The sequence below is a fragment of the Jaculus jaculus genome, chromosome 4, assembly GCF_020740685.1.
Source record: "Jaculus jaculus isolate mJacJac1 chromosome 4, mJacJac1.mat.Y.cur, whole genome shotgun sequence".
Taxonomy (NCBI): Eukaryota; Metazoa; Chordata; class Mammalia; order Rodentia; family Dipodidae; genus Jaculus; species Jaculus jaculus.
The window spans coordinates 52,091,827-52,236,005 of NC_059105.1; the positions used below are offsets into that span (position 1 = coordinate 52,091,827).

Below are 144,179 nucleotides of genomic sequence, written 5' to 3' on the forward strand. Positions count from 1 at the left end.
AAGAGTGCAGTACCCCAGGAACACAACATACTTCAGTATATGGCTTTTCTTCCCCTGTAACTGTCAAGGCATTTGCACACCACAATGTCTTCCATAATTATAGGAAGAACATTCCTATTCCTCTGTTCTCATCTCAAACCAGTAGGTTTGAGGGAACATTAGAGCATGTTATTGTTTTGTAAATGTCATGAAATATGGATTTTCAATATTATTTATCCATTTTTCTAGTTCTTAGATGAAAAATTTGATACCAACATTAAGTGAAGATGGTGCTATTTGAGCTTCAAGAGTTACAATTATTACTGAACTCCATACTTTACTACATTATATAAAAATGACAAAGCCATTTCAAAGTACCAATTTTTTCCATGATCATATTCAGTGATTTATTAAACAATATTTTGGAGATAAAACTTTAAAAATAATTAAGGTAAAAGGCTTATCATACAGTACATTATTTTACAATATCATGGTATAACCTCATTTTCCTAAAGGCTACTTTGACATAGATATTATAACGTAAATTTTCAGATTATAAACAGTGCTGTAATTATTTCAAATATTTAAAAGTATGCATGATAATTTTAATTTTATAAATTCTTAAGAAAACTTTTTTCTTTACCTTATACTTACATAGTATAAAATAATATTCTGTCTACACACATTGGGTTTATGACTCATGCACATATAATTCTGTAATGAACAAAATTAAAAGAAAAAAAATCTACAAGATAAAGCTTCTCCACCTAAATGTGCAAAATTGATTGTGGAGTAGCAACTCATCAGAGCTCCACATTAATGAGTAGATGATAAAATTAATTTTGATGCTCGTAATTGCACATTCAGTTAAAAACATATGCTTGATAAACTATTTCATGGATGTTTTATAAATTTGAATCAAACATATTCAGAGAGAGAGAGAGAGAGAGAGAGAGAGAGAGAGAGAGAGAGACCACTAACTCCTGTGATTCTTTTATATTTAGATTTCCTTCACATCACAGGCAGCTCTGCTTGGCAAGTTCTAACAGAACTCAGTCAAGGTGAAAGCCAGCCAGCTTTTGCTGGTAACAATGCATTCATACAGCAAATGATCACTGTCTGTTCAGGCTGCTTCTTGCTCTTGTCTCAGAATAAGAAAGGAGTGCTGCTTCTTTCCTGGGGTAAGCTATTTGAGAAAGAAAGTAACCTAACACTAACTGCAGGCGGGGTCAGAGTGATGTAACAGGAAGCTCTGATGTTTCCCTCCTGCTGCTGATCACTTACAATCTGACAACACTTCCAATCTACTCAGAACAAGCCCTCTCTCTCCAGCAGTGTTACCTCCTGCCTTGGACCATCAGGCTTGCTGACTGGAACTCACTCACCCTGCCTGCAGGATCATTCTGCAAGGCTTTCTTTTGCCCACCTCGCCTGGAGAGGAATCTCTTCTGGGCTATCTCAGAAAAGCAAATTCCATCCTGAAACTATTTTACCAAGAACTTTCTCAGGAGCTGTGCGGGGTAAGTGTATTACTCAAAATCAATATTCTGAGTACTTTTCTCATGTAGTTTGGCAGAGCTTCTAACAATAATTTAGTAAGTGGTGTTGAAATAATGTTGAAAAATTCTCATTTATTCCACATGTTAAACTACAGCATATTAATCTGAAGTGCATATAAAACCTGTTAGTACTGTGTAATATTATTTATAGTAGTATTCTAAAAAAATAAATTTACCAAGTATTAACTAAGATTAAAAGGCAAATTTCCAAACAAATACCTTCATGAGGGAACAATGCTGTTTAAAAGTAGCTCCAGTGTTAGCTAAGCTTCAGACTTGACAGCTGGAAAACATATTTTGAAAAGACCCCAGGCAGGGTCTCTAAGCGTTCCGCATAGTCCGTATTATCAAGGGATAAAAGAGCTACAACTTATGGGGTCTCAGAGTCTCACTCTGTGGATGAATATAATGCAGGATTAAAAGAAAAAGTCTTCGATTTGGATTTACTCTAATTGCCTTTGACACGTCTTTCACTTCTATTTATACACACATATCTAAGTTTTGAACTGATGGAATTCTCATTGTTCATGCTTGCTATATGTGTTTAAATATCTTTTTTTGCTAATTCCAAACCATTTCCGTTCATGAATCATGGGTGAGTTTCAAAGAAAGGAAGGAAAAGAAAAAATAAAAGGAAACACTGTTAACAAAAGGTAGAGATTTCTGCATTACTTCTTAATTTTTAGACCTGTAAGCAAAAAGGATGTGTACTTCAACCTGACTAGTATCCTTTTGTAAGTTTTTGAAAATATCCGTAGATACAGAAATATAGTGGCATAACCAGCAAGTAAATCAAGTCATTAAACAAAGAAAGTAAATTATGTATTAAAAGAGAGAATTTACAAGACAATGTTGAGATGGAACATCTGCTAGTGCTCTTTCCAACAGTAAAGACTGTTCTTTAGAATTTGAGGAAAGAGAGTCTGTTTGTTAAGTTGTTTGTATACAGCTATCACTTACTTGTTGCAAAAGAGTGTAAGATGTCAGCTTTGGGTTCAAATTTTGTTGATTCGCACAATTACTAAATACTATTGTTTTTTTTTTTTCTTACCTCAATTAAATCATGCATTACAAGAAGCCTTTCCATGAAAGCATCCTGCACTTAGTCACCCTCAGCCTAGCAATTAACACCTATCCTAAGGACCTGCTGGGTGACCATTGGCTCTATTTTCCCACATATTTCATAGTGGAATTGGAAATGTAAATTAATTTTGTGATTTTTCAAAAAAGTATTGTAGCTTATTTCTCTTTTAATATGTTTTAATTCTACTATTGAGTTCCCTGCCATGTGTAGAAATAAAAAGGTGTTTTTAGAATATATCATTAGAATTGTTACTAAATAATTAGAATCAACACATTAAATAACCCATTATCACCTTAGTAACAAAAATTGAAATGATATTATTCTGCCAAATTATTATTTTCTTTAAAAATGAATTACACTAAAACAGTGCATTATAATGAGTAACTTCCAAAATGTTCAGATTTTTATTTTATTGTTAAACCCTAGCACATAATAATATTTTGAAAATTTTAGTTATTTACATCTGCATTAGTAGCTTGGTTAACTAACAAATATAACAGCTGAAAAAATACTGATAAATGAATATTGACTGTCATTGAACAGGCATAAAATGAGTAAATAACTTGAAGTTTTAAGATAACAAATAATTTTAATGTTCATATTCATGATAAAGTTGGATATTTAAAATGTTTATCAGAGAACAAATGCATATTTTTCCACAAAGTCTACTTATCTTTATAGGTAACATTTTGCTTTAGCATTTTAATATAAATACATAGTCTTAGACCATTGCTAAACATGTTCAAAATCAAAGAATTAAGAAATGGCATGAATAATACAAGCAGAAATATGTTTAAGCTAAAATTTGGTTTTAAAGGAGGTATACACTTTGTTATTATGAAATCTTTTTTTCTAATATGCTTTAGCACACTCTGAAGCACTGTTCTATAAGTTAAAGATGCAAGTTTTTTTTAGAATATATAAAACATTTAATTCATCTTGAAAGAAATTGAAAAAAACGACAAGCAAAGCACATTGTAACTAGGTCTACACATTTCAAAGTGATTTTAAATGAATGTCTCTGGGTACACTGTGGTGATAACTAATACTATACAAACTTTAAATAAAATCAATAGGCTATCATATTTATGACAAAATGTATTATAACTTGTAAATATTATACATGCATAAAAGAAATAAATTCAAGTAAAATTTTTACTACTCCTACAAAAATAATATTTTAAATGGTTAATATTTATATGGAAAATTATTGGATAAACTCAAAACTTAGAAGTTAAATTATTACGATGATGATATATTTCAAATTTAGAATATCTTTACAACCAATATGATAATTATTTGCTGCCAATTTTATGTATGGGTTTTCACATTTTGATAGGATTATCTTAGAACTTTGTCAAAAAATTAAGTTATTTTTTAAAGGATCAAAATAGTCAGTAAATAATATGCATTTTGTGCTTTACATATGATTGAGCTTTTAAATACGAATTGTTTTTAGAGATATCATGACTGTGACATCAACTTTTTGAAATATAAATTTATTCAAATAACATGATTTCAAGCCTTTGATTTATCTTTATTAAAAATTTAGGCCAGGTGTGGTGGCACATGCCTTTAATCTCATCACTCAGGAGTCAGAAGTAGGAGGATTGCCATGAGTTCGAAGCCACCCTGAGACTACACGGTGAATCTCAGGTCAGCATGGGCTGCAGCAAGAAAAACAAAAAAGAAGCAAAAAAAAAAAAAAAAAATAGGAAGCTTTTAAAACATTAGTACAAATTGTACCTTGTGGTGGTGTGAATGGAAAATACTCAGGGATTCAAGTGTATAGTGCACCTAATTTCTTGACTGACACAGGATGTTAGTGTATACCTTCAAGATTGTAAAAGAGTATGTGATTATTAAAAATCAAATATTTCCTTTTTCTTTTTTATTATTGACAACTTCCATATTATAGACAAATGCCTGATTTTGAAATTCTTATAAAATGATATATAATTTCTCAAGAATATCATCTTTTTCCACAAAGGACCATGACATACTATTAAATAATGTCAAGAAATGTCTTCATTTAATATGAAAAAAAATACTTTGATATAGGATCACTATTTGTAAAATTATTAGAGAAGATGTGCTTATTAACCAGATATTGCCATCCTTTCTCCAATTTTTCATCGAAATTTTTCCTTTCCAAATTATTCTTTTAGTAGCAATTATGAAGAAATTTGAAGAGTTTTCATACCTTAATTGGATTTATCTATCTTTAAACTGGTATATAATTTTGAAGATATATGGTCTTAAAATAAATTGAGGAAAAATAGGTAGAATTAATTTTTATAATTTATACAAATTTTATTAAAATAGTAAAATTTGTATAAAATACAATGTCTTAACTGTCCTGATTATATAAAGACATATCAACCATGTTTATTTTAGATAAATATTTTGAAGTGCATTGAGATTCTAATTCAAACATAAAAGTTCTCAACAAATCAAGGTGATTACTTTTCATGTCCAATTACATGTCATAAACCATAATATTAAGCATTTGAGTCACGTTCAAGTGACATAATGTCAGTAGCAATTCAATTAATTCACTTTCAAAATAACTAAGCAGTTTTTGAAAAAAAGAAACGTATTCAATTTTCAAGGACACATGAAGCATTTTCCTGCCTATTACTTAAAGTATGAATTGTCAACTAAGTTAGGGTCTATATTCTCTAGATTGTGCACATTATTGTCACATGGTAATTTATAAAAACTGCTTAGCACATGCTTTTTTATTTTCTCCAATTGTCTTATTTACTTAACAGTATTGTGAAAAATAAAAGTAATATAGCCATATATAGTTGAACAGTGAACATAATGTATTGAGTTTTAATATGAAATAAGTTCGCTTTATCCTTTTGTGGTTTTAAAAAAGTTATTACATATTATTGCCCTTTTTTCAAAGAAAAGGTAAAAAATCGTCACCAGTGTAAACTAAGATATAGATAAATAATAAACAATTCCTTATTATATTGAAGTTTATTATAACTGTATTTAATAAAGATTATGGTTTGGAACCCAATTTTCAGAAAAAATCTTACTATCCTTAACAATGTACAATTTTAAAAAAAATTGTTATTTATTTATTTGAGAGCAACAGACAAACACACAGAGAGAAAGAGGCAGATAGAGAGAGAGAAAATGCCAGGGCCTCCAGCCACTGTAAATGAACTCCAGATGCATGTGCCACTTTGTGCATCTGACTTACGTGGGTCCCGGGGAATTGAGCCTTGAACTGATATCCCTAGGCTTCACAGGCAAGCACTTAACTGCTAAGCCGTCTCTCCAGACCAAACAATGTACAGTTTTTAACTAAGGGGAAAAAAAATATGACATAGACTTATGTAAAAACCTATAGTTTCTACCCTATTGAGATTTCACCTAAACTGTCTTCAGCTGTGTTTTTTACATCAGTAATCTTGGAGGCTTCATCTGGACTGTAAAGTCAATATCATTATAACCTGTGCCCGGTTGCTGTACGAGAGAATTTCTCTTGCACCTTTGTTGCATGGAACAATAGGTGTGTTATCAATAAAAATGAATATCTAAAAAACCAAAACAGGAATAGTTATATTGTATCCAAGTCCATAATTATGTGTAAGTGAGTATTAATTTGAAGCCATATTTTTGACTTAGCCAGAGACCAATTGTTACATACATTTTATACATAAAACTATACTTAAGCTACATTGCAGGATAATTTGAAGGGAATATTGAGTGTGTTTTAGTTTCACAGAAGTATTACTTAAATTTTCATAGGAAATTAAGATTAAGACAATGGGAAAAGAATGTTATCAATGCAAATCTGTAATTATTTTGTAATTTTATATCTATTTTTATTACTCAATGGATACTTGATATTAATGTATCTTTTTATGTTTTTGTCTTTTGTAAAAATGTTCCAGAATGTTATGTTAGCTATGGAAAAGCATACAAGGTTTTAGAAATTAAAATAGATGTGACTTTCACATATGTAGCTGAATTGCTTTGGACTGTTCTCATTGCCATGTAAGTCTCAAATCCACCACTTCTTAGCTCTTCTTCCTCATCTATCAATACAAATCATAACTGCTCTGCTAGATAATGTTTAGTGCAGATCATTTTAAAAATACTTTTTTTTGTTCATTTTTTATTTATTTATTTGAGAGCGACAGACACAGAGAGAAAGACAGATAGAGGGAGAGAGAGAGAATGGGCGCGCCAGGGCTTCCAGCCTCTGCAAACGAACTCCAGACGCGTGCGCCCCCTTGTGCATCTGGCTAACGTGGGACCTGGGGAACCGAGCCTCGAACCGGGGTCCTTAGGCTTCACAGGCAAGCGCTTAACCACTAAGCCATCTCTCCAGCCCTAGTGCAGATCATTTGACACGATATGTGGAACATGTTCAACAAAGCATTCGGCAATGAGTAGGTGTTCAGTAAATTCCAGAGATTATTTTATCTTCCGTAAATAGGAATGAAGTGATAATTTTATCTATGTAAAAGTTTATTCCCAACAGGAAACCTTGAAACAACTAGAAAACAGTTTACTCAGAAGTAAAATGTGAGCAAATATGGTATGCAACTACAGTTTTTAAATGATCAATTTGCTACAATCATATAGTATGATAGAGGGGAAAAAAAAAAAAACACCTTAATCCCAACTACTATAGAACTTGAGTATTTCACCAAGTGTGGTGGCTCATGTGTGTAATCACATAATTTGTGAGACTGTAGTAGAATGATCATTCTACTTTTGAGGCCAACTTAGATTAAAGTGAGTCCAGAGTAAATCCTGTTTCAACCCCATCTCCTTACCTCCACCAAGAAAGAACTTGAGCACTTTCAAAATGGTTCATATTATTATTTTTATTAATTAGTTTTTTTTTGTTGTTGTTGTTATATGATGCAGGGTCTCACTTAGCCCAGGCTAATCTGCAACTCAACCAGCAGCCTAGGCTACCATGGAAAACACAATGGTTGTCCTATGTTAGCCTCCTGAGCGCTGAGATCATATTAAAATTTTTAACAGCTATATTAAGCAAAAGTTTTGACCTATGTCTACTTACTGTTCATTGTTAAATATTTTCTCACTGTCTTGTATAGTATCTAGAATGGGACCCCTCTTTTATTGTTAACATGGTACAACATCAAGTAGAGGTAATGATTCACCACTCTTAGAGTATGCTTTTATTTTTATATGTATTTTATATAATTATTTGAGAGAGAGAAAGTGGAGACAGAGAGAGAATCAGGGCCTTTAGCTGCTACAAACAAACTCCAGATGCATGTGTCACCTTGTGCATCTAGTTTATGTGGGTCCTAGGAAATCAAACCTGGGTCCTTTGGCTTTGTAGCAAATGGCCTTAACTGCTAAGCCATCTCTCTAGCCTAACACAATATAACAAAATTAATGTATGCCAATCATTTGAACTTTGGATAATATAGTAATGTGCAGAAACTCAAAATAAAAAGAGCATTAAGAATGATCTGATAAACTCAGTTTTTAGTTACAAGTTATGAAAGTTATTCTTGGCTCCTTTCTTTTTCTGTCAAGTTGTCTTTATAAAATGCACTTCTACTAATACGCAATACAAGATACATGCTGTCTCGCATATTACATTTTACTCATAGAAAGAGTACCTTGCAATAGGATGGTGGGACACATTGACACTTTGAAGATAAGTTTTTGAAAATATTTATATTGGGCTGGAGAGATGGCTTAGTGGTTAAGAGATTGTCTGTGAAGCCTAAGGACCCCAATTCAAGGCTCAATTCTCCAGGACCCATGTTAGCCAGATGCACAAGGGGGCATATGCATCTGGAATTCGTTTGCAGTGCCTGGAGGCCCTGGTGTGCCCATTCTCTTTCTCACTCTCTCTCTCTGTCTGTCACTTTCAAATAAATAAATAAACATTAAAAAAATAAAATAGTTTTATTGACAACTTCCATAATTATAGACAATAAACCATGGCAATTCCCTCCCTCCAACTCTCCCCTTTGCAATTCACTCTCCATCATATACCCTCCCACACTAAAACAGTCTCTCTTTTACTTTGATGCCATCATCTTTTCCTCCTATTATGATGGTCTTATTTAGGTAGTGTCAGATACTGTGAGGTCAGGGATATCCAGGTTATTTCATGTCTGGAGAAACACATTGTAAGCAGTTCTACCCTTCCTTTGGATCTTAAATTCTTTCCACCACCTCTTACACAATGTATCCTGAGCCTTGAAAGTTGTGATAGAAATGTCTCAGTGCTGACAACTCCTCTGTCACTTCTTAGCACTGAGGTGCCTTCTAAATCATCCCAACGTCATCACCATCTGAAAACAGAAGTTTCTCTAACCAAATAATATATGGGTATTAACATTAACAGAAGTGCTTACAGGGAAGTATTGTGAGCATAGTATATACTTTTGTCCAGGTACCAGCACATGTTACACCCCTGTCTTAGGTTTTTAGTATCAGGCATGTATTCCCTCCCATGGAGCGGGCCTCCAGTCCAAATTACACAGCAGTTGTTTTTCCCCATAACAGACATGCCACTGTGGCACCTGTTGGCTCATTTGGCCTGACTGGCCAAATTTAAGGCTTGCAGTGTCTACTGTTGTTTATCTCAACTGGTGATTTCTCTCTCTCCCATTGAACTACATGCAATGTGGCTTTTCCCAGCTTTCTGTCCGTGGGTCTACATGGAGGTTTTCAACTCAGCTCCAGCAGGATTTCTCAGTGACCTTGCAGCCCAAGTATGTGGCATCTTCAGTAGTAGTGTATTACTGTGTATTCCTGGTAGGAATCCAAGAGTGTTGGCAATCGACTGTAATGTTTTGGGGAGTATCAGAGATCTCCCTGGCCAAGAACTCACTGAAGATATGCCATTCCTGGCAATGAAAAATTTCTAGTAACAATCTATAGCTTATGGATGTGCCATTGTCCAAAAAAGTAGGTTTCCATATTATTTATTTATGCCCTCTTAGATTTTGATTATTCCTCTCCAACCTTTCATTTCCTCAATTTCTTCACCTGACCTCACTTAACTGCTTGGCTTTTAGTCTTAATGAATTATGACCTACATTGAGAATATAATGAAAATTTTAAACTCTTTCCAGAAACAACAAATCTACTTCATAACGACATATTTGGTTGAATTTTTCGCAATCACCTTCTGGTGGATCTGTCAAAGTAGAATGCATTCTTATATCTCATTCCTATGGCCCCTCTCACACTTGCTTTTTTTTTAAAACTTAATCTGGCATCTGCTATCATGGTATTACATTGTGTTGGAGGAGAAAAGCATTCTTTCTGTTCACATCACAGTTTTATCCTGAAGGGAATATTTATTCTTTAAGTCATTAGAACAGGCAGGTATTTCAGTTAAAAAACACTTGAATTAAACTGCATGGCGGGCTGGAGAGATGGCTTAGCGGTTAAGCACTTGCCTGTGAAGCCTAAGGACCCTGGTTCGAGGCTCGGTTCCCCAGGTCCCACGTTAGCCAGATGCACAAGGGGGCACACGCATCTGGAGTTCGTTTGCAGAGGCTGGAAGCCCTGGCGCGCCCATTCTCTCTCTCTTCCTCTATCTGTCTTTCTCTCTGTGTCTGTCGCTCTCAAATAAATAAATAAAAAATTAAAAAAAAAACTGCATGGCATTTACAATGATATTAAGTATACGGAAATCATCTCTGCCAAATGCAGAAGGTTAAGGCTGTATCTGAAGCGATAGAGAATATATTTTTCCCCTTTTTATTGAAAGCTTCCATATTTACAGAAAATAAACCATAATAATTTCCTCCCTTGCCCCAGTTTCCTCTTCACAGATCTTTACTCCATCATGTCTCCTCTCGTTCTCCATTAGTCTCTATTTTGATGTCCTCATCTTTTCTTCCTATTATGAGGCTCTTGTGATGATAGTGCTAAGCATTGCAAGGACATGGATATCATCTTAAGGCAGGTAAAATTGCAAGTGAAATAAAATTCATAAGATTATACTTTTATTCACAGTTATTTATTTGTTGCTAATTTATTGACAATAAAAAGTTGCCCAAGCATATAAATAGATAAGGAAATATCTGATATATTAAGTTTTCATACTTTATATAACAACCTACTAAGCCACTGGCCCCTGATTGTATGACTAGATGAAATATAGTGGCAGGTAACAAAATGTTCATACTTCCATCTGTGTCTGCCAGGTAAAGGATAGTTTGCCCAGAACAAGGACACGTCTTTAACAGCCAGTTAAAGGCTTACACATGGGAGGGATTGTTAAGCTGAGAACCATGTTAACAAACACTTTGTTAATTATGTCTATTTGGATGGTCAGGCTGGATGGAATCTTGTTCATTAAACATGGACATACATTAACCTTATGACTTCATATGCTCTCCTGACCATTTTTAAACTTCAAGCCTGGAATATAGAATAATAAGACAACTTGGAAAAATATGGTTAAAAAATTATTTGTTTTAATTAATTAAAAATTTAAACAAATGTGAACAAAATAATTGTTCAGATTTCACCAATATTAGATAATTTTAGATCTTATTATTTGGTCAAATCTCACCTGGAACCCTTCCTACTCTCAAACTGTGAGGACAGATATGTTTCCAGGCTTTATTTATAAGAAAGTTCCTGATTTATTAGATCCAATTTATTTAAAAAATTTCAATTTCTGATCATGAGATCATTATTTCCATATTTAATGAATCAGATTTTATCCAACTGTACTTAAGTAAAAATAAATACAAAAAATTAACAACTTATATTTGAGTTTTGGCATTCTTTTAAAGTATTTATTAAGAGCTAGAGAGATGTTTAGTGGTTAATGCACTTGCCTGCAAAACCTGAGGACTCAGGTTAGATTCTCCAGTACCCACATAAAGCCAGATGCACAAGGTGGTACATGCATCTGGAATTCATTTACATTGGATAGAGGCCCTGACTATTGAAAACTCTGTGTTCAAATGTTTCATGTAATTTCTGAAGCTATGGGATTATTTTTTGTAATCTCATTTAATGGTCCCCTAATTCTGAAATAGAAGATAGCTACCTAGTTCTCAAAATGTATATCCTCAAAGGTTATACAGTTATGCTGTAGTCTTCAGATTGCATGAGTCAACTGTTAGAGCTGTGCACTTGGACAATAAGCTGCTGCTAATGACCACACAGTTTCAGACTCCAAGGATTTTCCCTATCCTGATCAACATTTTTCTTCCAGAAGTAATTACACAATGATATGACATTAGAGAGGAAAATGTCTTTAAATACAACAAATGATTTTATGAAGAAAACTAATTTTCCTTATTTGTAGGACCCCAAATTCTGAACTACAAATACCAGTGTTCCTTCTTGTTTTTGTAGAGTCCTTCAGGTAAATGTCCTTATTGCTAGTGTTTCTTTGAATATAAACAAATTTAAAGGGAAGTGTGTGTGTTCTCTAACTTGTCTTTAAGTTTGTTTAAATTAGCATGAAATGTTCTCCCAGAGACCAATGTGTCTAAACCTTTTGCCTCCTTGAAGTCTCACTTGTTCTCACCATTTTAGTGAGTCCTGCCTAAGCCACTACTTAAATATTCTCATGCCACCATGAACCTTTTATGCTTTTCAGCTTTTGTGGTTTGTCCTGGATTTTTGCTATAATGATAATCAATTTCTGATAAACTATTAAACCTCATTAACATAATACCTACATTATTTTTTAAAATACTTTTGTTCATTTTTATTTATTTATTTGAGAGTGATAGAGAGACAGGGAGAGAAAGAGACCGATAGAGAGAGAATGGGCACACCAGGGATTCCAGCAACTGCAAATGAACTCCAGACGCATGCACCACATTGTGCATCTGGCTAACGTGGGTCCTGGGGAATCAAGCCTCGAACTGGGGTCCATAGGCTTCACAGGCAAGCGCTTAACTGCTAAGCCATCTCTCCAGCCCAGTTCCTACATTATTATTTGTCTCTTTCATTGACATGTAGGAGTCTCCTGTATAAGTATGTCTTCCTTAATTTTCACTAAATGTTCTAAGAACTTATGTCAGTGTTCTTATTCCATAGATGTTTAAAGTTTCATAGTAAATAACAAACAAATGCACAAATGGCTATATATTATACCTGGATGTGATCTTTGATAGTATATATGTCCACAGGAGCTATAATTCTGAATTGCTGCTTGATTCCAAAGACAAAATCTTCAGAAATGAATTACCTTTTATTATCTATAGGTTAACTTTATATTCATCCTACCCCACACTGTCTTGGAAGGGATAGTAAGTTAGTAAAGATCTTCTCTGTGATGAACTTAGCATTCAGGTTCAACTGGATTCCATGGAATGACCTTTCAGATGAGAATAAATGAGAATGTAGCCCAATACTTTTACACAAAATGTTGAAGCCTTTCTACAAATGGGAAAACAATGGCTAAACTTGGCAGAATTTCTTGTTGAAACTGGCAAACTTGGCAAACATTGGCTCTCAATAAAAGCCTTACCCATTACTTATTGCCTTTAGACAATAGCAACAGGAGGTGATACAAGGGAAACACTTAGCAAGAGAACAGTAAGTAAACCAAACATTTTTTTTAAAAAGCAGATGCAGCAAAAAATAAAGTTGTTTAATAACAAAAATTATACTTCTACTTAATAAGCACTGATTTGCATTGTTTTAATTTGTAATCTATCAATCTTTGAAATGTTGATTACTAGATATTTAATGATAATTTCTAAAATCATGCCAAGTCCCAATAGCCTGTCAGTCTTGGGTAGTTTTGGGGAATTTTCTAAACCTAAAATCAAAGGATTATTTAACAATAAAAAAGAACAACAATATCTAAGTTGAATGAATTTGATTAGGTGGTGTAAAAAGCCCTTAAAATGAAATTCCCACATGAAAATTAAAGCCTTTCAAGTACTTTGCACTTAAAATTTGAGTGCAGTGATGATAGATTTCTATTTACAGAGCTTCACCCTTTCTATAGCTAGTGCCAATCCCTGCAATGAAAACTGAGTATTCACAGGATTCTTGTTCAGGAAAAGCGCCAAAATATCCATTACCTCATTGAGTTTCAGCAGAGGCAACAAATACTTTGATACTCTCTCTTATAGAGCACTAATTTTAAGTTGGAGAAAATCTCTTAGAATTAAGTAACATTAAATTACATGTCAAATTGTTGTAAGATATAAATCAGATATTGTAACTTGCTCTCCATTGCATAGGGATTTTATGATATAGCATGTAATACATGGCAAAGTAGATGGTATGGCAAAAACATATGGTAGAGCATGCCTTAGCTTTCATATAGTCTCAGTCATCTCTATTCCATTAACCAAATATTCCAGGAGACCGGTAAACAAGCATCTGAGACATAATTACTATGCCTACAGTAAAAGAAAAGAATTTTGTACTTCATGATCTTACCTACATGTGCCTTATAAATGTTCTAAGACACATTTTTTTTAAGTTTAATTTATTAGTTTTCTTTTCAGTAAATACAGACAGTTTGGTACCATTATTTAGGCTCATCTGTGATCTACCCCCTCCCATTAGACCCTCCTTGTTAATGAAAATGGGTCGTGCATTGTGGAGTTAGCCCCCAGTTATTGGTATGATAAATGCTAAGACACATTTTTATTGACTCTTTTTGCTAACTAGCTAGTCAAATATTTCTGAAAAAGTATTTTATGAACCTCATTTCAGACAAATGTTTTTGATCATTTGAACATATATACTTTCTAATTTTATCTCCTTTTAGGTAACTTCAGAGGCCACATCACATTAGAGCTCTAGTGACAAAGTCTTTAATGTATGGCAGGGTGAAGAGTCAGGAGACTCATACAAAAGCCCTTGAAGTTAGTAATTAAAAGAACAAGATTGGCACCAACAAGGGAAACATAGAGGAGACCAAATAACTCTCATTTAAATTAGCTTAATAACTATTGGCTAAGTTAAAAGGTTGATATTAAAGAAATAAAGCCCAGAATGCAATTTGAAAGTGAAAGAAAATAGGAAAAGAAAGGGAGGGGTTGAACAGAATAAATAAACTTCCCACAAAGAAAGTTAACAAAAGAAGAGTCTATGCATAAAGAAAATCTAGTTCAGAAAAATACTTCTTTTGCCACAATAATTATTAGGTAAAGATGCAGTGACAAGCACACATAATATTTATGGTGATGAGATGCTTCAGACACATGGTATGGACAATGGGCCCTTTCAAGGATCCCAATTTAGTTGATATTTAATGTCATTTTTAGCTACTTGGTCTAAAATTGTGACTAAAAATCAAACTTTGACCTTTTTGTAGAGACCATAAAGTTAAAAACAGAAAGATAGTACTTTAATTATGAGAAGTAATAAGCACCTGGGATTACCATGTATTTGTTCTAAGGATTGAATCCATTTGGTCAAGATAATGTTTCTACTTTTAAGTGAAAGCATCAGTGGATTCAAGCCTATTGACAGTTTGAAGCCTCTTAGGAGTGTTTCTGAATAGCAAAGCCATAAATTGGACTATATTAGCCCATAATGACCTATTTAAAGGTTGTTTGATAAAACTCCTTTACAAACCTACCAGTCAGAGTTGAGCTGGGCAAGGTGGCGCACACCTTTGATCTCAGCACTCAAGAGGCAGAGGTAAGAGCATTCCTATGAGTTTGAGGCCACCCTGAGACTACATAGTAAATTTCAGGTCAGCCTGAGCTAGAGTGAGACCCTATCTCAAAAAAGAGAAAAAAATGGGCTGGAGAGATGGCTTAGCGGTTAAGCACTTGCCTGTGAAGCCTAAGGATCCCGGTTCGAGGCTCAGTCCCCAGGTCCCATGTTAGCCAGATGCACAAGGGGGCGCATGCGTCTGGAGTTCGTTTACAGAGGCTGGAAGCCCTGGCGCACCCATTCTCTCTCTCTCCCTCTATCTGTCTTTCTCTCTGTGTCTGCCGCTCTCAAATAAGTAAATAAAAAATTTAAAATATATGCAGAGGTGATGTGTACATGATCATTGTCTCCTCATAGCACCCTGGATATTGTAAGAAAAAGATATAATATATAAAATAGTGAGTTCAAGCCACAGTAACATAGTAGTAATGTGAATAAAGCATGCTTAATTCAAATGATTATCTTTAAAATACAATCACTAAACACTAAGTCTTCATTCACACTGACTGGCTTAAAATAACAAAACATATCCAATATATTTCATTGTTTTAAAATTCTTGACTAATAATGATTAGTCCTGTGATTTTGAGGCACATTTCTCCAACAGAATCATTTTCATATAAAGATCTTAGAAAATTCCTAGTAATATAAAACACAACTTTATAAAACTTTTTTCACATTTATTGAACCAAAAAGCAAACACACAGACACATTATAAACACATATGCATTGATTTAAGTGTACATCATCATTAGGGTTCTAAAATTCCACTCATTGGCTTCCTAGAACTCTCCAAAATAATAATAATAATAATAATAATAATAATAATAATTAATAATAATATAATACAGATGTTTACGAAAAAATCCAGGTAGTTAAAAAAGCAATAAAATTTGCACATGTAAATATATTTAGAAGTTAATGAATTTTCTTTGAAGAATATTAAGGTCTAAATACACAATTATTCAAATTACAAGGACTGTGAAATATTAGATTAGTTCTAATTCTAATATTCTTACAAAAAGAAGTAACTTTCAAGTTAGGTCAATAGTGTGTGAGGTACCTCTATAGCCCACCAAATTCCCTCACTCTATTGGAATTTCATGATTGAATTCATAGGTTGAAAATTCATGATAGGAACATGCTGAGCATAATGTTCTATAAAGCTTATTCAACAACTTATAAAATTTCATATGCAGTTTGGTTTGTATAACAAGGTTTTTCCTTCCTGATTAACGTTAGAAACGATTGCTCTAAGCATGTGCTAGCCGATCTTGGCTTTACTGTCACTTTCTCTATGTATGTACTTCTAAGCAATGTATTATTTTGTTTTGCTGATTCGAAGTTCCCTTTTTGAAAGTGAAATAATGATGAACATATTCTTTGATCACTTACTTCTTATATGGAGAATTATACTTTTAAAGTACATCACTGTTAATGTATCCAGGTGGGGACTCTTTACACAATTTCAATCTTCCATTGTATTAATATTTCAGAATGCATTTATCCTTTCTTCTACTGAGGGACATTTGAGTTACTTTCATTTGCCTGTTACAAAAATGGAAGGCATAAACATTTCTCTACACATATCCTAATACACCTGTGTGAATTTCTTTAGAGAATATGTTTATGAGAGAGATTTCTAAGCAAGCCATGAGTGGCACCTTTACCAATTCATATGCTTACTCACATAAAGTTTTGTTTGCTTCATATTCTTTTCAAAACTGTGTACTGTTGTCAAACTTCCTCATTTTTGCCAGACTGGTGGGTGTAACACAGTATCTCATCATGGTTTTAATTTGCATTTCTCTGATAATGAATCATGGTGAATTTGCATGCATCAAAATTTTCATTTGAGCCAGGCATGGTGGTATACGCCTATAATCCCAGCACTTAGGAGGCAGAGGTAGGAGGATTACAGTGAGTTCGAGGCCACCCTGAGACTCCATAGTGAACTTCAGGTCAGCCTGGGCTAGAGTGAGATACTACCTTGAAAAAACAAAAAACAAAACAAAACAAAAATTTCATTTGAAACATTTGCTTCTTATTGGGTAATTGTGACTTGATACTGGAAAATTATTTCAAAGTTATTTTTGTTCATGACCATTGAAAAGAACTATCATTTTTGGATTAGATGATCCAATGAAAGGACAGAATATGCTATTGTTTTAAAACCTAGATATTTATTAATAGCATTTTTCATTGTAAACAAGAACATGCATGGACAATATATAAAATCATAATCTTTATGTTTCTCTATATTCAAAAACCTCATCAAAATTTGTTAAACTTTCCTTGTAGAGTACAAAAGGATTTTTTTCTGAGGTAGGGTCTCACTCTAGCTCAATCTGACCTGGATTTCACTATGTAGTCTCATGATGACCTTGACCTCATGGCGATCCACCTACCTCTGCCTTCTGAGTGCTGGGATTAAAGACATTCATCACCATACATGGGAAATAATTACATTCAAATGTGTGTATGTGTGTACCGTAAATATACAAAATAATGTACTGAGTTCATAGATCACCTAAACACAATTGTGCTTCTCTTCTGAATAGAATAAATAATTCCTACACATCAAAACATTGTAGTAGAGATTGGAATTTGTATCTATCATATAAGTTATAGTCAGGGAAACATACAATTGCTTTCTTAAGCATAAACTGAATTTATCCAGTATATTTTGCCAAGGTTCTGATTTTCTATTAATGAGTACGTTTAGGTAGGGCTCTCATTCTCTTTAGCTTACTTATTTTGTTTCACTGTACATTACATGCAGGTCTATCTTTTAAGCATATATAGTGTATTTCTTTTCCATATTCTTGAGATTCATTTTCTTTTTATTCCCCAACAAAATTATATATGGTGCCAGTTAAATAAAATTAGCATTTCCAAGTTCCATCTATATATCTTTATTTCTCTATTGTTTTATATTACTATTTTGTATCTTCTTATTAGATATTAATCTGTTGTGAAATTATGCCATGCTATATAGCCTGATATTTATCATTAAAAGGTGACAATACAGGTTGACACATACACTGTAATATTGCTAACATATGCAGTACATTTACTAACTCAAATAGACTATTTAGTAAATTAGGTGATAGCCCCAAGTGAATAGTTTCATGTTTTAATACCAAAAGGGATAGAAAAATTTTTGCTTAGAATTTTTAGGATGAAAAAGGAAATTTCTGAGAGCATGCCAAAAAAAGCACTAGTGTTTCCCAGTCATTTCTATTTCTAGTGGCATTTTTATAGCAAGTTTGGAAAATTCTGAAAATAAACTTCAACTTTGGACCTGCCGAAATCCATAAGCATGCCAATAATGCCTGATGCTGACGCATTTTTCTTTTCTGAAATATCTGTTAGAAGAAAGAATTTCTAGATCGATAAAGTTTCCATCTATATGTAAATACAAATCCTTAATACAACCAGATCATGGTCATAGTTACCATGTATTTTAAAGTTTTAAATGATGTATAATATATAAGAAAATATGAGAAGGTTTAAGCTTTTTCAGAGTAATTTTATAGGACAGTTAAAATGGATTGTTTCACAGAATGTTTTACTATAGAAATTGCACTAAATAATAATTTTTAAAACATGTGCCTGCCATATAAACTTTTCTACTGACTTTATTGAAACTCTTGACCATGGCTAAGATTATTAGGCAAGCAGCAAGTCAATGGTCCATGAAAGGAAAGTTAATGACAACTTTGCAGATGACAACACAAGTTAGAAATAAACATCACAAAACACAAGTTAACCATTTTGAAGTTGCATAAATATCAATTCTCTGTAAATTAATGCAAAGGATAGTATATTATAGTTTTATTTTATGTTCAGTATTACTTGGGCCTGGAAAGATGTGTATGCAAATCACATCAACATGTATTATCTTTGTTTAACTGTGGGTTAATTTATTCATAACACTCAAGAACAAGGAAAAAGAAAGCTCATTTATAACACTGTCCTTGGGTTCTCTCTTTGACTAGGAATTTGATCACCCTTTATCCTGCTTCCCTCCACTCTGACCATATTAAGCTATTACCCATAGATTGAACCAGGCAATTCATTCCTGCCCAAGAGTCATGGACCAAGCTATCAGGTCTCAGCACAACATGTCCCCAAAGGCAATTATTTCAGTGCCGAATTCCTCAGAGAGTTTTTGCATAATCATCACACCATTCTTCCTATACATCTTTTGCCTTTTTATTTTCCTTTGAGCACTTTACATTGTAGCTATTTTCTTGTTCATTATTATCTTCTTATATCAAGTTCCAGGTGGTCAGGAACTGCTGTTCTCTCAGTTTACAGACCCAAACCATGCTTACCCTGACTCCACCTCTTTCTAGTACTAAGAACTTGAGCAGCAGGACAAATCTGCCTCCCTGTGTTTGCCACTTACAACCCCATTTTAAAGACATAAGATAACAAAAACTAAGTCCTTACTTCCAGAAGAGCTTGAAGGTAACCTTAATGTGACCGATGTATATGTCTGTCTCCCATTTCAAATGTGCCATCCATAATCATGGTTTTAAAACAAAGACACTAATACATAACTTTAAGCTTAATCCTCTAAAATGCCACTGTAAACTGATGGTGTTACCACAGTCACATGATTTTCTTTTGTCACCAGGGCCCTGCCATGACACACCTACCATTTGTACTGCTACCTGTCAAAAATTTGGATGGAGCAACTTTCAGGTACTGCATACATTACAAAAATAATATTTTTATTTCCAATAAAGCCAAGGAAGTTAAGAAAGCATTGATAGTGAAAAATATGTTAAGGATAGTGCATAGTTAACTTCTAAGAAAACATAAACAATGAAAAGTAATCTAACAAAATACTGATGAGACATGGAATTTTAGATACCTGTAAAACTTTCAGAATCATTTTTGGCACCTTGGGGGGGGGGGATGAAATTAACCTGTGGTTTTCTTCCTTTAGCCAATTGGCTAGCAGTATAAAATTAGTTTGAAGATGTTCTGTAAGATAAGTAATTTAATAAAATCAACAAATATCATGTATATTATATAACAAATATAGTGAGAGGGAGAAATTGTGTTTAATGCTATAATAAGGCTAGTTTTTTTTTTCAGTTTCTGCTAATGATGTATCTCTGTGGAGTTCTTTGTTTTCTGATTCACATAGTGACTATTATACTTCTGTATAGAGGTATAAAGCTTTTTCATTATTAGAATATTAGAAGAGAACTTATTGACAAAAAAGAGGCTGGAAGAATGGTCAATGAGTTATTTCAATATTTTAAGGTACTTTAGTTGGCTGTGAAAATGGTCAATGGTTAAAGTTGCTTGCTTACAAAGCCTGCTGGCCTGTGTTAAGATCCTCCACACCCATGTTAGGCTGGATTCCAAAGCTCATGGTTATGAAAGCAAGAAATCCTACCTCAGGAGGTGGAGCATGGACATCTCAAAGTTAGCCTCTGACCTCTGCATGCATGCTGTGGTATGGATAACCTTCCATATACATGCACACATGCCAAACTAAATTTTGTTAATAAAGTACTCTAGATGATTGTAGCATCCCTGGCAGAGCTTGAATGTCAGTCCTACCAAGAAGAAACAGGCTTCAGGGACATTGGTACTTGCAAAAAGTTGACATGATAAGCAGATGTATCTTTTTATTTATGTTGACATTATAGTTACATAGAAAATAAAATATTAACTATACAGTTGTGATCACACCTGAGAGTCCCCTTTCCAAGGGTGATTAAGGTATATTTCCTATGTTAACACTTTTAGGTTGAAAAGCACTTAATTCAACACTATATCACCCTAATAAGGAATAATATTAATAGAAACAACAATACTAAATTGTCATCATTTATTCAAAGCTGTGTGACATAATTCATTCTGTGTACTTTAACTTGTGATTTTTAAATTCCCAAGATATACTGCGAGACCCAAAAATAGAGCCTATGTCATTGTTCTTTGTCCCACAGCCTGTCTTTGGGAACTCATCATTGTCGTTCTGTCCTTTCCTGTGTCAGCTTCCTCAATATGCTACATTTCACATGACTCACTGTTCCTTAGAGCAAGGTTGAAATGCTCAAAGGGCCTACATATATCTGGCAGCTGCCCTTTTCTTCCTGAACTGTTTTATGTGATGTAGTGCCAAATCAATTCTTTTAAAGCTCCAGTTTTGCTTCATGAAGATACATAGGCAAATGCACTTAGCAAGAAAAAACAAAATCAATTAAAAGAGCTGTTTGGCCTCCCAATATGTGTATGAATTATATTGTCATGCAAAATTTGACAAGATTACATCATATTTTATAATATCTTTCTTAAGTATGAAATATTCCATATATGTGATGGCTTCGAATGGGAAAGTGTGGGGGTGGGGAGGGAGGGAATTACCATGGGATATATTTTATAATCATAGAAAATGTTAATAAAAATTAAAAAAAAATAAAGAGGTAAATAAGAAGTGAGATAAAAGGAAAGATTCAAATTTAAAGAGTTTTCTCTTTATTACCTACATCTCCCAAAAGTTGCTGATGGGTAAGTCATGAGTAAAACTTTGTATGAGAAGTTAACTGCTGACTTTGTAACTTTCTTTGCCATGATAAGTTTTAGTATATGAGGAATGTCTCTCATTAGGTTGCATTTTGACCAGAGCAAATCAACGATATATTGTCTTTAAGACCACGAATATAGCTTTCCACAATGCCAGGGATCTGTCAGTTGTGTCATGTCAAAAGCATCAAGAACAACAGGAGTTGGGCCCTGTGAGTGGCAATGTCATGATCAGCCACTGAGGACCGGACAACAGAGCCCCGTGTTTCCTTTTGGACAAACTTTTGCCACATCAGTGGGTTGTGATATGGTTGCAATAGCTGTAAATCAGAGATTGACCTAAGTGTACAAACATAAATGGAAGTTTACTCTAGATAAACTCTAAGGTTGTCCCTAATTCTTGCCTCTTATGGTCACTTTGGCTCATGATTTTATCTCTGTTATTTAACAGACATTTCATATTGAGTCCTTTGCCTTTTGCTTATTTATGTTCACATTTTCCCCCTAGCCAAATTAAAAAGGCACCTATGAAGAATTCTTAAAGCATTTTCAATGTTTAAAAGTATTTTTTTTTCTGATCACACTAAAGACTACAATGCATTTCATTTAAGACATTACATGTGTGATGAAAGTCTGTAGCATGGTTTTTGGCCTTGCTCTGTAGTACATACTTGAGCCAAGTATAGTAAAGTCAACATATAAACAACCTCATTTTATCCATAAAAAACCTTGGTTGATCATGGTACCTACCTTATGTTTTTGTAATGTGGTCATAACTCTGGACAAAGTCATTATTTGCTTAATGTTTCAAAATTTAAAATCAATGACTGATGGCATGTTACTGGCATGTATGGACTAGGGGAATACTCGAAATGAAAACAAAGGTGTAGGTAGTTAATGCTGTGACTATTGCTTAGAATTTGGCAATCTTCCCAAAGTGATAAGTAATGTTATCAACAACATCATTATCTTCATTATTGCTAAGAAAAATTGTAGTTACAATGTGACCTAGGGGGATTTTTAGTGTTCATTTAAAGCTGTTTGGACTGGAAAATTAAAGGAAAGCTTTCATCTATATACAGATACTTACACAAAAACATTTAAGCAGATTAAATATTTTCATGAGAAATTCAAAAAGGCTTCCTCTAACAACAATCCAATGGGAAACATAGTAACACAGCATCATAGAATTTTAATAGACAACCAGTTCACCTAGTGTGTTGTCTTGACATGTTATCTGTTTATGTATTGTGACTCTTTCTCTCTCTCAAATGACTTTTAGCATAATTAATAATATTATCAGTTATAGGGCTATGGTCTATGCCTGTCATGACAGATCATGGGAGGCTGAGGCAAGATGATTATAAATTACAGACCTGCTTGGTCAATAGCAAGATCTTGTCTATGAAATGAAAAATAATAAAAATTAGATATGGAAAAATATTTCAGTAGGATTCATTCTATGAGTGAAGAGTGCATATAGGAATAGGAACATGATTTTTAGGAGAGAATGAAAGAACTACTTCCAACTATTAGTAAGAACACATTCATTTATCTTTAATGACTATGTTAGGAACTAAGCTGTCCATGTATTTATATCTCATTGGGTACATTTAAAAAAAATGATATAACAGTTTCAGCTTAAAATGTCAGCATTGAAAATGTTCTAAAAATGCCAGGCTACCATTGAGCTGTCAACTGTAAGGAGTGAACTACTTTCCAAATTACTTTACAAAAAAAAGTATCAATAGACATGATTGAAGAATCCAGCTTTAGATGAATACATCATTTGTCTTTGCATTTTCTCCCACATAAGAAATACAATTTAAAAAGTTAATCAAGAAATACAATTTAAGTACTATGGTGAAAAAAGGATGGGTTAAAATATTGTGTATTTCATTGTATAGCATGCTTGCAGTCAGACCAGCCAGTCTCATCTTCAAATTTGATTTTCTAACAAAAGGAAACATTACACCTGGATAATGCAATGAGTATTGCACATATCAAAGGCAAATATGCCATTGTATTTCAGTAAGTGAATAAGTCTGGTTTTGCAAGTGATGGACCTTACTTTTGATGTGAAGTGTCACAAATTGTAACGAAAATCCATTGATACTGGGGCTTTATGATTCTGTGAGTCATAATCATATCAGTGATATGACATTAGTGCATAGCTTATTTTCATTTTATTTTTGATAGAGAATAATATAATGCTTTTGCAGATATATAAGAACTTACCAATATTTACATGAAATGTAAAAGTCGTGTATAATATTTTGCCAAGATGGATTGAGAGACAATATACATAAAGAATTGTAAACCAGAGATTATTCAAGAAGAGGTTTTATTGTTCCTAATTCAATTCTAGCAGTGTGGTGCTTATGTGCTACCCCAGAATTCAAGAGGGTGAGACATAAGGGTAGGGAGGTCAAGGCCAGCCTGGGATACAAAGCAAAATTCTTTCTTTAAAACAAAGAAGAATCTGAATATTTAAGCCAGATTCAGCTGAAGTACATTAATATAATTTAGTTATTTGAAAGTTATTGTCATGTATCAAAAATTTAGTGTAACAATAAGGAGGACTCATCAACTTCTTTTAGAGTCCCATGCACATGATATGATGTGGGTTGTAATTTTTGTGTTCTCTCCTAGAACTCCATTGCTTTAGTATCACTTCTCAGCATCGAGAATCTAGAAATCTGTCTTTACTTTTCTCTTTTGTTTTTCTGTTTCTTTATTGAAATTTTTCATTCACAGACACACTGTAATGTTATCACTTCCATTACATTCTTTTGTAGTTTCCAGCCTCTCCCATTCCACTAAATCCCTTCTGTCCAACTAGTCACTCTTCTATTTTTGATACAAATTAGGAGTAAGACAGGTTTTATTCTGCTAAGTAATTCAGTAGGAATTATCCTACAGATTTGTGGATGCCACCTTGCCTGCACTGGCAGAGTTAGAACTCAAATCTGATAAAGTCACATCCAAGATGGCTGTAAGTAATATCAGTATTAGCTTCCCATTTCTTTGTCAACGTTATTCCAGCACCAGTGGCTTGGTCCTTCCTGAGTGCCTCCTCAGCCTGCCCACTGGTCATGTTCCTTCCTATACACCTGTGTGGATGATGATGTTCTTTCAGATTGGATGTTTGATTCATATGTGGAACTGATCCATTCCCTATGTGAGGGAGGTTTTCCTGATTTCCAGGTTGGAAAGCGAATTTCTTTTGGCCTGGCAGCTTTCTAGCTTTGCTTTCCCTCTCATCTTAACTTTCCTAATTTACCCTTCTCTGAAACTTGAAAGATGCTGTCGTGGGAGTTCTAATCCTACTCAGAGCTCTTTAAAGTAATGTTGAAGTTTGGATGGGTTCAATATCGTGCAAGTCTTGCAGAGGTAATGACAGCTGCTATGGTGTCACTAATGAATAGTTGGGTCATGTCTGGAGGACAGAGTCCCGAAGTACTCCTTCCTACTCTCTGCTGCCTACCTTCTCCACCTCCCCTCTGCATCTTTACTCAGCCTTGGAGGGGATGATGTAAATGTGTCATTTAGTACTGACCACTTAATTGCCACTTATTCTCAGCCTTTGGGTGAGTTTTGGGTCTTCTGAGCATACATCACCTTTTCAAAAAGATTCTTCTCTAGTCGACTGTGAGAACAGCACTACTCTATGGGCATAAACATAATGTAAACTATTAAGGAGAAATTGGATGAACATATCATGATTTATTCAAATTTCAGTAATAGACCTCCTCACTCACAGGCTCTATGGCCTGAAAAGTCTTTTTAACTTTCCGTGTTTTTCAGTTTTTTCAACTTAAAAGTGAGGGTGCAAATATCAAAAAAAACTAAAGCAAAACTTTATTTTCCAAAAATCAAAACAGTAACATAGTACAGCCAAAATTAGCATGAATTTATTTTCCATTATCTCATGTTGTCTACTCAATGCAAAGCCCACTCCATGAGTGTGAACCCTTATGTAGGAATGAAAATTGGTCAACATCATCAAGAGTCTGTGGACAAGATGCTGGTCGGCTCTTTCCTGTGAACTGTATCCCAGCTATACCTTTCAATTCCCTAATCTTTTCACATGCCAGAAACCATATATAAGTACATATTTACTAAAAGTATTAATTTTCCATTGAAATCACAGTAATAACACTTCAACTATAGACATGATTGACTGCCCCTCCTATATCTTACTTCCTTGTTTCTATATTTGCTCCTTTGGTAATAGAATTTTGAATACTGGCTCAATATATTCCTTCAAGTGCTTTTCTCTTATTACAAAGTTTGGACCAGGATGGATGCTTCATCCAAACATCCTTCCATTTGTCTACATTCTATGATCTTTCCATGAGCATAAGCATCAGAATCTTTTAAAAACTTTGGATATTACTGAAAAAGGAAATGGGAAGTTGTTTTTTTCTGCTGTGCCTTGTGTTATGTAGGACTTCACCTGTGTGATGATGTGGACATAAAGTCTCGAAGGGAGACATGACAGCTCTCCTTTACTGGCCACTTGAAATGATTAGTAATGTCTAGGAAGCTGGAGATAAATTATATGTTTTTCATGAATGAAATTTGGACAGGAATTCTGTTGACATATGGAAACATAGGAGATAAAGTTAAAAGCTATAAGGCTCAGGGAGTTCTGTGGAAGAGTGGGTGAAAATATTGTCAGAGCCACAGGTGGGAATGCCATACCCAAAGGCATTGCCTCTTCCCAAGAACTGACTGCTGTTCCTACAATGTATAACCCACAACCTCCTGGAGAATAACAACAATCTCACTGATGAGGGCACCAGTGGAACGGGGGCAGGGAGTAGGGAGAAGATGATGCTAACACATGATGTAGCCATGAAAAATATGTTCTTAATTAAAAAAAAGAAAAGCTATTTTGAGGCAATTCTGTACAAAACACAGCAGGAATTGTACACCTTGACAGTGGATGGTTTTGAGATCATTGGAAAATATACAAATATACTGGTCAGAGTAATCTTTTCAATTGCTTCTTAGGACAGAATGTCAAAAAATAGGGCATTAGAGAAAAAAAAGTATTACATAGTGATCTTGTGAATGGGACTAGCTGGAATCCTTTGTAAATATCAGGACACATAGAAATTTCAAGTTGCTAGAGTCCTATGTTCTAAGATGCACATAACAGGAGTTTGCAGGCTGTTGATAACATGGTATGATAATCAAATATCACACAAGAATGAATACTAAGAATTAAGTCATAAGAATAATTATGGAAGAGTATATTTAGATATAATAAAATGAAAATTTTATATAATAATTCATCTTTTACATAAAAGAATCTTTCCTTATCTGTTAAATGCATGAAATGCTAACAGATTTTATTACTTCTAAGCAAATGTGTATACATGGTTTTAATATTCTTATTCTGAAGACTCCTGTAGAAATGATATTATATGTTTTATTTTATTAATTTTGAAGAGGTTCCTATTAGTGACTTTGTGGTTGAATAACTAGTATGGCAAACAGAGGTTATGACTATAGTGAGCTTGTTCCTACTTCCAGGAGGATTCAGATGCAATTCAGAACTTATGGTAATGAGTCATAGCCTTTTCTCAAATACTTATTCTTTTATTTAGATGTGTATTTATTTATTTACTTGGCAAAGAGAGAGAGAATGGGTTTCCAGGGCCTCCAGCCACTGCAAACGATCTCCAGGTGCATGTGCCACCTTGTGCATCTGACTTATGTGAATATTTGGGACTTGAACCTGGGCCTTAGGGTTTTCAGGCAAATGCCATAACCACTAAGACATCTCTCCAGCTCTCCAACCCTGAGTCATAGCCTTTTAAGTTGTTACAATGGATAGTTTGACTATGCATTTTTACTATTCCTTCAGGCAAGTATCTAAACCATTTAGAGGAACATAACTTTATAAAAAATTGTATAAGGAAAGCCTTTTTAACTCATTTTATTTATATTCTACATGAAATAAGCATTTCCTTAATTTATATAAATTGTTCCTTTGCAAACCAAAATCTTAATAAATGAATAAACTACTCATTAATAAACAGGTAATTTTTAGTTTTTCATAGTATTTTTTTTACTTTTTTATATTTTCATCATATATATTACATTTTTTATCATATGTACCCAAAATTAGCCTGCTTTAGCCCACTTGATACCACTATATTCATTCTTGTTGTTACCAGTGGTTGTGCCACAGAAGAAAACTATTCCTCCTCTCTAGTAACCCTTAGTGATCACTAGCTCAATACAATAACAAGGAGAGTGGACTTGCAGTCCTTTCCCTTTTTCATAACAATGTTGACTGGTCCTGTCATGGTCAGTTTTAATGCAGGTATACACATAGGAAACTGGAGTCCAAAACCAATGTGCTGGAAGCTGTGGCTTTTTCTTCTTGCTTTATGGTTTTCTCTCATGTGTCTTGCTGTTGCCACTTTCTTGCTCCAGCCTCATGAGGCCTTTCTTCTGCATTTACCCATCTTTGATTTCTCTTCTTCTTAGAAGACTTTGTTGATAACAGACCCATGTTTAAGACTTAATTTACCTTATTTTCTTATATAAAGACTGTATATGTCTTATATAAAGACTGTATATGGGAGATTTAAGCATAATTGTGGTTAATTTAATATATCAAAAATGTATCTGAAGACATTTTAAAGAAAGGAATTTTCTGATATAAGAAAAGCTGAATAAAGATAAACAAATCATCTTTGAATTTGAATCTTAATACTGAAGAATTATACAACTATAATTAAACTTAACATAGGTTGGTGTTGCAATTACCTTCTAGATCCTTGAATAAAACACCTGACCCAAAGTAGCTGATGGGAGGAAATTTTTGTTGTTGTTGGTGGTTTTCTATTTTGGCTTTCAGTATCAAGGGGAAGCTTCATGATGGAATGGAGAAAATGGTAGAGAAGAGGCTGGAATCACCTCCTTGTCAACATCAGCAGGAGAGAGAGTAGACTAACAGTGGCATAGTGGAAGCTAATAAACCTGAAGGTCCACCCCCAGCAACACACCTCCTCCAACAAGGCTTCACCTCCCTAATTACCACTAGCTGGGAACCAAGAATTAAAAATGCATTACTTTATGAGGGGCATGTAATTCAAACCAACACAGGTGGCATATTACCTGATCAATAAGGCAGAATGACATTAGTGTATGTAGTAGAGACATACAAGGAAACTAAATTTAGTACTGTTTTGTAAATCCAGAAATAAAAAGATGAGGGGCAGAGTTTATATGATTCTTAATCCCTCCTATTAGAGCTTTCTAGGAAATTATATGCTCAATTGAACTTTTTTTTTTTTTTTTGGCTTCAACTACTTTTCTTAATAATGTTTTGGAAATGATGCAGAGAAAAACAAACTTAAAAAAAAAAATGACTAGGATTCCAGATTTTGCCATGGATGCTTAACAATTGCTAATGAACGGAAGGCCTGGGGGAGGGGAAGTCACAAGAGAGGACTCTTCAAGGGGAATCTGAGAACATGGTGAGTCAAACCCACTTTTTCAACAGTTGACTTATCCAAATTAGCTGACTCATAATTTGGCTGCAAGAAACATGTTTGATTACAGGACAGATTGTCCACAAATAGGGTTGACTTGGTTGATTGGTGATATGCTTAATATACAGAGTTTCAGTGACTTCATTTAATCCTAATTTGTTGATCAGGTGAGTCCCACACTCCTAAACTCAAGAGATTGTCCAACCTCAGCCTCTCAAGTAGCCGAGATTCACACCACAGTAGCAAATATTTTAAACGGTGGAAATTATGGTAATATTGATGAAGCAAACAATTAACATTGTAGAACTCTCAAACAATCTGTAAAATAAATTCTTTTCATTTTCAAACCATTATATTAACAAGTATATCCTCTTTTTCTATAGCAGTTCTATATTTCAAATCTTTAATTTTATTATGCATCCTAGATTTAAAGACATTGGCATTAAAGTAAACATATTTCCATAAGATAAAGATAATTGAAGAGCAAATACATACATTTAATTAACTTCTTTGTTTGTACTCTGTACTTGTAGATGCTAAGGTGGATTTAATTATTATTTATCCTATTTCACCATAAATATATGAATATCCTTATGTCCCAACTGAATCCATTATTTTGAGTATGTTGCTTTGAATATATCTTGGGACATCATTTTTTTCTTCAACTATATATTAAATAATTTCCAAGAAAATGACTGTGGGCATATTTTTTAGGTTCATTCAAGTTTAGAAAATAAATCAATTATGTTTCCTTGCATGAAAAATTTATCATTGCTCCAAAAAGATAACAGTATCTCAAATATTTGTAAGAAAATATATTTATCAAATATGTTTTGATTAAAAATCTCTTTTAAAGCTGGGAATAGAGGCACATACCTATAATACTAGCACACAGATGTCAGAGTCAGGAGGATCTTGAATTTTAGGCAACTCTATCAAGATCCTATCTTACATAAACAAACAAGCAGATAGATGCAAATAATAGAGTTTGATAAAACAAATTTGTGCTGAGGGTAGAAAACACATATTTAAGGTTACTAAAAGCAAATATGGTGCATGTATTTCTTTAGGTAATTCAAAAATATCTTTCTCAGTGAATTCAAATCCATAGACTGAAGGACAATATCATGACATGATTATTTCATGTAGAATAATTTAATAGAGGTGACCACAGCAATTTACTTATGTGCATAAGACACAGCCTTTTGCAGCTTATGCAGTATTACACTGATGAAAAGCAGGAGAGAAAAGTGAGCTATGTCATAAAATGTTGTCTGGGAGAATTCTGGTTTACTTATAATGAAATGAGAATATACAAGGATCTTCCCCAGTAGTTAATCAGTTACCATCTTATGGATAGTACACTTTAAGATGACCTAGTAAAACAGAATCAAAATTTTAGACCATCCTTCATAAGCAACGTGTCTCTTTTTTTGAAATACCTGGCCTTTGTAGACATATTCCTAGTTGTCCTTTACATTTTAATGCTTCTTTTTTATTGCCTCTCTTTCTTGTATGTCATAGTATCTGGTGTTAATGAGATTGTTTAAGTTAAAGAAATGGATACACACATTTAATTTGATTTATTACTAGAAGAAGAGGTTGAGTTTCTAGCATGGAGTCAGGCCTGGTAGACAAGACTGTAATTCTAGCTGCTCAAGTGGAAACTGAGGAAAGAGTATGACATTTTTAAAGCCTTTTTGGTCAACAAAGCAAGACTGTGTCAAAATAAAAGATAAAAAAATAAGAAAACTTCTCTAATTCTACTATTCAACTATTTTGATTTGACATATGTGTTATTTCTCTTCCTGTTCCTGGATGAATTTGTTCAATATAATGCCCTCATGCTCATCCATATTATAGCAAATGAAATGACATTCTTCTTTTTATAAATGGGGAATGCTATTCCATTGTGTGTGTATATATATATGCAGACACATGTATATTTTACTTTTTTGTAATCCATTTATCAGTTGATGGATACTTAGTTTGACTTTTAACTTTGTTACAAGTAATACTGTAGTTAGAACAGGGATGCAAATGCCTATTCAACATTCTGATCTTTTAAAAAATATATGTTCTCAAGATATAGCTGGATTATATACTAGTTTTAATTTCACTTTTCAAAAAAATATTGTTTTCTTAATAGCTGTGTTAATTTACGTTTACCAACAGTTTATTTTACACTACATTCTTACCAACACTTGTTCTGATTCATTATTTTCTTATCACAGCCATTCTAACAAGTATGAAGTGATATTATGTGTCAGGGAAATGTGAGTTTATGTTGTGTGGAATTATCTCCAAGCCAATATTCCATATTCTGACCTCTAATTTTGACCCACAGAATGCACTAAAACCAACTTTTAGATTAATCAGAGACTATTACAAAATCACTATCTTCTACTCCTATCCAGTCAATCAATCATTCAAGACAAATAACTTTCATTTCATCTTTTCTGGGAAATTAGATTCCTAAATGGATTGGAACACAAGTCTTAAAGGAATATGTTGCCAGGTACATATACTGTATACTTTTTCATGTATGTACTTATATTTGAGGCATTATTAATTCTACAGTGATTCAACAGAAACAAAAATTGTTTTCTCAATCTCTTTTGGAGTTGACTGCTAAGAATTATGTTCTCTTATTGTGCAAATAAATTTCAAATGAGTCCATTTTGACATAGCTACTGCCTGTATGTAGATATAAGCAGATTTCAAATTATGACCACATGTTTACAATGTTATTATTTAAAGGTATTATTATGCTAAAGAATAAAATATGGTTAAGTAGCTGCCCTCTCATTCTTCAAAGCCGAGAAGTGTAGCCATGTTGGATAATTTCTTTGCTGAAAGCTTATAATAATCTTTTTATCACAGGCTAAGATGCTGTAGTTCCTTCTTGTGTGTGATTACAGCCGTCCTACATGGAAAATTCCAGAAATAAATCATTCATATTTTGAAACTGTGCAATGCTATGAGCACCATGATGAAATCTTTCATGGTCCTGCTCCATCTAGTGAGGATGTGAATCACCGCTTTGTTAAGTATGTGACTCTCACAGCACCCTGCCCACCAGGGACCTCAGTCAGGTGGGAGTTGTCTTGGTTATTAGACCAGCTGCCATAGTGTTGGCCTGCTTGTTCTCAACTTACCTTTATTCTACTTGTAAGAACCTCAAAGCACAAGAGTAGTGATTCTGTGAGTTTTGTTACAGTATTTTGTTACAATTGTCCTATCTTCTGTATTGTTATGTTATTATTGACCCTATAATATGCTTTATTCATAAACTGAAATTTAACATATCTATGCAGATGAATGAAAAAGCATCATAAATTTGTATCTTGTTAGTATATTTGTAGTTTCAGGCAGCATCAAAATGCATTCCAGGAAGATCATAATTGCATATTTACTGTGATTATTTTTCCTTTTGCCCTAGGTTATAAATTCTCATAAGACAAAGTACACTTTTCACTTACAATAACTACAGTAATACTACTTGAGAGAAAATATCCAATACAAATAGTTATTGTTATATGAAAAATTACTTACCAAATAACAATTATTTTGAGATGTCCCAGGATTTAAAAACTCAAAGGCTATTTATATCATGTAATTATCCCATTTTACTTTACAATAAACTTTAGGGTCCGGAGGCTTGAGTCCAGTGCTTTCATGTGTATCTCCTAAATTTCCGCACACACACACACACACACACACACACACACACACACACACATACATTGTCAAATTATATCACAGTTTGTCTTCAGCTTGAAGCTTGAATAATTCAAATAAATGTATTAATTAATTTACATATAGCAATACCCTTCATGAAGAACCACATAATTTACTTCACATATATTTAATCTCATGGATACAGGGACAAAAGAATATCAGTGAGATGATGAATCTGCAAAGATTACCCAGGTCAGACACTGGTGCCCACTTTGTCTCCAATTCTACCCTGAAGCTTCTCCATTTTTTCCAAATTCCAGAAGGAGTTTAAATTTCCAGAAACAAATTAGGTCTTCTTTCCCAAGTAATGGAAGTTGGAATTACAGGAGTGTTTGTGGAGATGAGGAAAGATGTCTGACACTGATTGAAACTCAGTTCTGAATCTGGATCTATTCAGAGAAATTCTCATACCTTTCATTAAGTGAATCTCTATAACTTTAATGTAACTCAGTTAATTTTTCATTATGCTCTGAACTAATGCCTGGCAGAAGTATCTTGACAAAGGATATATTCTGGCTTTGAGTCATGAAGATTCATGGCTTGGAAGTCAGAAGCAGAAGAAACTGTACTTTAGCACAGTAAGGAGAAAGAACAGGACATGTGAAGAGGCTATAAAACTTCAAGACCTAACCTACAGTTACCCACTTCCTTCTAGCAGTACTGCACTGTCTAAAGGCTCCAAAACCTTCCCAAAGAACAGAGCCAGCAGGGGCCCAAGTATTTAGGCACATGAGCCATGAAGGATACTTTACATTCAAATCACACCATCCCAGTTCACAAACTCCTGCTTCCATCTTTGTCTCCCACTGCCTCTCTATAGAAACTGATGATTCTTTCTCTCCACTCAAGACACTGTTACTTAGTCCTCCTGCGCTTATCCTTCCATCTGCTCTCTGCCTTTGTCTCACATAGCACTCATGGTATTTCATTGTCCTAAATCTGTACTCTCTGTACTAAATTTTGTCACTGATTTCACATCCTGGCTTGTATTAAGGCATCATTTTCATTTCATCATCCACAATTAAATGATTACTTAGATAATTAAAATTTTGAAAGAGATTTCTAATGGTTCCCTTCATTCTTTTAGCATGATATTCTATTGTGGTTTGATTTTGTATGTTGCTGTCTTTGAACAAAATACCCTTCTCTTCCTAAACAATGATAGCCATGGTTGAGGCAGTTTAAATTCAGGTTTTTACAGCAAAACAAAATATAATTAGAATATATAGTCATAAATGAGAATCAATTTAATAGCATTTACAGTGATTTATTTTTCCTTTTTTTATTATTTTTCCTTTCCCTTTCATTTTTTCCCTCTTCTTGTGGTAGTACTAAGGATAAAAACCTGTGTGTATTCTCTACCAATTGAGCTACACTTCTTTATATTTGTGTTATACTTATTTATAGAAATTACACAATTCTAAACTACTGCAATTTTTAAAATTTGTCTCAGTTGCTATAATATTCCTGAATTATCCTTTTTCTTTATGTACTTCAGTGCATTGCTCTCAGTAGTTCCATGGGTGTCTAATTTAAGAAGTGTAAAGGATACTAGTTCAGCTGTTCTAGGGGCCTCTGATATAAGAAGTATAAAAGACACTGAAAGTTATTCTAGGCATAGCTGATTAAGAAGTGTAAAGGATACCATTTCACATATTAAAAAATAACTTGACAAGATTCTGAAATGCCAAAGAGATTATGTTCATTAAACTTTCATCCATAATGGAAATTGATTACTATTTCATGCTATTATTTCTTTTATCATACCTAGTAATAAAAAAATATGTTATTCATTCAGACTTTCACCTAAAAGTTTGTAAGGTGCTGTATCAGAAAATCAAATGTTGCTATTAAACCCTATCACACACACAAAAATACCGAACAACAAACCTTGTAACCCTTGGGACTATATCTACACTGCTTCCGCTAACAATGAGAAGACCCAGACTATGGATTCCTGCAGCACTGAGGTCCGTAGCCTGTGGCATGCTAACCTCTAACCATATCCTCCACTCTTGACCAGTATGATCCTTTCCTTGTGAGCTGTAGGACTGAAGTGCTTTCCCAAGTCAGGAAAGTTTAATCTTAGTTAAAATCAGATTTTTCCTAGGGCAGAAGATCAACTGGCTTCATTAAATATTTTTTTTCTTCCAGTGACTACAAGCCTTTAAAACTTCTGTGCTTTAAATAAATTTGTCACCAACTTCCCTTTGTATTTTGTTTGTTTGTTTGTTTTCAGTAAGTATGGCAAAACAAAACAAAACAAAACAAAACAGGACTGAGCAGTCTTATCACCTGCTCACCATCACCATGTCTAGAGCTGAGCAGCATAGATAACCTGTAGGCTTCTTTCACAGCTTTAAATCAGGGCAGGTAGTCATACCTGTTTCTAAATTAGTTTTAGTGTGCTATTTTTCCAGTCTTTGGAGACTCCTATTATCTTTTATCTTTTATATAGACTAAACTCTATCAGTAGATTCCCATTGATATTTTAAAATATAGATCCCAGTCTTATCTAAAAATAAAAACCCTCTACTCCACAGGTTCTTCAACACCCACCACTAAACCTTTCTTCTTTTAAAAAGCCAAACTTCTCAAAAGAATTCTTCAGCATGACAGTTTCTTCTCTCACACCCACCTCAGCTGCATCTGAAATTTGTAGCTCAGCCCAAAATGAAATCCTTTCCCTTCATGAGAAACAGATGTTTGCAGGTGTTATAGACAAAGGCCAGTGTCCTGTGCATGTTATCTAAGGCCTAGCTTAATGCACTCTCTAGGTCTCTACCTTCTTCCACAGCCCAGTCTCACACAACTTCTCTATCCTCTGCTCCCAAGTCCCTTCTGATAGGAGCCATTTGCATTTGTGTTTCTCACACTTCCCCCTCCCTTAGTCCATGAGGATTCCACCAACAGCAAATGTCAAATAAAATATCACTTCCTCTGGGAAATCATTCCTTGACCCACCATATCCATATTAGGTCATCTCCTTCCTTCATAGGACTTGTCTTTATTTGTAACTAATTTTATATGCATCTTCAACTTCTTCCTCCCCATATACTTTTATAAAACTTTCATTTAATCTCCTTCCATTATTATCTTACCCACGTGTAGACCAGTGTCAGGAACATACTGTGACTCAAGCATTTGTTGGCTGTGGGAGTAAATTACACTTTTGTAGAATATAGAACACTATGCAATAATTTGTGATTCATGCTGTGGAATTGCTGCTCTAGATGTTTACGTGATCAGTGCACACAACATGTGAGCTGCCTTAAAGTCAACTGTTTATCACCAAGCTTCTTTTGTTTAAAGTTATTTAGGATTCCTAGATTTTGAGAAAGAAAATATCAGAAAACATCTATTTTCTCCTAGATACTTAGATCACAGAACATCTCCTTTATTGGCCCAGAGAGAAATCCTTACACTTTATTTACTAGGGTTATTCCCTGAGTCAAAACAAGAGAGCTTGAATGCTGAGCCAAAGGAGGGAGAAAAAAGTACTTGATGTTATAAGCACTTTCCCAGGGAGACCAGGGCAATTATCCATCATTATTTGGTAAACAGAGTCAATTAAGGCATTCACATGTAAAACATCCCTCTACAAAACACTGCCTGGGACTGTGACAACTTGGACAGAAAAGGAAGAAGGGAAGAAGGACTATTGGCCTCCAAGCAAGAGCAGTTGTGAACATTTTGTGTATTCTGAATTAATTAATTTATGCTCCTGTAAAAATATGACTGCAAATTGTTTTTAGAAAAAATAAGTTTTACATTTCTTCAAAACATGTATTAATTACAATGGAGATCATAGAGAGGAGAGAATGGAATATAAATGATAGGAGAAAAAGAAAACCATAATCTTATTTTTCTTGGTATAGCTAGTGTGGTGGTTTGATTCAGGTATCCCCCATAAACTTAGGTGTTCTGAATACTAGGTTCCCAGCTGATGGATATTTGGGAATTAATGCCTCCTGGAGGGAGTGTATTGTTGGGGGTGGGCTTATGGGCTTTATAGCCAGTTTCCCCATGCCAGTGTTTGGCACACCCTCCTGTTGCTGTGTTCCATCTTACATTGGCCAGGGGGTGATGTCCACCCTCTGCTCATGCCATCTTTTCCCCCTGCCATCGTGAAGCTTCCCCTCAAGCCTGTAAGCCAAAATAAACCTCTTTTTCCCAGAAGCTACTCTTGGTTGGGTGATTTCTACCAGCAATGCGGACCGGACTGCAACAGCTAGTTTTTAACTTATACCAGGTATATAATCATCTCTCTCTCTCTCTCTCTCTCTGTCTCTCTCTCTCTCTCTCTCTTTATTTTATTTAATTATTTTTTTTACCTATACAGCAATTGAATTGGTTATTTTGCTAATTATATTGCTAGTCACTTTTCTGAGCTGTGAGAATTTGCACATGAATTACAATAGAAACCACAACTTCTCTGGAGTATCCCAACAGAAACAGCTGCAGAAGGGAGATGTTTACTTGGTTTTGTCTACACATAGCAGAGGAGTCCATCCGAGGTTATAGTGTGTTCACTTGCTTGTTTATGTCATATGTATTTGAGGTTCTGTATCATGCTATCATTTTTAGAAGGTAGGGGATGGAGCAGTGTGTGTGTGTGTGTGTTTCATGTTTTCAGACATGGGCTCATATTGTAGCACAGATGAACTAGAATTGAAAACAATCTGTAACAGGGTCCAGAAAACTTGCACCCCAAGCCCTTGGTTCACTTCTAGTTTTTAATCAAAGAATTTAATAACAAAGAAGATTTAAAGGATAATCATTAAAATATTATATTTGTTGAGTGAAATACAGAGCCAAGGAAAGGCACCCACGTGGCAAGAGATCCCACATGGAGGACCTGGAAAAAAAGCATGTAAAGAAGAGAAAAGAGAGTTCAGGGATCTCCTGACATGTGGGGAGGGGATAAAGAACCCTTGCAGAGTAAGGGGTAGGAGGCCCTCCAGGCTGGTCCTGGGCTCTGGGCTGAGGAAAAATCTCACCCACAGCTGGAAGTTCCCAAGTGATTAGAGAGAGCCTGCCCTCCCCTTGCAAAGGTATTTATAACCTTATAGGGGTGGGCTTTCAGCTTAGGTGAACCAGAGGGCCAGCTGGTTGGCTAGAGCTAGGGTCTGTGTTGGAAGAGGTTAGCAGTGGTATAGTTCCAGGGGCTGAACTTAACCAACCGCAATGTTTACATCCTATGAAAGACCTCCCTCCCAGGAGGGGTCCTGACTGTGGAAAAACAGTTCTATAGAACTAGGCAAGAGAGATAAGAAATTAGATCATCTTTGATTTCTAGTAAGTGCAAACTTTTCTGCCTTTTTTACTGTCAGGGTTCCACTCACCCTAACTGTACTTCCCTTCCCCCTCAAGTCCTCCTACCTCAGCTTCCTAGAATGCTGGGTTTATGAGCAGGAGCCACCATGTCTAAGTCATCTTTACTTTTTAAAAGAAAAGCATATTGAAATAATTAATTTGGAGCTTGAAGTGTTGCTTAGTATGGGAGTGCTTGGCTAGTATGTACAAAATCCTGAGCATAATTCCCAGCACCACCAAAAGTAATAATTCTACAAATGTCATATTGAACATCTTGGGTGTTATTTCTAGATTGTCTACTTCTTAATAATGGATTAAGCAGTGTTTAAAGCATCTTATCTCTTCTCTTAAGAGCATTGGTATACTCAATTATTAAGGAATTGGGAAGCAAAAAAAAGAAAGACAAAACTCACTCTAGATTCAAAACAAAGTCCAAATATCTGTTTTTTTAAAATATATAAACATAAAAACAGCATTATGTTTTACAATATAATTTTTGTTTCATGTATGCTCTGAAAATTGAGGGAGAAAATTCTTGTTCTTTTAATTTTAAGCCACATATTTAATATTTTCATATTAGTATATGTCCTGCATAACAACAATAATATATTTTCCCTTGGAACAATAGAATTGAAGGAAAAAAAGACAGTAAGAATCTGGTGAAATATGTAGATACACTCTTTTTTTATCAATTAATCAAAAAAAACCTGAAAGGCAAATTATTTTGCACACATTAAATACTGCTCACTGGTAACGGAAAACAAGACAACACAGAAAGGTGGATATTAGAGACGTTACTGACCCATGTTCAGGAAGCCTCTGGGTTATACTTGTCTGCTTGTTCCACTTTCTGTCTGCGCTGGAACCTGCAGGTTTGTTTAAACTGAGAACCTAGGTTTATACATATGCAACCTAATGCTTTTTGGATTTTTTTTTCTGGGGTGGAGAACACTTCAATATCAAAGCTTTATGTATTTTTATTTCATTGCCTCTCAGTCATTGCTTTATGCCCAAAGGCTTTGATTTTTTTTAAATTTTAATTACATATCTGAAAAATTTAAACATATGACCAATAATATTATGCAGAAATAATTTTCATTTTTATAAAAACTTCAATATTAGCACATATTCTAGGAGTAATAGGCACAAATATATAACCAAAATCTTGAAAATACACTATTGATGCATTAAAAGAAATATGTCATTCAAAAGTGTTCAGAAACTCCCCTCAATTGACAGATATTATTATTGTCTACTAATTTTATGTTCTTCAAAGGATGAGAATACACAAGTTAAGGATTTTCTTTACTTACCATATAAAAAGACAAAAAATAGTTATGATTGTTTTCACTTATTTGTTAGTGGATACTTATTTTTTATACATTTAAAAACTTAGGGAGAGGACTGGGTATATGGCTTAGCAGTTAAGGCCCTTGCCTATAAAGACAAGGACTCAAGTTCAATTCCCTAGGACCCACTTAAGCCAGATGCACAAGGTGGAACGTGCATCTAGAATTCCTTTCTAGTGGCTAGAGTCCCTGGTGAGCCCATTCTCTCTATCTCTCTCTCTTTGCTTCTCTCTCTCCTCTCTTTCTTTCAAATAAATGAATAACAATATTTTTTTTAAAGTTAGGGAGAATTAAAACATGTTAAACAATAACCTGAGGACCCAGTAACTGCAAAATCCCTTAGAAGACAGTAAACAAGACAAATCAAACCAAGATCCAGACCCATTCTCACTTTTTATCATGATAGGTGGATGGAGGGGACATATGGGGGATGCATTCAGCTTGTCTGTAGTTCAAGCCCACTGTGGTGAAAGCAAAAGGAGGAAGCTGTCCACTGAGGTTTTGTGGTGACAAGAGAGCCAAACCTATGTCCTGAAGACAGTTCCTAATCCTTTGCAGTAATAGCACTATTGTTTTATTTTATTTTCACTTTGAAATTTTGTTTTATATATCTATCTGTCTAAACAATTTTTCAGGTAGTATGTTAACTTACATATTTACTGATACCCATCCTATCAATCATCTGGCAGAGAATAAATAGGGAAAGACCGTTTTGTCTTCCAGTCTCTATCTGCCCATTTCATGGTCTTGTCTTCCTCTCTGTTTATCTTTGTGTCTCTCTCATAAAACCAAAGCAATGTATATTACCAAGCATCAAAAGCATAGTTCAACATTAATTAAGTAGCAAAAGTTTGAAAAGAGAAAAAAAGAGGTTAGATTCTTAGGACTTCTTTCAATTAAAAAAAAAAGAAAATTGTTCCTTATATCTCCCTTATATCTTCTGGTACCTTATATCATCCTGGTACCTACAATCTTGCCAAATCAAAATTATCCCAATATTATTTCTTTCTTTTTTGAGGTTGTGTCTGACTCTAGCCGAAACTGACCTGGAACTCTGTAGCCCTAGTCTGGCCTCATATTCAGTGATCCTCCTACTTCTGCCTCCCAAGTGCTGGAATTAAAGGCATGTGCCACCATGCCTGAATCCAACATATTTTTTGACAAAACTTTTTTTTTTGTAGAAAAAAATTGAAATATTTAATGACCATTCTATTGTATTCATGTCTTCTTACAAAAAATTTTCATAAGCTAGGAAGAGTTATTCCAAAATAAACATGGTGTGGTTAAAAAAAATCAGTTACTCTTTAACTTAGACTGTCATTTTAAGATAACAAATTGATATATTTTCAATATTTTTTCCCATCACATCAGGTTTTTGTATGTTTCCCTGCAGAAGGTGGAGGGGAAGTCTAGGGCTGAGTTGTGATGAGATAGTCCACCAATAAGGTGGTAAATGCCTGTTGCTTTGGAAACTTATTATTGGTTCAATCTCATAATAGCATATTTATTACGACATCTAAAATGATAAAACCATATGCACACATATATGTCACACAACCACATACATATAGTGTATACACAAAGTTCTTAAATAGCTCCAGTAGAAAGATGAACATTAGAGCAGAAATTCTAAATTATTCCACAGTTTTTGATTGGCAGACATTCTTCTCTCGAGCTTAAGTGTTTCAGGCTTTTCTTGCTCCTCAGACATTTCCTTATTGCATGAATTTACATCAATATATCCCTAAGCTAAGCTCCTGTGATTGTGAGCCATGTGTCTGGCATTTGAGTCTCACATGGTTTCCTCTTCATCCAGAAATAGATTAAGGAAATTAAAAACACAAGTTTAAATATATATATAGGGGCTGAAACCACAGAGGAATTGGGGAGATGAGCAAGAACGCAGCTTCCTTGGTGAGTTTTAAAATCAGCTCCATGGTGAAGGAGACAGACACAACACCTACCAAAGCAGAGATCCATAGGCTTCTAATAGCCCATCACTGAAGTAAAGTTAAAATATACCCACATGGCTCAGGGAATTTTACAGAAGAGGTGACAGAAGAAGATTGTTAGAGCCACAGGTTGGGACATTATGCCCAGAGGCACTGCCTCCCATCAATAACTAACTGTTGCTTCCACAATGCATAAGCCACAACCCCACTGGGAAAACCTGCAACTCACTGAGGAGAGCTCCCAGCAGAATGGGGACAGGGATGGGGGAAAAGGATGGTACCAACACATGATATATCCATAGTTAGTATGTCTAATTAAAAAATAAATAAAACTTTACATGCAGAAGTCTCCTTCCAGTCTGTGAGGAATCAGCAAAGAGTTCACCTCTTTAACAGTATTGTTCTGAGGATAGGAAGTCCTAGAGAGAATTGGCCACTGGGGTTTACTACTGCTCTCACAAGAGAGTGCTAATGCTCATTTTAAAGGGCGCCAACAGAGCAACGATCAGATGTGTTACATATACGCAGCAAACTTGTTTTGATTCTGTATGTAATACTCATCTTAACTCCTTCTTGAGTATGTTAAATCCAAATATCTTCAGTGGCCCACAAAGTCAGACTGTACATAAAGCAGGAAAATTTATAATTTCTAAATGAGCATACATAGTTTTACTTAAAATTGCAAGGTTTGTAAGTGGGCCATTTCAATCAAGAGGAAACATTCTCCATTCTGCTTCCAGGAGAGACCATCACTGACTGAGAGCATCATCAGCCAGATATTATATAACAAAGTATGTTACAGGGAGCAATGGCACCTCTGCTTTGGCCTTGTGATTAATTTACTGTTCCCATCTCACACTACAGAATCCCAGGTAAAAATCACAGGTTGAATCACTGCCTACATTCCCAGTTAGCAAACACCACTGCTGGCATCCAAATTAAGGGGCCAGCTGCATGAAGACCATGTTCTGCGCAGGTTCTCATTTTCTATTTTTTCCTATTTTTGTTTTCAATACACATGATGTAATATTATTTTGTGTGAACTATTATCTAATGTCCAAACTGACATGCTGTTCCAGAAAGCCCTTCAGAGTTTTATAGCCACAGCCTTCACCACAGTATCGGACAGATGGTGTTTGTCTTTTGCTTACTTTCATCTATTTCTGTTTTTTTTTTTTTTTTTTTTTTGGACATTGGCATTGTTTGTGCATCTCAGGAGGATTTCTGTCAAAGAAACTACTTACATTTATATTACTCACATAATATAAATGACATTGTGGTTAGAGAAGAAATGTACCCTGCTGTTGAATGCGATTATTTTGAAACAACCAAAACAGAACTCAGGATGTCATGGTTATTGTTATTTGCTTTGCAACAACAATAAATTTTAAATGAAATAAAGTTAAAACAAGACAGACTAAGAAATCTTACCACCTTTATTTCTCTAAGAATTCATTTTCTATCTATCTATCATCTATCTATCTATCTATCTATCTATCTATCTATCTATCTATCTATCTATCTATCTATCTATGTATCTATCTATCTATCTATCATCTATCTACCTATCAATCATTTGTCTATCTATCACCTACCTATCTATTTATATATCATCTGTCTGTGTATCTATCTATCATTCTTTCTCTATTTTCTTATCAGATAGAGTCTGCTTCCTCTTTCGTTGACACCTTCTTGGCTTAAGCAGTCATCCCACTCAGCCTCAAGAGTGCTGAAACTACAGGTGCAGCATATTTCTGTTTTTTTTAAAGATGTTTTAACATTTATGAGAGTTTTGTTTCTTGTTCTTATTTTCCCACTTAGTTGTGAAGAACATTCTATATGTGTGTCCAGATTTTTCTTTAGTTGCCCAGACTTAATAGATGACTTTGGAGAAGGTATTGTTTATTCTGTTTCTTGGGATAATTTGTCATCTTGATGACAATGTCCTGTCTGAAGAGAAGTGAGAGTGCGGGCTGTGAGCTTGGGAAAGGGGCTAAACTGTTCCTAAAGCCTATTAAAGCCTATCAAGTGTGACAGAGCATTTTTTTTTTTTCTTTAACACATCCTGGTCCAGTTAAAGCTGAGAGTTAGAAAAAGTGCTTGGCACAACAATTTAGCAGGAAAGAAAGCTATTTTAAAAATCTTTTGGGAACATGTTTGTGCAACAGGAAAAAACACACAATTGGGTTGATAATAGCCCTCCATGAAGGTTAGGCCGGCTGCAATGGGTTTACCGTCTTCACAAGGAACGTGTTGTTCTGAGCCAGTTTCACTTAAGCTCAGCTTACTTCAGCAAGGAGCGCTTTCCTGTGAAGCATCTTTGCATGGGCAAAATCTATTTTAAATTATAATCCAGACAGAGTAACAGTAGTAAATAATTAAAAATATGCAGTGTTTGGGATGTGTAAAATCTCAGCAGTTCTGAGCATGTCATGGGACTATTTCTAGCAAACGCTTGAAGTCCTACATCCAAATTTCCACTTTTTAATCCCTCAGAAAATCTCAAGCTCCTTCAGGCCTCCAGTCAGCTTCTCTTCCCATCACACAGCTTCACAATGCCCAAGCCCTTAGTAACTCTGCCTTTCCAGTTCCCAGTGGGTAGAAGTTCTTCTCTATCCTCTGTCAATGCTCGTCCTCACTGATTTCAAGTTCTTTCAACACAAATGCTTTGAAATATGCTCTAAATTAATTCACATGCACATTTATTATGGCTTCCCATCATAAAATCAGGTGCCAGCCTAACTGGGTACTTTCTTGGTAAAGACTCTTCCTGGTTATATTTTCTTCCTTCCTCCCTTCCTCCCTTCCTTCCTTTCTCCCTCCCTCCCTCCCTCCCTCCCTCCCTCCCTCCCTTCCTTCCTTCCTTCCTTCCTTCCTCTTTCTTTCTATTTATTTATTTATTTATTTATTTATTTATTTATTTATTTATTTATTTATTTATTTATTTTGTGTTCCCTAGCCCAGGCTGACGTGGAATTCACAATGTAGACTCAAGGTGGCCTCAAACTCACAGTGATCCTCCTACTTCGGCTTCCCAAGTGCTGGGATTAAAGGCTGGCTATGTTTTCATATGACCTGTCCTTAATGTTACACTCAGGTACAAACACATGCCCACGCACACCAGATAATCTCTTGATTATTCTTATCTTTCACAAATCTCTTTAAGTGGGCTGTATCTCATGACTCCATTTCAGCTGATTACCTCTAAGGGTCCCACTTCCATGTACCCTCACTTAGAGGATTAGTATTTGATTTAGAATCTAGGATTGGGAGAGGTGCGAACATTCTTTCCATAGCGCTCTCCTCCCATGATTGTCCTGAGCTCCAGCCCTTGTGATAATTTGCTTTCCTCACTGACTTAGAATTATCTGTGGGAGATTTCCAATTTGCCTCTCTTTAGCGGTTCTTGCCTTAATATTGAATCAAACCTTTTAAACTTTAAAGAAAACCCTGTTATACTGCCTGAGTGCCTAATGCTCTTACAAGTGCGACTTACTCTTTGCTGGGTAGCAAATATTTTTGTCAAGTTGTACAGATGTCAGACGTCATGGTTTCTGGGTCTGGGACTGACCACACCTACACAAGCTTGAACAGTGCTCAGACCACCCATTCTGGCTTCCTCCATCTTTCTGGGAAGATTCTCTCTCTCTCTCTCTCTCTCTCTCTCTCTCTCTCTCTCTCACACACACACACACACACACACACACACACACACACACTTAACACACACACAACATATATTTCCCTTGAGTAAATTCCATCATTTTAATTGATCAATTAAACAATAAATTATTTATTGACTATATATATAACATTTTATATTCATACACATATATCTATTCCCATAGCAACTTTAACTATATCAGTACAGAAAGTATAATGGTTCTAGACCCTCATTTTTAATACAGCTTTGAAACATATTAGGTTCTAAATAAATGTTTAATGTATGACTAAATGCATGAATATATATTAAAGGTACTAAGACTGGATTTGGTTGAATAGGTGTAAGATGAGTCACTATAGAAGAACAAGTTTAAATACTACCAGCATTTCATTGCCTCTTTATAAAGTACAAAAGTTAATGCTCAGTCAAGTGGACATTTACCTGAAACACACACTCATTTTCTCTCTATTCCTTCCTTCTTTCCTTCCTTCCTCCTTACATTTCCTCTCTCCCTGCCTCCTATTCCTAAGGTCTTTCTTCCTTTCTTACCCCTTTGCTACATCTCTCCTTCCATCAATATCTTTTTTCTACCACTGTTTTATTTTATTTCATTTTGTAATAACTCCATGGAAATGAAATAATTGAGATGTAACATTTATGGATTAAATTAATTTTAGATAATGGAGGAAAGCTTAATATTTAGCTATTATTTCTTTTACCTTTTCTAATCTTGTTCATAAGAAAGTATGTATAAGTAGGATCAATTATCTAGTTTGGAGGTGGATAAATGGCTCAGTGGCTAAGGTGCTCACCTGTGAAGCCAAAGGACACAGGTTTGATTCCCTAGGGTCTACATAAACTAGATGCACAAGGTGGCACATGCATGCGTTCTTTGAAGTGGCTGAAGGCTCTGGCACACCCATTCTCTCTCCATCTGTTTCTGTCTCTATCTCTCTCTGTCTCTTTCTCTCTCAAAAAAAATAAAATACAAAATTAAAAAAAATCTAGTTTTGTATAAATTATTAACTTTTAACTCCAATAAGACAGTTGAATTTATAAACTTGAAATGTATAAAACATTAAATCACGGGAGGAGAATAATTTAAATTCTATAGATACTATCTAAATACACAGAAAATTTATTATATACATACTCAGATCTTTTCCCTCAATTCAATGAAATGATTTATTTTTGTACATTAGCATTCAGTTGTGAAAGAAAATTTTAGTTATTTTGTGCTTGTATCAAATGTTAGTGTTGAAAAATAATTTTAAGGAGAATGCATTTTTTCTTTAAAAATCAAAATGGTTCTATTCATGTTAAATATAGAGAATTTTGTTTTTGCACATGAAATTATGCATAAAATTAATGGAAAAAGCACAGTTTATCTGGATCCATGATGACATACTGTACATAAGATAGAAAAGTTTGGCCAATGAGTTCTGATTTACAATATGACTATGATCAGTTGCTGAGAGAGAGAGAGGAAGGACAAGGAGGAGGAAAATTATAAGAACTATATGTTCTGATCAGTCTGTCTTCTTTTAAATACGCATGTCTTTTTAACATCCACTTTTTAAAAAGGCTATTAAGATATAAATCACATAGCACATAGCTCACTCCTTAATAGTTTCCTGTTTGATAGTTTTAGTAGACTCAAAAATTGAGCAACTAACATCACAATCTGCTTTGCAACACTTCATTGCTCAAAGCATCCTTAACTCCATTTACAATCCTTGCCCATGGCACCTACTCCAGACCTAGAAAACCACTAATATAGTCTCCATCTTTTAAGACTTGCCTTCTCTCAACATTTCACACATCAATATATAGCCATGAAATGTGTTTTTTTAAAAATTTTTTTGTATTTATTTATTTATTTATTTATTTATTTATTTATTTATTTATTTATATGAGAGAGATCCAGAGTGAAAGAGGGAGAGAGAGAGAGAGAGAGAGAGAGAGAGAGAGAGAGAGAGAGAGAGAGAGAAAGAGAGAGAGAGAGAGGGAGAGAGAGGGAGAGAATGGGCACGCCAGGGTTTCCAGCCACTGCAAATGAACTCCAGATGAATGCACCCCCTTGTGCATCTGGCTAATGTGGGTCCTGAGGAATCGAGCCTCCAACCGGGGTCCTTAGGCTTCACAGGAAAGCGCTTAACCGCTAAGCCATCTCTCCAGTCCATGTGTGTTTTTTTTTTTTAAATTTTTTTTGTTCATTTTTATTTATTTGAGAGTGACAGAGAGAGAAAGAGGCAGATAGAGAGAGAGAGAAAATGGGTGCACCAGGGCTTCCAGCCACTGCAAACAAACTCCAGATGCGTGCACCCCCTTGTGCATCTGGCTAACGTGGGTCCTGGGGAATCGAGTCTCGAATTGGGGTCCTTAGGCTTCACAGGTAAGCGCTTAACCGCTAAGCCATCTCTCCAGGCCTGTTTTTTTGTTTGTTTGTTTGTTTTTGTTATCGGGTTTCATACACCATAATGTGTACTTGTATAAGAATTGATATCCAAGCTGGAAAGATGACTTGGTGGTTAAGGTACTTGCTTTCAAAGGCTTAGGACAGGTTCGATTCCCCACTACCCACGTAAGCCAGATGCACAAGGTGGCACATGCATCTGGAATTGATTTGCAGTAGCTAGAGGCCCTGGTACACCCATTCTCTCTCTCTCAAATAAATAAATAAAATATTTTTTAAAAAGAGTTGATATTCCTATTATATTAGTATCAGTATTTCAGTTTTGTTATTTGACCTCGGTTTCAAGACTTGCAATTTTGAATAAAATTATGTATGCTTGTTTAGCAATGCAGATTCTCTAAGCTTTCCATAAAGGAAGACATTGTGGGCCACTGAAGGTACTGGGTTTTAATATACTCAAAAGGGAGTGAAAATGGGTATTCCATATAAAATAAAACAAGTTTGCTAGGTATATGAAGCACAGTTGATATCTGCTGTGTTGGAGCCCTATCAAATGTGTATTAGCCCTCTCCCTCTCCTGTGAATGCAATAATAAACACCAGTGGCCCAGTCTCTCTAGGGCTTATTCTTGTCCTGAGACTAAAATTATTAATGAGGTGAACTCTTTGATGCTTTCTTACCGACTGGAAGGAGACATCTATATGTATGTTTTTAAATGTGTTATAATTTGCTTAATCCATTCGCAGAGGAAAGGGTGTGAGGCTGAAGGTGTCAGGTACATGGTCTGCTAGTAACAGGAGCTTACTTGTAGCAGATGAGTTGATATAAATGCATGCAATAGAAATGGTTGAGTAGCAAGAAAATCCTGGAACACTTAAACTTGAGAGAAAATGTCTGCCAAGTTACTGAGCAATCAAGAACTTGGGAACAATTTAGAATTTTTGTTCTTATGTTGTTCATAGTTCTACTTGAAGTATTTAAGAACTTTATATATTTGTATCTGTCTCTTTAAAATATATATACCTATTCCCTAGGAAGTGGTGATGTTATTGTCATTTTAAACTACATTTTCCTGATGGCTGATAATATTATTTCTTCAAGTGTTTATTGGTCATTTCTCAGATCCTTTGCCCATTTTTAATTGAGTTGTTTGTCTTTTTATTATTGAGTAATAAAATTTCTTTCTGTATTACTGATAAAAATCCCTTATCAAAAATGTAATTTACAAGTATTTCCTCCCATTGTGTGGGCTGCCTTTTCATTTTCTTTTCTTTTTTTTTTTCTTTGCTTTAGTGTTTGTGTTTGTAGTGCTAAGGATCAAATCCAGACATCACTCATGCTAGACCAGTGTGCTGGTCACTTTCTAAATGCTATCACATGTATACCAGCACATAATTTTGTATATACTGTGTATATAATTTGACATAGTTCAATTTATCTTTTGCTGTTGTTGTGGTGGTTACTTTTGCTTTTAGTGCCATGCATATAAAAATCATTCCCTAAATTGGTGATAATATGTGCTTATATGTTTATGTTTGAGAGTTGGTTTTACTCTTTGTTCTGGATATAAATATTTGGCAAAGGCAAATTGCAGTTTCAATCATATGAGAACATAGACTTTTATGATTCACTCTACATATGAATTTTGATATAAAAATATGAGTTATTAACTATTAGCAGGTCATGGTGCATGCCTTGGGGATAGATAATAATTTCATACTTTGATTAAAAAGAAAATAACACATAAATATTTAAATTTAACAATGGAAAAAAAAAACTTAAAGTCATAACATTTCATAGTCAGGAAACAGACCCAACAAAGTATCTAACTCAAGAATATTCATGCTATTTAGTTAAAGAGTGCAAATGAAGCCTTCGTGTTTCACACTTGGTCATCTTTCCACGATATCATCCTTTCTTGAATTGTTACTCAAAATGTTTACCAAAAAAAAAAAAAAAAAAAAACAACCAAGTAGGCATGAAATGTAATTTCACTGTTGCCATGAATTCATAATCATAGCCATTTTCAAATATGGCCAGATTCAGGGCCTCTCATAACTGCATGGCCTTCTCCACTAGTGTATAGTGCTCAATTGATTATACTTGGTTGTTTTGTGAACATGTGTTCTCCATATGATAAGAAGGATGTACAACGCTAGCCTGATTCTCAAACCTTATCTTCTTTACAACCCCAGAAGAAAAAGAGAATCAATAGTAGGGAGAAGAATTTGAATGCTACTGCTTGGCCAACATCTATATTTCTCAGCTAACCTAAACAAAAGATTGCGCTAACTCAGTCAGATTTTGGTCATGTCTTACCTCAGTGACCTTGGGAGGGGGGTGGTACTATCTCATCTCATGAAGAGAGAAGGGAATCTTTACAAATAGAATACATTTTAGCACTCAGAGAAAATGATGAAGGTAAATAACAAATGACACCAAGAGCTGAATATTAAAGGGGATTTCTAATGCTTCCTCCAAGGCTCAGCAAGCATTATGGAGAACAGGGCAAAAATAATGTATGAGTCATAGGGAGGAAGGTGTACTTGTGAGGCATTGTCCTCTGGACATGAACTTACTAGTGCATTCATGACACCACAATCATTACCAATGCTCATACTTAGGGCTGTCCTCAGTGGAATGGGGTTGGGAAAGACAATAGTAAAGGACAAAATATGGTCACCTGATGGTAATAAGATTAATTTTTAGTATGTTCATATATTAAAATTCCCAGTAAAAATATTCAAAACAAAGAATTCCTATGTCACCCCTACATATTAAAATATGCTAGGAGATAGTATAGAATTATTAATTTGAGGAAGTTTTGGAAACTCTATGTAACAAGGGTACCATAACTTTGGTCATTACTACTATGAAACTTACAATTCCAAAGAAATTATATTTTTCCTGTAGAGAATGTATACTAAGTGGAATAAGCCAGACAGAAAAAGCCTAAGAACTCATTATTCCATTCTTATGTGTAACCTAAAAAGGTGTTGATGTGATAGAATGGTGGTAACCAGAAAATGTGGAGAGTGGGAGGATTAGAGAGGAGAAACAGTAAGGATGATTAGTGAGCACTCATTTATAGCTATATAGAAGCAAAAAGTTTTTGTGTGCTACACAGCAGGGGAATCTAATGCAGAGGTACTATGTGTGAATGTATATGCATCTGTGTTTAATTTTTTGAAAAAGCTTCAAGGAATGATTTTTAATCTCACCATAAAGAAATGAACCTGAGAGCTGGAGAAATGGTTTAGCAATTAAGATATTTGCCTGTAAGCATAAAAACCCAGGTTCGATTCCCCAGTACCCACATAAAGCCAGATGCACAAAATAAAATATATACTTGGGGTTCATTTTAATGTGGCTAGAGACTGTGGCTCACCCATTCTTTCTTCTCTCTATTTATCCCTGCTTGCAAATAAGGAAATATTTTTAAAAAGAAATGATGAATATTTCATTAAAAAGTTGTGTTTATTATGGCTGAAAAATTGTACAAAGTATAATAAATTTTCTCATAGAACTTTACTATTGGATTTGTGGCAAAGAAGTATATGTGATGCTTCTCGTTCAAATAGCTGAATGATGCTTTATTTTCTTAGGTCTTCAAACAATTAATTCTTCCCACAGTAGATGTTAGGGTGAGTGTTCCATTAAGTACAAAGCTTTTATTTTTCAGGCTCCCTCCCACCTTTTACTAATTGGGCTAATATTTGGCCACTTGCCTTTTTCAAATAAAAAGCATGACCAAAATCACCGGAAAATGGCTAATTATACTCACAATGGGAAAATTATTCCCTTGAGTGAAATACTCCAGAGTGTAAAATGAAACCCCAAACTCAATCACAAAGTTATTTCTATTTAATAGTTATTCAACTCTTCCACCTGAAATGCTTTTTAGATAAGCCAGGCAGCATAGAGATGTGCGAAATTTTTTGTTCTCTGTCCCAATACACTAGTATAAGAAAGCTATTATAGCCCATGATAAGTTAAAATCAAATTTGGAAGTTTTATAGCTTGTGTTTTTTGTTGTTGTTTTTGGATTATCCTTATATATATCATGTATGTATTTAAAAATTCACTATTTGAATACAAGTATACGAAACACTTGCTAGAACTTACTTTAGTCTCAACAGGTTAACTACTATGAATTATGTACTTATACTAATTGGTTTTATATCACATTGGGAAACACTTTATATCTGCTTTGACAGTTTCATAACTATTAAGATAACAGAAAAAACACATTATTTATGTAAATTATTAAAGTTTCAAGATATAAATGGTCACCATCTTGAAACACAGTGTTAATTTTCCATCTATAATACTTTTGAAATTTCAGAAATATCAAAATATACATATTCTTACTTATATTTCTATAAATTTTAATGTGCTTTTAATAGACAATATTTACAAAAATTTACATATACCACATTTTACCCTATAACAGTTTTTAATATAAGAACTATTCTGCATATAGAAAAACTATTGGTACAGGAGTCAAACTTGCTAGCAGTGTGTGGCAGCAGTGGATTTTGAAATAGAAATGTCATTGACGTTGTATTCAGTATAACTAGTTAACCTACTTGCAACTGATATCATCCTTCTTTTATTTATCTGGAAAAATAATTTATGAGAAGATATTAAAATACTGCTTCCACATGTGATCTTTATTATTTATAAAATGTTTTGGGGAGTTTATATGAGAAACTTTATTGACTTGTTAAAATTAGCTTTTAGGTATACTTTTATATGTAAATAATTCATGTGATTTTAGTTAATTAAATGTAATGATTTTTCATATTATTTTATTGACTCCTGTACTGAGTGTAAGCATTGCTGAATCATTTCATAACATGTCTGATAATTTCTGTTTACTCATTATTTAAAGACTTTTCTGGTTATTTTCTATTTAAAAAAAAGAATGTGAAGGCCAGACATAGTGGCACACCCCTTTAATCCCAGCACTTGGGAGGCAGAGGTAGGAGGATTGCCATGAGTTCACTGCTACCCTGAGATTGCACAGTGAATTCCAGGTCAGCGTGGGCTAGAGTGAAACCTACCTCCAGGGAAAAAAAAATGTGTGAAAAAATATAATGCAGTCAAAATTGAGAAATTGCAAGAAGACTGTCCTAGAAACACCAGGGTCTGTCCAATCAATGATGATGGGAACTTGTTTCCCTCAGGCTGTGTGAGCTGAGGGGACTCCACTTTGTGCCAGCATCTAGGGGCACCTGGGAGAAGCATGGCTACTGCTGTCACAGGATTTTCTGGCAGAGAGAAATGAGAACTAGACTTTTCCCAATGGCCTCAAAAGTGAGAATAGTTCCAAGGGCAGGCAGATGAGAAGGCCAAAGCAAGATGTGTCACTAAAAGTTGGTTAGATAGGTTTTCTCTTACTTCCCATCTAATGAGAAACAATTATCCAGCCAAATGGTTCATTGTCATCCTAGATGCAAACTAAGATTCTATTTGGCTATCTGCTATCAGAGACAGGGAAAAACAATAAGAAGAGAAAAAGAAATAGAGAAAAAAAATATAAACTACAAAAGGAAGCATCAGGAAATTGGACTGAAGTCTATTTTAGGACATTACTTTAATCAATCAATGGTTGCTCTATATAAGTCCTTTTTTATTTTTCCTATTTCCTTCCTTAGTATCTTTCTCTGTGTCTAGTATTTTCTCCCTCTCTTTCTTTATTTCTTTCTGTATTTACACTTCTTCTATTTTGACCTTTTACTCAAGGCCAAAATACCTATTTTTCCCACTTATTCATCTTACAAGTAAGACATCTGGGACATTTTCTAACTTGCCTAAATTCATTAATGTCTGAAGTCCAAGACTGACGTTTTGTTTTAAATGTTGGTGATCATTATTCATCAATCTTATGTTATGAACAAAAGCTACAGACAACATTTAAGTGGATTAAACTAAGCCTGAAAATGTAGCAGAAGATAATCTGTCTCTTGTAAAGACCAAATAAATTCTGGGCACAGAAAATTTGCACATCTAGTCCCTGCTAACTACACATTTTTCCATGTGTATCACAGGGTCCTACCACAAGCTTTATATTGAAGTCATCAGAGAAAACTTGATTAAAATCCTTATCCCTGGTCTCCAAGCAGAAGATTGGAATTAAACTTTCTCAGAGTGCATTCTACTTTACCTGGCTATTTTTGTGACTCAAAAATTTATACATTTTCTTGACCAAGTTAATAATACCAAAAAAAGCCAGGCGTGTTGGTACACACCTTTAATCCTTGCACTAGCGAGGCAGAGGTAGGAGGATTGCTGTGAGTTTGAGGCTACCCTGAGACTCCATAGTGAATTCCAGGTCAGACTGGGCTACAGTGAGACCCTACCTCGAAAAACCAAAAAAAGAAAAAAGAAAAAAAAAAAAAAGAATACTCCCCACCCCACCCCAAATCAGGCTTCTCCAGTTTGATTGTGTTCATTTTGCAAGTAAGGTACTCAGAAATACCTTCTCTGTTTTTTTATGCTTCCACTCTGTCATGGTTTGAGGCCACAGAGGGGACCATGATGCTAACCTTATTCTTACTGTGCTCCCCACGTCAGCAGGAACATAAAGAATTAATTGTGTAATCATCATAGTTCTCAAGGTTATATTTGGGTAATTTGCTGTGAGAGCTCTGGGACATTAATTAAAAATAAAATATAGTAGACCTTACTTAAAACCTAGGTAGCTAGCTTCTCAGTCAGGATTTTATATAATTTACTATTCTAATTTCAGTTTACAAAACATTCATAGATTTACCCAAAAACAAAAGGCTTTGGCTCTAAAAAGTTGATTTTTGAAGCAGATAATCTCCTTTTGTTTGCTTTAGGTTAACAACATGCTTTATTGTACATATAAATTTAAAAATCAGTATGGCTTGCTCGGTATTAAATTTTCAGAATACACACAAAATATCCTGTACATGCATACTACCATCTTGCAATCCTGCTTCTCACTTTCTCAATGCTTAATTATTCATGGAATATATTTCCATTAATGTATTTTTCTTTTTAGTTTTTATTTATTTGCAAAGAGAGAGAGAGAGAGAGAAGTGTGTGTGTGAGTGAGAGACAGAGACAAACAGACAGACAGACAGAATGGATGCACTGGGGCCTCCATCCTTTGCAAGGAAACTCCAGATGCATGCACCATTTTGTGCATCTGGCTTTAGGTGTTTAATGCAGAATTGAACCCAGGTTATTAGGCTTTTCAGGCAAGCACCTTAACCATTGAGCAATCTTTCTAGCCCTAACTTATTTTTCTTTATGGTGATTCTTATATTTAGTTTCAGTTCCTTAACACTAATATTTAGAGTATGTTCATGCCAGGATTAAGAAAACAAGATAATTTCCATGTTGGTTCTTCCATTTCTAAAGTACTAAAGCATCCTGGATTATTTTAATAACTTGTATGATTTTTTGTTTACTTTTAAATCATCCTAGAACTTGCCAACAGAGGCATTTAACTTCCCACATATATCTAGAAGCTATTTAAATTCCAAACTTTGAGTGAGCCAAGATAAACTCTACCTTGAAGAAACACTTTTCCTTTCTGATGGCATATCAAATGAAACACTTTTCTCTTAAGTCAGCACAAATGGTAATAAAACATTTGTAATCACTTTACCACTTTTTTCTTTCATTTTGGAAAAGTTATTATAAATTTTATAATGAATGCATACACATACATACTTCTAATTTTTTAATTTGATAATTTGGGGGAAAGTAAGGACAATGTTTAGAGATAAGCAATTTTTATTTTACTTGTACATTAAGGAAATTATCAAATTTCATGTAGAGTCAAGTCTTACACTTTTGTTGAGGGGAAAACAAATAGCTTTTATATGATCCTTAAAACTGTCAGCTGTCTGGAAAAAAATATTATTAAGTTTACCAGTATCCCTGCGATCACAAATTCAATTAAGAATTTTAAATAGAGCTTCCTCAAATCTGAGGAAGTCTTTTTCAAACAAAACTTAGAATACTTGGAAAATTCTATTGGCAGATTCCTTCACTTAATTTGACTTCCTTTCATTATTTGATTTCTCCCCAAAATTGAATGAGAGTGAGTGCATTTTGTAACTAAATAAGATCTGAAAGAGATTGATAAACATTTGGTTCTCAGTGTGAGTTTACATCAAATTCATTTTACAATAATACATTTGGAATCAGGTAAATGTAGAAGAAGCACTTAGAATGAGCCAATGTGTGTAGAAAGGTGAGCAAAGAAGTGTGGATTTTCAAAACAAAGAGAAGTAAGTGTACTCTTCTTAAAACAATCTTGCCATCTACCAAAACTGGCTGGACCCCATCTAAGTGGATTTTAGTTACATTTGTAATTGTATTATCTTTTTTGCCAGTCAGGATCTAGCCAGGACCTACCTAGAGAGCCCATGGTGCAAGGGGTGATTTCCCTGCACTTGCCACTCTTGTCTCCTGGTGGGCAATGGTGTTAAGTCCTCTGTTAAACAGATGGCACACGTGTCCTGGATTACCCAACAGACTGAACACTGCTTTGTTTCATAGGGAATACTGATGTCCACTGTGTGCTTGAAGAATGATTTTCACCCAGAATTGCTGCTTAAAACCGGGGATATAGGTCTGTCCACAGAAGATGGCACAGTATACAGAACACAATGCAACCATGTGTGTCTCTCTAGCATGTTTTCCAGATTACTAGGGAATGGAATGGTGAAAGGAAGCTACAAAACTAGAACTATTTGTATTGATAATGTTTCTTTAACTATTGGTGCCAAGATGACTTGGTCACCACTAAGATACTTTTTGAAATGCTGATTTTGAGATCTATTAGATAAGCGACAAAAATAACAGCAGTGTGGGGTAAAATGTTTCTTAGATATTTAGTGTTTGGAAAAGCTCCAAACATGATTTTGAAGTACTTTTCCTTCAATTATTTTGGTCTGTGTACATATTAATTTAATTATGACTCATCTGTGATTACCAAAGCAATGTTTTGTAAAGACTATCTGATTTACAAAACAGAAAAATATTTATTGACTTTATCTTCACACATACATAAATCTATATCTATCATCTCTTTATCAACCTATCTATCAATACCTTATACAAAGAATCTGTTAAATGAGAATTTCCAGTGATGTAAATTGCAAAAACTTTCTGCATTCCAAATTCAATAGATTACTACCTACTATCAGTATATAGGCAACCACAGTCTTGAAAACCAAAGGATTTTTATGATCTTCTTGGTAAGAAATTAGAAATGCTAGGCTCTAGAGGTGGCTTAGTATGCAAGGAGCATACCTGCAAAGCCAACGGAACCAGGTCCAATTCACCAGGTCCTAGGTAAGACACATGCTCAAGATGGCACATGTGTCTGGAGTTCATTTGCCATGGCTAGAGGCCCTGGTACACCCAGTCTCTCTCTGTCTCTCTCTCTTTTTCTCTTTCTTTCTCTCCCTCTCAAATAAATAAATAAAATAAAAATAAATATTACAAGAAAGAAATTAGAAATGCTGATATAAGGATTTCCTCAAAATTTTCATTGTTGATACTGATTCACACACTAACTACAACCCTCAAAAATTACAAAATAGGGCTGGAGAGATGGCTTAGCGGTTAAGCGCTTGCCTGTGAAGCCTAAGGACCCCGGTTCGAGGCTCGGTTCCCCAGGTCCCACCTTAGCCAGATGCACAAGGGGGCGCACGTGTCTGGAGTTCGTTTGCAGAGGCTGGAAGCCCTGGCGCGCCCATTCTCTCTCTCTTCTCTCCCTATCTGTCTCTTTCTCTGTCTGTCACTATCAAATAAATAAAAATAAAAAAAAATTACAAAATAATAAGTACTACTTATGATTAGAGGTCTTGATTATTACATCAATAAGCTGTTTTATTGACTTTTTAAGCTCTTTTCTTTCAGTATTTCTTTCTCTAATTCATCATAATTCACTCATGTATATGGTAAATGCTTATTAACATCCAATCATGAAGGCGCAAATTGAAGTCAGATATGGGTTCTAGCTTTGAAAAACCATACCAATAATGGAAAGGAAGATGAAAAGCTAGCAATAATAATATATTACATCTAAAGGTTAAAGTGATTCCAATGTAGATTTAACTATATTTCAAAAACATTTTCATAGATTAGTTTCATTTTAAAATCACATAAATAAAACTTTTAGGTAGATTACTCAATGACCCAACCATTCTATATAAATGAAATTAATATAATATTTTAAACAACATTATTACTAAAAATTAAGATAAATATGTCTGTACCAAAAGTGTTGTTATGTTTAATGGGTTAAGAAAATTTTTGGTAACATTTTTTCTGATATTTCAGACATCAGTTTAAATACAAAATATAAGAAATACATAGCTATAGAAATGTGAGGCCTGCATCATGAACATAGTGATGTGTGTGTATGCTTATGTATCTATCTGTCTGTCTATCTCTCTATATATAGAGACATACAATAAACAAGCTTTCAAACTAACTTTTTCCTATCTGGCTGTACACTAAATGACAGCCTATAGATTCAATTATAAGATATTGTCTTTATAAGAGTATCCAATCATTAGTAAATTAGGTGAGTAGAAAGAAATATTAAATCTATGTTAATTATTTATTTGATATTATAATATTTTAAACATTTTATCAGTAGCTTGATTTAAGGTACTCTGTTAACCACCACATAGTGACTTATATAAGCCATGTTTTACTATTTAAGTTATTAACATCAATTCAATTAACTTTACAAGGACGTAAATGATGCAAAAATAATAAAGATTGTGATATTGTTTAAAATAAACTAAGACAAACTTCTGTATAATGATATATGATTTCATATAGAAAATCTGTAGAGTGCATTTTACATTAATAAAACAAATGAAGATAGATATCAGATGATGTTGCATGAGAAACAGAACTTGGCTAAAAATTGTAAGACAGTAAGAAATTGCCTGGGCTCTACACTAGTCAAAAGCACTTCATAGCCATAACAAATCAACAGTGTCCAAAATTATTTCCTAAGTCCACATGAAAACAAGTCTATGACTAGAATTTTATTATGAGCTTTACAGTGCCATATATTTTTATAGTTTAACACAAACCATAATAAGCTATCTCTGATATGATGATAGTTTTAACAATAATACTATGTAGTAAGTACTTATACTGTCTTTAAGGTAATACATTCAGCCTATACAATGAAGTCACCTCCTTTTTCTATTTTATCTACTAATACTGAAACTATAAGATAAAATTATTATTTTTCTTTGTTTTTGGTGAGGTAAGGTCTCACTGTATGCCAGGCTTACCTGGAACTCCTTATGCCTCAAACTCACATCAATTCTCCTACCTCCAAATTCTGTAATTATAGGAATGTGCCACTATACCTAGCTAGACAAAATTATTATTATTATTATTATTATTATTATTGAGGTAGGGTCTCACTCTGGTTCAGGCTGACCTGGAATTAACTCTGTAGTCTCAGGTTGGCCTTGAATTCACGGTGATCCTCCTACCTCTGCCTCCCCCAAGTGCTGGGATTTAGACAAAATTATTTTTAATGGCAGCATGACCTAGGATGAATGTAGAATCATATACAGATACAAATGAATAATGTAAGTTAATATAGAAATATTTACTCGGGTTATGTTTCAAAGAAAAATAGAATATTAATTCTATAAAAATAAAAATGTAAATGATAAAATCTAATAACATTTTGTAAGAAACCATCATAATAATTCATTAAAAATATTTTACTTATAGAAATATGTGCACTTCTATGCCAAGTATGTTCTTTTTGTAAGGTCTGTTGTGCATATGGCAAAATTGCATGCAAAAATATGGTGTCTTGTAGCAATCCAAATCTACTGTAAAAATATTCAAAAACTGAACATTGGAGTGTCTTGATAAAATACAATTTTAGTAGTTGTATTTGCTTTCATGGAAATAATTTGACTTATTAACATAATATTAAATTTTTTAAATCAATGTTTTAGGTCATGACCCTTGAATTTAAGAAATTCTTGAAGACAATATCAAATATGATTCTCAAGAAAATGTGATTTGCGTCTGGAGACAATTGTGCATGTAAGTATTGGGAAATTAAATTTTCTCATGGTAAAATGTAATTAAAATGAAACTATTAACTCATTAATTACTGAATTACAGTAACTTTGATTCATAGTTTTTCATCTATTTTACTTTCTTATTTTGGTTATGTTTTTCTTAAGATCAGCTGGTAAAATATTCAATAGATACGTACGTGGTAGAAGAGAAAATTATCTTCAGGAGATTCTAATTACCAAGAGCACAACTGAATTTAGGTGAGTCTTGGTAAAAATGAGCAGTGGCACAGAGTCTAACAATGGTGTATTCTCATTGTACACCCGAAAAATAGCATTCACAATATGGGGCTACATGGAAAAACATTTAAAATCTCATTCTGAAATTCACTCTATAATAAATATAATGGCTAGTACCTTACAGTTCAAACTCAGTTAATAGTTTATTGACAAATATTTACTGAGAATGTTTTATATTATTAAAAGTGCCATCATTAGACATTCAGTAACTATTATATCATATGGCTATATCATAAGTCAGATATATAAAATAGCTTGTCAGCATGTTATTGTTATGGTTCAGAGGAGTCAGCATTAGGAGCCTCACTAGCCTTGTCTCCCTCAGAATTCAGATGGTAGGTGTTGTCACTGTCTCAGAATGGTATTCGCCATTGGAAATCTTTTTATTTGAATATTTGTGTCTCTTGTAATCTTATTTCAATAATTTAAATTAATTACAGTAACTTTTAGATCCTGATAAAACAATTTTCTGTAGTGAAGAAGAAAAATTAAAGGACATTTTCGTGAATGTGAATGTTGAATGTTGATTCTCAAAAAATGGGCTCAAGAGCAAATTTCCTCCTTTTACCAGTAGTCAAGACATAACAAATTTAATTAATATTCATAGAAAATAAAGATAAACTTTCTTATATAACATGCTATGTAAATATCTGATAAAGTTAAATGAAGCAAGATATTTTGGATTGTTAAAAATATATATGTAAAGTACTTTCATGTATGTCTTATTGAACTAAATTCTATCATAGTTTAAAGCATAACCTTCTTAAATATTCTTAATATTTAAGATTGTTAATTAAATTCTAAATGTAAAATAAGCGTGTAATTATAATAGATACTTTATAATAAGAGCAATAGTTATTTTGTAAATATTAATGAATTTTTCTTTTAAATTTTGTGTTACAGTTTGATATACAGCATATTTTGAGCTCTTATGATGGAGAAAAAATATGTATTGTATTTTCTATTACTATTGCCTTTTTATATGGTAAGCACAACTTCCATACTTATTTCCATTTCTATGATTATATCTGTATATTAACCTCTATTTGTAGAGGTTAATAACCACAAAATTAGTTATTAGATGTATATGTCAATTATAGGTTTATATCCAATCAGCATAGCAATACTTTTTTTCAGACTGTGCCTTGAGTTCTGTAGCCTGCACAGGTTGACAGCCTAAGGAGAAAGTAACCATGAACACAAACATGCTTCTCTCTAGAGAATGTGTAACTTTCAAATGCAGCAATGTCTCTGTACAGTAGTACACATACATGGAAAACAAAATATTTTAAAGAGACTTGCAAATTCAGAGATAGACCTTCAAAACAATCATACTTCACTCCACCAATAACTTACTTATTGATTGAAAGACAAATGTATTTTTAAAATATTTTATTATTTATTTGCGAGAAGAGAGACAGAGAATGGGCAACCAGGACCTCCAGCTATTTTAAAAGAACTCCAGCTTATCACACCTCTTTTTGCATCTGGCTTTACATGGCCACTAGGGAATTGAACCTGGGTTGTTAGACTTTACATGCTAGGACCTTAACTGCTGTGCCATCTCTCTAACACAGACAACTGTATTTTTAAAATATTGCCCACCCATTCATTCAATGAAGTACATCTTGCCACTAAATTTGAGATGTGTGTGTGTGTGTGTGTGCGTGTGTATCTTTGTGCATACATCTCTGCATGTATGTGTAAAACAAGTGAGGCAAGAGAAAGAGAAAGAGAGGTGGGGTGGAGGGAGGAAGAGAAATGATGACCAAAAGCCAGTAAGCCTGTTGCTCTTGTAAGGTTAGTTACATGCCTCATGTATTTATCTTTGAATTTGCAGAGATGTTTCTCTTCACATTTTTCTCTGCCTGGAATTAAAACAGTGACAAAGCTTTTATCTCATTATGTGTATGGGAAACTGAAGACATAATCTCATCTAATTCTGTGCCAACAAAATAATTTTCCTACATTGTTTCCAAGTAGATCCTACCAAGATTTAAACAAAGAAATCCAGAAAAAATCTTCTGAAAATTTAAAAGAGAAATAAGCAAAATTATATTCCTGTGAACATTTGCATATGAAAACATTCACAAAGCTAGGAGCAGTCTAATTTTTGCACTTCTTAGATTTTATCTTGGGAAAATTGTCTAGGAGTCAAGAGACAGGCCTCAGGTTTCCTGAGCTCACACCCTGATGGAGCTTGCCAGAGAGCTTGCACAGGCCAGCCAGCATTTGCTCCCTACAGGCAGCTCTGTAACTTTTACCATTTGGATTAGTGTAATTTAAGGAACTGTGACCCTTTCCTTTGAATTCATCCATGCTCATACTAATTTGAGCAATTTTTATGAGCCCCCTGAGAAGACTAAGCTTTAAGTGGATTTTACAAATATTGTCTTGAACCAAGGCTGTGGCTGTGTAGAAAACTAGTGTAGCATGACTCAAGCAATGGGTTCAATCTTCAGCAATACAAAAAAATTAAATAAAATAAGCAAATCTCCTGACCAAAAAAAGATTTTGATATTCTAAATCCCCATTTATAATTTACAAAAAACAACTACTTGGATCTTTGTTATAAAATTAAAACCAAAGCATGGAAGTCCATGGTAGTGGTGATGGGGCATGGTGATGCCTGAGTGGTTCACTAGTGAGCGAATGTTAGTAGTTTAACTTTACAAAGTTTGGCTTCCTAGAAAATAGAAAATCAGGGTATCAGTTTAAAACAGGGTAGAAAAGAAAGGTTTGTGGAAGAAAACTATATGTTGAAAATCTGTTTGTACAGACCTTGTGTTATAAATTGGGAAAATTGTAATATCAAAATGAAAATGATGATGCTTAAAATAGTGCTATTATGCCTGAAGATGAATATATATATACATACATATATATTGCTTATCCAAAGTCTTCTAATACTCATCCCATGAAAAAAATCCAATCATCAGAGATAGGAGGATTGCCATGAGTTTGAAGCCACCCTGAGACTACATTGTGAATTCCTGGTCATCTGGGCTAGAGCAAGACCCTACATTGAAAACCAAAAAAGAAAAAAAAAATCTTAATATGATGCTAACTGAAATAAATATTGAGTATTTCTCATGCATTAGGTACATACCTCTCTTAACTTGATAGCATTCTCTTCTATTCTACAATAAGAAAGCAGAGGCTTGGGGACAGGAGGGGAGTACCTTGCCTATGTTCATACAACAGGTAAAGGGTTGCGAGAACTATGAATAGATCTCTCTTTGTATTTCACAAGATGTCTAAGTTGTGCTGTAACATCCAACTACCACTTAGATAGAGCTTGCACCATCACACTCTGCCTCTGGGGACATCTTGGAGGTTGTTTGAAACTGAATATGGGAAGAGTATCTATACCAAGAAAACTGGCAAGCCTTACACATTGTGCAATTTTCTCCCAGAAGGTCATTCAGCCCTCAGCTTACCACCACCCTAGCTATTCTCCTGCAGGACAGCTTGCATCTGTCAATGATGTTTGCCCCATTCTGAAGCTCTTGTCCCACTCCTTTAGACTCCTGTCACAGCAGAATCAGAAGAAGAGGATGCTGCACAAACTGAGTTGGGAGTTACTAGAAATAAGATCATGACAGCTCAATACGAATGTTACCAAAAAATTATGCAAGATCCCATTCAACAAACAGAAGGTAATAATGACTGATTATAAATGTGTTTGACATTTTTTAAGAAACCTATATCATTACTTTATTGAGGGAATATTAGAATTTGCTGCTTGGTTTTTTATGGTTTGTGTGTGTTTTGAACATTCTTCTTGCTATTCTTAGAAAATCTAATAAAATGTTTTATCCAGTGATGTTTTTGGAATCATATTTTAAGGATTAAATATATTCAAAATACCAGATAGATATTAATTTAAGGCACAAGTCTTAAGTCAATAACTATGGACCTTCAAGTCTTATATTTTTTCCTTTCTTTTTTTTTTAATAATTGCATGATTAGCACTTCTATAATAAAATAATGGATACAGAACTTAAATTCTGCAATTCACATACATTCATACTACATTTCACAGCAAGATAAGTGCTTCCGATTCCCTTAAGACAACATTATGCTTTGTTGGATAACTCTTATGTGGAACAGTCTATGCAACAAAACTTTACCTCATTACAAAACATGTAAAAAAGATGAGTAGCTAAAGTGGAGTTTTTATAATTAGCAAAATCAAAAGAAGGTCATTTGTTTGATCTGGTAGCACTAAAAACAAAATCAGTTTCAAAATATAAGATATAACATTAAGCAGTGTGGATCCTTAGATAACTTTTCTATATTTTGGGTGTATGTGTGCATATGCATGTATGTATAGAGTTGTGTGCCTCATGAATACATATTAGGTGTCCAGAGCAAGACACTGGGTGTCCTCTATAATTCTTCCACCTTATTTCCCTGAGACAGAGTCACTGAACATGAAGCTCCCTCTTTTTCAGTTAAGCTGGATGACCTGGGAGCCTCAGAAATCCTCCTATCCCCACCTTCCTCAGCACTGGACTTGCAGTTGTTCACAGCCATGCCTGACTCTGTAAATGTGAGCTGAAGAGCCAAACCAGGTCCGCATGCTTGCACCGCAAGTCCTCCTACCAGCAGACCCATCTCCCCAGCCCAATAATTGTAAAATTTTGAACTTCCAGTTGAAACAGACCTTAAAATATTTTCAGGGATACTTGATTTTATAATATACTATGTGAAATTTAAAAAGTAGAATAATGGGCTGGAGAGATGGCTTTGCGGTTAAGTGCTTGCCTGTGAAGCCTAAGGACCCCGGTTCGAGGCTCAATTCCCCAGATGCACAAAGGGGGCCCACGCATCTGGAGTTCGTTTACAGAGGCTGGAAGCTCTGGCGTGCCCATTCTCTCTCTCTCTCTCTGTCACTCTCAAATAAATAAATAAACAAAAAAATTTAAAAAAAATAAAAAGTAGAATAATATTTGCCATTTTCAAAATGAATTTTTCTGAAATATGAGAAAAGAATTTTCTTTACACTGTCCCACAATTAAATTTAAATGACAATGTAATGTATTTATATTTGAAAAACTATTTGGTAATTATAGCTACACCAATAATTTTGTTGTATGAGTATATTAGTTGTCTTTCTTATTAGGATAAATACCTGGCAAATATTAGTGTAAGGCAGGAAGGGTTTATTTTAGCTTACACTTTGAGGTTGCAATGCAACGTGGAAGGACAGCATGGAAGCTGGTCACACTGTGTTATTACTCAGGAAGTAGAGAGTTGTGTGCTCTCATGCTGTTAGCTTTCACCTTTAGATACAGGCCATGATCGCAGCCAATGAAATGATACTAACATTTTCATGTTAATTAACCGAATCTAGAAAATTTCTCACAGGCATGATCAGAGGCTAACATAATCTAGAAAATCTGTAGGAATGCCTAGATACTAGCCTAATCAAGATAATCTCTCCCAGGTGTTTCTAGGTACTGTCAAGGTCAAGTTGATGATCAATATAATTCTTCACAATCAGTCAGAAAAGAGGCATTGTAAAATTTGCCATGCTAGTTTTCTGATTTATGTCAATAAGGTAAATTACGAATCAACTAAATTTTATATACCTATTCTTCATTGATTAACTAAACTTTTTGTTTTATTCCATGAAAATAAAATTATTATTACTTTAAATCTAGCAATTAACTCTTACATGACATTTAGATATATGTACAAGTAGGTTTAATAAGTGATGTTAAGCAATAGAAAATTATTTTAAGGATTTCATAATAAAATAATTCTGTAGTAACATATCTTCAGAATCACTGCTTAAGACATCTTCTTGGGGCTTCACAATGCATTTTGTAATTTGTGTCATGGTTTTGCATGCCTACAATTCTAATACCCAGGAGATAAAAATAGGAAGATAGGAAGTTCAAAGTAACCTTCAACTACCTAATGAACTTGAGGCTAGCCTAAGCTACCTGAAACCATCACAAATATAACCATAATTTATGCAAGAGATTATTTCAATTCATGATGAAGAAAATGTGAGATTATTAAAAATTCCACCACACTTAAAAAGAAAAGGAAGAGTTAAGATTTGGAGAAGAGGCCTACATAAGTATTTATCATATTCAAAATGGTGAAATAGTAGTATTAGACTATTAGCTATTTGTTTTAGAAAATAAACTTCTTTCTCTAAGAATATAGTTTATAAAATAAAACATGCTTCAGATACACTGATTAATAACTATCTCAAAATTAGGGACAGTCAGCAAAGTCTGCTTGATTTATTCAGCAAATGCCTGACTGTGAAATACTGTTGAATCTAAGCTTCACAGAATCATTTCTAAATTTAAATTATACCTTATTATTTATCTTACTAATAATTATTCTAATAATTATTTGGTGACCAAGCATAGCATTGTTGTGGATTTTGCCCATCTTAATTTTTGGCAGACTGCTTGATTCCACTTCAGTAAGGAATCTTTCTTAGGGTACCATGTCTTTATGATAACCACAGGGACTTAGTGATCTTTCATTTTTATTTCCCCTGAAAGGCATTTACTGCAACAGAACCTGGGACGGATGGCTGTGCTGGAATGATGTTGCAGCTGGAACTGAATCCATGCAGCACTGCCCGGATTACTTTCAGGACTTTGATCCTTCAGGTAGCAAACAGAAATTGACAAATCCTCTTGGCATCTATTTAATAACCACCAGATTTGTTAAATTATTGATTTCTTTTTTCTTCTTTAAATTTAAAGAAAAAGTTACCAAGATCTGTGACCAAGATGGAAACTGGTTCAGACATCCAGCAAGCAACAGAACATGGACAAATTATACTCAGTGCAATGTTAATACACATGAAAAAGTGAAGGTATGTAATCATAACTGTGCACTAAAAATTGCAGATTGAAACAGGAATCTGCCCAGTATTCCATTAGTAAACCATTTTCTAAAATAATCAGAAGAGAAATGAAGAAAAATATCTGTGGGAAGAATTCTTATTAACTCCTCTGCTGTATTCAGTAGGCTATCCTGTTAGGTAACAGGGTATTTACAATTCAATGTCTCAGTATTGTGGTATCAAATTTTCCAGAGAAAACATACTTAAAAAGTGTAAGAAAAGGGACAAAAAAACTTGTGTTTGTAGTGGAATACTAATTACTTCAGAAATTGTGCTTAAGCAAACAGGATAAACTCCACAGGGTGTCAATCCTCCTCTCTAACCCCTCCACAGAAGGCACCCATTCTGATTGGCTGTTAGGACCTCTTACTCATACTCCCACTGTGAAACCCAGCACTAAAGCCAAGGTTTACTGCACTTGTCACAGTAATGATGCTTGACTGGAAGTGTTTTCATGTGTTTACACTCATTGGAGTATTATTGAAACTGTGGATCTTAATACGTGATTTCCTGTTACTGTCATTGCTGTGTGGCCTTGGCAAACGATTTAATGGCTCTGCTTCAGTACCCTTGTGTATAAAATGGGATAGCAGTAAATTTCACCCAAAGGCTTTCAGAAGAGTAAGCATATGGAAGCCCTCAGTAACTAACTGCTAGCTATCCCTGTATTTTCAATTCTGTATATATATCTCACAACCAAAAGGTAGTTAAACTACATTTGCACGGATCACATTGTCTCATTACTTGCTACAATAAGATCTGCCTCAGTGAAGAAAAATAAAAAAAAAAAAAAAAGGTTAAGACCAATTGGGAAAGAAAGCCTTATCTGGCATTTTATTGTGGACAAATCAAATCACCAAGAATTGTTTGATTCTAATTTTTTTTTTTTTTTCCCTTTTTGGAGGCAGAGTCATTCTAGCTCAGGCTGTATTCTCAGGGTGGCCTTGAACTCACAGCCATTTTTCTACCTCTGCCTCCCGAGTGCTGATATTAAAGGCATGTGCCACCACGCCCAGCAGATTCTAAATATTTTTTTTTTAAATTGGTTTTATGTACTTTATGTAGTAGATCAATAAGAGTATTTCTTCATAGGTATAATAATGTGATTTTTAATTTCTTATAAAAGCGCATGTGATTTATGAATTATAGTAAGTTACTTGCTAAATGTACATAGATATTCTTCATTCCAGATGCATTCACACATATAAGCATATCATTGTAAGCTTATTAAAATACATTTTTAAAAATAATTATTCAGTTGAATTTGATATCATGCATATGTAGGATTTTAGACACATAGAGGATTACAATTAGTGTCTTCTCCTTCTCACACAAACAACAGACTGCCCTGAACTTGTTCTACCTTACTGTAATTGGACATGGATTATCCATTGCATCTCTGCTCATCTCACTTGGCATATTCTTTTATTTCAAGTAAGTATATTTAAATATTTTTTTAAAAGTTGTCAACTAACGTTGGTGAATTCAAGTCATATACATATATTTACTCATGTACTGACAAAATTTTCAAACTATGGATTTATTATTTAAAATGAGTTGGAATATGTGAACTTTTGTTTAGTTTTGTAAAATATGTGCAGTTAACATATGCCTGTTGTAGTCAGCTCCATGTTACTGGGAAGAACACACAACCAGGCATATTTAATGGGGGGAAGAGGTTTATTTCAAATTTGCTGATTCAGGGGAAGTTCCATCAGTGACTGAGGAGGTTGACTCCCTTTCACAAATCCAAGCAAAGAGAAACCACCACAAAACTGGAACATTCAGAGCTCCAACTGCTCTCTTCACAATTTTGGGCGAGAATCAAGATCAGACACAAAACGCAACTTATGCTGGATCCCAGGATTCACTTCTGTGACACCTCCTCCAGCCCACCTGATGGAGACCCACGTAATAAGCTTATGTTTTCTTTTAATTTATTTTTATTTGTTTGAAAGACAGAAATAGGCAGAGAGAGAGAGAGAGAGAGAGAGAGAGAGAGAGAGAGAGAGAGAGAGAGAGAGAGAGAGAAAGAGAGAGAATGAATGTGTTTGCCAGGGCATCCAAGCACTGCAGAGGATCTCCAGATGCATGCACCACCTTTTGCTTGCTTCTGGCATATGTGGGTCCTGAGTAATCAAACCTGGGTCCTTTGGCTTTGCAGGCAAGCACCTTAACCACTAAGCCACCTCTCCAGCCCAAGCTTATGTTTTTTTTTTTTTTTTTTAATTTTGTTTAGTTTTATTTATTTATTTGAGAGTGACAGACAGAAAGAAAGAGGGAGAGAGAGAGAGAATGGGCATGTCAGAGCTGAAGCCACTGCAAATGAACTCCAGAGTGTGCACCCCTCTGTGCATCTGGCTAACGTGGGTCCTGGGGAATCAAGCCTCGAACTGGCATCTTAGGCTTCACAGGCAAGCGCTCAATGCTAAGCCATTTCTACAGCCCCCAAGCTTATGTTTTAATAAGACACCTAAGAAGAGTAGAAGGCCAGGAGCTCAAGTTCAGCTTTCATAATACAGCAAGTTTTAGGCAAGGCTGGGCTACATGAAACACTGTTTCAAAAGCAAGAAAACTCTAAAGGAGGTGGATAAAATATTTTAACCTTAGTCTCATAAAATTAGCAGGTATATTAGTTACTTTACTCATTGTTGTGACCATGTATCTCACAGGAAGCAGTTTGAAGAAGAAAAGGTTTTATTCTGGTTTGAAGTTGCAAGGGGTACATTCCACCCTGGTGATGAAGGCATGGTGGCAGGAGCAGGAGACCAGCTGCTCACATTGTAGCTATGATCAGGAAGCAGATATGGAAGCATAGTCATTAAGTTTTGCATTTCTTTATGTATTCTAGATATGAGCTCCCTGTATAGATGGCAAAGATTTTCTCTCACTGTAGGCTGTTTGCTCATGACACTGCTTTTCTCTGTTGTGCAGCACTTTTTAAATGTCATATGATCAAATTTATTGTTTCTTAGGGCTAGTTCCAGTGTTGTTGAAGTTTTAGTCAGAAAGTTTATGTTTATGTCTATATCATAGAGTGTTATTCTTGTGTTTCTTATAGTATTTGTAACATTTTAGGTTGTTTACATTAAGATCTTTGATCTATTTTAAATTTATTTTGGTACAGAGGGAGATATACAATTTCTTTCTTCTACAGGTGGTTATTGAGGATTGACCACACAGGTTTTTTTCCCAGTGTGTATTTTGAGACATTTTTATCAAATATTAAGGCACCATAGTGTGCATTTATTTCTGGGTTCTCTATTCTGTTTTATTGATTTGCATGTCTTTTTTGTGATAGTGTCACAATTTCTTTATTACTATGGCTCTGTAGTATAATTTGAGGATGAGTATTTTGGTTACCTCCTCCCAACATTCATTCTGATTCAGATTTCTTTGGCTCTTACTGGTCTGTGTTTTGCCATATGAAAGTTTGTATTGCCTTTTCTAGTTGTGGGAAGAATGTCATTGAACTTCTGATAGGGATTGCATTGAATCTGCAGATCGCTATTGGGAATAGAGACATATTCACAATTTTAAATCTCCTAGAAGCATGGCAGTTGTTTTCATCATCTAGTGTCTTAACATTTCCATTGTAGAAGTCTTTCACTTTCTTTCCTTGCTACCTTTATTCATTTTGGAGCTATCATGAATAGGATGATTTTCATACTTTCTCAATCAAGAAACTTTAAAAAAAATTTTTTTTGGTTTTATTTTTATTTACTTGAGAGCAACAGACAGAGAGAGAGAAAGAGAGAGAGAGAGCGGACACGCCAGGGCTTCCAGCCACTGCAAATGAACTCCAGACACATGTGCCCCCTTGTGCATCTGGCTAACGTGGGTCCTGGGGAATCTAGCCTTGAACTGGGGTCCTTAGGCTTCACAGGCAAGCACTCAACCGCTAAGCCATCTCTCCAGCCCTCAATCAAGAAACTTTTTGATGTATATATATATACATCAAATATATATATATTTTACACACACACACACACACACACACACACACACACATACAAAAAAAAAAACCTTACCTTTCAAAGTCTTGGAATGACTTGACCAATCTGGCTCTTGAAATGTATCATTTCAAAAGGATCTCAAAGACAGAACTTTCAAAAAAATTCATAACATCGGTCTCCTCTATCCCTAAAATGAATTTTCTTCCAGAGAAACTCATTGTCACCACTGAAACACAGTTGCATTTATCATAAATTTAGCATTAGTCTGAGATTCTGTTCTCTCCTCTTACTGCCTTATAATTTGTTTTATGTTCCTAATTTTTGAACTCCAATTTGCATCATTTTTAATGCCATCTCTACCAGCTCAGTCCCAGGTAGCCTTAATAGACCTGCTGTCTCTATTCAGCTGTAAATAATGTATCCAGAATAGTACCCTTCAAGATTTCGATTGAATATAGGTCTTATTTTCTCACTCTTTGCTTTAATGTTTTTTTTTTTGTTACATTTATATAAAATCAAAATCATTAATGGGCCTTGCCTACTTTTTATGTCTCCTCCCTAGCCTGGTTAAATGTATTCATCTTTCTGACCTATATTTAATCATTTCCTTAGTAGAATCATCATGGATTCCTTACTTTGGTATTTAAAAAAAAAAAAAAAACACCTGTAATTATTTACAGTGGACATGGAATAGAGTGTTAATACCATTTTGGGAGACAAGCATCTCTACAAATTAAAAAAAAAATACAGCTGAGACTCTTCAGATTAAATTGTCTCTTTTTATTTTTTATACAATAAGCCAAAACATGCAAGCTCATTAAAATTCTGAAGGTGATGAAGTTCAGAAATATTTCAAGTATCTTCCATATTAAATCAACTAGTCAGATACAGAACAGTGCTCTAGAATACCAGACAACTTTGGGTTTAATAAAGATGTAAGTAAAGAACAATGCATTTCATAAAGTGAAACCTAAAATTAAGAATGTTTCTTCATGTGGAAGATCTCAACTTTTATTAGAATGTATACTCACAATGCTCTAGTGAGGTGAGAGTGAGGCTGCTGATGTAAACAATATTGTAACCCAGATGATCCTGGTCAGGTTATGGATTCATTAAGTTTTGTTTTTTTTTTTCAATGTTGGAGTCATATAAATTTCTAATAAGACCATTTGCTTACTCTGCTCCCAACAAGACAGTTAAACACTCCACCTTATTTTTCAGGAAGGTGACATTATATCATGAAAGATTAAAATATATAATGCTTAGCATATGATTTTAGAAATCCAAATCACAATCATTACAAATAGAGTTTGAATAACAACCAAGAGAGAAAAATACCTTTGAATAAGTTTTAAAAATTCTGCTTGCTAAACAAAATGGATTACCTGACTGGTCAGTGGGCCTTGTTGTGACTCAAAATTTTCAGACATAAATCATAAACGAACATATCAATACTGCTGGTCTGGGCTATTCCAATGCTTGGCTGTTAGCTCAACCTGAATTTCCATAGTGTTCTTTAAAAGCACAATTACATATAAATTAAGAAATAATGGTATATTAGGTTTTAGGATATGTTATTTTATAAATCATGATGCATATTGTCAATACAAGGCAAGCTTTTACTTTAGAAAGTAGGTTGCAAGGTAAAAGCAAACTACATAGTTAAACCCATTAATAAAAGGAAAGACAATATTTGATCAATATTATGAGATCTCCATACCTATATTTTATTGCAAAAGTGAATAATATCAAGCCAGGATTAACAAGACAAAATTTTAATTGAAGACTTAAGACCTCAGGATATCTTATCTACAGAAATATGCTATTCTAAAATGAATAATATATGCATCCCAAGATTCTTAAATTAAAAGATACAATTTATAGATACCTTCCTCATTCCAACAGAGAAGCCAGAAATTTTATTATACCAAATATTGTCTTCATGATTGGCATGTAAATACCCTGCTGTTTAGAAAAGAACAACTAAAAATTAGATATCATCATATGTAATAAATGTATTATGTGTTTGCTTGGTAATTTTTATTATTAAAATTATGAAAGATTAAGGACATTAAAAATTCATTTAAATATCTGTTGACTATTAGTATTTCTTCATTTGTGAAATGTTTCATTGATCTATTTATCCATTGGCAGGATTGTTTTTCCTGGTATTTAATTTTTCAATTGTTTATATGTTTTAGATTTAGATTAGGAACCTGTCTGAAGAATATCTGCCACAATTTTCTACCATCAATTAGATTTTTTTGTTAACCCAACTGTAATTTCCTTTGCTGTGCAGACAATTTTTAATGTAGTCCCATTTGTTGATTCTTGTGTCTGTTTCCTGTGCTATTGGAGTCCTTATCAGAAAGTGCTTACTAATTCCTGCAAATTCCAGTGTATTACCTATGGTTTTCCCTGGTAATTTCAGTGATTCTGGTTTTCTATTAAGGATTTTGGTCCAGTTTGAATTGAAATCGATGTAGAGTGAGAGTGTGGAACTTATTTAAGTTTTCTGGAAGTGGGTATCTAGTTTTTCAGGCACATCTGTGGAATAGGCTATCTTTGCTCTAGTATATGATTTTGATTTATTTGTTGACAATCAGATAACCATAGAAATATGGGTTAATTTCCATGTCTCTACTCTAGCCCATTGTTTTAAGTGTCTTTTTCGTGCCAGTATTAAGCTGTCATTGTCACTATGTTCTGTGCTCTAATTTAAAGTTGAGGACTGTGGTACCTGCAGCAGAGCTCCCACAGGTTTGCTTGGGCTATGAGTAGTCTTTTGTGTTTCCATCTGATTTTTTTTTCTTCTAGTTCTGAGAAGGGTGTCATTGGAATTTTGATGGGATTTGTATTGAATCTGTAAATTATTATTATAGCATATGAAAAGTTAGCCGGGCGTGGTGGCGCACGCCTTTAATCCCAGCACTCAGGAGGCAGAGGTAGGAGGATCGCCATGAATTCAAGGCCACCCTGAGACTACATAGTGAATTCCAGGTCAGCCTGGACCAGAGTGAGACCATACCTTGAAAAACCAAAAAAAAAAAAAAAAAAAAAAAAAGGAAAGTAAATAAATGTAACTAATATAAATAAACTTAAGACAGAAATCATATGATAATCTTGATATATCAAAAACAGGCATCTGACAAAGATCAATATGCCTTCACAATGACTGTATTGGAGAAATTGGGAGTAAGATGAAATATATATCAAAATAAGAATGATTGTATATGACAAAGCAATAGTTGACACTACACTGAATGGTGCCCATTATCTCCACTCTTATTCAATATAGTATTTGAAGTCTTAGCTAAAGCAATAAGACCAGAGAAGGACATAAAAGGAATAAAAATGGAAAAATAAATGAAACTACCCCTATTTATAGATGACATGATGCCATATTTAAGTGATCGAATAGACTCTACAAGAAAACTCCTAGTTAATAAATTCAGTGGGAGTGCCAAGGTGCAAGATGAATGCATAAAATAAATAGCTTTCATATTTTCCAAAAATGGACTTTCCTGGAAAGAAATTAGAAAAATATTATTCCATGCACAATAGCTTCCAAATAAGGTAGAGTATCTAGGATAAGCCCTAGAAAGGATATGAAAAGCCTCTATAGAAAAATGAAAACTAAATTATTAAAACTTTAGTGGACTTAAAAAAAAAAGAAATAAAAGAACATTCCAAATGAAGAGATCCCATATGTTTCTGAATTGGTAGAATCAATAGTGTTAAAATGGCTTTATTATACAATTTTTTAAAGACTGCAAATCATTACCTTGTTTGTATCTAAATTTATGCTTAAAGCACAATGAACTATTATTCATTCTCAATTAATGAACTCAAGATAGACTCTTTCAATGATGAGCTAATATGACAAGCACACACTTGAGTTTGAACATTACTTAGTTTTAATGAATCAGGTAAGTCAGGGTTTAAAACATGGGATATGTACTTAATCTCATTGTCATCAATTACTAGTAAAATCCACCTTGGCTGTGTCTGTTTTTATGTGCTCTCTGGTAAGTTTTTCTTTAAATTGGTCAAGATGTTTTAAAAAGTACTGAGCAAAATAGGAGGCTGGAGAGATTTTTTAGTGGTTAGGGCATTTGCCTGAAAAGCCAAAGGAACTCGGTTCAATTCCCCAGAACCCAAGTAAGCCAGATACACAAAGTAGTGCATACATATGGAGTGCATTTGCAGTGGCTGGAGGCCCTGGAGTGCCTATTCTGTCTCTCTCTCTCTCTGTCTCTCTCCCTCTCCCTCCTTCTCTCTCTCTCTCTCTCTCTCTCTCTCTCTCTCTCTCTCTGTGTGTGTGTGTGTGTGTGTGTGTGTGTGTGTGTGTGTGTGTGTGTGTGTGTGTGTCTGCCTCTTCTCCCTCTCTTGCTCTCTCAAATAAAAACATAAAATTTTAAAAAGTGATGAGAGTTACATTTTAGGCCTGGGGAATAGCACAGTTGGTAAAATGCTTGCCTCTCAAGCCTGAAGACCTGTGTTTTGTTGCTAGTATCCACATAAAATGCCAGGCATGATGGTGCACACTTGTAATTCTAGTGTTGGGAAGGCCGACCAGAGGATCTGGGACACACTGGCTAGCTAGGCTATGAATTTCAGGGCAGTCAGATATTCTGTCTCAGGGTAGGCAGATGTTATTTCTGAGGGTGACACCTGAAGTCATCCTAGGTCTCCACATGCACACACATGCATGTTCACTCACATATGCTTGTGCACCCAGACACATGAACACACATGCATGCACACATATACACATGCTTTAAAATGAGTTATTAATTCACTATGGAGCTACGTTTATACAGCTATTCAGCATCATCCTTTTATCATAGTAATGCTAGTTTAAAAAATATATTTTGGGGCTGTAGAGATGGCTTAGGGTTTAAGGTGCTTGCCTGCAAAGCCAAAGGGCCTAGGATCAACTCCCCAGGACACATGTAAGCCAGATGTACAGGGTGATGCATATATCTGTGGATTGTTTGCAGTGGTTGGTGGCCCTGGAAAGCCCATTCTCTCTATATATGCACCCCCAGCCTGCTTCCTTATCTCTCAAATAAATAAATAAAAATTTGTAAATATATTCATGATGATAGTTAGCATAGAGCTATAGGAACTCAGAGGAAGGAAATACTGATCTTGATTTACGAGTCCAAGTTCCCAAGGTGATGCTGTTATTGAAAAATGCTTAACTGATGAGTCAATTTTCAACAAGCAGAAATTGTGAATCAAGCCTCCTGCCTTATCATAGGCAGGAGCTCTTCATACAATCTCCTTTTTATCTTCCTTCAAATTAATAAACTCTCTATAATACTAAAAAATATTTTTAATCTGAAACCATGAAGAAATTATTTACTAGCTGGGTTTACATATTTCACAGTAATGAGCTGTCTTCTTTAGGATCCCTTATGGTCTAAGGTCTTTCTGTTGAACTTATTATTTTATCACTTTTAAAATGATTAATTTGAATATAAAGAAGCAAAGCAGTAAATTATTTATATTTGTTATACATTCTCAGGCTTTACGTCAAATTTTAGAAACCACCTTAGGTCTGCACCACACATGGCATTTCAAAGACCCTTTATGGATCTTAATACCATACAAGATAGGCATAGTATTATCAGGTTCAGACAGGTAGAACAGAAGTTTTTAGATTCCAGCTTTGTTACTATTTTGCTTTATAGTGTGGTGCAGGTCCATTAGTTTTGCCAATCACATTTTGTATATATTCACTGCAGAAAATATTGGTTTTTAAATCACAGATTATTAGGCAAGCTATCATAATAGCAGCACTCTCAGTGAGATACAATGTCTGGGTCAACAAATTCTATCCATTATTGGTATACCTTTCACACTTTCTTATTCATATATTAAAGGGTTTAAAAATTGATAATTACCCCTGGGAAGTATACTATGCCAATAGAATACTTAAAATTAAAAATAAAGAACAGAATGTTGTGTTTTAGGTGTGCCACATTAAAAATAGAGGACAGAATGCTGAATCTTAGATGATCCATGTATATAACAAAAGTATCATAATGCCTATGTTGAAAAATAGTAATGGAATAACATTTTGTGAAATAAATTATGTAATTTTATCATAAAAGGCTATGGTTAACAAATTAGTTAAATCTAACAAAATTTATGGCCATAAGATATCATGTATCTTAGTCCATAATTGGATCCATATCAAAGAATGTATAGACAACAGAATGTTATCTCCAGGGGCAAAAAACTTGTTTCTATTTCATTTTTTGACAGATGCTGCAGTTTAACCTACTATTATGAACATAGTTGGCACTCAATGCATTTCTGGGGAATGAAAGCATGAATGACTTTGTAGCATACTCTAGGACTAATTTTTTTCATAACTTAACTGTGATCTTCAACAAATTCTTTGAGCTTATCTGTCTTGTGTTGTCTCCATCACCAAGAAAGAAAGTAAACCAGAATTAATTCTAGTCAGTGGAAGTTGTTTAAAATAAGATGTGAGATTGCAGCTAGAACAAAGAAAGATCAGAGACTGTTCAGAAAAATTATGAAACCAAACACCTTATGAAGTGTGTTCATAGGCATGAACAATATAACTTAACTTTTTCCAAGTAAACTGGCAACAATTTCTAGAAGAATTGATGTTTCATATATCATTTTATCTAAAAAAAATCCACCAACATATTTTTAGCTTCTTTATATACTTTCTCATATTCCAGTCTTCATCAGTTAGTCTCTAGTAGAGGAAATGGTTTTTGTTCTCTTTTGTTACTTGAGGGTCATCCAAACTAATAAAAACCAAGAACTATACAAAATGTTGACTTAGGGTACTCTTTGTTATTTTTTTTTTATTTAGAAAAGAAAGAGAAAAGTCTTCTACTCATCTATCCTTTAAATTAGAAACAGAGAACATGAAATGCTATTCACTAAGTATACTTGTTTCATATGAGAGCCAAGTAAAAAGTCAGTGCAGGAGATGAAAAGAAAGAGAACAGAAAGGGGGAAAAAGAGAGAGAGAGAGAAATCATAATTTTCGGGTTTGCCAAGCCCTCAAAGGCAATAATCTTTACTCATGATAATTTTTAGAAAAACAAAGCTGAACCCTTTAGATAAGAATAAGTAAACTTTAATGGAATTACTTACAAGTTATGTTTTAATTACTGTATAAAATCTGAAAGCACAGAAAATCTGATCCTGACTTTCAACTCAGATAAAAGTCTTCATCTTGTTGCACATAAAAGAGAGCATTACTATCTCTCTAGTTTATGAGGGAAGCATAGTTCATTTTTGTTTATATTGTTTTTGGTTGAAAGACCATCTTTGCTAAAATTTCAGACACACACTAATTCCAAGATATTTTAAAATATGTTGCATCCTTGCAGCTACATAAAATTTTGTTTCCAGTTATTAAGTTCCAAATAAAATTCAGAAAAAGCTTCTTTTCCAGTTATTGAGGCAAGCATTCTAAATTTACCATACAGAAAGGAACTTCTCATGCTTCTACTTACACTTTATTCCTACACTTTCTAAGATAAATGAACCAATGTCTCGGCATTTTGTTTTGCACTGTATCTGACTACTTTATATTCTCTCTCTCTCTCTCTCTCTCTCTGTGTGTGTGTGTGTGTGTGTAGATGTGTGTGCACATTCATGTTTAAGACAGTGTGGGCACATCACAGCACATGTGTGGAGGTCAGAGGACAATTTTCAGTTGCCACTCCTTGTCGTCCATGTCATTTGTGGCATGTTCTCTACTTCGTCAGGGTAGCTGGCTCCTGAGCTCCCAGTGCATAACCGCCCTTGTCCCCTCTTGCTGCCATAAGCATGCTGGGCTTATAGACGACTGCTGAAGCGCCAGCACAGGTACTCACACCTGTGCAGCAAATGTGTTTATCCACTGAGTTATCTCCCCAGCCTCTGTATCTGAATATTTAAATTACTTTTAAAATTGTATTTTACTTCCAGTCTCTTCATTTACAGAAAATTTAGGATTTTCTCAAGCTATAATTTTTCTCCTGAACTATAACTCCACTTTTTTTTTTTTTTTTTTTTTTTTTTTTTTTTTTTTTTTGGTTTTTCGTGGTAGGGTTTCACTCTAGCTCAGGCTCACCTGGAATTCACTATGTAGTCTCAGGGTGGCCTTGAACTCATGGCAATCCTCCTACTTCTGCCTCCCGAGTGCTGGGAGTAAAGGCTTGTGCCACCTGGCTTATATGGATCCTGGAGAAACAAACCTGGGTCCTTTGCCTTTGCAGGCAAGCATCTTAACCTCTAAGCCATCTCTCCAGGCCCAGAGCTTATTTTAAATAATATATATATATATATAACATGTGAATAAAGTCAGTCAAACCTCAAAACTGAAGAAGTATCTTTCTAGTATTCAGGAAATTCTCCACTAGTAAGTCAGGCAATTAGACATAAGGAGGATGAGGCTTAGAATAAAGCAGTCATTCTCAGATATATGCTCTTTAAACTTCCTCACCTGTGTAATACGAAAAATGCAGACTCTGGCTTTATGCTCTGTGCCTCTGTGTTCTTGTTCCTGAAATCAATAAACTCACGAGGCACTTGGGGTGTCTCCTCTGCATGGAATCCTTGCATGCCTCTCATCTCATTTTAGTGCTGCCTTGAGAATTCCAGCCACTTAGCCAGTTTCTTTTTCTTGTCCCTTAATCACATCATAATTTCTAAAAAGCACATATTGCTACTGGAAATTATATTAAGTATCCATTTATCTTCCACCACAGTGAATTAAAGATATCAAGGTCCTGCTTCACATGATTCACAACTCTTTCTCCAGAATCTAGAACCAATTCCCAATAGATCAATATGTAATCACAAATGATAGCTAAATGAATAATTAAGTACATAAAACAGTATTGCTTAAGATCTTCAAAGTCATAATTGAATAATTCACTTAATAAATATATGGCCTTGAGCAACCTCCTTCAACTTTACTAAAGGATTTGTTTATGAGGTTGTTAAATTATTAATTATTGCTTATCTCTGTGCGTGGGATATATTAAGGGCTCAATAAATGGTGGCTATTATCATTATAAATTTTACCTCGGAAAGGGGATTTGTTTATTTATGGATTGTAAGAACTACAAGGGTTGAAACACCATTTCTTCTTCTGAGGATTTCCCGTCCATTAGGAGACGAGAGATGGCACTTGTACAAGGACAGGCCACAGAGAGGACACCAGTGGGCCACACAGAGCGAGCTCGCTGCTCCTAGCAGCCCTGCTGTTACCTGAGCGCCAGTCCTGAAAGCTAGGCTGGATGAGGAGGTAGCAAGATGGTGGGGTAACAACCATGGCTTTGTCAGAGAGGGACTTTTTTGTTTGTTTTATTTTCTTTTTATCTGGGGCTTTCACTGGCTCCAATTCATTTTCTAGGATGTAAATTTGTTTCCTTCCCCCCAGGGGAAAATATTTATTACTGATGTCCCTCTTCCCATGGTCCCTTGTGAGATTTAGTTGACCCTCTGTTGTTTTATTTACCATACTTTAAAAAATGAAACATCCTGATTCCATGTTACTTGAGCCTTATACTAGTGACTTGGTGTTTAGGGTTTTTTGTTTGTTTGTTTGTGTTTTAACCTTTTTTATTGACAACTTCAAGAATTATAGATAATAAACAAAGATAATACCCTCCCCCACATTCCCCTTCACAAATGCACCCTGCATCATATCCCTCTCTCAATTCGTCTTCTTTATTTTGATGTTATCATCTTTTCCTCATACTATAAGGATCTTGTGCAGGTAGTACCACACATTGCAAGGTCATAGATATCCAGACTATTTTGTGTATAGAAGATTGCATTATAAGTAGTCCTACCCTTTCTTTGGCTATTGCAATCTTTCCACCACCTCTTCTGCAATGGGATCCTGAGCCTTTGAAGGTGTGATAGAGATGTTTCAATACTGATCAATCCTCTTTCACTTCTTAGTATGGTGGTGCCTTTAGCATCATCCCAGAGGTCCTCACCGTCTCAAAAGAGACTCTTCTCTAACCAAAAGTGGGAGTAGCATTAATATATGGGTGTGGACATTGTTAAAAGTACTTACTGCTCAGGTTGGTGATCATAATATATGCTTTTAGTGAGACACCAGCAGGTGTTGTACCAATAGAGTTCTTGACCTCCCCCATCATAGGCTTTTGATTTGGTTTTCAGTTGCAGGCATGGATTCCCTACCATGGAGTGGGCCTCCAGTCCAATTAGTGAGCAGTTAGTTTCCCCCATAACAGACATGCTACTAGTGCATCAGTTGGCTCATTTGGGCTGGTTGACCAAACTTAAGGCTTGCAGTGTCCATGATTATTTATTTCCACTGATGACTTGCTCTCCCATGGAGCTGCATGCATTGTAGCTTTCTCCAGCTTTCTGTCAGCTGGTCTACATGGAGGAGAATTTTAGTTCAACTCCAGCTGATTTCTCAGTGATCTTGTAGCCCAAGCATGTGGGTTTTTCAGCATTATGGTCTTACCATCTATTCCTGTGGAAAACAACCTTGGCAATGGCCTGTAATGTTTTGGGGGCATCAGGGCCCTCCCTGGGCAACAACTTGCTGGAAGGTATTCTATCTATGGCACTGAAGTTTTACTACTAACAATCTATGGCTTCTGGGTGTGCTATTTTCCAAAAGTAGGTTCCCATATGGCTTACTCATAACCTCTTAAACTTTTATTAACCCTCCCCCATCTTTCCTTCACTCAGTCAATTCCCCTGAACTCACTTAAGCCATTCTACCCCCCAATCTGTTCATTTACTTACACATATACAATACCATCTCCTTAAGCCTTCTTCTCTCCTCCCTCACTTAAATCCCCTTTCTAGCTCACTGGCCTCTGCTACCAATTTTTACTCCAACTTGCATCCATCCATTTCATTGTAAATTTCATAATTTCTGTTTTCTTTACTACTGAATATAACTCCATTTTATAAATGTACCACATATTTATTATCCATTCATAGGTTGAGAGACATCTAGGTTGGTTCCATTTCCTAGCTATTGTGAATAGAGTGGCAGGAAATAGGGATGAGCAAGTATCTAAAGTATTAAGATGAATTCATTAGGCTATATGCCTAGGAGTGGTATAGCTGGCTCATAGGGTAAATCTATTTTTAGCTGTCTCATGAACCTCCACACTGATTTCCATAATGGCTTTACTATTTATATTCCCACCCATAGTGTAGAAGGGTTCCACTTTTTTCTGCATCCTAGCCAGAATTTATTGTCATTTGTTTTCCTGGTGATAGCCATTCTGACAAGAGTGAGATGGAATCGCAAAGTAGTTCAATTTTTATTTTCCTGATGGCACTTAGTGGAAATGCAGGCACTCCTTGTAATGTGTTCAAAGAGATCTCAAATAATCTCAAAGAGCCATCACTCAAGGTTGTATCTACTCCTTGTCACAAATATCAGATGGCCCTAGCAGCACAAAATTCAATTCAACAGCAAATGATAGATAGGTATGAGCCATCCTTTGGAATGTGGGCTTAGTAATTTAGTGGAAAATGATGAGCTATCCTTTGGAGTGTGTGTATTACTAATTTTATGGGGAAAGATGAACATTTTGGAATAAAATTGGATAAACTGGAATAAGAAGGAAGTGCTATGTAGGCTGACCTACTTTTATATGGCTTGTATTGCCTTCTATACTTGCTTACAACTATTATAGATAAAAGTAGTTTGAAAATGTCATAGATCAAAACCAAATGTAAACTTGAGACAAGGTTTCTGTCATGCTATTTATATCACTTGGAATATGGAGCAGCATATTTGAAGTCAGCATCAAAGTCAACATCATAACAAACACAGTGATTTGAGATAATATGAGAAAGAGGAAAATCCTTGGGAAAGCAATTCAAGTTGCTTGATCTAATGCCATTCATCAAATGTTAGATGCTAGATTCTTGCGATTTGTGACAAGATGGTGACAAGTTTTTTTTTTAATTCACATTACTTAGGAAACACTTGTTTTAATACTGACAAATTTTATAGTGCTGAGGTTATTTGTGTCAGAGAACTCTTAGAGTACTTAGTTAAATGTAGCCATGTGATAATAGTATTAAAATCACAACTAATATTAAGCCATTACCTGATGTGAAATGCTATGCTAAATATATGATATGGATTATCTCACCTAACCTTCAAGACAATCCAATGAAGATCCTGTACAAGGAAATGATGATCAGAGATTTTAGACAGTTTTCACTAATGAAGACTGTAAGAAGATATCCAGACTTTCCTGCCAGGCCTTAGAGGTCTCCTCAGAATCATGTGTGCTGACTTGATGCTACCTGCCTGTCAGTGTTCCAGACGCTAATTAAAAACACCTGGCTACCATCATACCTGAAGTGGAATTGTGTTGTTGATAATGTTGCACCAATTACCTGAAAAACTCTGCCAAATTGCATACTGAAATGCTGTTCTCATATAATTATCTCTAATTATTCTCATTTTCTATTGCGTGGCTATGTTACAATAGAAAGGTATGTTACAAAACTTAAAGAAAGCAGCAAGAGAATTTTATTTTGTAAAACATTTTCTAAGTTTGAAATAAATTGTGTTCAATATTTTGAGAAAAATAACAACATTTAAGAATTTTGACTAGGTAAGTATAGATAAAGGTTAATATTTGAAAAAATATAGCCTCATTGTGGTTGCAGCTTAGTAGCTGACCATTTGCCTTCCATACAAAAAAACCCTGGTTCAGTCCCCAGCACCAAAAATCAAACAATGAAAGAGAATAAGAAGGAGAAGGAGGAGAAGAAGAATAGGAAGATGAGGAGAAGGAGGGAGGGGAGAGGAAATAGGGAAGAAGGAAGGAAGGAAAGAAAGAATGTAGGAAAAGAGTGACAGGAGGGAAAAAGGGAGGAAAAGGAATAAAACCGTATGAAATCTTATAGCGACCATTTGTTTATAAATTACATTGTTTTGGTTTTTATTTACAGGTTGATTTTATTGGTCTCATCTACTTACGTGTGTTTCTAAATGTTCTTAGAAGAAAACAATGTGTATCGCTACAAGCTTCAGAGCCTTTATTACGCTAGACATTAAAAGAAGCCATATGTCAGATAGCATCTGTCTGCATCTGTTGAAGTCACGCAATGCCTGGAGGAAGTAATGGGAGAAACAGAAGAAACGGTCCAAAGTTTTAGAGAGTAGGACATATTTTCACAGCACAGAGTGAACTGATCTGGCAATGATCCAGTTTATTACAGTGATTTGATTGGCTAAGCAGGATATTAAGATTGCTGAATAATAATCTTTCCTTGAATTGTAAAGGATTGTTTAGGTTGTTTAGGTTGACTATGGTTGTGGTAGCTTGAATCACATGCTCCTCTCCCCATAAACTCATGGGGTTTGAATAGTTGGTTCACAACTGGTAGTAATTTGAGAGGTGAAACCTTGTCTGAGGAGGTGTGTTGCTGGGGATGGGTTTTGGGATTTTTTAACCAGCTTCCCTGTGGCTAGAGCTCAGCCCATTCTTGCTGGTTTTTGCCAGCTGCTGTGGCAATTATGGTGCCCAGCCTCTGCGCCACCAACCGTTCTTGTCATGATGAATATAAGCAAAAATAAACTCTTTCCTCCCATCAGCTGCTTGGGATACAGTGTTTTCTACAAGCAATGTGAAGGTAGCTACAATATAATGTAATATAATAGTATCTAGATAATTTTATAAAATATTCAAACTAAAACTTTTATTTGTGCAAAGTTGTCATTTCTTCTTAGAAGTTTAGTTCTGATATCAAGTATTAAATAAATTTAAGTGGATTTCACATTTTGCCCAGAATGATGTATGAGTCTAACAAGAAAGGAATTTAGTATATCCCCTTGCCACATATGAAGGGAATAAATAAGCAATGACTTTGGGTGTTTGCATTCACAAAAACCACATAGTTGGGAGAGAATATATAAAAGTAAATGGTGTTTACTTCTTCAGGATTCAGAACTGATAAAGAAGGAAAAGAACCATGGAACAAAAGATATTTCTCTGAACAGAGAAGTACAGGGTGTTTATACGTAGATAATACAATTTCAAATTTTGAAAGCATTTTATTTGAATTCCTTCCAATCTTTTTACATGAAAATATCATGTATGTCCATGGCTATATTAATATTATATCTATTATGCTTTTCAACTGTTATCTCATAAATCTATTTCTGTTGCATTCATGAAGTATTGTTTTCATCTTAATTACCTAACTCAGTTAAATAATTGGTGGTACTGGTGTCTGAACCTATGGCTGTGTACATTCTGTCTCTGAGCTATGTCATCCAAACAATTTTTGAAAATATTGTATTTTTTTGTTTATTTAAGAGAGAGAGAGAGAGGGAATTAATGGGCTCAGCAGGGCCTCTAGCCACTGCAAACAAACTCTAGACACATGTACCACCTTGTGCATCTGGTTTTAAGTGGGTACTAGGGAATCAAACCTGGGTCCTTTGGCTTAGTGTGCAACAAGTCTCTTAACCACTAAGTCATCTCTCTAGCCCACCAGAACAATTTTTCAAATTTAATTTTGTGATAGGATATCACTAAGTTACTAAACCAAACCTTGAATTCCCTCTGTAAATTAAGCTGGTCTTTTAGAACTTTTGATCCTCCTGCCTCAGCCTCCCAAATAGCTGTGATTAGAAGTCTATCCAAAAGGCCCAGTGTGCATTGCTATTTTTAAAAATCTTGAATGTTTGATGTTTTACTACTATTTACTCCTTAAAATTCAAATGTGTCCACTAAGAATAAGTTCCCAGTATTTTGGTCAGAATTTCAAAATTCTGAGTTTATTTTTATCTATGTGTGTGTGTCTGTGTCTTAGCCAAAGAGTTAGAAGATGTAACTGAATGGGGCAAAATATCACTATTAAGGAACATATTTTTGCACAATGATAGCTCATTGTTTACTGTTACCCTCCAAATGTATCCAGTTCCTCTGTAAACAATACCTAGGACTATTTAGAAATAGAGAAAACTCAGAGCAGACATTTTTAAATAAGCCCATGTAGGCAGGGAGGAGGGAAATGATGTTTCCAACACATGATGTGATCATACAAAGTTTCTACTTCATAAAAATTAAAAAAAATAAGCCCATGTGAACAAAATTTCTATGCTAATAAATTTCATCACAGAAGAGTTACATAGTGTGCATATAAACAACAGACACTATTGATGTGTTGAAAAGAATATTCTATAGGATGACTTTTCACCTAGTCACCAATTTTCTTAATTATCATGGAAAAATTAATCATGAACCTGCTGAGGCATTTTGTTGAAAACTGACCTGACTTTCAATGTTGTTTCCTATAGTAATAGCAAGAATCATGCTACTTTCCTCAACATTCTCAGTTACTCCAATCCATAGAATTTCGTCAATACTGTAGTTTGAACAGAATCCCTGTCTTCTCTTCTTGCTCCTATGTATTATAATGTCAATACCACTGACTCAGGAAGCCAACCTTTCTCAGTTCTCAGCTATTTCTGTTTTGGGGATTATTGCTGGCCTCATGTGCCTGCTGTTATAGGACTTTCTTGGCCACACTGAGTATTCATTTCAAGAGTCATTTGTGGGGCTGGAGAGATGGCTTAGCGGTTAAGCGCTTGCCTGTGAAGCCTAAGGACCCCAGTTCGAGGCTCGGTTCCCCAGGTCCCACGTTAGCCAGATGCACAAGAGGGCGCACGCGTCTGGAGTTCGTTTGCAGAGGCTGGAAGCCCTGGCGTGCCCATTCTCTCTCTCTCCCTCTATCTGTCTTTCTCCCTGTGTCTGTTGCTCTCAAATAAATAAATAAATAAAATTAAAAAAAAAAAAAAGAGTCATTTGTGTTGCCTCCACTCCTAGCAGTGGATTTTGCGGAAAGCAAGTATTGGCCATTCAAAAACATTTATTTAGGTTGATTTATTTCCTCAATCTTTAAAATTATATTTGTAGAGACAGATTATATGTAATAAGATATGTCTATATATACTGACATATAATATCTCTCTCTCTCTCTCTTACACACACATATATGTATATATGTAATATATATATGAAATATATATATATACATATATATATGATATATATATATTATATATATATACATATATATACATATATATATGATATATATATATTATATATATATATATCATTGCTAAAATAGCAAAACTTTTGTCTTTTTCAACAAGGAAAAACCTTGTTATCTCATTAAATGTCTAATATACTTGACATATATTTTTAGGGTAACTGATACAGTGATAAATTTATTTATATTCTACTAAAAATTTTCAAAACTACAATCAATAGGTTGTGTAGGTCTAGAATGACTACATGCATAATAAGTTTTAAGTAAAAATGAGATTTCTTCTTCTATAATGGAATGATTCCTACAAATGTGTTTACACTTAAAATTTAGTATTTAACTTCATGTAGGTTTCACTTTATTATCTTAAAATGGAATTCAAAATAAAACTACAAGACAGTGCTTCAGAAAGGAAGTTATTGTGGAGTCTGTCCTTGAGTGCGGGAAGGTTAGTATTTTATAGACAATCATAGAGTGGGTTTAGGTTAAATCTGAAAAGATGATGCAACATTTTTGGATTTTACATAAAATTTCTTATTTTTATTCAAAAAGCAAAAAATAAAATGCTACCTTTTATATCTGGTGTACAGATGGACCAATCATAACAACATTAACAGAGAAAGTATTGTAGTTACCTTCTCATTACTGGGACAAAGCTCCTGTACAAAAGCAGATGAAGAGAGGAAGGAGTTGATTTTGGCTTACCATCTCAAGGGAAGTTTCAGCATGAAAGGGGAAGGAGAGTAGAGCAGAGGTTGGGCGTCACATCTTGCCACTTTAGCTGACAGATAACAGCAAGAGTGAACAGAGCTCTGGCAAGTGAAACTGCCCCATAACACCCCTTAGCCACAGACCTCCTCCTCCAAGGCACATTCTGACAAACTGCCATCTGATGGGGATTAAGCATTCAAAACAATGAGTTTATGTGGGAAATCTGGCCGAAACAACCATAGGAAGATTCAGAGATTTCTGTTTTTTTTTTTTAATCCAACCATTCTAAATACAATGATTCTACTAGTCAGTCAGCATAATTCTTATTACCACCTGGACAAAACACATGGACTGTTCAGACAAGATTGCCCATGTGGTATAATGACAAGCATATTATCTGGACAAGAAACTGACAGACAAACCTAGAATGCTCAAAGTAATTAGTGACATGCTTTTCATTATTAAATTCCATTGAATTGCTGCTTTTGTGAAATAAAATATTGATTGCATACAAAATTTAACACAACATATTTATGGAGAAGGTTTTTTATAGGCAAATTTCCCAAGACCACATATGCATACTTCAACTAAAGCAACTCATTTACATTGGGTTTTAAGCAATTATTGGTTTTCCTAAATAAAAATTATTTTACAACAGTTTATTTTTCAAATCCAGAGTTGTCTCTATGAATTGGGACTACATCTTGCTTGATGATATTCAATAAAATAAATGTGGAAACACTTTTTGATGTCAACACACTCTATTTCTCTTGTCTTGCAGGAGCCTAAGTTGCCAAAGGATTACCTTGCACAAAAATCTGTTCTTCTCTTTTGTCTGTAATTCTATTGTGACAATCATTCACCTCACTGCTGTGGCAAACAACCAGGCTTTAGTGGCAAAAAATCCTGTAAGTAAAGTATGTGGCACTTTTGAAGTTAGAGGCTAGTGACAGGAAGGGGGTGAGATATGTAGTATGTGTTAAGTCAATACATATGTGTATCTTCAGGTGTAAGATACAGAGCATATGCAGCTATATTAAGGTTTACAAAGATAAATTTTCTTCAGTATTTCCTAAAATATAGAATGAATGAGAGAAGAAGAGCACTTTTCTATTTCACTTTTTTCATATTTACACATAACTGCATTTAATTGCTCAAGTCCTGCTGCTGACAAGACACAAAGCAATGACTTCACAGCATTTACACAATTCACTTTAAAAATCAACCAAGGAGGTGAGGAGTGGTTCAGTAGACAAAATTTTTACAAGACAACCTTGAGGACCTGAGTTTAAATCCCCAATGCCATCCACGTATGGTGACCCATGTGTGTAACCAAAACTCTTAGGAAGTAAAAACAGGAGGTCCCCAGGAAAATAGGCTACCTGAACTACATAAATTCATGAGCCCTGAGTTCAAATGGGAAACCCTGACTCAGTAAATAAAATGGAGGGTAATCAAGGAAGACGCCAGATACCAAACTCTAGCCTCAAAATGTGCATAGAAGTACATGCACACATACCTAGACACATGTGCACCCACATGCATACCATACCTATAGAAAACACACACAGCCCCCCCCAAAATCAAAGCAGCTTAATAGTTAGAAAAAGCAATATATGAAAATGAGAATTATAAATTAAATTATACTTTGGTATCAGACTGACATTCAAAACAAATGAAACCAGGAAGTTAGTGAATTATATATACCCCATGTAATCCATTCTCTTCATGAAAATAAAACATTATATTCTCTACCAATCAATGTGTCAATAAATGTTGTTGAATTTTGCCTCACTTCATTCAATATCATAAAATATAAGTTAAAACGTGCATATGCAAACTATTTTTCAGTTAAAATATTTCAACACCAAGTATTCATAATTTTAAGATCATTTACTTTCACAGGATTTAGTGAAAATACTATTTCACAATTAGCCTTTATATGTATGTATATGTGTGGTTTTGTACATGGGGGAATTTTTTTTTAAGATTAACTTATCTAGTTACTGAAATCAGAGAAGGGAAGGAATTTTCACCCAATGGGTCAATAAACAACACTTTCATGTGTTTTATGTGTGTTTTTAGGGTAATTTCCAAAGTTCTAAAATTCCCTGCATTGTTTACCCATGTGCATCCGGGTTGTTTAATCTTGTGTGTGTTCTATGCTAAAGGCACTGGGTGAGGAAACACACTGGGATATAATTAGCAACATAAAAAGTTGCGAACATCCTGCCATTTAAGAGTGAAATTCTGTAGACCCAGGATAGTTTGTTTTGTTACATAATTGAAGAATAAGTTTCTAAATTTTATATTTATTCATTTAGATATTGTTATAATTTATGACAAAACATAATTATATAATATAAATTGCAGTGTAGGTATTTTGGCATGTTTCTAACAAATCCTCTATTATTATATCAGCAATGCTTGACACAGAAATGTTTTTAATAAAGCACTCAATAAAGAAAAATAAATTGTTTTCCTCATAAAACTTAGGTTATTTTTAAACAAAATCAAGCATTAAAACCCAATTAGAAAATAAGAACATGTAAAATACATAAATTTTGAAGCTGAACTCCATTATTTATTAATTAAATGTATTTTATGTTTCAAAGGACTTGATTAGAATGTTGTTCTTGACATAGAAGTATGCTTTTGAAATTTTATTTGTTTGACTTTTCAAGGTAGGGTGTCACCATAGCACAGACTGATCTTAAACTCACTCTGTAGCCCCAGACTAGCCTCAAACTAGTGGCAACGCTTGTACCTCTGCCTCTCAAGTACTGGGATTAAAAGTACACGCTACCACATCCAACCCCATTTTTGAAGATTTCATGACATAAATTCTTTACATGTATACATTAATGAAAATAAATTAGAATTACCAAAAAAATATTTAGGATACAAAACTGATGAGGGATGAAAGCTGGCAAATAATGTCAATTTAACTTTAACTTTTTGGTACTGTTTTTATCTGTAAAATATGTGGCTTATTATAATACATATCTCACCGACTAACTGTAAGTTCTAAATACAATAACATATGCACAAGTAATAAACATAAAATATTTAGGCTGATTCATACAAATGCTATTATTTCTTTCATATAGTCACCCAATATTACTTTCCAATTCTTTATATTTCAAATATTTCAGGGAATATAATATTTATTTCAAAAACAATGATAATTATGACGAAACATTTATTGAATTTCAGACTGGAAAATGAAGCTAATGGGAATAATTTGTCCTGTATTTCTGGAAAGCTTGAAATTTGTTCACCCTTTGTAAAGGGAATAAAGTATGGCTTATTTCTTTGTGTTTCTTGTACCTGATAATTTAACCTGTTTCTTTCAGCAACCATTAGATGTTGAAAATAAAATGGAGAGCTCAGAAAAAAAGAGGAAGAAACATGCATATATGTTTTATCTTGATAGTTACATATAAACTCTATATTTTATATTTACATAGGATTGTATATGGGCTCAATAAAATATTATCTAACAAGTTTTTAACTAGTAGGATACAGTATGCAAAATGTTCCTTTTTAATTCATTGTTTTTAAAATCTGTGAGGTTTGCTTAACATAAAAAAAAGGGATCAATGGAATCACAATTAAAACATAGGTAAAGATATATATATATATGTCAAATGTTTATGTTTATGACTCCATACCACTAAGACATTGGGCAAACATAGCCACAAAGCAGAGGGAAATGGTAGATCACAGAACTGTTATTCTAAGCCTTAGGAGTCTTTGGCTAATAACTTTAGAGACACCATAAGATGAGCAGGAAAGGGAGTACTTTATAAATCAGAATCATTTGTGTATAAAATTTTGAGGACAGAAAATTCTACATCTACTGAGACAAATGGAACTATTGCTTCAAGTGTGGATTAAAACTAAGAAATGAAATTCTTTTTCACTTTTCTTACAGGTCAGTTGCAAAGTGTCTCAATTCATTCATCTTTACCTAATGGGATGCAATTACTTTTGGATGCTCTGTGAGGGTATTTACCTGCACACCCTCATTGTGGTGGCTGTCTTTGCTGAGAAGCAGCACCTGATGTGGTATTATTTTCTTGGCTGGGGTAGGTGGCACTAGCTACATCTGTTGACTCAACAGATTAAGATAGTTATAGTTATGAAAAATATTTTGTACCAAATATGCATATTTTAGTAGTCATTCTGAAATGTAAAGTTTTAGACATTGTAAAAACTTTAATATTTTAAATAGTATCACTAAGTCATAGTTCTATTAGTTACAGATTGATTAGTGATACAAAGTATTTTATATTCAGTATTTTAGTGACTATTTTATCTTGTCTGAACACATAGTGAAAAAATAAAATTATAATATGCATCAATCTTTTCACTGGTCTGAATTTCTTCTTTTGCAATAAGTAGAATGAGAATATTGGTCTTAACCAGTTTTGAAAATCTGTCTTAAAAACATTTTAGTTTTTTTTTTCTAATAATCATCTTGTATTTAGAATAGAAATATCAGTAACTGAATGAAGGCATATGTAAAATCTAGTTTTATATAATGTTTATATAACACAAATATAATAACACAATGTTATTTATAAAACAGTCACACATTCTGACCTATTTTAACTTAAATGGAATCATACAAAATAGAAAATGGAGAAAATTTAATAGCACTAGTTTTCAGAGAAACATTACAATCTGATTTATCTATCTAAATAAACATATAGAAACAGATATTGGTAAGGCTATACAGAGATATGGATATATGGAGATATATGTACATATGTACACTCAATTTTTGTACATGTTGAGTACCTCTATAAAGAATTATTTCATGTTGTTTTTTCCAATATCTACTTTAGAATGTTCAAAACATGAAAATGCATGATTATTGACCCAAAAACCATTTTATTTACTTCAGAAAATGGCTTATTATGTCTCTTTTTTTAAAAATATTTTCTTAAATTATTTATTTATTTATTTGAGAGTGACAGACACAGAGAGAAAGACAGGTAGAGGGAGAGAGAGAGAATGGACGCGCCAGGGCTTCCAGCCTCTGCAAACGAACTCCAGATACGTGAGCCCCCTTGTGCATCTGGCTAACGTGGGATCTGGGGAACCGAGCCTCGAACCGGGGTCCTTAGGCTTCACAGGCAAGCACTTAACCGCTAAGCCATCTCTCCAGCCCTTATTATGTCTCTTATAGTGTCAAAATACTTGACACTCTCACGTTTCCTCACATTTGATTAAGTGCTAAATATTAGGTAATTTCATCTCAGAAACACCATGGGAATATAGATTTTATTCTAAGCTTTTGGACTTAGAAAGCACATTATGTATTAATACCCAAGAGTCCCTCTATTCAAAATGTGTTTGATTAAAAGACAATGTACACACATATATACAAAATCATAAAAATAGAAATACAAATATAAATATAATTCATAATCAAAATTGTGAAAAATATAAGTAAAATAGTTTGTCATATTTATTTTTATCCATATAGATCATGGTTACTAGAGAAATGTATGATAGTCTATTATTTTTGCTACTAGAACAACTCTGAACTCTATACTATGGTGACCTATCTTAAAAGTTCAAACTTTAAGAAAAGTTGCCTATTCATTTTATTTTGCTTTCATGATTTTTAGGATTTCCTCTGATTCCTGCAAGTATACACGCCATTGCCAGAAGCTTATATTACAATGACAAGTAAGATATATTTTCTTTGGATCTCCTGTTAGAAATGAGTAAAATGAAAATATTCAATGTACATTATCTTTTTTTCCCCCCTAGTTGCTGGATCAGTTCTGACACCCATCTTCTGTATATTATCCATGGTCCAATATGTGCTGCTCTACTGGTATGTAATTAAACTCTCTTTTTCTCCTCACTGCTCATATTTCCTGAATCTCCTTCAAGGCCGCAGTGGTCAGAGATACTGTACATATCATAATGCCCAATAAACTAGGGTTCAGTGAAGGTCACTAATTTGTAAGTGATGGTGCATCCACAGTGACCAAATGCCGGGAGCTGCTATCACACTGTAGCGGACAGCTTCAGGTCACTGAGATGAGCTTCCAAACTAGGCACAGTAATGGAAGAAGGAATATTTATTGAAATTTACAGATCCAGGGGAAACTATAATGGCAGAAGTTGGTCCCTTCTTAAACAACTTAGAGAGAAAGAGAGAGAGAAAGAGAGAGAAGCCCCAAGTCAAAAAAACCCAAAAGCCACACCACACACCAGCACATCTAGGAATTCTAGGCAGAATACAGACAGTTTGCATATCTTTAGATTAAAATTCCAAATCTACCACCACACGTTAAGGCTGGATCCACCCAGTGAGACACCTCCTCCAGCCAGGGGCCTGGAAATCCAAGAAGTTTTAATAAACTTCTGAATCTACTGTGAGTCATCTATTCAAATTACCACATACATCTAGACCTGAAAAGGGACACAGAAAAAGTAGTGCAACAAAAATTCTGGCTTTAGCAAAGGTAAACAGCCTATGCTAAAACCTCAGCTGGGCATGGAGGAAGAAACTGAAATAAACACTTGAACTTCCCTCTTTTTCCTATATTCTGAATATTTAGTTCCTCTGCTGGTCAAATATAGTAAGTTTCCGAGTTCAAGAGAATTGGAGTGGTGATGCTACTCATAGGTGTTACTTCCCAGGGCACAAAACAGAACAGAGGCTATATCTAATAAACAGGAGTGCACGCCATAAAAAGCAAAATCTGTGTAAGAGTAACTGGCCAATAAATAAATGACTTCGGGCTGGAGAGATGGCTTAGCATTTAAGGTGCTTGCCTGCAAAGCCTAAGGACCCATGTTCAACTCTCCAGGTCCGACCTAAGCCAGACACACAAGCAAGCAAGGTTACACATGTGCACAAGGTGACACACACTTCTGGAGTTCAACTGGAGGCTTTGGTGCACCAATTCTCTCTCTCTCATATATATATAATATCCAGGCATGGTGGCGCACACCTTTAATCCCAGCCCTTGGGAGGTAGAGGTAGGAGGATCACCACGAGTTCAAGGCCACCCTGAGACTACATAATAAATTCCAGGTCAGCAGCCTGGGCTAAAGCAAGATCCTACCTCAAAAAACCCATGTATATATATACACACACACATATATATATATATGTGTGTGTGTGTGTGTGTGTGTGTATATATATATACACACACACACACATACATACATACTTATTAGTGTTGTAATCAGGTTCACATAGCTGGTAGAAATCACCTGAACAAGTTGAACTTTTAGGAAAAAAGGATTCATTTGGCTTACAGACTCAAGGGGAAGCTCCACGATGGAAGGGAAAATGATGGCATGAGCAGAGAGTGTACATCACCCCCTGGTCCACATAAGGTAGACAATAGGAACAGGAGAGTGTACCAAACACTGCTTTGGGAAAACTGGCTATAACAACTGTAAGTCCTCCCCCTACAACACACTGCCTCCAGAAGGCTTTAATTTCCAATTGCTATCAGCTGGGGAACCTAACATCCAGAACACCTGAGTTTATGGGGGACACCTGAATCAAACCACCACAATTAGGAAGAGTACTGCTTGAGCGGGAAAGATTGCTTAGTGGTTAAGGTGCTAGCTCGCAAAGCCTAAGGACCCAGTACCCAGGTAAGCCAGATGTCCAAGGTGACATATGTATCTGGAGTTTGTTTTCTGTAGCTGAAGGCCCTGGCATATCCATTCTCTCTTTCACTATCTGCCTTTCGTTCTATTTCTTTCTCTCATTCAAATAAATAAGATATTTTTTAAAGTTTAAAAAAAGAATACTGCTTAATCTATGTGATCTTTCTGATATTCATCATTTAATATGATTAGTGCTGTAGGACATTTTTTAACTGTGCCTGTAGAGCAACCAAAAGCACATTCAATGTTTTGTGTTGCTTTTGTGGCCAAGTTAGTACCATTAAATTATCATGTTTTCTTCCATAGGGCATGAGAAAATCTAAGACAATTATTTATTTTTGTTTATTTGAGAGAGACAGAGATCGAGAGAGAGAATGTGTGCGCCAGGGACTAGCCACTGCAAACAAACTTCAGATGTGTGTGCCCCCTTGTGCATTTGGGTAATGTGGGTCCTGGGGAATTGAGCCTTGAACCGGGGTCCTTAGGCTTCACAGGCAAGCGCTTAACCACTAAGCCATCTCTCCAGCCCAAAGACAATTATATTTTTAAGAGTGATACTTCAAAGCTTGTATTCAGATAAAGGTGAATATTTTTATGTAAAATTAAGACCTCTCTGACTTTCAGATTCTTTTCCTTACAAATATTCCTCCACTATTTTACTACTAATTTCTATCTTCAATTATTATATGGTTATGTTAGAATATTGTTTAAGGCATACTCAATATGTACCATTGACAAGCCATTCTCAAAGCTGTCTAATGATCAACAATTCTATTATCTGATTTCTGCCTTCTACTCTTGTTATGTGATTGTATATAACTAAAAGAATTATTCCATGCCTTTGCCAGAGCCTCACCTATAAAATGCAGAACTCAGTAGTTGTAACTTTTACCTGGATACAAATCAGCCTGTAAAATAAATTTAAAAACCTTATTCATGCTGTCCATATACAGAGATAAAAATATCTATGAATGAATTTAATGATGGAAATTAAAGAATTCAACAATAAATTATATAAAATTTATGATTTCAAAAAAGATATCATACCAAAAAACACACATAAAAATGTGAAGACATAACATATTCATGGATTAGAAATATTAATAGTGTTAAAGTGCCCAGTATTCTTCAGATGGTGATGTATAGATCCAATGCAATGCTGGGAAAAAATAGTTGAAAAATGTATATGTACTCAACACAGACTGCAAATATGCAAAACGATTGTGAGAAAAATTGAGAAAATTGGAGGCATCATAATAACCTGAATACAACACATAGAACAAAGCTATCATAATAAAAATAGGTTCCTAATGTATTAATAGATGATACAGATGACCAGTGGAACAACATAGAGTCCACATACCAACTAAACAGCTCTTAACCAAGATGGAGAGTTAGTCACTTCAGTAGTGGTTATTAGAAAATGTATAAAACAATAACATATAGAAGAATAAAACTAGACTTGTACCTCACACTGAACCCAAAGTAACAATGTATCCAGGTCTTAAACGTAAGACTTTAAGCTATAAGATAATTAAAAGAGAAAATGCTTTTGGATAATATACTCTAAGCAATAGCAGTAAGAGCAAAATAGACATGTGGGGAAATTAATCACAACAAAGAAAAAATAATGAGACACATAGAGAATGGGAGAAAATACATGCAAATTTCCATGTAGCAAAGGATCAATAAAAAGAACTCAATTCAATATCAAAGCATGGATCAAATTTAGAATTCCCAAAATTTTAGATGAATATTTCTCACAAAAGCATATATAAATGTCCACTGCAATATCAGTAATCATCAGGGAAGTGTAAGATAATTCAATGAGATGTCCCACACCAATTAGAATACAAAAATATAGAAAATAAAATAATGCTACAAAGAATATGGAGTAAAGGAATTTATACACTACTGGTTGGAATGTGACTTGGAATTAACATTATAAAAAATAGAGGTTTAAAGGTTTCTCAAGGTACTGAAAATAAAATTATCACATGATACAATACTCTCATTTTGGAAACATATACATTAGAGATACCTTCATCCCCAGTGTGTTTATCACTAAATAGTAGTCAAGCCATAGAATCTTGATGCTATCAAGAGATTAATGGATATTAAAAGTGAAATATTATTCAGGGCAGTTTGGCTTGTTTTATTTTTAACCTCTCTGTAGCATTGTTTTCTCATCTATAGTGATGGAATAATTAAAAACAAAACTTCACGAGGAGTTTTAAGGATTAAAATAAAATTCTCACTATTCAGTGACTAACACAATACCTAAAATATATTAATCTTGACAAATACTTTAAAATTATTCATTTTGATTCTCTTCATGATACCATAATTATGTTGTGAGAAGAGCTAAGAAAGTAAGGTATGTTTTATGGGTTACCATGAGCTTCCATAGCAAAACCAAAGCAATAAACTATTTCAGAAGACCTGACTATGCAGAGAAGTGACATTATGTTGTTAAAACTCCTAACCCAGAGATATTCAAGAAAAGTACCTCCAGATTACAGAATGTAACCACAGCTAACTTAATCTTTAGAAAGTCCTGTGCATGTAAATTCTGAGAGACAACAGATGATGTCACATACAGGATACACTCTATCTCATTGCTCAGTAAAAATGAAGTAAATAGGAATTTTATCCACATGCAACCTTTCCCTCTTCAACCATTCTAAATTCTGCCTAAATTCCAGGTCCCCAGAGTGGTCCTTTCAACTCCCAGGTCCTGAAAGTGGTTCCAGTAGTTGTTCATACATATTAATTTCTTTTTAATAAACAAGACATTCAAGCCACAATCTGTGCTTCTCAATTCAGAATCTTTTGTGCTTCCCCTTGAGCACAATTTTAGATCCTGCTGAGTAAGAACATATTTAATTTGAGTTTAGAGTGAGAGGGATTTCAGTCACTTTGGGACATAGATCAGGAAGTGTTGGCCTCCTTTTAATGAAAATGATTTCCCACAATTCCCAGCAGCCACTGTTCTGATCCTCTCTGCTTACTTTTTCCTGAGGTGGTGTGGTGTGAGGATGTCTGGCTGTATCTACTGGCTAATAAAGTTCATGGGTGTCACAGTAAAAACAGGTTTCCTTGTACTATTCTAAATCAGATAAAATTCAGATGCCATTCATCTAAAATTTGAAATTTATATTCTGTTTTTCTGATATACATGGCAGTATTTATGGAAAATAAAGCAAGATATGAGCATTTTAATAATGTAAAAATGTCATAAGCAATAGTATCCCATGCCCTCTCCCCTGGCTATTTATAGAGTTGTTGTCATCATAGTTAACTTCGTGTTCAGTTCTTTTCATGTTTTAAGTCGGATCTGACACCTTAGAGAAGCAGTTTTTGTTTATGAAAGTTTTCATGTTATATGGATTTAAATGGTAACATTTCTCTTGTTTTAAGAATTTTTCATTGCAAACATTAGTGTTTTAAAATAGGGTTAGCACAAAACAGTCCTTTATTGGCTCCTAAGAACTCATAGTAATTTTTCTACACTGACTGCATAGGAAGGGAGACATTAGGAGGAGAGGACAGCTGGCATCCTCGTATGCTGTTTCTTTCTGACACCTGTTCCAGTGGCCTTTTCTGTTTTTGTCTTATTACATTCCTCTGTCTGTGAACATATTCCTTTTCATAATGTCTTCACCTCAGGAATCTATGAGATACATATTTGTAAACCATAAGTTACATTTATTCTTTTGTTAGTGGAAGATTTTTATGTCTAGTCTTCAACATAGCACATTCCTAAAATTAGAATATATATATTCATTGTTTCATGATGAGTGGCAGGATATCATTTTATTTTAATTTACTAAAGCCTATTGATATACATTTGTCAAGGGTCTGTTGCTTGAAATGTTAAGATTTTATTTTTAAACTCTGTTTAAAATAAGACAGAATCTTGAAGTTGATTGAGCAAAACAAGTAGAAACTATTAATTAGCCTAATGTGACTCTTCTGGGAATAATTTCAAAATCAATTAAAATGAAATGGAAATGAGAGCTGGAAAGATGATTCAGCCATTAAGGCATGCGCCTGCAGATCCTAATTACCCAGATTTGATTCCCCAGTATCACCCATGTAAAGCCAGATCAATAAAGTGGTGCATGAATCTGGAGTTTGTTTGCAGTGGCTATTGGCCCTGGCACACCCATTCCCTCTCTCTCCTTCTCTGTCTCTGTCTGTTTTTCTCTCTCTCTCTCTCTCTCTCTCTCTTTCTCATGTCTCTTTTTTATCTGTCTTTCTCCATGTCTCCATGTGCAGATAAATAAAATATTGACATAGATAAAATGGACAAAAATAAAAAGAGACATATCTACACTATATGTATTGTGTATGTGCATGAGCATGTGTGCATGTATGGAGAGAGAAAGAGAGAATGTGTTTCACAAAATTGTTTTCTGTTTCCAGAGTCACATTATACCTGCAAAGTTTTATGAATCTTTTTCAAAGGCAAGGTTATTGCTATAGGATGCCTAATTGCTAAGGCACAATAAACAGTACATTATTATTATGTAAAGTAATTAATAAAAGGTATTACGGAAAGCCAAAGATTTTATCTTTAGCATAGTCTAGGTTGAATATCAGCTGGTTTAGTTGTATGATTCAGTTTCTTTCTAAGCAGAGAGATGATAATAGTACTATTTCAGAGAGCTCTTGTTAGGATTATAATTACAAAAGATGTTATGAGGCTTTTAAATGGGGAAAAACCAGGAAAGACAAACCCAAAAGATAAAAATGGTTACTTTGGCCTAATATATATTTAGAAAGTAGATACTATAGATGCTAATAAAATGTAATGCATTAAAATTTAACATTTGTTAAAAATAATTCTTTGTGCTAAAAATTTTAAGAGCTTTATTTAGAACCATAGAACATTTAAAAATATTGCATGAGAAAAAGAGCTAAGAAAAACATTCACATATTTCACAACTGACTATATTCTACAAATCATGTTACCATAACTTTATTTTAAAATTTTAACTGACTAAAATTCATATACTTGTAAAAAGTAACATCTGAGTTCCAGAAATACAAATGAATATCTTAGAAAAATAACCCCTGGTACACTTCACAGGACAAGACCTATAAAACTGGAGCAACCACAGGCTTTTAAACATTATATTTTTAAAAAAAGTTAAGTCGTTTTAAGCCAGATGTGGTGGCACACACCTTTAATCCCAGCACTTAGGAGGAAGAGTTAGGAGGATCCCTGTGAGTTCAAGGCCACCCTGAGACTACATAGTGAATTACAGGTCAGCTTGGTCTAGAGTGAAACCCTACCTCAAAAAACAACAAAACAAGAAAAACATTAAGTCATTTTATTTTATTTTAGGTGAATCTCTTTTTCCTATTAAATATTGTCCGCGTTCTCATCACCAAGTTAAAAGTGACCCACCAAGCGGAATCCAACCTCTACATGAAGGCCGTGAGAGCCACACTCATCCTTGTACCACTGCTGGGCATTGAGTTTGTCCTTTTCCCCTGGCGGCCAGAAGGCAGGATCGCAGAGGAGGTGTATGACTACGTCATGCACATCCTGATGCACTACCAGGTAGGGCATTCCTAATAGCTCATAACACTGTGATTGAGCTCGTATTCAATCTGCATACAAGTTTGGTTTTCTTCTTTACTGGCTATGCAGTAAGTTATAAATACATAAGTCTATTCCGCTCATATTTACATATTTTTTTCCTTCCACAGGGTCTTTTGGTATCTACAATTTTCTGCTTTTTTAATGGAGAGGTATGTTCATTGATTTTACTGCATTTTTCATTTATATCATTTTTCCTTTAAAATGATATGGAATTTTATACCCAAGGAACAACTATTCCAACTCAAATTTTATTAGAGAAAAAATCATAAAAGTTCTTTCTTTAGTTAGGAATTTTGCTGTATGAACGTCCTGCATATTGGCCTTGTCCCCATCAGGCTGGATGCTTGTGTCACCAGTCCCATTCCACTTCAGGTCAGTCCTCAGTGGGGTCACCGGCATGCACTGTGGGCTCATGAATGCACCAGTTAGTCTCTGGATGGGGGCAGCGATGCCACAGAATACATCTTCCTACTTTATACATATTACTTTTTTTTTTTTTCTATTCACACTTCCACAGTGTTCCCTGAGCCTTGAGGGTATTGAACTCTCAGCAGCCTCCATTTGCGCTTCCTCAGTGGCTACTGCCATCCCACAGAAGAGGCTCTCAGCCATGAGAACAGCAGTAATATTTAATCCACCACTTCTACAATATTTCCTGGGCTGGAAAAAAAAAATTGTACATACAAACTTTCAACTTGGATTACACCACAGTTGAAGGTTAGAAAAAAAAAATCACCCTCACTTTAAACTATTCCCATAAGTGACGTTTATGAATCCAGTTTTTAAAAATTTATTTAATCCAGTGTTTGACCTAGCATTAGATAGTACCATGCCTGAACTTTCTGGCAGGGACAATGCTGTGTAGTCCTTAACTTCACAGAACATGCACTCTAACAGGGAACAGAATCTTCTCACTTCCTACTTTCTCTTTTGCAATAGGTTCAGCAATATGATATTTGGAAAAGTTTTATCATGGCTACAAAAGGCTAAAAAATTAAATTCTTATTTATACTATGAGACAATTCAATGAGTTAGGAAATTCAGAAGAAAACACTTCAATAACATAGATATTTTTTGATTCTTATCTAAGGGTTTCCAACTTGGGAGATCTCAGAATTTAACTGAATCTGTATTTCTTATGCCTATGGATATTGCTATAGCTCAGTGGTTTGAGTATTATTGGTTAAGCATTATTGATTTAGTATGTTTCCAATGTGCTTGACTAATTTCCATCTGGAAGATGTTGGCAAAATTAAACAAAGTTTAGAAATCCAGATATAATCTGAATGAGGCATGGACACTTAATATTGGTGAAGTTAATCTCTAAACTTCAGCTGGAGTGCACATAGGAACAGTGGGTGTGGTGTTAACAGAGCAACTCTGATGCTAAATCAACACAGGAAATAATGTAGGTATAAAGAAAAACTATAAAATATTATTTGGATTAGGCAAATATCATACATACACATGTACATTTACATAACAACAAAACTCTTAAATTTTAAATTAAAAGAAAGTTTACTTAATTTTAAATATAGATACTTGTTATTTATGTTTATTTACATGAATGCATCTAACTGTCAAATGCATTAGACTATAGAAATAATGGCTAGCTCCATGATTCCTTTATAGGCAAGATGAGAATGACCATTTGCCTGCAGTCAAGGATGCCTGTAGGCAGAGTACAATTAAGATAGATAAGTCATTTATTATTTAGATTTAAAATTCCCAAGCCTTTATGATGCATGTCTGGTGCTAGGTTGCATACACCTTAACTTGGGTAATCCTGAAAGCTACTGATGAAGACAGTCACAATTAAATACTGGTGACAGTGACATGCACACATATGGAAGAACTTGTGTAAAATATGGACGACATGCCTATATCTACAGAGAAGACCACCAGGTTTTTAAACATTCAAAACATAATCACTAGTAAAGATAGATAAGAGACAGCATAGAATAAACAGAGTGAGGCATTTAAGTGACAGTGACATTTGAGGAATTACTCTGGGCTGGAGAGATGGCTTAGTGGTTAAGCACTTGACTGTGAAGCCTAAGGACCCTGGTTCTAGGCTCAATGCCCCAGGACCCAAGTTAGTTAGCCAGATGCACAAGGGGGCACACGTGTCTGGAGTTCGTTTGCAGTGGCTGGAGGCCCTGGAACACCCATTCTCTCTCTCTGCCTCTTTCTCTCTCTGTCTGTTGCTCTCAAATAAATAAAAATAAAAAATTAAATTGAAAAAAAAAGAGTATGTCTATCTTTATCAAAAAGAAGTAATAATAAGTTCTTCACACTAATTTCATAAGAGTAAATGTAAGCTAAGCAATGTAAAATTATTTTGTTCTATGTTCCAGCCTCACTATGTCCTCAGTATTTTGTAGATTCTTTACTAAATTTGTCAAGCAACCTATTTTTATTCAAAACTAAATGTAAAGAAGTGAGTACATTAATTACACTGGAATCAAAATTTCAAATTGGCCCACTGGCTAGAAATAGTACCTGAGGAGATCTGCAATGAACGTCTTGTCCTTCTATTATAATTTATGTGTAAGCACAAAAGACAAAGAGCACCTTGGTCTTTTCCCATGTCCTAAAATTGACAAAATTTTGGCAATGGAAAATTACAATAATAAAAACATGTTTGGGTCAGGTTGTTGCCAAATATTTCAGTTCTCCACATCTTTGATATCTGTTCGTTTTCTTCATCTCTGGAGAGGTAGTCCCTACTTGAATATGACTCATCTCTTGTCTTAAGAAATACTAGAATCCCTCCCGTTTTGTCTCCTTGCCTCCTAGTTTTTCCCACTCTCATTATGTGAAGAAATAGCTGTCACATTCAGCTGTGTTCCAACTATGTCATGTTCTTTCTGAGTTATTTGCTCAATCCTTGTTTCCTTCTTGCTTTCCGCATGAGTCAACGGTTGCCTTTTGCCTAATACCTAAGCTTGCTTTTTACTCTCCCCTCTGAACTGTAGCCAGTGTCTTCCTTCTAGCATTTCTTGCTAGTTAAACTAAGGGCAGCTTCACAGGTGGTTGGGTTACTTGCATCTTAGCCATATTAAACTCAGACAAAAACACGTGTACTATGACGAAAATGGAATGAAGATACTTTTACAAGGTGAATAAAAAGATTTGCTGAGAACACTGAACTCTTACTCTATAAAGAAAATTCAATAAATATTTTTTCAAATCTTTATTAAATTAAAAAATAAGTTACAGATTAATGAGTATGGATATTAATGGGCACATTAAACCACTATGCTATATTATCAGCATTAAGCCTTACTACTTACATCATTTTCATACAGAATAGAGTGAAAACATATTCATTTATTAAACAAAAATATACCTAGCTTCCCTTCTGCTTTTCTCACTTAAACTCATTATCCACCTACTTTAATGTTCTGTGGAACAAGCATGATGTTATATTAGAGGCGGCAGATGAAAAAAATGTGTACGTGCCTTTCAACAGAAGTCTGCATACCTATGGTCGTTAATCAAATTCATTTTTAATTTCAGAAAATAAGAGCCTACAGTTTGAAACATTGGCTTTTCATAATGTTTCTGACAATTTGGTTAATAATAGGAAATACAGTAGTGATCATAATCACAGTTATATCAAGGAAAAACATCCAAGTAGTTCTAAAGCTATTTGCCCAGAATTATTTGGCTTTCTTTTTAGAACTGCATGTCTTAGGATCCCAGTTGATATGCTTGCTGTCAGCCTCTGCTCCACCTTCCTGTGGAACCTCCTATGTTAACTCTGTTTCCCTTCAATGTAAAACTTTGTGCTTTCTACATCTAAGCACTTCAGCATTAGTAATAAAGTGAAAAATGTAAGAAATGGAGCCCACCAAAAGTAGCTATATAATATATAAAAATAATTTTGTGTTTGAAACTCTAGATATATTTTGAAAATTTCCAGACCAAAAACAAATTCTTCTGTTTTTGGAAGGTATTACATACACAGGTATTATTTAATTTAATTCAAATACCTTATTTGTAGGATTTTGAATTACTGACAAAGAGAGAAGAAAAGATTAGTATTTATAATATAAATATGTGTGTCACTGTATATATTTTTCTGTTTACAGAGCATATTTATATGAACATATATCATTTTCACAGTTTTTACCAACCATAAAAAATAATTTTGAAAATCCTGAAATCATTGAACTGCTCAATGATACAATTTTATAATCAAGTTGTAGCATTTCACTTCTATAGTTTTTGAATTATAGAGAGAAACTAAATGGAAATTTTAATAAATCATATTGATTTCCACTCAAAGGCATTTTGATTCTTTGTTCCTATATGATAAAATAGAAATTAAAATGGTAAAATTTTGTGTTCATCTTAACAACTAAAGGATAAGAGAATTTGAAGTATCCCATGATGCTATAATGAATATCATTATTTATTATAGACTGTCTGAAATTAGTAGAAGAAAATACGAACCTTTTCAAGACTTAATATAGATTTCTATGCATGAATAGAAAGCTGAGAAATTCTTTATATTCATTAAATGTACATGTTAATCACACATGAAATATTGGAAAATTACTTGTAACATGCACAACTTCCATTTGGGAAAGTAACTAAAGGGTTAACAATCAGACCATGTCTTGAGGCAAAGTATTTAAACAATGCTCACTTGAGTAAACATGAACCAGGCAGAGGTACAGGGACAACACACTCTTGACCTTGATGCAGCCAGCCCCAAGACAGTCAGCACATTCAACAGAGCTTCAGGAATCTGCATGGTGGGACTCACGGTTGAGTAGCAAATTCTTCTTTGTGTTCACATATGAAGAAAATCTTCCCATTAGCTTAAGTTCAATTCAAATTAAAGGCATTGTATTCCTTCCTCTGTGATCTAGCTTCACTATCTTCCCAGAATCTTCTGGTCAATTCAAATCAAAGGCACTGTCTGGCATTCCTAGTCCTGAGCTCTAGCTTCAGTCAGGAAGATAGGGCATAAGCTTCTTCACTTTGAGAGAGGATGATATAAAGTCACAGAAGTAGAAAAGCAACATTCAGAAATAATGATTCATGGTATCTATCCAAGTATAATTATTTGTTCAAATCCTTCATTCTTGAAGGTAAGATGCCTTGCTCTTTAATTTCCAAAAGAGAGCCCAGTTTCTAGCACAAAGTAATCAGTAAAAGGTTGCCTCTACTGCTAATGCATTTTATATACTTTCCCCAATTCATATATAATTTCACAAGTTATCTTCTGATCCTATTAACATAGTGCTATAAAACTAGATGTACTAGGTCTGAATTATGTTTTCCATTACATACATACACATTAATCATGTGTTTGTCAGTACATACACATTATTAAAGCTTTAGAACAAGGCACACAGTTGAAATATTAATGAAATAATAGTATAAAGTAATTGCAATATGTTTCCAAATGAAAAAAAACATACTCAACTTATGTGCATTTGCTGCATTGGAGATTGGACCTAGGGCCTCACATATGCTAAGAAAGCCCCTAAGCCAGATCTCTTTACATTCTGCTTTGACACAAGTCACACTAAGGTTTCTAGGTTTACCTTGAATTTGTTCTACAATGTAGGCAGGCCTTAAACCTACCACCCTTCTGCCTCAGGCTCCTGAGTAGCTTGCATTTCAGGCCTAGACCACCATACCTGGCTCTAAACTTCATTGTTTAATTAAATAAGAGACAAAGTAATATTACTCACTCACTAACTAAAATAATAAAATTCTCAATGAAATATTTGATTATGCTTCAAATGCAAGATCTTTATTTCAGCTAATAACTTGTTCTTATGGTTTCTGCTTCTTTTTAACTGACAGGTTCAAGCAATTCTGAGAAGAAACTGGAATTTATATAAAATCCAATTTGGAAATGGCTTTTCCCACTCAGATGCTCTTCGCAGTACATCTTACACAGTGTCAACCATCAGTGATGTTCCAGGGTATAGCCATGACTGTCCAACAGAGCACTTAAATGGAAAAAGCATCCAAGATATTGAACATGTTGCCTTAAAGCCAGAAAAGCTATATGATAACATCATGTGAGATCTCGGCTTGTTCTGTACCACTCCTAATTCAGTGACTTGGACCCAGAATATTAATAGCAAGAAGATTTCAATACAAAATCAATTTCTGAAATGTCATAAAGAAAGTCCTCAAACGAAGTGACAATTGTGTTGATAAATGTTTAACAGCCGTCCCTCAGTGGTAGAACAGCCCTGATTTATAATGTTGGCCAGTAAATACTACTTCTGGCTGATTTCAGACTACCAACCTGACCTCACTGAATGTGGAACTGAAACAAAGATAAGCACAATCAACTCTTGGGAGCTAGCTTGAGTAGCTTCCAGCACATCACTAATTGAATTCACAAATTATGGGTCAGGTTCATGTACCCACTGTTAGTGAGCCTGCTCTTGTTAGTTAAGGAACCCCTGCTCTGTCTTTATAGGCATGGGAGGAACAATCTTGACTTTTGTTTTAGCTGCAAAACCCCCATTGCCATTGGGGCACTTAACATGTATGTAATGTAACTAGAAGCACTCTGGTTCTTTTTTGTAATAACTTCCTAAATGAACTAAACAAAGACTTTCTTATCCCTGTCATCTCATCCCTATTTTCTTTAAGACAAGCAACTGAACAGCATTGCTATGCATTACTTAGTTGCTGGTAGATCAGTTTCATTCTGTGTAAAACTTGTTGTTGAGACTTGGTGAACAGGATGCCTGATATGCAACTTACCTGTATCAGTACTGAGACATATTGGTTGAGGCTACTGAACACACTGTCAATTACTTTCCTGTCTCAACCACATGAATGTGAGGGGCTTCCTTGAATTTGTAAATAGAATCATTGCCCTTTCCATCTCTACTGTGTAGACAAATCAACAATCATTTTACATGAAGGAAATCAATGAAGTATTTCTTTTTCTCTTACAAGTTTGTAAAAGAAGAAAAAAAAATTGTGAAAATGAGCTTGTAAATATTCCATTATTTTATTTTATAGCTTTTGTTCAAAACCATGCAATATAGGCAACTGTTTTGCATAAGACAACATCATATGCATAATATGCATATTAATATCTGATACTATGTCTGGGCTGGTATAATAATAAAATAGAGTCTGGATTTCTATATTTGGTGAGTATTTCAAGGACAACCAGATACTAGTATCAGAAGTTTGAAAACTAATAATCCAAAACGTCTGTGATATAACATAAAATATTTATTTTAATAATGCTAGGCCATTGTTTTATTGACATGCAAGCTTTGTGGATTCATATATTAATAATAGGCATGTTTTCCATATTTCTCTTCCCCTTCTGGTAGAGCTCATTCAACCCCAGAAGTCTAAAACAACTACTGTAAAAATCCAATCTGCTACTCTTGTGGATTTTATTTCATCAATATATCCTCACTTTGCTTAATTTTGCTAAATGAAGAAATATGGCTATGGAAATGTGTCAGATTATTGCAGACAAAACCTTAGACACACACACAAATGTGTATAAATATATGTGTGTGTCTGTGTATTGTATAATATTTAAATATTATTAATAGACTACTGTGTATGTAAACATATTCTATTAAAAGACTTGAACATATAATTGAGTAGGAACTGTCAGACAGTTGTAGAATAACTAAACTAAGGGGAAGAGAGCCTTGCTAATGAACTCAACTGATATTTACATGAGATTTAGTTCATCTTATTTTACATGCACTGGACTCTGAAGAACAAAAATGACTTCAGTTTCTTAAAAGTTAACTTTTGGAGAGGTCACTATGTGTATATGCTTTTGAACTATCTCAGTCACCTTTAAAATTAAAATACTGATTTAGACATCATAAATTATTTCATAAGCTGTCAATACATAGGGGACTCAGAAGTTTGAAATTGTCAAGGAAAACATTAGCAAGAACTGACATTTTCAATTATCTAACATGTATAATTGATCTATACATGTAAAGGATTTTTAGCATCAAATTTATGAAATTAATAGCATGCTGTCAGAAAAAGGAACACAGGCTGTTCTGAACTTTCAGCTGCCTAAATTATACAAAAATTCCTTTTAATAAGCTCAATTTTCAGCTCTTTATTATTGAGACATTGATTCATATTCTTTCTGACAGTGTTCATGTAATTTAGCATTCTAGACTGTCAAGTGTTGGCCATAACAGACAGTAGACAATGTTGAATTTCCAGAGAACATGTTGAAATGTTATTATAACTTTCAACTATTATATTGTGTCTTTTTTGATATTGAGTGTAGCTACAATTTCTTTCAGTGCCAAGATTCAGACACAGTGCAGTCTTCAGCTCTACCAGTCTGTGATTAATCAGTATTACTTTTGTACCCATATGTTTGATAATGTTATTGAACATTATATTTCTCTAAAGCTGAAGTGCTAATAAGAACTTACTATATTACTTATAAAGAAAATATAAATCTGATATTTTTGGGAAGAAAACTAATTTTGGGAATCTCCTAGTTTCTAAAAAAGTATACCTATAATTTTTTTCTAAAATTTCTGTGAAAGTCTTATTGTAAATCTTTAATATTTCTATTCTGACACTTCCAGAAGTTATTTTCTAGTACATTTGTTAATAAATTATCCATTCTGGAATTTAGTATTTGTTCCATTATAATCCAATGTACATAGTATAGAATTAGCAGTTTTTCTTGTGCTGTATTTATTGCTTATAATTTTTGTGTGAATTTATATTAATTTTCTTAGTCTTAATTTGCTAATAAAAACATCTGCAAACATATTAAAGATATTCTGATCAATTAAAAGAACTCATGTTATACCTACTTAAAATTCCTATTTTGATTTTATAAAAATGTTTATGCTACATTTTTATTAAAATATTAACATTTTATAAAAATGTTAATGCTATAAATCTATATTGGTTTTCACTTATACTCAGAGGAGTATGAAATAATTTATCTTACACACAAAATGTTCACAACAATCAATTAAATACTTTGTAAAATAAATGAAATAAATATTACCCTCTTCTCAGTTTTCAGGCTGGTAAGTGACTTTAATAAATGAATTCAGGTATGAATTTGTTTTCCAAGAAAAAAAACCTCCAATTAAACTATAATATGTACAAATTCTTTCTTATGTAACAGGAAATGGAACGATACCTTGAAATTGGAAAATGTTTAGGGATGTTTCTTTTTTCCATTATATTCCAGTATGTGCTTTTGTATTAAATATCACAAAGAAAAAGAAGGGAAATAATTACTTAAAGAAATTATGTGGGGCTGGAGAGATGGCTTAGTGGTTAAGCAGTTGCCTATGAACCTAAGGACCCCAGTTCAAGGCTCGATTCCCCAGTACTCATGTAAGCCAGATGCACAAAGTGGGGCATGTATCTGGAGCTCGTTTGCAGTGGCTGGAGGCCCTGGTGTGCCCATGCTCTCTCTCTCTCCTTCTCTCTATCAATCCCAAATTAATTAATTAATTAATTTGAAAAAGAAACTATGTGTGTGCACATATATATATACATATATATTTATATACATATATGCATATATATATGCATATATATATATATATACATATATATGAAATTGTTTTTGAGAGGTAGAGTCTTGATCTAACCCATGCTGGCCTCAAATTCACAACAATTCTCCTACCTCTTCCCTTAGTGCTAGTATTCAAGGCATGTGCCACTATGCCCAACAGATATTTTTTAAAGAAGACATATCCATGACCCTCCAAAACAAAATCCCCATAGTAATTCAATTGATTCTGGATTAAAAATACAGCAATACAGGGCTGAAGAGATTGCTTAGTGTTTTAAGGTGCTTGCCTACAAAACCAAAGGGGCTTGGTTAGATTGCCCAGGACCCACGTAAGCCAGATGCACAAGGTGGCACAAGCATCTGGAATTCGTTTGCAGTGGCTAGAAGCCCTGGCATTCCCACTCTATCTTTGTCTTTTTCTCCCTCTGTCTCTTTCCCTCTCTCAAATAAATGATTTTTTTTTTTTAAAATACAGCAATAAGGACACAATACAAGACACATTCTTGCTTTTTTAAACTATTACTCCTGAAGTTAAAGCATTTATGAAAAAATTCTTTGTGTGATGTTTATTAACAAATGCTGATAAATTAACAAATTGGAATTAATATTATTAAACAGTTTAGATTATTAAATAAACTCAAGATCACCAATTCTACCAAGTTTGTTCTATTCCAGAAATATGCTAGGACTATTGCAGTATGAAATGGAATTCCTGCATTCAGACTTTTCAATTTATATTGTTATTAATAATTTAATGTCCTTCAGCTCACTTTCAAACAACATTTCTGGAACTAAATCTTTTGTATTATGCAACTTTGTTTTCCATCTATAAAAATTACATTTCAAAGTATACAAATGACTTTACAACATAGTTGACAAAAGCAGATGTAGTTATTAAAAATTAGTTGAATTAAGTCTTTGTCATTGCTCTCAATTTCATAATAAAATACTCTATGTTCCAACTGGAGACCATTTCAAAAACTCTCAGTTGACCCAGAGACAACTCCTCCCTTGGATCAAAATTCCCATGCTGTTTTCCAAAAGTGTTGTAAACATATGAAAGCAGAACAAACAGCAAGACAAAAAGCTGCCTCTGGTGTAGCTTGTCCCCACACACAGCATGGGCTACCCTTGCACGTTGTACTCAGGACAATGTAGCATGCAGGCGGAGTCTCGCATTAGCCAACCTTAGAGAGTATCACCCAGTTCATACTTCTGGCTGTACATCCATGTTACAAAAGAAAAATACACCCAGAAAACAGAGAACTCATTACAATCCAGACACAAGAACTTTCTTTTCTTTGTTTGCTTTCTTAAGTGTGAAGATGAGCAACTCAACAACCTTGCTTGAACTCCCATATATACTGGTATGATTTCACCTCAGTATATATAATTTTCCTTGTTGCACATACACACATACACACACACACCGTTGATGATCCTGGTACACACAACTACACTGTGACCTTCCAGACAGTTTCAGACGGCAGTGTGTGTACCATAAATTCAGAGCAACCTTACATAATACTTTGTTCAAGGATTTAAGGTGTGATTGCTTTGTGGGGAAAAGGGGACTTTGTTTTGTTTCTGCAAATTATAGAGATCTCACCTCTGGCCTCTCTTGACTTTTCTCCCTGTGATGAGGCACTGTCCAATCTAAGAAAACAGGTCTACCTACATTCTTAAAGTTACACTTAAAACTATATCCTGGATATCTGGGACTCCAAAGATTCCAGTTCAATGGCTTATGCTCCTGTATAGGTTCTGGCTGATTGCCTCCCTGATAATACAATAGACCTCTTCTATATCTACCTTCTACCTTCACCTTTTAAAAGTGACTGTGGATGGTTCAAGAAATGGGAAGATGTAAGATATGTGGGCTGAAGTGTGTGATTGCATACAGAGAGAGGGTTCCACCAATGCAGAAAAGAATTGAGAATGAACAAATGGACTTTAAGAGGAATAGAGACCATCCAAAACTAGAATGTTCAAACACAAGACTCCAACAATTGTCAGGTATCTGAGAATCCCTAAACTTGAAATGAAGTTTCTGCAGTGCTATAATTAGTTTCAAGGAGAAAATAGAAATTTCTTTGTTTTGTGGCTTCCTTTACACACTTGAACTTTGTCAAACACATCTTTCCATTTGGATTCTTGTCCAAGGCATCAAGAATATTAGGAAAGATCTTGAATATTTGTGCCAGATAAAAGTATCCTGGTTTGGATATGGATTATATGCCTATACTCAATACTACTGACCACTTCATGGCCTCAGTTGAAAAAGACAATGCTAATTTGTTAAGTGCTTCTTTTAAGCCACATATAGTTTTTACATTTTAAAAAAATATTTTAAATTATTTATTTGCAAGTAGACACAGAGAGAGAGAGAGAGAGAGACTGAGACAGAGAGCAAGCATCAGGGCCTCTAGCCACTGCAAACAAACTCCAGATGTATGTGCCACTGCATCTGGCTTTATGTGGGTACTCGGGAATCTAATCTGGGTCAATAGGCTTTGCAGGCAAGCACTTTCAACAGTATGACATCTCTCCAGCCCCAGTTTTCATATATATATATGTGTGTGTGTGTGTGTGTGTGTGTGTGTGTGTGTGTGTGTGTGTATGTATATATATATATATATATATATATATATATATATATATATATATATATATATGTTTTTTTGTTTTTTGTGTATGTGTGTGTTTCAAAGTAGGGTCTCACTCCAGCTCAGGCTGACCTGTATGTAAATCACTGTGTCGTCTCTGGGTGGCCTCAAATTTATGGTGATCCTCCTACCTCTGCCTCCCAAGTGCTGGGATTAAAAGCATTCACCACCATGCCAAGAGAGTTGTCTTGTTTTTATTCGGTATGTTTAATCTCACATTTTATTGTTATTTTCAACAGGTAAACTTAATAAATTTTAGCAATAACTTCAAATCAATATTCTATCCATGCTATCATATAATACAATAAAATATGCTTTATCTGCATGGGTCACTCTGAAGTAATAATATTTGACTTGTGAAGTAAAACTACCAAAGAGTGTCCCTATAAGTCACTAAGAAACACATTCTCTCTTTCTCTCTTGTGAATGAATTGATGTATGGGTGCTAAAGCATGCATATAAAGGTGAGAGGACATAGAGGGGGTTTCAGTCCTCCTCTCCCAGTTTCTTTGAGACAGGATCTCATATGTTTTATGCCACTGGCAATGCTAGACTAGCTGACTCACAAGCTCTGAGATCTGCCTGACTCCAAATCTCATTGCTATGAGTGCTTTGGGATTACAATCCTGTGAGCTACTTGCATTCAGCTTTGTGTGAGTCCTGGCTATCCAACTCTGGTCATCAGGCTTGCCGAGCAAACCACAGAGATATATCTGCTGAGAATCACTGACATATTTTAAAGCCTAGCTTCACTGCTTCTCCAAAGACTGTTTAAAGTTATTTTCTGACATTAAAAAAACAAATGCCTTTTGAAATTCTAAGCATTAGATTACATAACAAAGCTAATGGATCTTATTTTTTTTCTTTTTAAATATGATACTATTTATTGTTTTTTAAATTATTTATTTTTATTTATTTATTTGAGAGTGACAGACAGAGATAGAAAGAAGGAGAGAGAGAGAGAGAGAGAGAGAGAGAGAGAGAGAGAGAGAGAGAGAGAGAATGGGTGCACCAGGGCTTCCAGCCACTGCAAATGAATTCCAGATACATATGCCACCCTGTGCATTTGGCTTTCATGGGTACTGGGGAATTGAACCTCAAACTGGGATCCTTAGACTTCACAGGCAACTGCTTAACCACTAAGCCATCTCTCCAGCCCTTATTTTTTTTTCTTTCTTTCTCTGGAGACACTGGTTCTCCTAAAGATCCATCTCATCCAAAACAACAACCTGAATCTCCCCGCACAGAAATTATGTAGGTGGCTTTCCTTTCTGCCTCCTTTCTACTACCCACCTGTGGGGATCACATATGATATGCAGAAGATCACCAAAGACACAATTATTCTGACTCTTTCTCCCATAACATGCAGTCTAGTCTGCTCCACATTAAACAGAATTGCCTTCATTTCCATCTTTCTTAAATTTCCATCTTGCACACATATCTGCCTCCCTTAGCAAAATTCTATGGAATGCTCTTTCTATTGTCTATAGCCACAATTCTTGGGACGATTCCTACCAGATATGACTTTGCAGACACTCCACTATGATGTTCATGGGTTTGCCCATACTGCAACCTGGCAGCTCTGTACCTCCTTAGTGTTGGTCTCTGTCTCTCAGGTGGCTGCATTATTTGCAGGTTTCACACTCCTTCCCTCCAGTCCTGTCTGCACAGTACCCTATGTTACCTTCTTCCTTGTAGCATACCCTGTTCCAATGATGAGAGCATCACACTTGGTGGACTCTCAATAACTAGCAGGTCTTCTCTCTTCTGTCAAAAAAAAATGTGTTTAATTCAATAAGGCAAATTAATTCTCAAAAGGTATATAATGACCTTAAGATGATGAAAGTTTATGTCAACATTACATTATTATTGATTTATATGGTTAAAGCAAGAAATTTTTAGTTGTTGCTTTAGGTTATCATGTTCCATGTACTAACAATATAGAAGAAAATATAATAAAACCAGGTAGTAGAGTATTTTCTACTGGCCCTTAATCAGAGCTTGAGAAAAATGACACAAAGTAAAGGCACATTCATTTCCTGATAGTCTGTCTCTTCTGATTTGTAATAAATACTTTATTATTTCATATTCTGGTTAAATATGTCAAATAATCTGTACACAGTGATTAAAATTGAAAGTCTTCATTTTTTTCCATTTCATTCAACCACTCAGATATTATGCATGGTAGCCAGTTCACTATCTCATTCTACTAGTGATTAGCAAGGCAAAGACATAAAACAAGAAATAAGGTTCATGACCTCTACTTGTTTTTGTGATCATATACCTGTTTCCTCAAATGGGAGTCATTTCTAATAGACTGTAAAGAATTGAGAGGTATCAATGGATATGTAAATTGAAAAGCAAAGATTTACAAAGCATTTAGAAAGAGATATAAAACTATAGTGAATGTAAGTATTTTGAATGATGAGCTGTGAAAAATATGTATTACTGTCAGTGACTTCCAGAAAATCATTGGATCAGTGATGCTGTAACTGTTGCAAGAGTTCAATTTTGAGGTGCCCTGGGGGAGAACCATGTATTCTCTGTCTTCCAGAACACATTTGATTCCATCCAGTCTCTTATCTTGTTTTACTATGTACAACATTAATCAGATTACAAGATAAAGCATGTTTTCAGATAGGCTGTAAACCACATTTCTTGTATGTATTCTTTTCCCCTAATGGTTGTGGATAGAAATCTGAGAGCTTGTGAACTTGGATGCCAAAAATAGTCATATCTTTAATTTTACTAACCACAGGCTGAAGTTCAGTTTCTCCTCTAACTGTAAATACTGTCACAAGATACAGTGATAGTAACGCTTGTGAGTTTGTCACTTATAAATCACAGATAAAATCATGTCACCCAGTGATGGCAGCTATCTGGAAATAGATTTTGAAATCATTAGCATTTCCAAATTGTGACAGTTATTAGACCATGCATATTATTAATCAACTGTGTTACAAAGAAGCACATATATTATTACATCACACATTTATTATTTATGTGTGTGCATGTTCATGTAAGTGTGGATGTGGGTGTGATCTGGGCAAGGGATATATGTGGAGGCCAGAGGAAAATCTCAGGTGCTATCCACCTTTTGTTGAGACAGCATCTCTAATTAGGTTAGCCTAGAGCTCAACAGTTATGCAAGATAGGCTGGTCAGGGAGCCCTATGCATCCTTTTGTCTCAATACCAATTTTATAGGGTAGAAAGTATGTGGGACTATGTCTAGTTGGTTCTGGGGATCAAATTCAGGTCCTTATCCTTGCAAAGCAAGGACTTTACTGACTGAGCTATCTCCCCAGCCCACAAATTTGTTCTCAATATTTAGATAAAATAATTTTATTTCCTTACCAATGTCTACATTTTATTTTGGATGCATAAGCTTTATTCTGATAAGCAGACATGGACTTCCCCACATTGACAAAGCATTTGGAAGATCAGTACTTCTAAAACTTCAGCCTACATCAGAACATTCATGAAAACTTGAGAGCCCATACTTAGAAGTGTAAATCTGAATGTGGATTTTAAGTAAGTTCTAAGATGATACTGTTGCTTTAGGAGCTCAGAAATGATTGTAATAACATTGCCCAAAAGAATGATCCATTCTTACTATCAATTTGCATAGTTGTTTAAAACATTATAAGAATCTTGACAAGTCATAATTCAGAAAAATTTGGGGATCTAAACAAAAAGAAAGCACTAAATATGGGTTGAATACATGTGGAAATGTTTTTAAGTTCATAGGCAAGTCTCTTCTCATAATGTTAACAATACAGATAAATAGAAGATACCAACAAACTTTTAAGAATAAATATCTATTTACATTGGTCTATATACTGATCTATAGAAGGAAATATATAGTCAAATAAACAGTACATTCAAGAAGTTGAGGTACATATACACCATGGAATTCTAGTCATCAGTAAGAAAAAAGTGATACAATGAAATCTGTAGAAAAGTGGATGGACTTACATCGTACTCAGTGAACACACACTATCACAGAAAGACAAACACCACACATTCTCACTCATCAGTGGTTCCTTACCTGGATCAGCTTGGATTTCTGGAATATCTGACAGACAACTTGAGGCCCAGACAATAGGGATGAAAGGGTTTGAGGGGGATGGTAAGAGAAGGGTGGAGGGAAATAAAACTCACCCCAAAATGAAACTGGTACCACAGAGACTTTTATCCTTGATAGAAGACTAAAAGATGGAACCATCAACCGGAGTATAGGAGGAGCACCCTAAAAGAAGGGCCCTGCAGAGGGTAGGATAAAGCCAAACCTTAAAAAAAAAAAAAAAAAAAAAAAGTTCAGCTCTGACCTGTGACTCACAGTAGCATAAGCAAGTGCTATCCTCATTGAGCTACTGAGAGACCTAAAAGGTCCCCAAAACAAGACAGGCTTCTGATTACCCATCTGAGGTAAGAGGTAAGACCCTGTGGCTGAAGACACCATATGCTGCCAACACAGAATATGGAGAGACCTGGCTAGAATCCTGAAGAGAGCCAGTCCCCAGATATTTAGCCCATGTAGTGCTGGAAAGCAAGACATGAACTCCTGGGGTAAAGTGGCCAACAGCAGTGTGGGCAAGCAGGGGGTCTAAGGTATTCAGAAGCAGCCAGCCTGACAAGAAGTACACACCAGTGCAATGGTGGCACAGAGCTTTGGTGGGTAATCAATGGCTTTCTGAATGGCTAAGACATACACGCAGTGGAAAGAAGCCCATATGTGGAACTGGCAACAAGGTCTGAATTCTGTGGAGACAAAGATTATGCTCTCCAACATCAAGCTTTCACAAGGCTTTGACCAAAAGAGGGGCTACATCCATAAAACTCTCCCTAAATTAACAATGCTTATCCAACTTAACCTATGCTAACTTTACTCTCTCTTTTAGAGAATCTGTTTTTCTTTTTGTGATGGTAGTCAGATCTGAGGGGATAAACCACCCCTTGCATCTCAATCAAGACCCAAGCAACACCACAGAAGAAGTGAGGAGAAGAGCATGAGTGCTGCTTCCATGGTGAGCCTGACAATCACCACCAGCGTGAAGGAGACAGACCCTGATGATACTCAACACATACCAAAGCAGAAATCCAGAGGCTACCAAGAGCTCCTCACTGAGACAGACTTAAAACACACCCTCCAAGGCTCAGGGAATTTTGTGGAATAGGGTGAAGAAAGATAATAAGAGCTACAGGTTGGGATGTCATGCCCGGAGACATTGCCTCCCACCAATAAATGAAATGCTGCTCCCACATGTATAACCTACAGCCCTATGGAGAATACAGAAAAGCCACTAAGGAGGGCCCCCTGTTGAATGAGGGCAGGGAGAAGGGATAAGATGGTACCAACATAACGATGTATCCATACAAAGGATGTTCTCAATTAAAAAAAAAAAAGCCACGTCTTCTTATATTTTCAAATGTAAGTCTTCCAACATTCACTGACTCTAAGTATATCATCCATATAAAGTCTCACTTCCAGAATGATAAAGATTTGATTATAATATTAGGGAAATCATTCTGTTTCTCTCGTACCTACCAAGGACACTTTTCACAAAACCTGTCTATGATAGAAAAATTTTAACTTCACTTGTAAAGATATTAATGTAAATTGATAAGTAGTAAACATACCTTTACATCTCTAATTAATTTAAATTCTAAAACTTTAGTTCAAATTGTAATTCAGTTAGTTCTGCTACAAATTAGATTAGCTGCCTCAGGAGTCCTTTATTTCCTCTTGAGCCTATCTTTCTTCTCAGGCAAAAGTATATGAGAAAGTCATGTTGTAATAAATTTTTATTTTAAAGTCTTTCTTTCCTCCTTGTGACAGTAAAGTTTTAATTGACATTAGCTTCTGAGTTATAATTGTGTTTGATGTATTACACTCCATGTTTAACCATCTTTCCTAGCCAAATGAAGAAACAATGTATAAAATGCAAACAGTATGACAGTGAATTTGTATTCATGATGTTCTCTACATACTATGTTGATGTCCATCTGGAAATTCTAACCTCATTCCATGCTTCCAGATCAATGTATACACTTGTGCGTATACAGCCAGAAAGCTGGGAGCAGTGGTTGACATCTATAAGAGTAGCAGTCTAGAAACAGGCAGGTAGATCACAAGTTCAAGGGCAATTTATAAGAATATGTCTCAAAAAGATAGGAGAGAGACAGAAAGAGAGAGAAGGGAAAGAAGTAGAGAGAGAAGTGAGAGAGGGAGAGAGTAGTTGGAGAACACATTGAACAGAAGATGGAGTACCAAAGTGAGAAAAATATAAGCAACAAGCACTTAAATGTGTTAGGCAAAAGGAAATCTGGATTTAAAAAAAAAAAACATATTGCCCAGACTCTGGGAGATAAACAGAGGTCAGATCAGGGCAACATTGCTAAATATACAGGAAAACAAGCAGTCAAAATACATGTAGGAAATTTAACCAAGTCTTTTCAAATCTTACTACAAGTTAGAATTTGAGAATTTAAGTAGAGAGTCACTTTGATTCCTCAAATGATAAATAAGGCCTAGATCATGTCACTATTAAAGCTTTTAATATTTTAATTTATGCATTTTTAGCTGATTAGAGCAACAATAGAAAGAATGAAACACAGATGACAAACTGTGAAGAGAAATAATTTTTTTTAGTTTTTTTGTGTGTTAAAGTTAATGAGAGCTTTGATTAGCTACCAAAAATCTCTCAGACATTCCAAATTTGCTCTAGTCCACTAAAAACATGGTCTGGAAGCTACTGGTGTGAACTGTGTGAACTTTGCCTTCTCTTATCTTTTTCAAGCATTTGAAAAGGATAAACAGTGATTAAATGGTAAATGATATTAACCATTCACTTGATTCATCTGATACATTTTTTTTTCATTTGATACTTTTCTGTTTCACTTGAAAGGTCAGAATAGATAGTGCAGCTCTGAAACTAACATTTATAATCATTACTTTAGTTATCGCTTTCCCCCCATATTCATGTCTATAGAATTCACTTTTTAGAGTGAGTATTTTTTGAAGAAAAGAAAGATAAAGGAAGGAAGGAAAAAAGAAAAGAAAACAGAGTATCTAATTTGTCCAGCAGGAAAAGGGAAAGTCCATCTTGGTAAGAACATGTTAGATGTATCAAATACTAACAAATCTAATCAAAATCATTGGTAGCTCTGAAGGGGTCACAGTACAGTGTGTCTATGTGAAACTACAGCTCCCAAGTAAATGTTCCTAGGAGGAAGCAGATAGTAAGTAGTGTCAGAGACCTGACTGATAATATAGATGTCTGGTAACAATTGATGGAAAATACAAAATTCAAGAAACAAAGTAAATAAGAAGGTAGAGAAAGGGTAAAGGTGAGACCCGGTAAGGAGGGCTGGCTGCATCATAAGTGTTTGGTTCTGCAGATTTCTTTGCAGGGAAAACCACCATGTGCACAGCACACATGTAGGAAAAACAATGTTCAAGTAATGGAATTTACACAATTGAGTTAATAACTTGTAAAAAGAGTTTCTCAAACTCAGGTTTTCAAACTGAGAAACAAGTGAACTTAAATAGATCATGAAGAAAAATTCAATGGTGGTTCTTGGGATAAGACATGAATAAAACAAGTTACTAAACTTAGGGCTTAAGCAAAGGTAGATATTATCAAAAAATAAAGAATACAGCAATATCAGGATATTAGAAAGGAGAATAGTTCTATTTTAAACAGGTAGACACAAAATGGTATTCTTTTTTGATCACTCTTGTTTTCTCTCTCTCATTCACTCTCTCTTTCTCTCTCTTTGGTGTATTTCTTCATTGTTTACTCTCCCCTCCTCCCTTCTTTATCACGCTATTTTTCTATCTCATGTCTCCATCTCTCACTTTCTGTTTTTGCAATAAAAATGTGATAGCTGTTGTGACACTATATCATGGAGAGAGAGAGAGAGAGAGAGAGAGAGACAGAGAGAAAACATAATGTGAAGGGTTTAATGTGCTATCAAGGACATAGGGTAAGTCATTTGAATTTTAGTTCAAACAGGAGCAATGTAAAGGTGACAGAAAACATGGTCACCAATCTAGAGGTGACAACAAAACTACAGTGATGTTCCACGAGGTAAGAAGAATTTAAAGTCGTTGTTAAAATTTGCAAGTTTTACAAAGGCTAAAAAGCAAGAGAACATTGGGAACTTTGACAAAAGCATTACATTATGTGACAGATTTGAATTAGCTCATTCCTTTATTTACTCAGTATCACAAAAGGTCTCCTATGCTCTTGTGCTCATAACACAAGTAATATTGTCATGTATCACACAGTAAAATAATGTTATATCATGGGCTGGGAAGATTGCTTAGTTTTTAAATTGCTGGCCTCAAAGTATTAGATACGGAGTTCCATCATCAGAACCCCCCAAAGAGCCCAGTATGATGTTGCATTGTCGTATTCCTGGTGCTGAGATAGGCAGATCTGGAGCTTACTTCACAGCCATCACAGGGAGGCACTCAGGATGCATCATGGGCACTTCTACACAGAACACACCACAAAACTCCACATCGTACACACTCAAAAATAGTCCTGTGCTTGCTAAGGCAGCACATAACCTAAAATTGGAACAATACAGAGAATATGAGCATGGCCCCTGTGCAAGGATGACATGCAAATTTGTGGCTTAGTGGTTAAGACATTTGCCTACAAAGTCAAAGGACCTCGGTTCTATTCCCCAGGGTCCACATAAGCCAGATGCACAAGTTGGCACATGCATCTGGATGTCATTTGCAGTGGCTGGAGGCCCTGGTGTACCCATTCTCTCTCCCTCTCTCTCTCTCTCTCTCTCTCTCTCTCTCTCAAATAAATAAATAAAAATAAAATATTTTAAAAATAGTCCTGGGGTTGGAGAGATGGTTTAGAGGTTAAGTGCTTGCTTGTTAAGCCTAAGAACCACTGTTCAAGGCTCGACTCCCCAGGACCCACATAAGCCAGATGCGCAATGTGATATATGCATCTGGAGTTCGTTTGCAGTGGCTGGAGGCCCTGGAGCACCCATTCTCTGCCTCTCTGTCTCTCTGCCTCTTTCTCTCTCTGTCTGTTGCTTTCAAATAAATAAAAATAAACAAAAAGTTTTTAGAAAGTCCTAAAGTCCATTATTATCAATGCACTGCTGAAAAAATGAAAAGATTGAAGAATCAATATTCTAAGCATTTTAGCAAAGTGAAACATTGTCACAATTACAATTTGTATGTTGATCTTTATTTTTCAAATAAATTTTATTGTTTGAATGACACATATTTTTCCAAACAATACACCATACTATGTGATGTTTGGATTCATGTACACTTTGGATAATAATCAGCTCAAGCTAATTACCATGTTTATTAACTTAAACTGTAATCATTTCTATTTATACCATCATTTCTTTATGGTGGGCACATTTGACATCATATGTTCTATCTATTTTGAGATATGTATTTTTTCAACTATAGTTACACTGCTAGGTGGTAGAATACCAAACCTCATTTCTCCCAACATAAACTTTGTATGTGTTGCTCAGACTTGTTCTTGAGCTAGAAAATATTTCAACAATTATACCACTGTCTGTCTTAAAGAATGTAAAACGAGCCGGCCGTGGTGGCGCACGCCTTTAATCCCAGCACTCGGGAGGCAGAGGTAGGAGGATCACTGTGAGTTCGAGGCCACCCTGAGACTCCATAGTGAATTCCAGGTCAGCCTGGGCTAGAGTGAGACCCTACCTTGAAAAACAAAAAACAAAAAACACACACACAAAAAAGAATGTAAAACGACAACAATTTCAATATACTCTATTTGAAATGTAGAAAAGAAACCTTCTTATTCATTTCTTTGATAAAAGAATTGTGTGACAGAATGAGTATACATGCAATATACTTACTGTCTGTTGCAGTCCGGTTCGCATTGCTGGTAGAAATCACCCAACAAGAGTAGCTTCTGGGAAAAAGAGATTTATTTTGGCTTACAGGCTCGAGGGGAAGCTTCACGATGGCAGGGGAAAATGATGGCATGAGCAGAGGGTGGACATCACCCCCCCGGCCAACATAAGGTAGACCACAGCAACAGGAGGATGTGCCAAACACTGGCATGGGGAAACTGGCTATAAAGCCCATAAGCCTGCCCCCAATAATACACTCCCTCCAGGAGGCATTAATTCCCAAATATCCATCAGCTGGGAACCTAGCATTCAGAACACCTAAGTTTATGGGGGATACCTGACTCAAACCACCACACTGTCCAAAAAGGTAATACAGATGTCCATAACTGTATCCCCCAACAGAGAAGACAAGGAAAAAAGAGCATGATTTTCAAGTCATTTTCAATTAACTTGATCATAATATCGATGACATCTTTTTAAATATTTTTAATTTTATATTTTCATGCTTATTGTTGTTATTATTGATAAGATGTTTCATATGGATACATCGTGTTGGTACCCTCTTTTTCCCTTGTCCCTGCTCCCACTCCATTGGGGACACTCCTCAGTGGATTTGCAGGTATTCCACATGTGGTTGTAGTTTAGGCATTGTGGGAGCAATAATGAGTTATTTTGAGGGAGGGAATGCCTCTTGGCATGATGTCTCAACCTGTGGATCTTACAATCTTTCTGTCTGTTCTTTTGCAAAATTCTCTGAGTCATGGTAGGTAAGTTTTAATTCTTCAGTGATGAGCTCTTAGGAGCCTCTCAATCTCTACTTTCGTAAGTGTTGAGTATCCTCAGGGTCTGTCTCCTACACCACTGGTTCTGATTATCAGGAACAGCATGGAAGCAGAAGTCTTGCTCATCTCCCCATTCCTCTGTGTATTCAGCTGTGGGTTGGCAGAAGTGTGAGGGGTATTTTATCTCCTTGGTTTTGCTACCTTCTGAAAAAGAAGAACATATTCTCTGAAGGAGAGTGAAGTCAGCATGGTGTAAATGGGATATACATTTGTAATTTAGGGAGAATTTGATGTATATAATCCCTCTTTAAGCCAACGACTAATGAGAACTTGACACTGGAGAGCATAATCTTTGTCTCCATAGGATTCTTATCAAGTTCCAATTCCAAACATAGTTCCTTTACACTGAACAGATCTCTTAGCCAATCACAAAGCTATTGGTTAGCCAATGAGGCTGTGTGCCACTATTGCACTAGCATTTACATCTTGTCAGAGTGTTTGCTTCTGAGTAGTTTAGACCTCTGGTTAAACCATTGTTGGCCATCTTCCCCCTAGTAACTCATACAGCACTTTCTAGCTCTAGACAGGCTGTCTGGGGACTGGCTTTCTTCTGAATTCCAGCCAGGACTCTCCATGCTCTTTGTCAGTAGCATATGCTGTCTTCAGCAATAGGGTCTTAGCATTTGCCTCAGGAAGGTAAACAAGTGCTTTGACAGAAAGCTGTCTTGACTTGGGGACCTCATAGGTCTCTCTGATCAACAACTCAATGTGGGTAGCAACAAATCTCAGGTACTGGAAATTACAGATCAGAGACAGGGAAAAGAAATATTTCTTTTAAGCTTAGGCTTCATCCCACCCTCACCAGAGCCCTGTTTTTCTGGTGCTCCCCCATTACCCTTTTTGAGGATTATATCTTTTAGGCTATCTCCAAGGATAAAGGTTTCTATGGTATCAGCTCATTTTTTATTTAATTTTGTGTTTGTTTTGCTCACTCCCCTCCACTCTCCTCAAATCCTTCATTCCCTATTGTCTGGGCCTTGAGTTATCAGGTATGACAGCAACTCAAACAGGTACAGGTTAGGAACCACAGATAAGTAATACCATGTGGTGTTTGTCTTTCTGTGTTGGTGTGAGATCACTGAGTATGATCTGTTCCAAGTCTGTCCATTTTACTACAAATTTCCTTGTATCATTTTTGTCTTACTGCTGAGTACAATTCCATTGTGTAAATGAACCACAACATTGTTATCCATTCATCCAAAGATGAGTATCTGGGTTGATTCCAGTTCTGAGCTATAATGAATTGAGCAGCTATAAACATGGTTGAGCAAATGTCTCTCTATTGCTGCATGGAGCATTTAGGATAAATGCCCAGGAAGTGACTGGGTCTGTTGGTAGCTCTATGTTCATCCTTTTAAGAAATCTCCAAATAGATTTCCATAGTGGTTGTACAAATTTACATTCCCACCAACAGTGGAAGAGGGTTCTTCTTTCCTCAGAAACTCACCAACACTTGTCATTGTTAGATTTTTTAATGATTGTCATGCTGAAGTAAGGTGGAATCTCATGGCTGTTTCAATTTGCATTTCCCTAACGGTTAGGGATGTTGAACATTTTCTTAAGTGTGTGTTAGCCATTTGTAATTCTTCCTCTGAGAACTTCCTATTCAATGCTGTGCTTCACTTTTGGAGTGGGTTGTTTCATTTTTTTTATTGTTCAGGTTGTTTTTTTTTTTTTTAATTTTTTAGTTTTCTTTTCAGCAAATACAGGCAGTTTGGTACCATTGTTTAGGCTCATCCATGACCTACCCCCTCCCAATGGCCCCTCCTTGTTGATGTAAATGGGTCGTGCATTGTGGAGTTAGCCCACAGTTATTGGTAAGATAAATGTCTCTGCATGTCACATGTTGGGTCATGATATTGTTCAGTTTTTTGAGTTCTTTGTAGATTCTAGATATTAGGCTTCCATCAGTGATATAGCTGGCAAAGATTTTCTCCCATTCAGTGGGTAATCTATTCGCACTGCTTATGGTATGTTTGTCTGTAAAAAAGCGTTTTAGTCACATGAGATCACATTGTTTGAGTAATTGTTTAATTTCCTGGGCTACTGGAGTTTTGCTCAAGAAGTCTTTTTGCAGTCCACTATCATGGTGCTTGCCTCCTATTTTTTCTTCCAGTAGTAGAATAGTTTCATGTGTTATATTGAGCTTTTTAATTCATTTGGACTTAATTTTATGATATATTTTGATACATATGTATAAAATATGACCATATATATATATATATATATATATATATATATATATATATATATACACACACACACACACACACACACACACACAAAGGACATAAAAGAATGAATAGAGCAAGTGTTCTCTGTTTTGTTACAAGTATGTGTGTACAATATGAATTCATGTGTGTGCATGCTTGAATGTGTGTGAATTTACTTATTTGTGATGGAGAGAGAGGAGGAAATGGAATAAAATCAGATGTCATTGCCAGGAATGTTGTCTACTTCTTTTTGAGATAGGGTATAGCTATGGCCTGTGGGCCTGGAGCTCACCAATTAGGCTAGACTGACTTGTCAGTAATCCTCCTACCTCTGCCTCCTTAGTGTTGGAACTACAATAATCTATTATAGAGCCCAGCATCTTATGGGAATAAATGAATCATTTCTCTAGCCCCAGAAAAGTATGTATTCTTAATATGGGTACCATCAGTTGACACTGGCATCTGGAATTATCTGTAATAATATTCAGGTAAAAATAATAAATAACCTTTGTCAGATTTTTCAATAAAATCTTTAATATGTTAAATGTAAGGATCTAGAAAGGAGAAAGGAAAAGACAGAGGGAGAAAAGGAGGGAGGGGTTGATGTGGAGAGGGAGAACTAACAGGTCAGAAAATCTGAAGGGAATAATGAGTGTTTTGAGCTGCAAGTTTTTATTTATTTATTTGTTTGTTTGTTTATTTGTTTGTTTATTTATTTATTTGAGAGCGACAGACACAGAGAGAAAGACAGACAGAGGCAGAGAGAGAGAGAATGGGCGTGCCAGGGCTTCCAGCCTCTGCAAACGAACTCCAGACGCATGCGCCCCCTTGTGCATCTGGATAACGTGGGTTCTGGGGAACCGAGCCTCGAACAGGGGTCCTTAGGCTTCACAGGCAAGTGCTTAACCGCTAAGCCATCTCTCATTGTATAATCAGCCCAGCTGCAAGTTTTTTAAAAGAAAAATTATACAATGAGAGATGCAGCCCAGCTGCAAGTTTTTTAAAAGAAAAATTATACAATGAGAGATGCAGCCCAGCTGCAAGTTTTTTAAAAGAAAAATTATACAATGAGAGATGGCTTAGCGGTTAAGCACTTGCCTGTGAAGCCTAAGGACCCCTGTTCGAGGCTCGGTTCCCCAGAACCCACTTTAGCCAGATGCACAAGGGGGCGCATGCGTCTGGAGTTCGTTTGAAGTGGTTGGAGGCCCTGGCGTGCCCATTCTCTCTCTCTGCCTCTTTCTCTCTGTGTTGCTCTTAAGTAAATAAATAAAAGTGATCAAAAATAATTTTTAAAAAATATACAATGAAATTATGTCAAAACTTGAATGTCTCTCCATAGTATTGTTTTTGCTCTGTTTAGTATTGGGGGATATAATCCATTCAGAAAGAATTTCTCTGTCATTTAGATATTCTAATATTTGTTACATGCAATTACTGGGAACATAGTTTTTAAATCTTTATTGAAAAATAATCACCTCATTTGGGACTATTCACTTGGTTATTCACATAAGCATTATACTGAGTGTTGCAGAGAAATAAATTCATAATTTGCTGTCTATGTAATTAGTAGATTTACTACTGAGAGAAAATTATGTTATAACTATTTTGCATGACTATATATATATATATATATATATATATATATAAAACAAACACATATTTATACATATACCTTTTATTCTTAGATGCTTAGATGCTGTATATAAATAAATACCATGTTTCAAACACAAACAAATTTGAATATCAAATTTATCTATGTCATCATGACCTCATTTGCACAAGTCATCAGTGATATTGACAATCAAATCAAATGTAATGAATACTTGCATACAATATTTTGCAAGGGTAGTTTTTAATTTTCCCTATTCACTACCTCCCTAGGGTTTTAAAAGTTTATTTAATAAATGAATTACAGCTCTTCTTTACTGAAGTCACTTCCTGATAAACAGCCAACATGAAGAAATAAATAAATATAAGACCATTTGTTAATTTCAGGCTACTTGCCTAGTCACAATTGGTGTGTTGTTATCTTGGCATAGAGACAATAATTATAACTGCAATCGCCTAAACATGTGAATTCAATCTTACTTAGAATATGTCACAAGCCTGTAGATCTATTATAGTAAAATTCACATTAGCATTGATGACAAATGCAAGTGGAAAAATAGCTTTCCACACACACACTTTTTCCCTTTCTTGTTTCATCAAATTGGAATCCCTCCCAACTTTAACGAAATCACAGAAAAAAAATTGTACTTTCCCAGCCACCGCTTATCTAGTGAGTTAAATAAACGTATCAGTAGCTAGAAAACATCTTTCTTTTGTATATATGGCATTTATACATATTATAATAATAAGCTGTGTTCTATGAACCCTATGGAGTTGATATCAGTATAAATCCATCTATTTCACTTAAGCAATTCACAGTTTCAAGCAAGTTTAAGTAACATAATAATGATTATTTTAATCTTGGAATCATAAATATTTCAACAAATATGTAATCTTATATCACTTTGTTCTAAAATATTAATTCAATAGTTCAACTTATTTGACATTAATTTGCATCACTGATAATGCTCAAAATGGTTAATAATCCTAATAAATCTTAAAATATTCCATTTATAAAAGGAAGCTGAATGATAATTAGTGTATGCACTGACAAAGAAAGAGATTAGAGAAAATATAAGGGACTTTAGTTACTCAAATTTTCAGTATAAGAGAATCTGAAGGTTAAATGGTGGACATTTTATAAAATTCTGATGAAAGGAACACTAATGGAAAAACTCAACATGATGTGACTGAAGCCTTCATGGGGGATTTATGTCACAGGATAGATAAGAGAAGACAAATGAAATCAATTTTCTTTCAAGGGAATATTTTGCAAGATTTTTATTAGGAAGAGTGAGAAGGGGAGGAGAAGGGAAAGACTAAAGTTTCATGCCCAAGGGCCTGGAAAGATGATAGTTGAAATCATGCAAGTAAAGGGCCAGTTAGAGAACATTTAAAGTAAAACAGATGGTTTAAGGTCAGGCATTGATAGCAGTCATAGCAAAGGAGTTATTAATGCTCATTATAAAATTATCATATCTGTATACTACATCTTTGCCACACATGTTTTTGTTAGCATGTTACTGCATTTCACTTGACAGGGAGGAGGAGTGACCACATATATGCTAGGAGAAAGATGAATCAACTGAATTCTTAGGATACAAAGAACACCTTAGTGTCCTTTAGTGTGACTTATGTTCTGGATATGATGCTGAGTTTTCTAAATTTATCTTTTTCAATCTTCATATTAAACTTTTCAAATAAGCATAATGTTTCCATTTTAGAAACCTGAGACTTACAACTTTGATATCTTGCCCATGTTCACAAAGCTAGCATGAGACAGAGCTAGATTCACCCCAGACTTAAACGAATAAAGCTATTTAATACATGAAGAGATTCGATAGAAACTGAAGGATCTTTCTGACATAGTGACAAAATCCTAGTTTCTTGGCATTCATTCCATATCCAGCACTACACTGTGTTAAAAAGGAAAATAACCAAAATAATTGGTAAATTCTATAAACTAACACAATGCTGGAGTTAAGCAAACTCATGTATTCCATGTGCTGTGCATCTGAGGTACTCTCTTGTTAAGTATTTCACCACTTAATAATCTTCATGGCTCCACTGATACTATAGTTTCACTAAAGCACTTCTTTTTGCAGTTTTCAGTATCTCAAAATCAGAAGTTGGGATACCAGTTCTATATATTATGCTTCCTTCATATAAAGAAGAGTAAGGCCAGGTGTGGTAGTGCACATCTTTAATCCCAGCGCTTGGGAGGAAGACATAGGAGGATTGCAGCGAGTTCAAGGTCACCCTGAGACTACACATATAGAATTCCAGGTCAGTCTGCATACAGTGAAACCTTACCTCAAAAGAGAAAAAAAAAAAAAAAAAAAAAAAAAAAAAAAAAATCAACAACAATAACAAAAAAAACAGATAAATAAGACTAGCAAAAATATTAGTTTCTATCTTGAGTAATATACTTAAATACAAATACCATCCTGGACATTTCACCTGCATTAACTCAGTCAATCCTGACAATAATACCATGTGATCCTTTCATCAATGATGAAAAGAAGGCAGAACAGTTAAGTAGTTTCCAGAAGTGAAGAGTAAAGGCAAAGATGCAGTGTGGGTACTATGCCTGTGAAGTCTGTGTTCCTAGTTAATAAAACTTCCTGACTTTGAACAATTTAGCAACTAATTTGCTCAACCAACCATGATTTTAGAAGCATGCCATAGTCTGGGTGAAGGAAAAAGCCCACCATTTAAAAACAATCAGGAGACATATTTCCGGTTGGATCCCCACCTTGCAAAAACTGGCATATGTTTATATGCTTTTATTTTACATATATGCATTTTTGAAGCATATACAGAAAGTAGATTCTTTACACATAAAAAGTAAGGTCATTTAAATTAAAAACACACACACACAAAAAAACCCCATGGTATTTTCTGGATGCTTTTATGTGTATTTTGTTTGCTGAGATAGGGCAATGCCATGTAGCTCAGGCTGCTATATTTTGGGCTCAGCCGATCCTCTCCCTTATCCTCTCAAGCAGGTGGAACAGCAGCCATGTGTCATCACACCCAGGAATACTGTCATCATTAGCAGAGAAATTGTAACAGGCTGAAAGAATGTCTAATTTTTAACATATGAAAAGTGAGCACACCTGAGCATGAGTCTGCAAAGAGGCAGAAAGAAGACAAATGCTCTTTTTTCCCTGTTGAACTTCTAGTAAATGTTCTTAAATTAAAAATAATAATAATAATAATAATAATAACCCAAAGGTTCACTGGAGAGATAGCTTAGCAGTTAAGGTGCTTCCCTACAAAGCCAAAGAACCAAGGTTTGATTCCCCAGGATCCACTTAAGCCAGACTCACCACGGGCACATGCATCTGGAGATCGTTGGCAGCAGCTGGAGGTCCTGGAGTGCCTATTCTCATTCTCAGTCTTTCTCTCTCTCTCTCTCTTTCTCTCTCTCAATCTATCAATCTCTCTTCTGCCTCTTTCTCTCTCTCAAATAAATAAATATTTTTAAATAACCCAAAGGTAGTGAGATATGGTTATATGCTATATATTTTATATTTTTATAAATATATATATAAATATATTAAATAAATATATGTTATACTTTTAAGTTTATATTCATTTGGATTTTTATATTAGTTAATACTTATGTCCAAACAAATATAAGACAAAATACCACACATATCTCCATTTTTTTCTGAGTTATGCAATGTTGGCAAGTTCTATTCAAGCCATTAATTCGATGTACACCAAATACATATCCCACTTCTAATTGTTACTAAATTAAAATATATTCCCATCTCCTAGCTTTTGGAAATGACCAATAAGTCAAATAAGTTCCAAAAAAATAACATACTTGTCCTAATTTATGTGTATTTAATAATTTCTTTTTTCTATAGATGATAGTGATAACATATTTTTCAGGGAAACACCAAACAAAAGGAATTAGTTTAAAAAAAAAAAAGTCAGGAAGCTCATAATCTATGCTGACATTTTGTCAGTGTCAATTTCTGAGATCAATGACAAGAGTTTTCAGAGTGCCATGACCCTGAAAATTGAAATTATTAATGCATGCTTCTAAATTTATTATTTATGACTATAAGGTTTATATATGAAAATTATAATTTGTTGGATAATTGAATGAATAATTAAAACATATCTGTCAGATATCTTTCAAGAGGTTAATACTTTTCTTTCTCAGAAAAGATGTTGGATTTTACAAAGCACAGTTCACTAACAACTCATGAGCTAGGACAAATGTTACACCTCAGGGCAGTCTTTCAATTACACTTCACAGTATAGAAGAAGGGAGATGCAATTAAAGATTAGTATAACAATTGACTATTACCCCTTTGTTTATCATTCTAAGATAATTTGGGAAAAATCTGAAAAAAATAGAGATATTTTTAAGTGTATATGTCTGTTTAAAAATAATTTATCATAGGATCTTTCAAGTGGTTAATTTATCTTTTCAATTTCTTAGGAAAAATATAGGTCTTTGCTGAACACAACCCATTGACTAACTCCCCTTCAGCTAGGACAGACGTCACCCCTCAGGGCAGACTCTCATAGTCCTGCTCCCCTACCTTAGCTTTTATCTCGATCTTTATGGTACAGCAGAATAGAATGGAATGAACAGTTTGGTAGTTTTCTACAGTTTGGTAGTTTTCCTTTTTGATCACTCGAAAATAATTTTTTAAAGTCTGAAAATCTAAGGCACTTTAAAAGTGTGCATATTCCTTTAAAATGTATGACATAAGGACATTTTTTTCTACTGGGAAAATTTTTGCTTGTTTATTTTCATTGTCTGTGATACTCAAATGAGGCTTTATTCTCTTTTTCTTTTTGCTTGGAGAGAGCGCTAAGGCACCTTGCAAAGATTTGCAGCTGGCAAACCTTTTTTCTGGCTTCATGAATATTCATCACCACTGGAGAAGACAGGATAAAGGACATCTCAGTTCTTTAATAAATAACTGTTTGTCCTGCTAATGACTGCACTTTGCTTTTAAACTTTGAGTTACATTTCATTAAGGAATTAATGAAAGAAAACTACTCAGCAAAAGAGAGGGGCAAAACAGTGATTGCTGTGGTGTGAACTGATGTGATTTAAAAAGTCACTTAATTTAACTGAAAAATGCAACATTTTGAACATTTTGCTTGTTACTCTCAAAACCATCCATTACATTCAGATTATTAAGTATGTATCTAAAAACACGTGAATGGATTTGAAATAGACATAAGGATTGTTTACTTTGAAGCTTAAGAGAATACTGGAACAGTAGAATGTTAACATCTTGTGACAACAATGCTCTTATTTTTTCTGCTGAGTAGCCTCTAGACAATTTATGATTACTGGTGTGATAATGAGATAGGAAGCGGTAGAACTATTAAAGAGATACCTAAAATCATTGAGGCTTTTGGTTGTTAATACTTATGAATTAAAAAAAAGTCATCCTTTCATGCCAAATTAAGTGTAATGCCACATAAGGCAAAGTCAATGAGAAAAAAAAAAGTTTTCATAAATATAACCAATCATTTTATTTGTCTTTCTTCACCATAAGATTTTTGTTCAATTTGCTTAAAAAAGACATTCGGTCTTGCTATGTTGGTTCACCTAAAATATCTAAACTGTAAAATAAAGTAAAGGAGAAAATTAAAATTTTAAGTTTACTAAATATATAACTATATTATTACTATTTAAGTAGGGTTACATAAAATGAAAAAAAAGTTGTCTATTAAGAGAAAAGCTTAATCTTTGAAATGGAAAGCTTTCATATCTAAGAATCAATACATTCTTTTATGCTCTTGACATCTAAGACTCTTCAACCTATAGTGCTGGGCTCTACTGTGGTTCTCAGAAATGCAGGGGTCCTGCTAAGTGTTAATGTGCACATACCTACAAGGTCTTCAGACTTTCCTGAAAGTAAAAAACAAACTATTTTTGTTCAGACTCTTTATGCTAGAGAAATCTATTTTTAGGCTGAATCACATCCTGGTCTTCAAAAACAATGGGATAAAACTGGGTACTCAACACAAGAGCAATATTTCCACTGTGAACAGGATGTGTGTGTGTGTGTGTGTGTGTGTGTGTGTGTGCGCGGGCGCACACACACACACACATGCGTGATTGTGCATATTTGTCTGAAAACCTACCAATGATGAGTTGAGTCCACTATATATTTGTAATCCACTTTTCCACTTTACCACATGATTACTTTGCTTTCAAACATTTCAAAATCATTCATTTATATTTTCCTTCTGATAAATACCACAGTGATATTTGCATCTTGATTCTTGATAAACACCACAGTGATAGTTGTATCTTGTTTTCAAAGTTTCATATTATTAATACCAACTTAATTATTAGTAATTCTGTACTCATTATTCCTTCTAATCACCACTGATTTTTTTTTTTTTCTCTAAACTTTAGATAAGCAGGCCCCTTAGCCAAGGGAAATGCGATTTCTTTGAATGAAAACATTCAAGTCCAGGCAGCTTGCAGATGGGAGACTCCTGCTGCTCTGGAGCCTTTGCCACACAAAGTTAGCACACACAGAAATGGTCAATTGTTTGTGTTTTCTCTGAATGGGGGTGGTGCTTCCAGATGCACAATTTTAAAGGATTGCCTTTTTAAAAGTACAAAGAAGCCTTGCCAAATCACAGCTCTAAAAATAACACAAGTTGGAGTTAATAACTTAACCTGTTTATAATGTCAAAATTATATCTGTACTATTTGCTTATCTTTTGCCTACTAAGAGAAAATAAAATAAAATTTCCATGTAACTTTTTAATGGAAAAACACTTATGGAGAATATTCTACTTTCCTTGGGATGAATTTTTTCACTTTCCAGTAAAATTATTTTGAATGTTAAAAAGCAATTTCCAAAGTTCAAAGAAAAAAATCTGCTTCTATTTTAAAAACTGTACAAATCAAGCATAAACTATTTTCACTATAGTTATAAATTATATTCCCCATGGCTTGAAAGATGTCTTCATTAATAAAGTGCTTGCCATGCAAGCTATATAAACTAAATTCTGATTCCATGTACCCAAGTAAGTGGGTGTCAGATTGCCTGTATTCACAGCACTTGGCAGGTGAAGTCAGAGGGTCACTAAAGCAAGTTAGCTGTCCATAGCTGGACCAGTGAATTTCAGGCTAAAATGAGTGATATTGTCTTCCTAAATAAAGGAGGACACCTAGCATCAACCTCTCAACTCTCCAAACACATAAAAACACAAATATCAGTGCAAAAATGTTTTCTCATGTCTACATACTGGAACTAAAAATTATAAACATGTAATATATATATATATATATATATATATATATATACTATATGCTGTTTAAAATTTACAAAATATCAGTATCAACATTTATATATATATATGTGTATATATATATATATATATATATATATATATATATATATATATATGTGTGTGTGTGTGTGTGTGTGTGTGTGTGTGTGTGTGTGTTATATATTAGGGCCTTACATATCTTTTATGTTTCCATTTCCAAAGGCTGTATCGAATCTGGAGGGTACTTGCAGTTTGTGTGTATATAAATAAATTAATATTTAAATCTGTGTGTATATATATATACAAGAATTAGAGATTTGATTAAAATTAGAATATTAGAAATAAGTTTAGATAAGTAATTCTTAATAACTTAAGAACTTTGTTATGACAGCTAAAAATAAGAAGAAAAAAATGTGCTTAAAACCTGATGAATCATGATCTACTTAAAAATTTCAGCTACTCTAAAATATAACTATTAAAATATAATTATGAAACGAGTCAATAGCTTTGGAAACTCAGTTTTAGTTAATTAAGTGGTTAGTGTAATAAACTAAAAGATGCCTTTCAGCCATGATATAGCATATGATTCTGCTTTTAGATGAGCTAAAATGAACAATGTATTGCATAATACCTATCATCTGTAATTAATTATTCTAATTAAGCAATATTCACTTTTTGTCTTTGTAACAATCCAGTTGACATGTTCCCTATGGCATAACTGACACTAATTCAAATTTAAGACAGAAAAGTGTAAACAAATTAATAATAATTGGAAAATACTAAGTTATATAATTAACAAAATGAAAATTTAATTTGTTTGTATGCCAATGAGGAAAATATGTGTTTTTACACACACTCAAAAAAAAAAAAAAGGAATGAAAAAGATGGGAGAGATGATTTAGCTGTTAAGGCACTTGCCTGAGAAGCCTAATGACCCAAGTTCTATTCCACAATATCCACATAAGCCAGATGCTAATGGTGTCATATGCATCTGCAGTTGGTTTGCTGTGGCTGGAGGCTCTGATGTGCCCATTCTGTTTCTATCTGCCTGTTTGTCACTCTCACTCTCTCTCTTACCTTCTGTTGCTCAAATAAACAAAACATTTTTTTTTCAAAAGAAAGAAAGAAAAAGAATTGTAAGTAAAGAAAGAAGAGAAGCCAGGTGTGGTGGCGCACACCTTTAATCCCAGAACTCAGGAGACAGAGGTAGAAAGATCACTGTGAGTTCTAGGCCACCCTGAGATTACATAGTGAAGTCCAGGTCAGCCTGGACTAGAGAGAAACCTTACCTTGTAAAACAAAAACAAAAACAAAACAAAAAAAAAGACATGAGGGAAGGGCAGTAGGAAATCACTTGAATGTATACTTTTAATTGTGTCCTTGTGGCCTTATGCAAATGTGACTACAATGACCTTTGCCCTGATAGGTTCTAGACAAGCCCATGAGGAGATGGAGCCCTTATGCATCTACTTCCTCTGAGAATAAGGCTCCAACTCAGAAAAAAACAAAAACACTTCTATTGGAAAAACTTGTGCTAATTTTGGCTATTATGAATACTTTAATTATAGTGGACAATGAGTGACAATTTGGTTGCAAAATTGTTGCAAAAAATCTATGAAAGTGTTTAAAGCATATTTCATCTATGGGGTGGTGGTGGTAAGCACTAACAGTGCATTTAACAGAAATTTTTTGAGAGTCTAACATTCTGTTTTATACCAATACTTGAGTACTTCCAACCTATTAGTGGATGGGGAGAAAAGAATTGCAAGACATAGCAATCAAAATCAAATATAATGTTTTAATAAAGACAAAGAAAAATATACTGAAAAATATAAGTGAACCAAATCAAGAGAAATTTGTGGGCCTAGAGATCACTGAGTTCTGAATGAAACATCCTCTATAAAAATGCTGATCATTAGCCGGGCATGGTGGCGCACGCCTTTAATCCCAGCACTCGGGAGGCAGAGGTAGGAGGATTGCCATGAGTTCAAGGCCACCCTGAGATGACAGAGTTAATTCCAGGTCAGCCTGGACCAGAGTGAGACCCTACCTCAAAAAACCAAAAAATAAATATATAAATAAATAAATAAATAAAATAAATGCTGATGACTGAGCAAGGAAGACATGTGAAAAGATGTTTTCCAACAATAGTCATGTGAGGTCGGACACCAATGTCAGTACTTCCCTCTTTACCCAAGAGAATTAAAGGGCATGGCAGCATCAGAATGAACCCCACTGTCATCTGCTTTCTTCCTGTTCTGCCCCACTACTGCTCCTGCTCCCTGCTCTGGGCCTTTGTCCTCTAAGAAGAATCTTAGTAGCTTGGTCCCTTGCCGATCTCATTTCCTCACATGGCTCCTTGCCAGGTTGTCCAAGAGGAAATCACAACTCTTCTTTCCTAGCAGGTCCTTGTGTGGTTATTTTTTCCCCTTAGTTGGTGTCTAGTTATGAGATAATGAAAACAGTATCATTTTTATGTTCTTCATATATATGGTATTGGTTACTATCCTTTTATTTAGACAGTGGATTAGGGTCTTACTGGACCACCTTCATGTCTCCATTGCTAAAGGCTGGACCCACCTTGTAGGGTTACTTCAACCATGCTTCTCAGTGCATCAGTCATTTTGGTAAATCCTGATCTCTGGCCTGGGCTACACTTTGCTGCCCTCTTCTGACCCACAGCCATTACGGTTTGAATGTGGCAGAAACAAAACAATTGTTAAGATCTCTATAGAATCAACCTTTGTCATCTTCATGTTGCTATCATAATAATTGTTATCACTGTGATATTTAAGAAGATTGGAGATATATAGTTATAGGAGGAAACATTATGGATGTTTACATTTAAATTAGTGATGTCCAATAAATTAATCTATTACAATGCTAATTCCAACTTATCCAAAAGATCAGAAATAGGATAAATGAAAAGAGGATTCAAAAAATCAAAAAGCATAATGGGTATATTCTAATTGTATAAAATTCTAAAATAATATACATATTCCTACATACTTATAGGAAGAATGGATCATTTATATTCATTTATGCTTGTAGATTCCTACCACTACCTTGGGAGAGGAAGGTACTAACTCAAAGAATTCACAGTCTGGTAAACTTATACACCTGCACTAAGGTGTTTGCACAGCCATAACTGAGTACAAAGAGGGGAGTGTGACAACATTTTAGAGGATGGTTAACTAATTTTGCCTATGAAATTCAGAAAAATATTATCCTGAATATTATCATAAAACAGTGAAGGAGACAAATATAAAAACAGATGACAAAGGGAAACACTGGCATTAGACAATGGCAAACTGACGGATATAAAGACAGATTATTGAACATATTGCTTTCATGACTATTACACACACAAAAAAATGAGAAGGGTGCTGGGCAAAAAAAGTGTGAAGCAAATAATGAAAGTACTTGAACGCCTGGTAAAATTCTTTGTTTTAATTTATTTATTTATTTATTTTGTAATCAATGAATGCAGTCAAGTTGGTACCATTGTTAGCTTCCTCCCTGTCCTCACACCTCCATAGGGACCCTCCTTGTTGGGGTATATGGGTCATGCATTGTGGGGTTAGCCTTCAGTTTGGGGTAGGAGAAAATGTCTCTGCATGTCATGACCCAATATGTGGCTCTGACTTTCCGCCCCCTCTTCCACAAATTTCCCTGAGCCATGTTGGATTCATTTTAGGTCTGCTTCAGTGTTGAGATCTTGGGAACCTCTGTGTCTCTGGATATCTGATTTAGTAGTGGTTGATTGTTCTCTGTGTCTATCTCCTTCACAATTGTGCTGGTTCCTAGTTCACCAAGAAAATAGCATTCTTGCATGTTTTCCCAATTATTCTGTTTCAGCTGGGGCCCTTTTGAGATATGGTTGGGTGGTTCTTTCCTTAGGATTTGCATATATCTGAAAAAGAGAAGCAGATTTTACAACTGAGAGTAAAGTTAGCACCAAATAAATGTGATCACCATTAATTTTTAGAGAGAGTTTAATAGAGAGAGGGCTCATTTTTGAATATGGTTCTGACTTGTTTCCCAGCTCCAGCTATGGGTTCCATTCCACTGAGGAGATCAGTTAGCCAAATCAAGAGCAGTTGGTTTCCCACCATGGCTATGTGACACTATTGCACTTGTAAGAGCAACATGTAAGGTTGTTTGCTGCTAAGTAGGTTGGACCATGTGTTGCTTGGACAGATTTTGGTCATTTTCCCCCAGTTGCTCATGTAGCACCTTCCAGCACTAGACGCACTAACCATCTGGGGACTGACTCTTCCAGTTTCCAGCCATGCCACTCCATGTTAGGTGCCAACAGTGTATGGTATCTTCAGCAGTAGGGTCTTACCACTAACCTATGGTGGGTCATCAAGTGCTCTGACATAAATATGTCTTCTTTTGGGAAATCTTGTAAGTCTCTCTGTCAAAAGCTCATTGTGGATGATATCCACCAGCTGGTACCAGGAGTTGCAGGTCAGCACCCAAGAAGAGAAGGAACAAAAAGATAAGTGATATAAAAGAGATAGAGATGAGAGAGAAGAGGGAGAGAGAGAAGAAAAAAAAATACAGGAGGAGAAGAATGTCAGTTTTTGTCATACCCTCTCCAGGGCCTTGTGAATCTGGTGTTCCTTCTAAGGGCTTAGTGAAGGTTCAACCATTTGGTCTGTCTTTTAGGATTTAGAGTTTTATGGTACCATTGCCATTTGGGTCCAGTTTTGTGTCTCTCACCCCCTCCCTTATCCTTCCCTACCTCCCCATCCTCCCTATTGTCTGGTTCTTGAGAAGCTTGCTGGGTATGTTGGCAACTTGGGTAGATTCAGGTTAGGATCTGTAGATGAGTGAGACTTTGTGGCAATTATTTTTCTGTGATTGGGTGAGTTCGCTGAGAATGATCTGTTACAGGTTCTCCCATTTTTCTTCAATTTTCATTTTGTCATTTTTCCTTACTGCTGTGTAGAATTCCATCATGTAGATAGATAGCATCTTATTTATCCATTTGTCTAATGTTGGACATCTGTGTTGATTCCAGCTCTTTGCTATTATGAATTGAGCAGCTATAAAGATGGTTGAGCACACCTCTCTGAACTGAGGTGTGGAGCTTTTAGGGTACATGCCTAGTAAGGGAATAACTGGGTCTGTTGGCAACTCTATGGTCAGTTTTTTTTTTAGGAGTCTCCATATTGCTTTCCAAAGTGGTTGTAGCCTCTTACATTCCCAACAACAGTGGACAAGGCTTCCTTTTTCTCCACATCCGAGCAAGCATTTATTTGCATTTGATTTTTTAATGTTTGCCATCTTTACTGGAGTAAGGTGGAATCTCATAGTTGTTTTAATTTGCATTTCCCTGATGATTAGGGATGATGAACATTTCCTTAAATGTGTGTTTGCCATTTGTAACTCTTGGATTTGAACCTGTAAGCAGTAAGGCAATGGAGGTGATTAAATGATTTTAGCAAAGGACTAATGTGGTCAAAACTGCACATTGTACAATCTCCAGTTACTGCTTGATGGATGGAAGACAACCAGCGATTTGAGTAGCAGTACAAAATAGAATAGACAGTGTTAAAGCAATATCAAGACCACAGCATAACAAAGCTAAAAGCTAATAACAAATTAGTTAACTAAAGATTCAGATCTCTTTGAAGGATTCCATATTTAGACATTTCCATATTTTCCAAATTTCAAAGATACCAAAAAATGAAGGAAAAAAAAGGCTTTCAAATGAATTTTCTTATAGCCTAACCATTGTCAGCCCAGTGCAAACTCTTTTTGTCCACTTTGCCTAAAATTCAAACCTAGAGCCTAGCTTACTATCATCTCTTCTGATTGGATGCAGGTACTATTCCAGATATCTTCTATGATAGCCAAAATGATTTGTCTCCCTCCAAAAGTCACTATGTACACTATACCCCAATTTTCCCTTTTCTGTGTTCATTAATTGAATTTTCATAAATTTTTAATACTTTCAAGTTTTACTTTTTTTCTTAATTCTTCAGTTATGTCCATGTAAGCTCTATCCCTGTTCAGTGTTATGCTGGCTTAGTAACCCCTTGGTAATATGATTAATAACATAACAAAGCAGGATTCAAAATTTATTATAAATTTTCCTGAACCCTCTATACCTGAAGAAATGATTCACACAAACTATTTTTTTCAGCCACTTGAATTTCTGAACACAATCTTTGTAAAATAGCATTAAAAAGCAATAACAAGGATTTGAGATGTGGCTCAGCAGTAAAAGGCATTTGTTTACATGGTCTGATGGCCTGGTTCCATTTCCTAGTAGCCACATAAAGCCAGATGCACAAAGTGGTACTTGCATCTGGAATTCATTTGCAGGGGCAGGAAACCCTGACAGGCTCATATTCACTCTCTGACTCTCTTTGTCTCTCCCTTTCTCTCACTCTTTCTCTCACATGAAATGAAAAGTATTTTTTTAATGCAATAACAAGATGATATAGTGAAAGAAGAAAAGATAGGATACAAAGTTCCTGTTCAATTCTAAAGTAACTATCAACAATAATAATACAAAGGGATTAGTTGAAAAATAAATGTCTTAGTTGGAAGGAAGGCTTTATGCTTTGATTCATAAGCCCTCATGCAGTGACTATTTTCTGGCATGTATAATCCCATACATTGATTGTGGCTGAGTCAAGTAAAAGAAATTCAAGGTGAGTTATATAAGATCATATTGGAGGCAGAAACATGAAATTATATGTCTTATAAAAAATGTTTATAAAATCTGAAATGTAATGATTCTGACATAATGAAATACTAGAGTACCTCCTTTGATGGTGAGCACAGCAGCACATCTTATTCAAGAACAAGAAAGCCCTAGGGATCCATCAAGTCAGACTGATGTACCATTCAAGTTCTGTTATTCTTATTCCCATGACATCCATCTCCTGCCTTCTTGATCTGCACAGGGAACAGAAGCTCCTTTTGCAAAGACATGGCTCTGGGTTGTCCACCTGAAACATGCATGCATATTCTCATTCTTACTCCCCCCTTCCTCTTGCCCCTCCTTCCTCTCCTCTTTTCCTTCCTCCTCCCCTTACTCCCTCCTGCTGTCCTTCTTTCCTCCTCTAAATCCAAGCCTACATTTCAGGTGGGTGTACATTGACTGTGTTAATTCAAGAGAAATTTATAAATGCTCTGTAGCATTAAGAATGTTATAAATGTTTGACAGACTTAAGTCAACAAAAGATTATACACCATTCTTTTGTATACAGTTCACTTTAGAACTGCAGGAGATATTTGAACAAGTAATTGTATTCTGAGTAATGTTTCATATTTTACATATGTCAGGGGGTGGGTTCTGGGAGTGTACCTAGGGTCCTGAGCATGATTGGCATGACTATGCTAAGCTATACCTCAGCTCTATTGATTTGTTTTTTCATCCTTAAGTATAGTTTTTGCTCTGTATGACTACACACTTCTTTTTGTAATTAAAGGACAGTTCAATAGCACATAGTTTGAGAGGCTGGTGATGGAACTTAATGGCTGAATAATTGTTTAGCATGTACAAGGTTCAATCCTCAGCACTGCCAAATAAATAAACAAAAATAATTAATTACATAGTGTAAAAAAGCACATTAGTTAATTAATTCATCCCTGACAATGAGTGTGGCATTTCCAAATTTTTATAAAATAATATCACACATTGAAGTTTCATGAACATAAAATCATAAAATAATGAAGGTACCTGTGGTGGTTTGATTCAGGTGTCCCCCAGAATCTTATTTTTTCTGAATGCTAAGTCCTAAGCTTGTGGCAATTTGGCAATTGGAACCCCTGAAAGCAGTGCATTTTGGGGGTTGGGCTTCTGGATGTTACAGCTAGCCTCCCATTTTCAGTGCACAATCTCCTGGGGCTGTTGTCCACATGATGCTGGCCAGGAGGTGGTATCCACCTTCTGCTCAGGCCATTCTTTTCTCCTGCCATCCCAGAGCTTCCCCTCTAGTCTGTAAACCAACATAAACCCTTCCTTTAATAATCTGCTCTTGGTTGGGTTTTCTGCCAGTAGCAACAAGAAGTTGACTGCAACCATCCCAAAGTCATTTTCACCTGCTGAGAGATGAGATAGAGGTCCAAATACAAATATGGAAAAGCACAAAGATTTAGGATGACTAAATATTGGGAAACAAACCACTCTGCTTATGGAACTCTTGCACATCATATAAATCTTCTCATTCATGATCATAACGACCTACAGGAAAGAACAAGCTATCATCTTCATCTCACAAAATAAAAACTAGCACCGAAGTATGTCAGCATAAATTTCATAGCATATAAAGGTCAAATTGCTGGGCAGAATGGTACTCTGCAGGCCAAAGCTACTGCTTTCAAGACAACTTGAGCTACATAGCAAATTCAAAGCCTGGTTTTGAAAACAAACAAGCAAGCAGAAAATGAAGATAATCATGGAACCTATCCATTTGAGTTAGGGATCAGATGCTGGAGAATCCTCAGTAGCTTGTGGCCTGAGGTATGCCATACTGATCAGGAGACACTGGCTTAAGCAGGGTGGAAGGTGAGACCAACATTGGAGGCTTCCTCTGTTGTCTGTATGTGTACCTGAACTCACACCCATGAACACACACACAAATGTACACATTTCATACATATAGATTTTAAAAAAGAAAATCAGAACAGACATGTCAGAAAAGCAAAAAAAAAAAAATCACATCTAACATATTTACATAAAAGTTTTAGAAAGCAGTGTTATGATTTAAAACATAAAAATGATTAGTAAGGAGTATTTGTAATGACAGTCATTCTCACAACATAACCTAAAGGTTGGTTCACAGAAGTATGTCTATATAAAACAAAAAAAGAGAAAAATCTCCAAAGCAGTATTTGAATTCTGATTTTACATGCTGATTTGAAATGTTCTGAGAATATTCACCTATGTTTTGGGCCCACTATGTATATATGAGTATGTAACTTTTTCTAAATTGATATTTTTGGAAAGATAGTTTATACTGTTATTTAACAATACTTGTTTGGACCTCTGTTTCTGTAAACTTTCTTCCTTTCTTTCAGGGATTCATATGTGTATTCTTGAGTTGCCATATTACCTGCCCAATATTACATAGACAGATTTGGCTAGGAGCAAAGAAGT

At 34.8% G+C, this 144,179-nt stretch overlaps 1 protein-coding gene and 1 non-coding gene across 4 annotated transcripts; both read left to right on the plus strand.

Moving 5' to 3' along the window:
- Positions 1–1,063: 1,063 nt before the first annotated feature.
- Calcrl (calcitonin receptor like receptor) lies at positions 1,064–107,638 on the plus strand. Of its 3 annotated transcripts, XM_045147162.1 has the most exons (17): positions 1,064–1,160; positions 1,312–1,499; positions 19,901–19,968; positions 59,762–59,852; positions 59,996–60,088; positions 61,031–61,112; positions 63,654–63,786; positions 66,661–66,771; positions 66,868–66,980; positions 68,353–68,444; positions 88,536–88,662; positions 91,692–91,845; positions 93,397–93,457; positions 93,542–93,608; positions 100,764–100,982; positions 101,132–101,173; positions 106,854–107,638. In XM_045147162.1, exons 6-17 carry the CDS (start codon positions 61,059–61,061, stop codon positions 107,076–107,078), a joined length of 1,398 nt encoding a protein of 465 aa, XP_045003097.1. In that variant the 5' UTR covers positions 1,064–1,160; positions 1,312–1,499; positions 19,901–19,968; positions 59,762–59,852; positions 59,996–60,088; positions 61,031–61,058; the 3' UTR covers positions 107,079–107,638. The 3 variants fall into 3 exon arrangements, with proteins under 3 accessions (XP_045003097.1, XP_004660328.1, XP_045003098.1); XM_004660271.2 differs by lacking the exon at positions 1,064–1,160 and having other exon boundaries at positions 1,255–1,499; XM_045147163.1 differs by lacking the exon at positions 1,064–1,160 and having other exon boundaries at positions 1,255–1,499; positions 60,001–60,088.
- Positions 107,639–121,789: 14,151 nt separating this feature from the next.
- On the plus strand, positions 121,790–121,899 carry LOC123460444. Its single transcript, XR_006637006.1, has one exon. It is a non-coding gene; the product is annotated as a U6 spliceosomal RNA (small nuclear RNA).
- The last annotated feature ends 22,280 nt before the right edge of the window (positions 121,900–144,179 follow it).

Bases quoted from the DNA above. Each gene is read 5' to 3' on its own strand.
- Calcrl (XM_045147162.1), top strand. From the start codon at position 61,059: ATGATGGAGAAAAAATATGTATTGTATTTTCTATTACTATTGCCTTTT. The intron at 66,772-66,867 runs GTAGCAAACAGA...TTAAATTTAAAG, and splicing joins TCAGGACTTTGATCCTTCAG to AAAAAGTTACCAAGATCTGT. The intron at 88,663-91,691 runs GTAAGTAAAGTA...CTTTTCTTACAG, and splicing joins CTTTAGTGGCAAAAAATCCT to GTCAGTTGCAAAGTGTCTCA.